Source organism: Ornithorhynchus anatinus, chromosome X5 (assembly GCF_004115215.2).
Source record: "Ornithorhynchus anatinus isolate Pmale09 chromosome X5, mOrnAna1.pri.v4, whole genome shotgun sequence".
NCBI classification, from domain to species: Eukaryota; Metazoa; Chordata; class Mammalia; order Monotremata; family Ornithorhynchidae; genus Ornithorhynchus; species Ornithorhynchus anatinus.
The window spans coordinates 40848343-40960911 of NC_041753.1; the positions used below are offsets into that span (position 1 = coordinate 40848343).

Consider the following 112569-nt stretch of genomic DNA (forward strand, 5'->3'; position numbering starts at 1 on the left):
AGCCAGGATTAAAACCCATGTCTTCTGACTCCAAAGCCCATGCTCTTTCCACTAAGCCATGCTGGGTATACAGCATATTGGACTAAGAGCTGAGATAGATACAGTACAATCTGATCAGACACAGTTCCTTTCCCATATAGAGCTCACAGTCTAAGGGGGATAGAGAGCAGGAATTTAATCCCCATTTTACAGATAAGGAAATTGAGGCATATATAGTTATTGCAAAAGTGTCCGAATAGTCAACAGGCACATGGTTTAGTGGCTGGAATGCTGTCATAGAAGTCAGAAGATCTGGATTCTCCCACTGGCTGGCTGTTGGCCTTGACAAGTCACACACTGCCAGTGCCCCAGTTCCCCAGCAATAAAATGGAAGATTTCCATTAATATCAGTGAAGTAATGGACTTGATTCCCCCATTTTGCATAGAAGAAAATGGTGGCTTATTGTTCTGGGCATGGGGGAGATGGGCATGGCAGTTCTTGATTGTGGAGGTAAGCAGAAGTAGCAGCAACTTGAAACCGACTAGGCATGCTACCAAGAGAGAGGCAAGTACTAGGGCTCAACAGCCACAAATCAGGCTGGTTGGAGGTATTTCAAAGTCCTGAGAGGATCATTCAGGTTTGTAGTTCCTCTTCCACGACTGGACTGGCACTTTGCACTCAGTAGAGGCTCAATAAATACCACTGATGGACTGATTGATTCCGACAGAGGGAAATTTGAAGAGCAGAACTACTTGCAGCTAGTTTCCTGCCTAAAACCTCTTTCCTCCTTTTCCCCCTTACTGAGCTGGGGAATTTTCACTTCAGAGGGGTCCCATACCAGATGAGTTCTTTTGAATTGGTGGCCCTAAAAAATGGAACAAAGTACAGAATGGTCAAGTATAATTAGCCTGAAGCGGAGGCTGGGAAGCTTAGGAGCCTCATGCCTTGAAAGCCATCACACATTTCCAAAAATGTTTCTTCCTATACTGAATCTACTTAGTCCAACTTGTGGATCACGTTCTACCAGAACAGACTAATGCTGTTGGAGGAAAATTTCCTAATTCTTCCATAAACCCGGTGTGGGCAGGGATTGTCTCTCTTAATTGCTGAATTGTACTTTCTAAGCACTTAGTACGGTGCTCTGCACACAGTAAACACTCAATAAATACGATAGAATGAATCCCATTCAGATAGTGAAAAGATGTGTTATAGGAGAACCGGGTATACAAGCTATATTTTGAAGGCAATCGACATGGGCATTAAAAGATTAGGCTGGAAGGAAATTCAAGATTTTAGAGTTTTTCCCAAAGATTTATCAACTACTGTGAAGCGCTATATTTGCAAATTTCCTTATAGCCTTTTTCATTCTTCAGAGTGATTCAAGTTGCCTAGGACTATTCAGTATCAATAACTTATGTTTGGTAGCTATAGTTTCCTGATCTATGTATACAGATAAAATTACACAGTCTGTAGGATTTGCTTTAACCAGCCTTTCTATTACCACAACCTCTAGATTATAAGCTCACTGTGGGCAGGGAGCGTGTCTACCAACTCTGTTGAACTGTATTCTCCCAAGTGCTTAGTTCTGTATTCTGCACAAAATAAACCTCAATAAATACCACTGACTGATTGATTGAGTGAAACTTTTGTGTTTGGATTTATTCTAAATGTTTCCTAGTTGGTCTATAATTAGTTGCAATCAATCAATCAGTGATATTCATCGAGGACCCACTGAGTGGTAGGAACTGTACTAAGTACTTGGGGAAACGTCCCTTTAGCAACATAAATAGCTGGCATCGGAGGAGAGTCTTAAGCCACTAAGAGTTTCCACAACTCCTTAGAAGTGAGCAGAGGCTTCCCCAGTTCTGGGGATTTTCAAAGGTGACTCTTTCATGCAGCAGAATGGCTAGAGGTCTTAACTTATGTAATCTAGAGCCACTTTATCATTCTCCATTCATCTCCCACAAATATCTCCATGAAGTCACCCAGCTCAGTGTAAATAAAAAGGACCATATTGTCTGAAGAGTGAAATGGACACAGAATGAGGTTTCTGGAGATGGGAAGTTTCCAGGAGGAGAGACCCAATATACCCAATATACCCAATCATATTCAGGGGAGAGGGAAAAATTGTTCAACTGAACCAACTGAACTGTTCTTGTCTCCTAACATGGCTTCTTATTTCCAAGCTTGTAGTTTCTGGTATTCTAGTTTCTAGTTTCTGAATAACATCCTGTATTTTGGGTTTTTTACATTTTTTAAAAAATGCTACCATGAGTCCTGAATATTATTTAGAAAATTTGATTAAACCAGATCAAAAATAGAGCTGAAAAAAAGCTTAATATTGTTTCTCTAGGCAAATCATTTTGGATCATTATATTCCAAGGCCAGAACAATTTCTATCATGTCTGAATACAAATTGGAAATACTGTGAGAAATTGATTAATTTGACTTCTTGATCTTGTGTACCCTTAGCTCTAAAATATCTGCTGCCTCAAAGGGAAAGTGAAATGGCAGCCTCCAGCATCCATCCAATTCAAGATTTTGAAGATGAGTACCTGAATCTCAAACCAAATCTGAAAGAATTCCAATGGATGAATTGGAATTCATTCATTCATTCCACCAATGAATGTGGGAAGGGCAAGTTCCTCACTAGAGTGATCATGGTAGTTGGTTATTGTTATCAGTTGGGAGGCCACTTTCTGGGCCCTTAATGCCTTTTTTTGGGCCCCCAAAACATCAACTCTTTTGGCTTTGATACCAAATAAGAATTCATACAAGGTGGTAAAGGTAACTGAAGATGGAGAAGAAAAAAATTGCTCATTCATGCTCAGGCTATACTTCCTTTCAAGTGCTATGTGATGGTTGAAGTGGAATGGCAGGATGATTGTAGCTTAGCGCAACAAAATTAACCCTCCCCCCAACACACAGATTTAATGCCGATTATATTCAACAGAGAATAAGCCCATATTAATTCACAGGAAGGCCAAATATAAAGGTTTAATTTATTATCAAGAGAGGCTTCCATTCCAGAAATGTCTGCAGTTTAGGACAAACATAGTGATGCCAAATGATAACATCTTCACCAGCAATTCCACAGAAAGTTTTAAAAGCAAACTAAAAGATTACATTTAGGCAGGGGATAGGGAACAACAGACATTGCCACTATTATTATTAACACTGTCACAGATATACTTATCTCTGCTTGGAATGCAAGAATTTTATTTCCCATGCGTAAGCTGAAAGAACAAAGTTAAAAGAAGTTCAATTGTGTACTCCCCTTTGCCAGAAAGACACCAAATATGGATTCAATTTTATGGTCTGATTCTCTTCTACTTAAATATCCCTTGTCATCTAAGTTGTGAGAGGCCTCCAGGGGCAAATGTGATGTTTGGGGGTAGATGAGAAGTGGTTCAGTGGTTTCTTGCTTTTTAAACTAGGAAGGAAATTAATTTGATAGTCCTAACCATGTCAGCAATAGTTATCTGTCTATGCTGAGCTCAAACCTATGATGAACATAACAAACTAAAATCCCTCCTCAGAAGAAAGGGCTCTGAGTTAATCTTGACCTGGATCTCTTATGGACTGGACCCCCTGACAATCCATTCCATCATAGCAGAGTTGCCTTTTGGCTAATCACTGGCAGCCTCCTATAAGCCCTGGCACTTTCATCATCTCTGAAGCCTCCATGCAACAGTTTGCAATTGACACCAGCAGTAAGGTGGCTTTCATTCATTCATTCATTCATTCATTCATTCATTCATTCATTCAATCATATTTATTGAGTGCTTACTTTGTGTGGAGCACTGTAATAATAATAATAATGATGGCATTTGTTAAGCGCTTACTATGTGCCAAGCACTCTTCTAAGTGCTGGGGTACATACAGGGTAATCAGGTTGTCCCAAGTGGAGCTCATAGTCTTAATCTCCATTTTACAAATGAGGTTACTGAGACAAAGAAAACTTAAGTGACTTGCCCAAAGTCACACAGCTGACTAGTTGGGGAGCCGGTATTAGAACCTACGACCTCTAACTCCCAAGCCCGTGCTCTTTCCACTAAGCCACGTTACTTCCCACTGTACAAAGCACTTGGGAGAGTACAACAATGAACAGATGCATTCCCTGCCCACAATTAGCTTAGAGTCATTGTAAGAGGAGAGGAAAGGAGGGCTTAGTCAGGGAAGGCCTCTGGGAGGAGATGTGCCTTTGAGAAGGCTTTGAAGTGGGGGACAGTAATTGTCTGTCTTCTGCTCTGCATGCAAGCTCCTTGTAGGCAAGGATAGTATCTATCTACTCCATTGTATTGTCCTCTCTGCACACAGTAACTGCTCAATAGATACTATTGATTGATTGTCTCTGTCTTTCTCTCACAAGTTTCAGCATTTGGAGCCTCTGGCATGGATGGAAGACATCCAAGACCAGTGGCCGAGATCATCTTACACCAACATATGGTGATCTTCTGGGGGAAAAAAAGATCTGTTTTACCCCATAGTCCTACAGACCAGAGCAGCTGCTAGTGACTCATCAACTCTCTGAAGTTGGAGAAACTTCAGCTCTTCATCAACTATTTCTTTTAAGATCCTTTCTGCATTTAATAATAAAATCTATGTTCCACCCGAAGATGAAAGTGACAATATTATCTATCCTACAACTGTGCAGATTCAGCTACTTCTTTTCATTTGGACCTTTGCATGAAAAAATTAACATCTGCCCAAGCCTTTTCATGAAAAAGAACACTATTGTCATTTACCGCATTTCTACATTACAGAAACTGTCTTTTACCAATTTGGTTCTAAGTTTGTTATTTTTCTTAAAGCATCAATTCGAAATAATACACACATCATCAGCTAAGGGACCAAATGAAGAAAATTTTCCCTAAAGAAAAGTTTTAAGAAGTTGTAAGGCTGGGATTGAAAAATGGGAAATAGAACCAAGGAACTTGATCAAATAAATGAGGTGGGCCCAGCTAATTTTAGCTTGGTTTGAACTCTGCTGGTGGACATATTTAACTATATGGAGATAAATTCAGTGTAGCAAATAATTTTCAAAAATCATTAGGCCTGAAAAAATTCTGATTCACCCACAAAATTTGCATTGGTCTCATTTACATTTACCCCCTACTTAGTCATAATCTCATCTTCAGACTGCTCGCTCATACCATCCTGAAAGAACATACACCTCTCTGGATTTTGTAGTTCCCCTCAAAAAAAGCCCCAGCCTCAGTGGAAACAAGATTGGCATGGGAAAGAGAGCGTGAGTGGAGCTGCACAAACCACTAGCATTAGAATCAACTTCTTGGTGCCAGTTCTTGGTCCCAGGTTTTTGTGAGGGAAGCAAGGCTCAATTATCACAAACAATGGAATATTACATTATAGGAAAACCACAGCCTAGAAAGAAGGGACAAAGTACATTCAATTCCTTGTAAGCTCCACTTTCTGCTTCCTTTACAGTCCACTCTGATTTCTTTTGGGGATCAGTTTCAAGCTTATCTGCCTGGCTTTAGAATAGTTATTTCTAACGGGAAGCAGTGTGGCTCAGTGGAAAGAGCCCGGGCTTGGGAGTCAGAGGTCATGGGTTCAAATCCCAGCTCTGTCACTTGGCAGCTGTGTGACCTTGGGCAAGTCACTTAACTTCTCTGTGCCTCAGTTCCCTCATCTGTAAAATGGGGATGAAGACTGTGAGACTCACATGGGACAACCTGATGACCCTGTATCTCCCCCAGCGCTTAAGCTTTGCGCTTGATTTTTTTAGCCCACAGCATTTTCCAAAAGACCATTTAATTGAATGTGAATACTTAGGAGTTTTTTTCTAGTTTTGGCTCATTTTCTCAGTTGCTATCTATGCCCCTTTTCACTATTGCCCACTAACCATGAAATAGTTTTTCTTCTTTACCATTCCTGCTACTACTGCTACCCCACTCTTCTCTTTCAAATACCTCTTGAAAATTACCGAAGAGGCGTCTCTTCTTTGTACTTCTGGGTTCTAATAATGAGGTCTAATGTTGATTTTCTGCTCACTATATTGTACAAGGTACTCAATTGACATTGAATCAATCATGACCTTGATTTTCCCCTTTTTTGAAGGATGAGAAGCCAGATGAATCCAGTGGGATTTTGGTGGGCAAAGACGTCCCAAACACAGGCAAATACTTTTAAGTTCTATCTTACAATAGCTTTATCCCTCATCCTGAATTTACCCACACTTAAGGATGATAAAAAACAAATCAGTAAGTAGTAATTTTAAGAGTAAATATGTATGTATGTGGGCATGGTTAAAAAACTATGAATCAATAGATCATTTTGCCCCCCCTAAATTTGGCTTTAACCAGCTAGTCTGAATTTTAGCATGGAAAGAAAAATTGAAAGCATCCCACATGAACATACATTGTGCATTTTCATTTCCTGTTCTATGCACTGGGGTAGATACAAGTTAATCAGGTTGTCCTAAGTGGAGCTCACAGTCTTGATCCCCATTTTACAGATGGAGTAACTGAGGCACAGAGAAGTTAAGTGACTTGCCCTAGGTTATATGGCAGACAAGTGGTGGAGTTGGGATTAGAACTCAGGTCTCCCAAACATTGAAATGAAATGCAGTAACATATATATCATTCACATGGAACAATTTTTCTAATTACAAGATGCCTATGAAACCAACATCAGGATAACCTCTTAAACAATCCTAGGAAATCAGTATCTATATAACATTATGACTCAAAACTTTCTTAACAGGAACATTATTGGCCCGTAATTTTTCAGTGACTCACATTTGTTGGCTCTTCAGCATAGGTTGAGACCTAAGTGGGTGACCCCTGGTATTCCTTCAGCTCCCTTTGCTCAGTTAAATATTCCCATCAAGACTTTAAAGCATCCTTTCTGCTTTCTCAAAACTCCAACAGTTCCTGAGTTCTAACAATTTGAAGAGATTTCAGGCTGTCCCTTTACAAGGTTAAACATTGCATTCACTCCCGTATTCCTTTTTTGCTCAGCAGACAGATTTCCCAGCTTCAGGATATGTGTTTTAAAGATCCTTTTGATCTGCCTAGAAAAGTTAATACAATACACTGGCCTCTCCATGATAGCTTGCCTGTGTCAAATCTGACAAGGGACCTGAATGTGCCCTATTTACACTGAGGTTGTCAGTGAAATCAAAGAAGCAACTTTGCAGGACTGCTTAAAATGGGAAATCCTCATTCCTAATCACAAAGTAGAATGTCAATTCTCTTGTGTCCTCTTGTTTATTCACTGCCAGTGAGTTATATCCTGCTAGGAGTGAGAAGAGTGAGAAGAAGAGAAATAATGAGGGAACTATGATTAATGAACTTCTGTAGTCCAAGGGGAAGAAAAGCTATCTTTGTTTTGTTTCCAAAGGTTCCGTTACAATAGAAGCTTTAGTACCTTCAGACCCCCATAGATCTCAAAAGATGAGTATGACAAGTTGATCTAAAAGGCTAAAAAAAGAGAGAAGCTGGAATTGAAATAAATATTATTTAAGCTGTGCTGGAGAGAGGTTCACTGGTCAAGACTCCTGGAATCAAGTGAAAAAAGTTTCTTTCTGGGTCTTGAAAGTTTTCATAGGTGGTATCAGTTCCTTTTGGGATTGCAGTAAACAGCTTTCCTTCTAGCCAATACGTTACCATTTCTCCTTTTCCCTAGGGAAAACAAGAAGATATTTTAATTCAGGAAGTAATAGCTACTTTGCCGAGAAGTTGGGTACCAGAAATGGTGCACTTAAAAACTTACAGGACACAAAACTACATATCTTCTAGTGATTCCCAGGGAAATCTGCCATCGCAGGTGGATGGGTATTCCCCAATGGGAACTTCTTTTTGTTTAATTGGTTTTCAAGTTCCTTGCCGATTGTGCTTTCTGTGAGGGCAGTGAAGAATAGCCTAGTGCAACAGTGAAGTCAGGGCAGGGACTATTTCAGTGTGCAGTAAGCTAGAGTCACCTTCTGATGAGCCAAGGTCATAAAGATTTGCACACACGTGCTGTGGTATTCAGTTAATTACACTTGTGGGACACCACAAGGAAAGGAATGCATGACTTTTGGCTCAGCAAAAACAGGGATCTTCCACCTGAGCTAAAAGGAACCCTACTCATTAGTCTGGCTATTGGGATTTGTAAACTCTACAGGCCAGTTGCTGGCAGACCAAAATCAGTGAACTGGAAATACCTGCCATTTCATACCTTGCCACGTTGGGTCCTTTACGACAGCCTATCGACCTTTACAAGCCAACACATCAGACCCCCTTTTCTCTATCAATCCACATCAGTTTAATGCGGTCTGCATTAGAAACAACTGTCTGTCTCTGTTTGGTGAACCGATCCCAAGTCCAAGTTAATCACAATTCAATTCAATGTGGTCCAATACAGGTTTTCACCATAGCCTTTGCAGAGCTACTACACTTCAGAATTGGATGGCTTGGGGAAAACTGAGAGACATGGGAATGCACTTTGGGGGCTATCTGAGTACCCACTCACTTCCAGAATTGCATGTTTAGAAATACAACCCCCCTAAACAATAGAGAAATGCAAGTCCAAGTTAAAGTGGTTTGAACAAGTCTCTCCTAAAAGCCCCTCATAAATTCTACTGTAAATGACAGATGTCTACAAAAATGTGAAAACATGCACATTTTAAAAATGATTTCATAGGTCTTCACACTTACTTCTGATTTATAATATTGTACTGATTATTTCTTCCAGTCCCTTAAAGTTGTGCACTATTACTACACCAGTGTTCCTGACTGGAAATCAAGGTACAGAAAGATGTTCCAAATCACAGCAGAAGTGGAGTGGAATTGGAAAAAAATGGGACCCTAGGAATGATGGGATCTCCCTCCTTGGACAACACCTTACACTGCATTGCCTTCTGCCCAGATATGTGGTCTCAGATTTCCTAACAACAGTCTATCCAAAACATGCTTTGGAAAAACTGATGGTACTTGCTTTATGGGCCAATTCTCCTCTGGTTAGACATTTGCGGAAGATCCAAAGTTAAAGCTCGGAGCCCTTGAATTTTCCTTCTTTACTTCTCAGCTACTTCTAAGTTAATTTTTACCTTTTCGTCTCAGTAATGCAGGTGACAATGATATTGTGTGGTGTTGCTTTGCAAATACTATATGTAAGTGTCCAGAGAGCTATGATCCACTGGGCTTTATTGGAACTATATGTACTATAGCAGTGTCGTTACTCTTCTCTGCCTGTCAGGGCCACCGCAAAAACCAGTACTTGTTATTTACCTTGACTTGTAAATTCCCACGACACACCAGTCTGTAGTTGCCAATTTGCTCCAGCAGTTGATATGCACTGGAACTGCACTGGATTTTAAGAGCTAGAGAACAAAAATAGAGGAAAAAAAATTCAACCCTGCTCAACTTCAACACTCTCCCCTAGATCTAAAACTCAAGGAATTTTGAAAAATGACCAACGGGTTGGTATTTTCTGTCCATCATACACTGCAGAGGCACCTCAGGGCACCTCCAAGCCAGTGGTCAGCAAATATTTCACATTGCATTCTGCATCTGATATCATTTTTAGCTTTTAATAGCTGCCTGACTGGAGTTGCTGACATCTAAGTCTTGTATGTCACAAGGAAGATGTTTGAAGCTGGTTGTATTGGACATTTGGACAAGAGAACCTGCCTTTTTCACTCCTGAGCAGGCAACTTTCAATTGTTTGTGGTGATGGGGACACGGAAAGCTAAGATAAATTAAATCCACAGATAATTCAAAAACCTAATTTTAGATCTTTCATTTCATCCTCCTCTACTAGTCCTTATCCAAAATGTTCACAACTGTTCAAATGGATATGCTTCATTTTATCTCTTTTAAAATCTCACTGGAGATTCTCAGCATTGGAAGTGGCTACAAGGCAGGTAGACAGAAGGGAGGAGAAGTATGGAAAATAACTTCTAAATAATTGAGATTCCTAATCAAATACCAAAAATGGTGGGGTGGGGGGGAGTAACCCTCTTATCTTAGATGTTTATAGACTTTAACTAGTAGCCAGAGCACCCTGAATAAAAATGGAGGTTGAAAAATACTTCAAAGAGTTCATTAAGACTCAAAAGTGCAATGTAAACACCAGGATTAGAGGACTAATCATATTACTTATGAGAGGGAAAAAACCCACACATACCTTAAATTAATGGGTTAGACACATAAACTGTTTTTACCTTCACTTGTTGATTCCATTCTTGAAGCTGTGTTCACAGTATCTCCAAATAAGCAGTAGCGAGGCATTTTGGTTCCAACAACTCCAGCTACTACCGACCCTATTAAATAACAATAATTAATAATGACTATGGTATTTGCTAAGCACTAAGCTACACACTGTACCAAGAGCTGGAGGAGGTACAAATTAATCAGACTGGCACATGGGGCTCACAGTCTAGGTAAGGGGGAGAACAGATATTTAATCCCTATTTTTTCAGGTGAGAAAACTGAGGCATAGAGGTCACATAGCAGGCTAGTGGAGGATTCGGGATTAGAACCCAGGTCCTCTGACTCTCAAGCCTGTGCTCTTTCCACTAGTCCATGCTGCTTCCCAATTAAATGAGGTAATTTTTCATTCAGATTCAGGTATACTCTATACTGTAGACTGCAAACCCGCTATCGGTAGGGAACGTCTACCAACTCCCTTGGATCATACTCTCCCAAGAGCTTAATATAGTGCTTTGCACACAGTAAGTGCTCAATAATTACATTAATTTACTGTTTCTATTTATTTGTTCATCCTTCCATACTCCTACTATCAACAGTTGTAGCATTATTTCCTGCTCCTCCAACTATTTGAAAATAATTTGTTCCTGACAGCCGCCCCTATTAGATTGTAAGCTTCTGGAAGGCCAGGACCTTGTCTCTCTTTCAACTGGACTCTCAGTACAGTGCTTGGCACATGTTATGCATTCAATGCATATTACTGATTGACTGATGTTTCAACTGCAAAAATAGAAACCAAGTTTCAACATAATCTAACCCTAGATACCAATTTAGCAAAGACAATCCTGAATTTTTGCCGACTAATTTGGGTGATAATGTATGTATACATGTGCATGTATGTGTTTATATGTACAACTAGCCCTCCTAAAATGTTGGGGTGGCTTTTTTGCAGGACCACATGTTAAGGAAAATTGATGTTGCCGTAGTCAGTATTTTTGGCATAGTGTGCAAGTACAGAACCATTTCTTCCAACACTGTTTCACACCCTTAGAATTCTTAGGATGTGTCTCGTCTTTGTCTCATGCTGTTGAGTTGTCTCTGACCCATAGCGACTCCATGGACACATCTCTCCCAGAATGCCCCATCTACAACTACTATTGTTTTGGAAGTGTATCCAGACAGTTTTCTTGGTAAAAATATGGCAGTGATTTACCATTGCCTTCTTTTGCGCAGTAAATTTGAGTCTCCATCCTCGACTCTCTCCCATGTCACTGCTGCCCAGCACAGGCAAGTTTTGACTTGTAGCAGATTGCCTTCCACTCACTAGCCATTGCCCAAGCTAGGAATGGAATGGGTATGCCTCTACTTGACTCTACTTCCCATAGCCGAGACTGGTAGAGTACTGGAAACTCTCCATGTGTGGTCCTGAGAGGGGATGATGAGTCTACATCCTATTAAAATGGGATGATTGGTTGACAAACCAAAAAAGGGGAATTCATATTTGTCCTAATAATATTAGATTCTTCAGTGAATCATTATTTTCTGTGAGATCTTTGACTCCCTCAAGAGATTGATCTTTTTGGTTCTAGATATAACCATATTTAAACAGCACTGCATTATTAAGATACAGTGCAGAGGCGTTATCATGCATGATGCATGATAATCCCGTGTGGATTATTGTGTCAGTCTTCTCTCTGATCTCCCTTCCTCCTGTCTCTCCCCACTCCAGTCTATTCTTCATTCTGCTGCCCGGATCATCTTCCTGCAGAAACACTCTGGGCATGTCAAGAAGCAGCATGGCTCAGTGGAAAGAGTCCGGGCTTGGGAGTCAGAGGTCATGGGTTTGAATCCCGGCTCTGCCGCTTGTCAGTTGTGTGACTGTGGGCAAGTCACTTAACTTCTCTGTGCCTCAGTTCCCTCATTTGTAAAACGGGGATGAAGACTGTAAGCCTCACGGACAACCTGATGACCCTGTATCTACCCCAGTGCTTAGAACAGTGCTCTGCACATAGTAAGCACTTAACAAATACCAACATTATTATTATTATTATTATGTCACTCCTCTCCTTAAAAACCTCCAGTGGTTGCCTATCAACCTCGGCATGAAACAAAAACTCCTCACTCTGGGCTTCAAGGCTCTCCATCACCTTGCCCCCTCCTACCTCATCTCCCTTCTCTCTTTCTACTGCCCACCCTGCACACTCCGCTCCTCTGCCGCTCACCTCCACACCGTCCCCCGTTGACACCTATCCCGCCGTCGACCTCTGGCCCACGTCCTACCACTGTCCTGAAATGCCCTCCCACCTCACCTCTGCCAAACTAATTCTCTTCCCTTCTTCAAAGCCCTACTGAGAACTCACCTCCTCCAAGAGGCTTTTCAAGACTGAGTTTCCCCTTTTCCCTCTGCTCCGTCTCTGCTCCCCCTCCGCCCTCTGCTCCCTCCCCCTTCCCTCCTTTACCCCCCCCCCAACTAAGACCCCTTTCCCTCTGCTCCTCCCCCTCTCCCTTCCCTTCTTCTCAGCACTGAGTTCATTTGTATGTATTTTTGTTACCCTATTTATTTTGTTAATGAGGTGTACATCCCCTTGATTCTATTTATCATGATTATGTTGTCTTGTTTTTGTCCGTCTGTCTCTCCTGATTAGACTGTAAACCCATCACTGGGCAGGGATTGTCTCTATCTGTTGCCAAATTGTACATTCCAAGTGCTTAGTACAGTGCTCTGCACATAGTAAGTGCTCAATAAATTCTATTGAATGAATGAATGATAATTAGCCATGGATTCTTCAATCTTAACATTTGCTACAGTGGGCACACAAGCTAACGAAGACTTCAAAGTTGGAGTTTTAGCCCTGCCCAACTCGCAGAGGCCCCAGCAGGTAAATCCTTACATGGACTCTTTTAACAATAATAATAATGATGACGGTATTTGTTAAACACCCATTATGTGCCAAGCACCGTTCTAAGGACTGGGGTAGTTTCAAGGTAATCAGGTTGTCCCAGGTGGGGCTCACAGTCTTAATTCCCTTTTTCCAGATGAGGTAACTGAGGCTCAGAGACGTTAAGTGGCTTGCCCGAGGTCACACAGCAGACAAATGGAAGAGAGGAATTAGAACCCACAGCCTCTGACTCCTAAGCCCATGCTCATGCCACTGAGCCACACTGCTTCTCACTAAGCCATGCTGTTTCTGTTCATGCTGTTCAGGTTGTAAAACCCAAGGAACCTGACCTTGTAATGTTAAGACAGGACAAACCCCAAACCTATCCCAGTCCATTTTATCACACAGATCCTCCCACCACCCTCAAATGAATCATTATCATTTATCCGGATGGAGATTGCTGGTCATCAAATCAGTGGTTCCCAGTTCATCCTTGGACTGTCCCAGCGCTAGGGGACAGTGGCAGGGAAAAGTCAGGAGTAAAAAGCATGGAATTGAAACTTTGAGAATTCTGTTCCTCCCCATAAAATCGGGAGCAGCAATTCACGTCCCCTCAAAAGATGGATACACTGCCTAGAGTCAAAAACATAAATGTAGCGTTATCGGGTATCTCAAAATGGGTGGAATGGCTAAGATATTTGGGGCTCTGTACTGCTACCTGAAAGGACTAAGTTGGGAGTCAATAGGTTACTGATTTCATATGGGGTGGAAGGTGACAACCCCTCAGCTGTGGCAGTGATGGAGCTGGCAGCGGCTGCCACCACAGTTAAACTGGGCCTTCCGAGCCATTGATGGGAACTCCAGGCATGGTTGTAAACACCATCTGACCATGTGGATATTCCCTTCAGTGGACTAGGAGGGCCAGTTCTGGTGTTGCTAGGTATCTGTGGATGCAACTGCTGTTCTCCACTGCTGTCACCACCCGGCTCTGGGGACAACTGGACTGGTGGCCAATGACAGTGAGGAATGGTGGAGGAGTGCAGCAGCAGAGAAAGAGAAGGAAAGTGCCCCTGCTACCTCTTCTCTCTCTCTGTCTCTTTTTTCACTCCCCCCTGTTTCTTTTTCTCTCCTTTTCCTAATATCTACTCTTATTTGCCCACTTTCTGCTCTTCCTTTTCCCTTTCCACCCTTCCCCCTCTCACTTTCCCATTTACCCTCTTTCCCTCTCTCCCTCTATTCTTCTCCACTGCTCTCTCTCCCCTCTCTCTGCCCCTCTCTTTTTGGTTCTTTTTCATTCTGTCCTTTCTCTCTGAAGGCCCTGGCTCCATCCTGTCTTGGATTGGGGTCAATCTGGTCATCTTTCATAAGTGGAACTTGACCCAACTATGAGGGCACTTACTCATTTGTATGACTGGCTTAATAGTTTAAGTAGGATTGTCCCAGAATTTCCTATGGAGCTGTTTTTGCCTCTGTTTTTGAACCCACAAAATAGCATGAGTTATATATTTGCTACCAACTTACTTCCAAGGGAGTTGTGAATTATTTATCTTTGTTATCCCAGCATGTGAAAAACCACCTTAATTATAATTTATCTTTAAATGCAGTTTCTATTATTTATGTATTAAGAAATGGAAATGATTGCCTTAATTTAAAATGTTACCTTAGTTGCATAAGGCTATGCACCCTTTTTTAATACCTCCCTACCCCCTATCCATTACTTCCTATTCTTTAATAGGTCACATGTCATTAGTCAAAATGCGGCATTTCTTGCAAAATGGGAGGAATGGCGTTTAATAATGCTGATAGTTCATGAAACAAAGTAACTTTCAGTTTTTAGGTCAATTGGAAGCTGGAACAAGATTTGGACCATTTTGTTTCTCTGTATGAGTGTAGACCATTTGGCTCTGTGATCCTTTCCTGCCTTGATCTTAGTTCCACTCTGAGGGTTCCTCTCTGAACTCATACTGAGGCAAATCTAGACACAGCTATATCTGCCATGCATCATTTGATTTTTCTGTATAGGAAGTGTTCTGGCTGCCTCTGAGTAATACGGTCCCTGTGATGAACCAAAGCGCCTCAAGAGGTGTGTGTGGGAATAACTGAGCAAATTCCGACAAGGTGCATGGAATGTCTTGAAGTTTGATGAATGATGGGATGAAGTCAGATTGTACTTCTCTCAAGTGGGGTATATTTCTTTTAGTGAACAAGTCATGAAAAAATATCCATTTAAAACATCCTCTGCAATTTGACAGCCGCAGTTCGGCTCTCTCTGTTATTTGGGACCCTGACTTCAAAATCAAGACTATTCATTCTGAATATTATGTTTTCCAAGATCGATGCCCAAGAATAAGATAGTGTTTGAAGATAGAGGATCAAAGCAGTGGTGATCCCTCTGCTACCTGGGTGTGACATGGTGGGAGGTTATCTGGCTTGCAGAGCACCCTTGGGCACCATTTTCAGGAAAAAAAAAAGGTCCTCTGTACAGGAGAAGAGTTTGTCACAATGAAGCCTTCTATCTTGCCTACTTTAGGGAGAAGGGAAAACATAAGTATAATACATTTTTAAACCTCTTCTGGAATTTGGGGATGACACTGCATCCATCAGGAAGATCTGATCAATTTCATCCACTACTCTTGTCTTGAACTAAGATATAAAATAAGAATGAATGAATAGATTAAATACACTCTCTGTCCTAGAAATTGTTATGCACTGCAGGACTAAACTAGTCCTAGTCCTGTTCTAAGAATCTGGACTGCTTAGGTGAGTAATACCAGTCTGGCTACTGGGGCTAGTTGCAAAAAAAAATCAAAAACCCCTGAGAAAGTTTATTATTTTAAGTTTCTTAGGCTCCTGGGATGAGTTAAAGTGCCTGATATTATGCTTATGACAAAGCCTATTACTAAGTCAGTAATTCCCTTTAATAGCCCAGAATTAATTTCAAATTGTAATAGTAGTACCAGTAGCATTTACTGAGCTCCTATACAGTAGTAAAGGCACTTGGGAAATACAGAATAAATAAATGTTATAATAATAGTGATATTTGTGTGATATTCAGACACTGTCCCTGCCTAACATGTAGGAGGGAAAACAGGTATTGAATCCTCATTTTACAGATGAAGAAACTGACACAGATTACTTGAGTGACTTGTTTAAGGTCACACAGCAGGTAAATTGCAGAACTGGGATTAGAGCCCAGGTGCTCTGACTCCCAGGCCCATGCTCTTTCTACTAAGACTCACTGATTCTCGGGTTTCCTGTCCACAAGAAGCTCATATTCTTATGGGGAAGACAAACAAAAATATTTACAATGAGAGTGATGATAATGAATAATTGAATGTAATAAATAATGACAATAAAAATAATTATGGTATTTGTTGAGTGCTTACTTTGTGTCAAGAACTATACTTTATGTCAGATAAGATAATCAGGCTCCACATGGTACTCACAGTCTGAGTATGAGGGAGAACAGATATTGAATCTCCATTATGCCGATGATGGAACTGAGGCACAGAGAAGTTAACTGACTTGCCCAAGGTTACACAGCAGATAAGTGGCATGAGCTGGGATGAGAAGCCAGGTCCTTCTGATTCTCTGGCCCATGCTTTGTGCATTAGGCAATTCTGCTTCTCCAGATGGGAGATTATGACCTGAGAACAAAAATTAATTTAGGAAAATCATTCAATCAGTGGTATTTATTGATTGGTTACTATGTACAGAGCAATCAATAAATACCATTATTGATCGATTGATTTCCCTAAGTCAAATTTTGTTCTTCTCAGGTCATAATCTTCCATCTGATATGAGTTCTCCAAAGGAGTGGGTGTAGATGGAGAATAAAAGGGGACCTAGAACTGAGTTTTGAGAGAAGTATCCTGAAGGAGTTGAGGATTTCAGTAGGATTTTGAAGATGTTGTGGCCTGGCAGTTCGAAGTGGAAACATGTTTCAGGCAGATGGAAAGAGGTGAACAGGAGATAGAAGATGGAACAATTGATAACTAGGCACACTGAAAAGGTGAGCTCAGGAGGAACAAAGAGTGCCAAGTGGGATATGTGGGAGAAGAGAGTGGATAAGTGTAAATTACCTTTAGAGTAACAGGGGATTGGCATACAAGTATCAGTTTACAATATCCTTGGCTTGAATCTAAACTATTCCCGAATGCAACATCTATATATCTGCTACAGAAACCTATTCTTTAGATGAAGATATGAGGATTATGCTGCCTTCTCTCAACAGCACAGCTGGTTGGCTTTCAAAGACAGGCCAGCTGAAACCATATCACCACAATGATGTGCAAGGGTTTCCTTTGACATTAAAGATGCTCTGTAAACAACTTTCAAAGGTCTGCCTTTTTTTTAAATAGATCATTTATTTTAGGAGATTTATGAAACTGGAATATTAGGTACACAAGCAGGATAGTGTATGGTGGTGGAAAAATATCAAATGTGTTGAGGTGAGAGAGAGGAAGAGGAAACACTGCCTGAGTAGACAAAGTGTGTTTTCAGTTGCATTAGCATTCAAAGAGAAATGGAGAATTGAGGCAATTATCAACTTATTCAGGGAAAATTCAAGAGAAAAGAGTAGTCTTGGGTCTTGGGGGGCAGGGATCTGACTGCATACATTTGTTAAATTAATTGATTAATTGCTCAATTTTCCATTTCCCTTTTCCTCAGAAGGTGAAGTCATACTTTGTTTCCAGGGTAGATTCTGCCAAAAAAAAATTTTCTCCTTCATGGCATTTTCCAAACCATCCTCCCTTACCTGAGTGGATTCCCCCACGGATTCTTAGCTGGGTGTTTGGCTTGTGTGGTATCCTAAAATTCTTGCACACAGAAACCAGGTCCAGAGCCATGCTGGCTATTTCTCCAGCATGAAGGATACCATTCTCTTTGGGGATTCCTGATACCACCATATCTAGAAATCAAAAAAGGAAAGGCAGACTTTAAAATAAAAAGGTTGCTATATGGCTGCCCCATGTACAACTTTTCTCCTCTGCTCTGTACATATACACTTACTTCATCAATTAATCGATTAATGGTATTTATTCACTGCTTAGTTTATTCTTATGGTATTTGTTAAGCACTTACTATGTGCCAGGCATTGTATTAAGCATTGGAGTAGATACAAGCTAGTCTGGTTGGACACGGCCCATGTCCCACATGGGGCTCAGAGTCTTAATCCCCACTTTACAGATGAGGTAACTGTGGAACAGTGAAATTAAGACTTGCCCAAGGTCACACAGTGGACAAGGTGGAATCAGGATTAGAACCTAGGTCTTACTGTGTGCCAAGCACTGTACTAATCACTTGGGAGAGTGCAGTAGAATAAGTAGACATGATCCCTGCCCCCAAGGAGCTTACACTTCTGCCATAATGTATACTTTCACCGTGTGTTTTGCCTAGAACACAGTAAGGGAATTGTTCTTGTTCTTCTGATAATGCACAGCTGTCTGGATACAATGCATTGTGGTGTTGGAATAAACAGTCGTTCACCTGCTTGTGATGTCAGATATGGTGAGTACTACAGTGAGAGCTTTCCCTAATACGGGGGTTTGCAAGGCCATAACACTTGTGATACTGGAGATTTGGAGGATTAAAATGAGCATTTAGAATAGTAATTTAGACATTTTACAAAAATTGTGGCACCTTCCAAACTCTCCATCTTAAGTACAAATGCCAGGGTGTTGGGGGGTTAGACTTGGAACACTTTCTAATGGGGTCCAATAATTATGCCAAAGATACATCGCTGAAACTGGTGTCAGTTGGCAGAGATCATTTTTCTAGATCATGAAATATCTAATGTGACTTAAATCCCAAATCTGATTATGCAGCATGGTTGGCGAAAAAGACATTTCTTTGAAGTCTGCCTGAAACATTCCATATTTTTTTGATGTCTGTCTCCCCTCTTCTAGACTGTGAGCCTTTTGTGGGCAGGGATTGACTCTGTTGCTGAATTGTGCTTCCCAAGCACTTAGTACAGTGCTATGCAAACAGTAAGCGTGGCTCAGTGGAAAGAGCCTGGGTTTCGGAGTCAGAGGTCATGGGTTCGATTCCCAGCTCCGCCACTTGTCAGCTGTGTGACTGTGGGCAAGCCACTTAACTTCTCTGTGCCTCAGTTACCTCACCTGTAAAATGGGGATTAACTGTGAGCCTCACATGGGACAACCTGATTATCCTGTATCTACCCCAGCGCTTAGAAGAGTGCTTTGCACATAGTAAGTGTTTAACAAATACCAACATTATTATTAGTAGTAGTAAGCACTCAATAAATACAATTAAGTATGAAATACTCATTTTTTTCAGCCTTGCTGTTTGTTGGTGGAGTGGTTAGAGCACTGCTCTGGGAATCAGGAGACATGGGTTTTAGTCCCTCTGCCACTGGACAGAGAGGGATTGGGCAAGAGAATGAGGACAGTTTAGTGCAAACAATTTAAACACAATTTCTGCTGGCTTACAGTAATACATTTCCTATTCCTAACTAGTGATGTCTGAGCAGTGCTCCCCCAAGCTCCAAGGGGATGGAAAAAGTTCTCTACTGGATTTCTGTGGGCCCAGTGTGCATGTGTGCAAGAGATTTTCTCCCACTGGCACAGTCACGGATATGATCTCATTATCTTCCAACTGAAAGATAGCTCTACAGGTTCATGACAGAGTTGCAGCTTGTTGCAGTTTGCCAAGTTGCAACTCCCTTGAAAATAAAAGGCTCTTGGCCACTTTTAATCAGATTTCCCCGGAACCAAACAATGGTTTACAAGTCATCATTTATATAACATTATTTATATTAATGTCTGTCTCCCCAACCTAGGCTGTAAGCTTGTTGTGGGCAGGGAACGTGTCTGTTTATTATATTCTCCCAAGAGCTTAGTAGAGTGCTCTGCACACAGTCAGCACACTGACTGCCAAATCGCCCTGGACCCACCTCTGATTGGTTTCTTCCAGGCCATATACCGATTGGTGGGAAAACCTACCTATCCGAAACCATGCTTCCCTACCCCCTCCTCGGATTGTTTCCCCCAGGCCAGATCTGACTGTGGACAAATCTGCTGTTGAGGGAAGGGGATGGGAGAGACACAAGGAGAGGGGCACAGGTGCTGCTGCTGCTCTGGGGCTGCTTTGTGCCCAGAAACCCCCCTTCTCTCTATTGGAAGACTGACTCTCCAGCTCCACTCTGCGATTGCTCTCCATCCCACAGGGAAGACAGATAGGCAGAGAAGGACAGCAAGAAGTCAGGAAGACACACACATAAGCCCCATTCAGTATAGTCTGGGCTTCTTCATCAAGAGCCCTCAAGCCCTCCCCATACCCACCCTAGACTTGGCTAGCTCCCGAGTCCTTCAGGGTTGTGTGTGGTAGGAGGGACAAGAGAGGCTCAAGAATCCAGGGAAGCTTCCCTCTCTGTGGGGGCTTCTAAGAAGTCTCCTCCAGAGGGAAGGGGACTGGGAAACCTTGCCATGTTTTCTCCACTTACCTGATGGCTTCAGCTTTTTTTCTTGCTTGGGGGGAAGGGTGGAGGAAGGTACAAAACAGGTTTGGAGCCCATGCATCCTTGGGGATGGGGGTAAGTGGCAAGGAGGGGGAATGGCACCGGGGCAAAGAGGGCAGGATCCTGTTCCCACCCAGCCTCCTCTTCACTCTGCCCAGCCTCACCCCTGACCACTAGGTGGGTCAAAATTGACCCAAAGTGGAGTTGAAAGGGGGTAAAATTGCTTTGTAAAGCAATCAGTGAAATGTCAGTCAATTAGCCTGGCACAGTTATCACTTTTGAGAATGTGGGGCCACCTCTTGTGGTCCCTCATGCACAAGGGGAGAATATGCTTTTAAAAAAGCAAAACACTTCAGTGATCTCCCCTAACACCCCTTTAGCCACTGAGAATGGGGCCCTTTGAAGAATATGCAGAATATTTCCACTGCCATCATTTAAATACATGACTTCTGCCCCAATAAATGAAGTCACAACCACATTTTGAGCAATCAGAGATTAGTTGTCTCAAGAGATGTTGTCTACCAAGCAGCCATTAATCAATCAAGTAATGATATTTATCTAGCACTTACTGTGTGCAGAACAATTTACTAAATAATAATAATGTTAATAATGTTGGTATTTGTTAAGCGCTTACTATGTGCCGAGCACTGTTCTAAGCGCTGGGGTAGACATAGGGGAATCAGGTTGTCCCACGTGGGGCTCACAGTCTTAATCCCCATTTTACAGATGAGGGATCTGAGGCACAAAGAAGTTAAGTGACTTACCCACAGTCACACAGCCGACAAGTGGCAGAGCTGGGATTCGAACTCATGAGCCCTGACTCCAAAGCCCATGCTCTTTCCACTGAGCCATAAATGCTTGGGAGAATACAACAGAGTTGGTAGGCAGATTCCCAGCCTACAAAGAAATTACAGTCTGGAGAAGGAAACAGGCATTAAAAAAATTTTGGATTTGTACATAAGTGCTGTGGAGCTGGTGGTAGGGTGAATATAAAGTGCTTAGAGGATACAGATCAAAGTGCATAGGGGATACAGAAAGAAGAGGGAAATGAGGGCTTAGTTGAGGAAGTTCTCTTGGAAGATATTTGATTTTAATAGGGTTTTGAAGATGGGAAAAGTGGTCGTCTGTCTAATATGAAGCGGTGGGAGTTCCAGGTCAGAGGGAGGACATAGGCAAGGGCTCAGCAGTGAGAGAGACCAGATCAAGATACAGTGAATTGGTTGGTATTAGGTTTCAGGCTACATTGTAGTAGGAAATCAGCCAGGTTAGGTAGTAAGGGGAGAGCTATTTAGTGCTCTAAAGCCAATGGTAAGAGGTTTAGGCTATACATGAGACTATATGCACCAATTGCTGAGACCAACAAGTTGTTTTGACAAGAACAATTCAGAAAACCAAGAGCTATTTTTCACAAAATGAACAATGCAGTGTTACTACCTGGCCTCTCATGATCCTGACTAAAGGGATGCTTAAATTGAAGCCAGAAGCAAGCATACAGATCAGGTTAAAAAAATGTGGGAAAACTGATGAGATGTGAATGCTAGTCTTTGCTTGGAAACTTGAGCACCTTGCCTTAAACCCAACCCCTGCCCCTAACATTTTCCTTAGACTGCTGTTTGATGACTACTTTCTGCACCTTTCTACCCCAACTCCCCAACTTAACAGTTCAATCAGATTCTGTTGGGATTTTTCTGAATGAGGAGGTTTCTTCCCAGCTGTGTGCAAACCCTAAAGATTCCATCTAACTTTACCCCAGATGAAGGCTCTTTAGGGAGCTGCAAACAACAAGCTCGGTCGGCTGGGTAGTTCAGTGCATAAACTAAGAAAGAAGCAGACACCAAGCAGTGGTTCAGGAGGAGTGTTGGTTATGAGACATGGAGGTAAGGCAATATGGTTTTGGGGAGAGATGGATTGGATTGAGGAAAACATTCATTAGGGCAGATTGCCTCAGTAACTAAATTCTTCTCTGGAGCAGCTAATTTACTTAATAATGCCCTAGTGGTCTGAAAGAGTTCATTTAGTTTTCAGTAGCGGCTCACACTTAGGGAGAAGCTTTGGCTCTAAAAGAATCTGCCTCAACATTATTCTAATCCACTCATATATTGGGCAAAGTAGGACAGATTGGGTGGGTGACTCTCAAAAGAGGTCAGCCCAACATGGACTAAATACCTTCTCCTGATAATTTACAAAATTTATTCGCTGGAAAAATGCATTAAGGTAGTTTTTAATCCACCTTGAATCCACTTGATTCAAAATGACAGCGCTGACAGTGGCAGAACCAACTAGGAATATTACAACCATCATTGCCAGAGAGTGGATTCCAACTAAAGCCAGATAAACCAAGCAGGACACTGAGAAATGGTCTGGTCATTGTGGACTAATCTGGGTCACATCCACAGCCATGGAGAGCAAGTCAGAGAACAGGACTGTTGGTTTCTGAAAACTTCATGACATTTCAGGAATTTTAAAAAAAATTCCATCTATCCCCATTTTCAAGTCTTCTTGCTAAGGATTTCCTGGTCAGTTTTTCAGAGCCTGTCCAGTACTGATTCCATCCCAACAATCTGACTTAGAACTGTGTAGGCAAGGAGGTATTTGTAGAACATTTTTGTGTAAAGTGCATAAATTATATTCAGTGTGTGGTGATAGGTTTCCACTATCAGTATTCAACCTTTCAATCCTGGATATGAACACACGGGAGCCCGGATTCTACTGAGTGATCAAAAGTCTGTTACTTAATTGTGAAACTAAAATTAGAAAATATGTTTACATAACAGCATAAGACAGGGCTTTCCTTATTGGTTTAATGATGCTAGTTCTTGCTAGGGGAAAATATTTTCACCTAGTCTTATTCTTGACTCACCTTTACTTCAAATTTTTTTCCCTTTGCACTTTATCTCGAGTTACTGGGGCATTCTCCCTTCCCAGCTACCGCTCCTGCACCCTCCCCCTCCCAAATTCATTTGTACCAACTCACATGCATCTCCTATTGTCTCCACTTTGTAGACATCATAGTTATCTATGATTTCATCAAAGGTAGTGTACAGCTTGTTTAGGAAGTCCACAACTTGGTATGGTGTGCTAGTACTAGACAGCTGGGTGAAGCCAACAATGTCACTGAAAAGATGCAATGAGAAAGAAGATAATTAAAGCAGGAAAGTTATTTGTCAAGTTCTGACTAAGCAGCATCACAATGGCATCTACTTGTTCAGCAGTTTTTCCTGAGCTACCAGAAATGTGAGTCAGAGGAGTTGACTGGCCAGTTAATTGCTTTTGAAAAATGTTCTTTTCTTCAAGATTGTGTTCATAAATTCAGCAGCATTTCACTGCGGCAATCCTTGCACCGGACAAGTTCAACAGACATGATGACCAGAAGGGGGGACTACATGTAATAATGAAAATAGTGATTGTGGTATTTGTTAAGTGCTTACTATATGCCAGGCACTGTACTAGACACTGGGGTAGATAAAAGATAATCGGGTTGGACACAGTCCCTGTCCTACATAGGGCTCACAATCTTAATCCCCATTTTACAGATGGGGAAACCAAGGCACAGAGAAGTTAAGTGACTTGCTTAAGGTCAAACAACAGACAAGAAGCATTCTTGGAATAGTGAAACATTTTAACTCTAAAGACAGGGACGGGGGAGATGGAGGGAGGAGAAAGTGGGATTGAAGATTGGAAATCCTTTTTTTTCTAAAATCTGTCCAAGTGACAAGAAATGAGTCTCTTTTAAGTAGGTGTCACATCTAAGGGAGTCACAGCTGTGATGTGGTACTATAAATTCAAAGTCATACCTATGGAAGGTTGCTTAAGAGAAAGTCATAATTAAACTTATGGTGTATTTTAGCTTTAAGTATATCATATATATATATATGTATATATATATATATATATACATGTGGAAATCCACAAAATGAGTTATAGTAAGATTTAGAGAACCATGGAATGAGTTAATTTTATATATGGTGCAACCATTTTATTTTTCATAATCATTTTTATTATACTATGTTAACCTTTGTTCGCTATGGGCAGGGAATGTGTCTGTTTATTGTTATATTGTACTCTCCCAAGTGCTTAGCAAAGTGCTTTGCACACAGTAAGCGCTCAAAAAATACAATTGAACTGAACTGAATTTAAGTTGTATTACCCTTAGAGTTAGGTGAAAACCACCTCTTCCCCCACATTTTGTCTCTGAGAAAAATTCCAACAAGTGACTCAGAGTGACCTTACTTAAGTCATTAGTTCCTCCCCCAACTTTCATTTCATCTTCTATGAAACTGAGACCAAATGTCTGCTCAGTCAATCAATTAATCATATTTATTGAGTGCTTACTGTGTGCAGAGCACTGTATTAAGTGCTTGGGAGAGTAAAGTATAACAGAGTTAGTAGACATGTGCCCTGTCTAATAAGCTAACTGAGCTCCTCTAATAAAATGCTTGTGTGTGCATGTGTGTATGTATTCTCTGCAAACTTTTGATATTTTTCAGCTTCAATATGTGCAGCTGAAATTTTATGGATTTATTTGAAATTCACAAATTGGCTTCAAGTAAAATGACCTCAATTCAGCCTCAGAGCTGATATTTCCCCAGTTTGCTTTGTTATGGGAGTGAGGAAATGAGTGACCTATTTACTTCAAATTTAAAAACACATATTCCCTGAGATGCATAAATGTACCTTTTTTAAGTAATTTCCTGCTGGTTTTGCTAAAATGTGCATGCCTTTTAGCTCAAAAATAATTTAACAAAATTACTTAAAGCCTATTTCATTAATGGCATGGCATGAGGCAATTTGTAAACCCATGTTGCCACTTTACTCAAACAACTAAATTTTCTTTATCATTTCTAAACTTTTTTCTAATCTACACATAAGCAGTTCAAGGAGAATCACTTGTTCCCTATATGCATTTAGAATTATAGCCCTAAGCCTATTCATATTAGCTTACCTGAAAAAGATCGTTGCGCTAATGTAACTTTGGGCTTGGGCAGGTTTACCTTGCTTTAGATCATCTGCAACTTGCTTGGGTAACATACCTGTTTTCAAATTAAGGAAGATTGACAATTGTCATTCTCAAAGAAACAGTACTCACAGAGCGTAATCCTCATATTACAAGATTTCTTCTGTGTGCAATTCTTCATCACAATCATCATTGTCGTCATCATTACTACCACAACAAAAAGTAACATTGCTAGATACTGTGGAAGAAACCTTCACGGACTCTGCATTGTGTTCTAAAAGGTATGTCAGAGAAAAGTTTATTACCACTAGCACTTCTTTTAGCACTTTTAGGGAGTGCTGGCATGGGCAGAGTTTCCTCTAGGCCAACTCAACTTCAAGCAATAGGGGGTTTCTTTATATACAGTTGGTACAGCAGCCTATCTTCACAGGGTGATGGAAGAGCACAAATCATTGAATGTACCCTAATACAAATAGCAGCAAATTCTACTGAGGCAATTATTAGGCCCTGCCTGGTTCTTTCCATTTTAAGGATCTGATGGGCAAATATTACTGATAAGGAGGTTAGGAATCCTGGTTTCTTTCTGTCTCAAGAGCTTGACAAACCAAATTCCCTAAGACAAATAAAATGAAACAAAGGAGAGAAGAGGATATGGGATGTGCCCGCTTCCATTAAATGGTGGCTTGGCCATAAAAAAACAAGTCCAGGCCTAAAGGCCCATCGCGTTCCAACTCTTGGTATTACACCACTCCTAGAGGCTCTAGTCACCAGAGTTATTCTTGTTCACTTAAAGTGGTTAGGAGACAATCAGACAGGTGTAGAAACAAAACAGCTCAGAGGGCATGGTTGGATGAGAAGGGACTCATGCAAGGTACTGACCACTGTGCTTCTACAACACCTATTTTGTGCTTACGCTGGCCAAACAAGTTAAATAGATATGACACCTGTCCTCAAGATGCCTATGCAAGTTCATCCCTGCGTGCTTTGACTCTGCCCTCTCCTCTGCCTGGCAAAATCATTTCTCCATTTTTATTGACTCCCATGCCCATTGCCCTCACCAGTTGTTCCAGATGTTCAACTCCCTCCTCAAACCCCAGGTCCCCCTGCCTCCCTGATCTCTTGCTCCTAATGACTTGACCACCTACTATATTGAGAAAATTGAAACCATCAGGCATGATCTCCCTAAAATCTCCCCTCGGCCTCTCCAGTCTGTCTCTACTGCTACCCTTCTTCAACTCTCCCATCTTTCCCAGCAGTATCTCAAGAGGAAGTCTCCTGCCTTCTCTCAAAATCCACCCCCTCAACCTGCACATCCAACCTCATTCCCTCACATCTTATCAAAACACTTGCTCCCTCCCTTCCTTCCTCCCTGACCATCATCTTCAATTGCTTGCTCTTCAGTGACTTTTTCCCCACTGTTTTCAAACATGCTCACGTCTCCCCTGTTCTAAAAAACCCCTCTCCCTTGACCCCATGATTCCCTCTAGTTATTGCCCCATCTCCCTTCTACCATTCCTCTCCAAACTTCTTGAGCGAGTTGCCTACACCCACTGTTTCCAGTTCCTCTCCTCCAGTTCTCTCCTTGATCCCTCCAATCTGGCTTCTGCCCCTTTCACTCCACAGAAACTGCCCTCTCAAAGGTCACACTCAGCTGCCTTCGACTCTGTCCAACCTTGGCTTCATTGACACTGTCCTCTCCTAGTTCTCCTCCTATCTCTCTGGCCACTCATTCTCAGTCTCTTTTGTGGGCTCTTCAGCCTCCCACTCCCAACAGTGTGTGTCTGTTGGGGGTGGGGGTAGTCCCTCAAGGTTCAGTTCTGGGTATCCTATTCTTCAACTACACCCACTCCCTTGGAGAACTCATTTACTCCCATGGCTTCAACTACCATCTCCATGCAAATGATTCCCAAATCTTAATCTCCAGCCCTGATCTCTCTCCTCTGCAGTCTCACATTTCCTCCTGTATTCAGGACATCTCTACTTGGATGTCATGCTGACACTTCAAACTTAACATTTCCAAAACAGAAGTCCTTGTCTTCCCACCCAAACTCTGTCCTCCCGTGACTTTCCCAACATTGTAGACAGCACAACCATCCTTCCTGTCTCACTAGCCTCTAACATTTGTGTTATCCTTGGCTCATCTCATTCTGGGAAGCAGCATGGCCTAGTGGCAAGAGCACTAGAGGACGTGGGTTCTAATCCCAGTTCTGCCACTTGCCTGTTGTGTGACCTTGGGCAAGTCACTTCACTTTTCTGTGCCCCAGTTACCTCATCTGCAAAATGGGGATTAAGACTGAACCCCATGTGGGTCAGGGACAGTGCTTAGAACAGTGCTTGGCATATAGTAAACACTTAACAAATACCATTATTATTATTATTATTACTATTATTCACTAATCAGCGTTGCTCAGTGGAAAGAGCACAGGCTTGGGAGTCAGAGGTCATGGGATCGAATCCCAGCTCCGCCACTTGTCAGCTGTGTGACCGTGGGCAAGTCACTTAACTTCTCTGTGCCTCAGTTCCCTCATCTGTAAAATGGGGATTAAAACTGTGACCCCCACGTGGGACAACCTGATCACCCTGTATCTACCCCAGCGCTTAGAACAGTGCTCTGCACATAGTAAGCGCTTAACAAATACCAGCATTATTATTAACCCACATATTCACTCTGTCACTAAATCTTGTCTATTCAACCTTCATAAAATTGCTAAAACCTGGCCTTTCCTCTCCATCCAATCTGCTACTATGTTAAACCAAACACTTATCCTACCCTGCTTTGATTATTGTACCAGCCTCCTTGCTGACCTCCCTGCCTCCTGTCTCTCCCCACTCCAATCCAAACTTCATTCAATCAGTCAATTGTATTTATTGAGTGTATACTGTGTGCAGAGAACTCTACTAAGTGCTTGGTAGGGATCAGTTTTTTACAGAAATATTCATTCCATGTTTCCCCTCTTTTCAAGAACCTCCAGTGGTTGCCCATCCACCTCCACACCAAACAGAAACTCCTTACCATCGGCTTTAAAGTACGCAGTGGCCTTGCTCCCTCCTGTCTTACCTCACTGTCTTCCTATTAAAGCCCACCCCGCATGCTTCACTCCTACTCACTGTGCCTTGATCTTTTCTACTCACCAATGACCTCTGCTGACATCCTGCCTTTGGCCTGTTACACCCTCCCTCTTCATATCCTAAAGATGATCATTCTCCCCACCTTCAAAGCCTTACTGAAGGCATATCTCCACCAAGAGGCCTTCCCTGACTAACTTCTCATTCTCCCTACTCCCTCTCCCTTCTGTGGCACCCTTGACATTGGATTTGCACCCTTTATTCACCCTTCCCTCAGCCCCTCAACACTTATGTACCTATCCATAATTTATTTATTTATATTAATATCTGTCTCCCCCACTAGACTGTAAACTCACTGTGGTCAGGTTACATGACTACCAACTCTGTTTTATTGCACTCTTCCAAGTGCTTAGTACGCTGCCCTGATCACAGTAAGTAGAGAAGCAGCATGGTTTAGTGGAAAGCCCACGGGCTTGGGAGTCAGAGGTCGTGGGTTCTAATCCCAGCTCTGCCACTTATCAGCTGTGTGACTTCGGGCAAGTCACTTAACTTTGTGCCTCAGTTATCTCATCTGTAAAATGTGGATTAAGACTGTGAGCCCTACGAGGGACAACCTGATTACCTTGTATCTACCCCAGCACTTAGAACAGTGATTAGCATATAGTAAGTGCTTAGCGAATACCATCATTATTATTTATTAAGCACTCAATAAATATAATTTACTGATATCAGTTGATCGATATGACAATATCAATGTCAGTGAAAGTTTTGCTAATGAGAGATTCAGGAAGTGAATACAAAATCAGAGTAAATGTCTCAAGGGTAAAATATTCCTGCAGTGTAAGGCATTTTGCAGTGTAGTTTGGTCATAAATTTGAAAGGTCACTAAAAAAAAAAGATAAAAAAATGGTGCTTTTCTGTCAAGTGTTTCATTTGTTCCTCTAAGCCTGACAATTGAAATATGACATGAAAAGTCCTGTGGTTGCGGAGAAAGCAAAATTTGCTAAGATTTCAGTGCTATCTTTAGGCGAGAAACTAAAATCTTAGTGATTTAGTGGCCACATTAAGGTGCTCATTTAGTTTGAGGGAAGCATGGGACCCCTGGAGGGATAAAGAATGAATATTTATTTGAGTCACATATAAAAAAAATCTAAATTTACAGCAAGATAATATAGGGTGATATGATATTTTCCTAATTCCTTTTGGAATTTTAGATTCCAAAGGCTAAGGTTGATCTACATATTCATAACTAACCTAGATATATAGCAAATGATTATAAATGAGCAGCAATATGATACTGTATAACCAAAGTATTTCATTAATTGGTGATTGAACACTGCTCCTTTTTCCAAATACCCCATGATTGTAATTTACACCCATAGTCTCTATAAGTGATGGTGTTTCTACATGTTCTATCGAAAGTAATACTTTCATGACTCTGAATAAGGGTTTTCAGAAAATTCAAGGAGGAAGAAATTCTCCAGCTTTTATAATAATGTTGGTATTTGTTAAGCGCTTACTATGTGCAGAGCACTGTTCTAAGCACTGGGGTAGATACAGGGTAATCAGGTTGTCCCACGTGAGGCTCACAGTCTTCATCCCCATTTTACAGATGAGGGAACTAAGGCCCAGAGAAGTGAAGTGACTTGCCCACAGTCACACAGCTGACAAGTGGCAGAGCCAGGATTTGAACCCATGACCTCTGACTCCCAAGCCTGGGCTCTTTCCACTGAGCCATGCTGCTTCTCTATGTGAGCGAACTAACAGAACTTCCCTGGTCCTTACGTTCAATGCCAGTGCATACTGGAGGCTGTTCACATGGCAGCTCTTTGAATAGTTCCGGTAATAGTCTACACTAAATAGAGAGAGCCAGAAAACAGGGGATTTATATAAAGATGGCTCCCATTGGTAATGAATGTATCAGTGGAGAGGCCAGAATTTGCCACAGATCCTTGGAGATTTAGAGTAAAGCAACAAGGGCTGTAAGGGGGGCCCCTTAGAAGGATAATGGGACGTGTCATTCAAGTGCTTGGTATAATGCTCTGCACACAGTAAGCGCTCAATAAATATCACTAATGATTATCTACCACTTAGGGTATTCAATAGCATGGACATAGAATTTCTTTCTCCATTTCAGTAACAGTCATTAACTTACTGTACAACAAGCGATCTGTCTTTTGTTTTTCATGCATTAGGTCCTGGGTTCTTTCTGCTACCAATACTTCCAGGTGTTTGCTGTATTTCTCCATCTAGGCATTACAAAGGTAGAAGTTACTGCCGGAGATCACTAGTCCCTACGCAATGTTAAGATTCACTGGATCTTTGAAAAGCTCCCTGATTTGAACTTCATGAAGGCAATCGAAGACCACTGGGAGTTGGGGTCCTTGTCTTTGTTATCACCATTTCTTTAGGATGCAACAGAGTCAAAGCCTGTAAAACTCTGAGGACTAAGACTCATATTTCATTGAGCCATTCCTTGAATTCTTGAAGGACATCGTACAGCCTGCTAATAATAGTCATTTATGATAGGGAGTGTTGATGAAGGTAATTTAAGATGGGCAGTTAGGCTGGTCACACTTACCAAAGTCATCATCATATCCACAGGGCTCACTTTATTGGGATTCATCTTGTATAACAGCTTCTTGATTTGCTCAAATGTAGGTCTTTGGGAAGGATTATTTTTCCTGCATCTCCTGATTAACTGTAGATGTTACAAGGAGGGGTAAAACATTATGACTGGCTGTCATTCCAGATCCCCCATGATACCTCACTGATCAATCAATCATATTTACTGAGCACTTATTTTGTGCAGAGCACTGTACTAAGCACTAGGAGAGTACACTATAATACAGTTGATAGACATGTTCCCTGCAAGGGGCAGCATGGCCTAGTGGAAAGAGCACGGGTCTGGGAATCAGAAGACCTGGGTTCTAATCACAGCTCTGCCACTTACCTGTTGTGTGATCTTGGGCAAGACACTTAACTTGTCTGGAGCAGAAGCTTGATCTCTGACTGGCTGTAGCTTTTCTACTTTAGCAAATAATTAGTCCAGCTTTGGTGGAACAGCAGCCTTTTGCTTTACTTTGAAAAGTACCTTGTAGTAGGCTCAGTCCTTCTAAGCCCCTGTCAGTTCTCAAAGCACACTGCTCAGGGCTCACAAGCATGGATGCCAGGATCATTCCACGATGGACTGGCACACTTTGAGCTACATCACTGGAATGACAACAGCACCTGCAGCAGGAATCCTCATATAATCTTGGGAAGGCTAGTTGCTGCAGGAGCCGTTGCTGTGGCTACGGATATGCCTTGATTCTTTGATACTTGCCTCACCCACAGCCCCCAGAACCTATGTAGACATCCTTACACTCTGCAATTTCCCCTATCTATAATTTATTTTAATGTCTGTCTCTCCCTCTAGGCTGTATGTTCCTTATGGACAGGGACATATCTACCAACTCTATTGTATTGTAGTCTCTCAAGTGACTAATATAGCATTCAGTAAATACCATTCATTGATCAACTGATTAAAAATGCATCCAAATAGTACATTGAGACAGCCTGTCCCATTCTTACCTCTGCATATTCGGAAGGGCATGGACAGGAATTTTCAGACTTCCCAGTAATTAATTCTTGCAGAGGGAGACATAAAGAATACTCTACTGAATGAGACTCTTCTTTCTGGAGAAAAGGAAAGCAGAGGTGTCTCAAGAGAACAGGGAAGTTTTAGCATTAAAAGAAATCAATAATGAAGTGCTAAACTGACAGTACCAAAGTAAAAATGGGAACTGTTTTAAGCAAAGCAAATACTTTTTTATGGTATTCATTAAGCATTTACTAGGTGCCAGGCACTGTACTAAGCACTGGGGTAGATGCAGTTAATTACGTTGGACAAAGTCCATGTCCCACATGGGATCACAATCTTAATCCCCATTTTACAGATGAGGTAATTGAGGCACAGAGAAGTGAAGTGACTTACCTAAAGTCACACAACATACAAGTGGTAGAGCCAGAATTAGAATCCAGGTCCTTCTGACTCCCAAGCCTGTGCTCTATCTTCTTCACACAGTAAGTGGTAAACATGTAATTTGTTACTAGAGTGGGTTGTGCAGTTAGAGAATAGTGGTAGATTCAAGAGGGATTTGGCTTAATTCATGAACAAGTAGTCCAGAATTGGTTACTACAGGGACAGTTTGGGATGATGCTAGTACACAATTAAGGGTTGGCTCAGAATCACTCGCCCTTTTTCATCCCTGCCCATCATGTTCCTGCTGGGACTGTGAGTGCAAGAAGTGATTAGGCAGGCAAGGGTGTAGCATGGTGCAAAGTGTATGGAAGAAATTTACAGACAAAACTCATTTATAGTGAAAATAGCAGTGCAGTGCTGATGTTGGGCCATAATGTCATAGGCCAGCATAGGGTTGCCAGGACTGCCACTTTGGAATCTGCTGTAATCTTCCCTCCCTATGTTAGCTAGTTATTTTCAAGATTCCTTCTGTGTCCACTACTTGAGACGCCATAGGTGGTTCTTAGGTCGGAAACCATCACCACTGATGGCATAGCTCCATCAGGTACTTCCTTACTTCTGCTTGCTTGGATGGACTATTGGCCTGACCCAGAAATAGCATTAGCAGCAGTTTGATCTCTAGTTATTCCACATTGGCAAACTGAGGCAGCTGCTTTCAAATCTACCACTTCACTTTGACACTATGTTTCACTTAAACGTAATGGTGGGTTTTGATGGACTATGTGCCTCACCTTTAAAATGGAGATTAGGACTGTGAGCCCCATGTGGGACAAGGGCTGTGTCCAACCTGATTCATTTGTATCTACTCCAGTGCTTAGTACAGTGCCTGGCATATAATAAGCGTTTAACAAATACCATGGGGAAAAAAAAAGGTCCATTCCCTTTACTGATGGGAGCTGCTGTCATTGCTTCGGGGAGAAAGCCCAAACAAAATCTTTCTCCTTGTTTGCATCCTTTGAAGGATGCAAATTGGACAGGAGGCTTTGCAAGCGAGTGTGGCCTTTGGATGAAGAGGGGACTATACTTCAGGAATACACTATTTTACAGGGTTCCAAGGATTAGGAGGAGGAGGATGAGGAGGAGGAAGAGATGGAGGAGGAGGAGAAGCAGAAGGAGAAGGGGGAGGAGGAGGAGGAGATTATCCATCAGGGAGCGGCCTAGGACTTCTCCAGAAAGTACAGAAATGTCCTCCTCTCATGAAGTCTATACTAGTGTCATGAACCATTGATGATTAGCCAGTGGAATGAATGCCTTCGGGAACTAGAAGGACCAGGTGTCAGGAGCATGAATCAGTTACCATGGAGAATAATGATACATCAATTGTGGTTTATACCCTGTAAAATTATGCTTAAATTCCATTGTAGGGAATAATAATAATAAAAAACCTTGTTTTTTCATAGAAGGAAGATAATCAGGCTAGACAAGGAGGTAGGACTAGTTTAATTACATGAATATTATGGTAATTACCATAATGCATATTCTTCATCACTCTTACAAAATTGGAACTAAGACATTTTCTGATTACATCCTTTCATTCTGTTGACTTTTCCTATTACCTTTCCACTGCATTTTTGTGCAGCAGCAGGAAAAATTTATGACTGAAATTACACTGGATTTCATTTGCAAACTCTGCAATTTGCTTTTGAGACCCAACTCAGAGGTAGATTTTAGCCAAAATAGTCCATTCTTTCTACTGATATCGAAAATAATCCATACGAAAAAAGATCAGCAAAAAAATCAAATATTTTATCTTCTCCTGATCTATTTTTTTAACATGCAATATAATTTGCAAAAGTAAACCACATGACCTAAATGTTTACAAAATTGAGTGGGAATCTTTCCCCAAATCAAACAACAAGAATTAGATGAACAATGATATACTGAAATGGATATTTTTAGGAGAACAAAAGTCCAGGTTCTACATCTTCCCTGGTTGAAATGTGGTCAAAGCTACCAAATCCCAGAGGATGTGACTGTTCCGAACTAAGCCTGAGTATTTTTAGTGCCTTTCTCTTTGAATTCAATATGCCGAGCTTTATGGGGAAAAGACTCCTCAACAATTGGGAGACCTGGAATTTACAGGATAAAACATTGTTCTTACTTCACCTCTTTCTCCCCTTAAATCCAAACATATACAGTTCAGAGGTTCATGCTTTATAAACTTGCAGGAGTAAATCAGAGACATGGCATTGTTCTCTGGAAAAAAACATTTTGGTGGGACTCTGAAGGAAGGAAGTTTGCTCTCAACTCAACCAGAGACTGACATTTGTGTGAGGTAATAGTGAATGAAGAGGATAGCTCCTCAATAGTTTGAGGGACACAAAATTAAAGTCTTACCGGCACAGGGTCATTTCTTGTCGCAATCTCCAAAAGGATGATGGCATAGCTGCAGAAAGACACCCAGACCATTTAGAGGAGAAAATCTTTAACATGACTCATAAAGAAAACTTGGAGATTTTCATCAGTCACTTTATCAAGGAAGCGCAAAGCGATGTGGAGATTTGAAAAGCATCTGGAGAATGTGATCAAGGATCATTTAGGTTCCTAAGTGAATTTTGGGGGACCTAAATTGCCCAGTTTAGGTTTGTTCACTCAACTGCATTTATTGAGGACTTGCTGTGTGTGGAGCACTGTACTAAGGGCTTATATTATCCAGATTCTGCAGATGCTTTAAAGAATCCCCACATCACTTGGTGCAACATAGACATCTTTTGCTTGCATTCGGAGAATACTTTAAAAACTTTGTTTCTGATTTTGTACTACTTTTCCATAGATATACTATTGGCCCACCCACACCCACCCCAAATCATGAAATGTATGGGAATCCAATAAGCACAGACTGACCAGAATCCAGCAAATTATACATATTTATACCAAAGCCTGGCTATGTCTACATTGGTACAGATGTTTGTCAACACCTCAAACTTAAATGTGTCCAAAACAGAACTCCTCATCTTCTCACCCAAACCTTGTCTTCCCCTATCTTTCCCCTCACTGTAGACAGCATCACTATCCTCCCCGCCTCACAAGCCCATTACAAATGCCATTAAAAAAAGTGTTGTGAATTTCCCCCTCGACATAGTTTGATGTGACCAGATGAAGCATATTGGACAGAATGGTCATGGATTTGGGGGTTCTGTCCCCTCATGAAAAATCTGTTGTGGAACTTATTAAGGTCCTGCTCCTAAATGGGATGGCAGAAGGAGACCTGACAACTGCAGCAATGATAGCAGTGGAGCAGTAGCTGGGAAGTGGAGAAGAAGAGCAGAGGTAGCCCAACTTCCCTCAACCCATGTTCTCCCTCCTCTTCCTCCTGCTGCTGCTGCCGCCACCACAGCCACCACTATAAACACAGCCATGGACACTTCCCAGGCATATCTTGGAATTTTCTGGCTCAGTTCCTCGCCTTCGAAGTCCTCCTAAATAGCTTTTTCCTCAAAGATACATCCCCTGATTTAATTCTCACCTACCTGGTCATCAGTGGTATTTATTATCAACTGTGTGCAGAGCACTGTACTAAGTGCTTGAGATAGTACGATATAGCAGAATTGGTAGACACATTCACATTCACGGCCTACAACAAGCTTACGGTCTAGAGGGGGTTACAGACAATAATATGAAGAAAAGATTTTTAATATGTAATTTATATATATGTACATAAGTGCAGTGGGGTTGAGGATGGGGTAAATATCAAATGTTCAAAGGTCATATATCCAAGTGCATCGATAACGCAGAACGGAGAGGGAACTGCAAAAAAGACGCTTTAATCAGGGAAGGCCTCCTGGAGGAGGTGTGAACTTAATAAGGCTTTGAACATGGGAGAGCTGTGGTCTGGCATATACTCATTCATTCATTCATTCAATCATATTTATTGAGCACTTACTTTGTGCAGAGCACTGTACTAAGCGCTTGGAAAGTACAATTCAGCAACAGAGACAATCCCTACCCAACAACAGGCAAGGGTAGGGGAAGGGAGTTCCAGGCTGGAGGGAGGATGTGGGAAAGGTGTCGGCGGTGACATAGGTGAGATCAGGGCAAACCTAGTGAGTAAGCTTAAGCGCTTAGTACAGTGATCTGCAAACAGTAAATGCTCAATAAATACGATTGAATGAATGGTGCTAGAGGAGTGAAGTGAGTGGGCTAAACTGTAGTAGGAGATCAGTGAGGAAAGGTAGGAGTACAATAGTAGAAGAAAAAAACATGATGTCCGACCACAAAGAGCTTACAATCTAGCAGGTCCTAGCAGACTATGAGTCCCATGTGGGACATGGACTGAGTTGAAACTGATTAGCTTTTATCTCTCTCAGAACTTAATATATTGCCTGGCACATGGTAAGTGCTTAACAAATAGCATTAAAAAAAACAAAGGATCATGCCATCCCATCAGCCACCCATAGCATTCATATACTTAGCCATTCATTTATTATTTCCTTTTGCTTTTATCATTTGTACCACTGCTCTTGTTCTTTTACTTACTGCATGATTGATCATTTCAGTCAATTATTGGTATTTATTGAGCACTTATCCCATGCTGAGCACTGTTCTAAGTGCTTGGAAGAGTACAATACAACAGAAATGGTAGGCACCATCCCTGATCCCAAGGTGCTTACAGTCCTAAATCTACTTGACTCCCTAATTAGAATGCAAGCTGCTTATGGGCAGGGACTGTGTCTTTTTCTTCTGTGGTATATTACCAAGTGTCTAGTTGATTGCTCTACACACAAAAGATGATCAGTAAATGTTGTTTTTGCTGATGATGAGGATGATGATAAAGAATAGATTTATGTCTAATCAGTCATTAGCAAATATTTAAGCAGAAAAGGACAAGGATCACCTGTATATATCCCCCAGTGCAGATGGTTCTAAATTTGTTATCAAGTGAGCTTCTGGTGCCAAATACATTTGCCTTAATCGTTGTTGATAGGAACTAAAATCCTCATATGAATCCTCTTTTCTATATGATTTCAAACCAAAATCTATTCAAAAGAAAAAGTAAAATAAGAACTCAGTACCAACATCCTTTGGCAACTATGTTATGATTAATAATATAATTATTATATTAGCAATGAAATCAGTATTATTTATGATTTAAGTAAGTGTCCATGAAGTGTAGGAATAGGGGACATCATCATTTCAAAGACCATCAAAGACTTCTCTACTTGATAACTGAGTATAAGTCATGCTGATTGTGAGTATCAAACTGGCGACAACATTTTTTCAGTGGTATTTATTGAGTGTTTACTGTGTGCAGAGCACTCTACCAAGTGCTTGGGAGCGTTGGTAGACACATTCCCTGCCCACAACGAGCTTACAGTCTAGACAGGGAGACAGACACTATTATAAATAAATGACATTGTTCTCAAATTTGTAAAGGAGTCGTTTGGAGAAAGCAATACGAGAAAAACCTCCCTGCTGTCATTTCCCAAGTAGATGCTTCCCTATCTAATCAAAAGATAATATCGTACTAGAGAATCAATGTTTTTTGATGAAAAGTGCACTGGCTTATGAATACGGAAGATGTAGGTGCCTCTTTTAGGTCTTGTTATTTTAGAGTATTGAAAGGAGGTTAAGAAGGACTGATTTGAAATATAAACATAAATGTAAGTAGTCTTGTCTATAGTTTGCACTATGAAATTATGAGATTCTTCTATTTATTTTCTGTATTGTGCATATTTTGGAGAACCGCATCCATTTTGTAAGCCATATTAATATTTCCACTTTTTTTTTTCCACAGCTAACCCCACACAACACCCGGGCTGGTCTGACCTGTAGAATGGGGATAATTATGTCAGCCTCCCTTGTGTGTAAGCATTGAGAGATGAGGTACTCTGTGATCCTTGACTGAAAAATTCTTTTCAAAGATGAAAGAAGAGGTACAGAGTCTTCTTTATTTTTTCCTTTACCTGAAATTTTACAAACCCAGCGATCATCTATAACGCAGTTATTAGATTTTAGCCGTCCATGGTACATTTTGTGCTGATGGAGATAAGCCATTCCTTGGGCAATGTCTGTAGCAAAAGAAAACCTGAAAGACAGAATGACCCAGGGTGTCATACTCACATCTGAAGGCAGGCTTTGAGACCAATATTATTAGGATTCCAAGATAAAATATTGAGTTGACAACTTCCAAATCCTGTACTCTTCAACAGCATGAACTAAGCTCCTTATGTCTAATCTGAGGAATAAATTTCTTCTTTTTAATTATTTGTTTTTCCTTTTCTGCCCTGACCTTGACCCTAGAAAGCAATTGGACAGAGTAATAACTTGAAAAACCAAAGGAAGAAATGATAACAAAGAATAAGCACCTCAAGGAGACCTGTGCAGTTCCATTTTTTTACAGGATAATTGTGCACACCTACTGTGAGACCTGAGACAATTTGTTATATTGTACTCTCCCAAGCACTTAGTACAGTGCTCTGCACACAATAAACACTCAAATACGATTGACTAACTTTTCCAAAGAGAAAATATTGCATTACCATTTTAAACCACACATTTTCTGTCATAACCAGTGCTTAATCTGTACCATGAGAAGTTCTGGGGAAGCTGTTATCTCTTCCTCTGATTAATCCATTTTGTCGTAAAAGGTCTGAGAGTGAAGTTTGGAGGTAGTGGCGAGGAGAAGGAGAGAGGTTTTGGAAGCAGCTTCTGCTTCTTTTGGCCAACATCACTCACACGTAGCTCTCAGGTTCTTTACTGGCTCTAGCCCTCCCCTCTACCTACTAGGGATAAAAAGTGCCAGGATTCTTTCTCAAGGTGTAGAGCTCTGGAACTGGTTCTGGTCCTTTGCCATCATGTCTTGGGTCTTAGCCCTGGCAAACCTAGGACAAACTAAGCCCTGGTTAGTTAACCTACTTGGAATAAAAAGCATAATGGCATTCATTAAGCTCTTACTATGCACTAAGTCCTGCACTCAAAACAAAGTTATGAGATTAGACACAGTCCTTGCCTCACATGGGGCTCCCAATCAATCTTAGCCCCCTTTGACAACTGAGGAAATTGAAGCCCAGAGCAGTGAAGTCACTTGCCCAAGGTCACAGAGCAGGCTAGCGGAGGAGTCGAAATTTGAACCCAGGTCCCGTGCTCTTTTCACCAGGCCACACAACTGGGTAACAAGCAGGGGGATGGAGGTCAATGATCTGGCCTGATGGCTATACTGCTCATCATTTACAGAGTCTGTCTCTTACCGGAAGCCCCAGTTGAGAGGAATATCCTCATTGAGCAAAACATCATTCAGGCTTCCCTTTGGACAATATTCAGTCACAATGGCAATATTTGGCACTTCAATACACCCTCCAATGAATTTGCAGAGGTTTGGATGATCAAGTTCTCTGTGAAAAATCAAAAAGAAGCAGATAGAATTTGAGTAGGGCACTATTTCTAAGTTTTCTATTTTTAAAAAAACAACGAAAAGCAATCCTTAATTTTTTTGACCACTTAAGGAAGGTAATTATAGAGATTAAAGGATGTGGTAAAAATGTGCTTATATATACTCAGCCAGTATCAAAGCAATGTTGATTCGGGCCTACAAGTGAGTTGGAACAAGTTAACAAGGAAAGTAAATAGAAATTATTGTTATTAATATTAATAGTAGCAGCCTTATCACTCCAGGGTTAGTATTCTGGTTCATCCCAAAATTCAAATATTGTGGCTGAAGGCTGGTCATACTCAGGCACTGTAAATACCAAGATTAGGAAAGTCTTTTTTTTTGTCTTTAGGATTTTGTGAAGAGGCTGCAATGCAAGCAGCATTTCATGTTATTAAGGTTAGAAACAACCAAAGAGAAAGCAATTCTGGGGTTGTGTGGAAAAGAAGAAAATCTCAAAATCAGTGAAAAAAACTCATCTTTTTCCAAAAGAGTTTTTTCTCTTTGTTTTATATGACTATGGGGGTGGGAAATGCAGTTTTCATCCACTTTTTAGTTGTCTCGTATATTAAATTTGACTGAAGGTTTCCATGTATTTCATACAGCACCCACCATATTTTAAGGCATGTAAATAACAAGTTTATCATCAAAATAGGACTTTGTCATTGAATTAACAAAACATCAAATTTCATTTCATTCTTTTCCATCTGAGTCAAAGCCCCTGATCAAATTTATTAATGTTACATTTCCCAAAATGCATCCCAGAAATGTTCTCTTTCAGATTACATGCATCTAGAGTTGCTGGTAATGAAGTTCTGGAATATTCTCTCTCTATTCTAGACTGGAACTGGGTCAAGTTCAAGCTTTGCACACACACACAAAAAAAAACCCACCACACACAAATAAGCTCTTTAGCATTACAGAACTAGAATTAAAGTCCTGTTTTATAATGATAGCTTTTGCCGGGACATTTTCTGTCTAATTTCTCTTTGGAGATCAATTTTCTTTTCTAGCATGAGAATGTTTGACTTCACTACTACAAGAGTGGGATCCTTTAATTTTGGAGGTTGTTCTAGTCTCCTAGCTTGGACAGATTTATCAATTTATCAGTTAACTTCCCTCAAATCCCTGTTGCTATTTATCTTCACAAAGAGCCAAGGTATTTCTGAATTCCCCTGGCTTTAAAGTAAAGATGAAGAGCTGCTTTTGTGCAGCACTGCTAATGGCATTACAAACATAGGTTATTTACTGTGAAATTTCTAATACTCAGAGATGTTACCTGGCCAGTGACAAGTGAGAATCTTTGGGATATTTTTAATGCAGTAGTTATGATATTGGATCAGAAAAGATATAAAAATTCAATAGTCACTAATGAAACCTGAAAATGCCTAGAAGTAAATATGGCATTTGAGACTGAGTCCAGGAAGGGGATAAATAAAAAAAAGATTTGTCAGTGGCTTGCTTCTCTGCTGAATGAAAAAAATATGGACGTTGATCTTTTCTTTTCTTTTTTTTATTCCATAGCACTCCTCGAGAACTGGGAATACATATTTAAAAATAGAATGCCTTCCTTTCCAAATGCCACTCAAATAAAACTTTAGAAAAGGATTAATTGGAATAAACCCAGGACGATTGCCTGCTAAAGCATGGTGGGACAGCATTCTGGCACTTTTTCATCCAGCTCCGCTTTCCCAGGCCAGAGATAGAGGAGTTGAGCATAGCAGAGCAGGGCCGGCTTCAGATGGAGAGCGAGAGAGGCAGTGGCTTCAGGGCACGGCCTCAGAGGGGGTGGTTGTGGGGCAACTGCACTTGGAAAATGGAAAGCTCCCAGCCTCCCTCTTCCCAACTCAGAACTGGTGCTTGTGTTAACAAGAAGCTGGGAGGGGAATTCAATGGCTCTGGATCCAGGGGCCAGGGGATCCAGGGGCCAGAGGCCAGGTGCTTCCTACCCTTCTCACCCCCAGCCCCCTCAAAAAAACCCTCTCTAGGTTTGGGTGGACTGCAGTACAACATCATTGTGTATAAATATCATTATGTTATGCTGTGTGCCTGGCCTAATGCATGCAATGCCATGTGAGTCGGGGCAACCATCATGGAGGTCAACCTTTCTTTCACATCTCAGGATGATCAAGTATCTGAAGCAGCCCTGAAGCCAAACTCCATTAAGCTATCTGCTTGACTTCAATGGCTATGAAAGGAAACCCTACAGCTTCTCCTCTTGGAACCTTATGAATGAATGAACCAGAGATGTGCCTAGCTCTACATGAGCTACAACAGGACTGTATTTTTTTTAACTCTCCTCCTGTCCCATAAAGAGCTCTGAGTGGAATGGGACAGGCTTCCAGGGGTTGGAACCTACTGGAGGCAGCCCAAACATCAGGAGAGGAAGTCAGAGAAGAATAGAGACAGCGAGAGAGCTGGGGGGCGGGGGGACAGATATGCGCATACATTTATATGGACGAACAATAATAATAATTATGGTATTTGTTAAGTGCTTGCTATATGCCAAGCACTGTTCTAAGCAGTGGGGTATATATGAAGTAATCAGGTTGGATACAGTCCCCGTCTCACATGGGGCTCAGTCTTAATCCCCATTTTACAGATGCAGTAACTGCTCGGGCCGGGGACATTGTGCTCCCCAACCGCCCCCCCCCACTCCGCCTGAAGCGGCCATGTTGGGAAGGCCTCACTCCCTCTTCCCCCTTGAGGTGATTCATCTCCCCCGCCCGCGCCCTGGGCGACGATGTCTTTGTTCTCACCATGTTACCTTAGCCGCCGCGGCCGCAACCCACCCCGGACAACCTCAGCCCCGCCGCCTCAGGGACATTTGGTCATGAGCTCTGGGACTCTCTGGGGCGCTAGCTGCTTGACTTTGAGTCTGATCGGGTAGGGTCGGGTCGTCCCCCGACCCTGGTCATCGCCTGCTTATTAACACTATTGTATTGTATCTTACTGTACCATGTTGCTATATTAGCGATTTCGCTTGTTATTGCTTATTGTCGTCAGTGCTGCCACCCACCTCTCCGGCCTCACCAGCCGCCTGACTTTGAGTTTGATCAGGTCGGCCCTTAATCGAGCCTACCCCCCGACCCTGGTCATCGCCCGCTTATTAACACTACTGTATTGTATCATAGTGTATCATGTTGCTATATTACCGATTTCGTTTGTTACTGTTTATTGTTGTCAGTGCTGCCACCCACCTCTCTGGCCTCGCCATGTCCCTCCTCCCACCCCTTCCTATCCTCCCCTTCCCCTTCCCCTCTCTCGGTCAGCTCTTTCCCGCTCTCTCCTCTGCCTCCTCCCCACCTCCCCTCCCCCGCCCTAGAACCCCACTTTACCAGCGCTACCCCTCTTCCCCCTCCCCCTACTCTCCCCCCCACCAAACCACCTCCTCACCCCCTCCCCCCTTCTCTCTTCCCCACCCACGCCCCATCCCAGTCCTCCTGTCCCACCGCTACCCCTCATCCCCCCTCCCCTTCCAGGGCCCCATCACCTCCTTCCCATCCAAACCCTCCCCTCCCCCTGCCCTTTCCCCCCTCCCCCCCTTGCACCCACAGCTACTTTCAAGTGTGGCCTCTGGAACCCCCGCTCTATTACAGGCAAGCTACCTTTCGTCCATGACCTTTTCCTCTCCCGCTCTCTCCTCCTCCTCGCCCTTTCAGAAACGTGGCTCACTCCCGAAGACACGGTCTCCGCCGCTGCTCTCTCCAGCGGAGGCCTCTCCTTCTCCCATTCCCCCAGACTCACCGGTAAGGGAGGAGGCGTCGGCTTCCTCCTCTCGCCCCGTTGCCGCTTCCGCACTATCCCTCCTCCCCCCTCCCTCTCCTTCCCCTCCTTCGAAGCCCATATCATTCGCCTCTACCACCCCCTCCAGATACTTGTCGCTGTCATCTACCGCCCTCCTGGTCCCACCTCCGACTTCTTCAACCACCTAGACCCCTTTCTCACCTTCCTTCTCTCCTTCTCTCTGCCCACTCTGATCCTCGGAGACTTCAACATCCATATGAATGTACCCAATGACTCCTCTGCCTCCCGTCTGCTATCCCTCCTCGACTCTGCCGACCTCCTCCTCCACCATACCGCGCCCACTCACCGACTCGGTCACACCCTCGATCTCGTCATCTCCTACCGCTGCACTATCTCCTCCCTCACCAACTCTGAAATCCCTCTCTCTGACCATAACCTTCTCACCTGCCTCATCTCTCACACTCCCTCCCCCTGCAAATCTTCGCTACTGCCCCACAGAGACCTCCACTCTCTCGATCCCATCCGTCTTTCCAAAAGCATCTCTCCTCACCTTGCCGCCCTGTCCTCACTTCCCACTCTCGACGATCAGGTCTCCGCTCTCAACTCCACCCTCTCTACTCATCTCAACTCTCTCGCCCCCCTTTCCGTCCGCCGCTCTCGCTCCACTAACCCACAGCCCCGGATCACCTCCTCTGTCCGCCTCCTACGCTCCTATGCTCGAGCTGCTGAGCGCTGCTGGCAAAAGTCCAAGCACCAAGCCGACCTCACACACTTCAAATTTATCCTTTCCTGCCTTAACTCTGCCCTCTCCTCCGCCAGGCAAAACTTCTCCTCCCTCATCGACACCCATGCCCGTCACCCCTGCCGATTGTTCCAGACCTTTAACTCTCTCCTTAGGCCCCCTGTTCCTCCCCCTCCCCCATCTCTCACCCCCAATGATCTGGCCACCTATTTCATCACAAAAATCAACACAATCAGGTCTGAGCTCCCCAAAGTCACCCCTCCGCTACTCCCCTCCCGCCCACCAACCCTCTCCCCTACTTTTCCATCCTTCCCTACAGTATCCTCAGAGGAGATCTCCTCCCTCCTCGCAAGTGCCACCCCCTCTACCTGCGCCTCGGACCCCATTCCCTCTCACCTTATTAAAACCATCGCCCCTGCCCTCCTCCCTTCCTTAACTTCTATTTTTAACCACTCAATCTCCAATGGCTCCTTCCCCTCTGCCTTCAAACATGCCCACATCTCCCCCATCCTAAAAAAACCCGCTCTTGACCCCACTTCCCCCTCCAGTTATCACCCTATCTCCCTACTACCCTTCCTTTCCAAAATCCTAGAACGAGTCGTCTACAATCGCTGCTTAGAATTCCTTAACTCCCATTCTCTCCTGGACCCCCTCCAATCTGGCTTCCGTCCCCTCCACTCTACCGAGACTGCTCTCTCTAAGGTCACCCATGACCTCCTTCTTGCCAAATCCAATGGCTCCTACTCCATTCTAATCCTCCTTGACCTCTCTGCTGCCTTTGACACTGTCGACCATCCCCTCCTCCTCCATACCTTATCTCACCTTGGCTTCACGGACTCTGTCCTCTCCTGGTTCTCCTCTTACCTCTCTGGCCGGTCATTCTCGGTCTCCTTCGCTGGCGCCTCCTCCCCCTCCCATCCTTTAACTGTTGGAGTTCCTCAAGGGTCAGTTCTTGGCCCTCTTCTGTTCTCCATTTACACTCACTCCTTTGGTGAACTCATTCACTCTCACGGCTTTGACTACCATCTCTACGCAGATGACACGCAGATCTACATCTCCACCCGTCCTCTCCCCCTCCCTTCAGGCTCGCATCTCTTCCTGCCTCCAGGATGTCTCCACCTGGATGTCGGCCCGCCACCTAAAACTCAACATGAGCAAGACTGAGCTCCTCATCTTCCCTCCCAAACCCGGTCCTCTCCCAGACTTCCCTATCACCGTCGATGGCACGACCATCCTTCCCGTCTCTCGGGCCTGCAATCTCGGTGTCATCCTTGACTCGTCTCTCTCGTTCACCCCACACATCCTATCTGTTACCGAGACCTGCCGGTTTCACCTTTACAATATCACCAAGATCCACCCTTTCCTCTCCACCCAAACGGCTACCTTACTGCTACGGGCTCTCGTTATATCCCGGCTAGACTACTATGTCAGCCTTCTCTCTGATCTCCCTTCCTCCTCTCTCACCCCGCTCCAGTCTATTCTTCACTCCGCTGCCCGGCTCGTCTTCCTACAGAAATGATCTGGGCATGTCACTCCCCTTCTTAAACAACTCCAGTGGTTGCCTATCAACCTCCGCTCCAAACAAAAACTCCTCACTCTAGGCTTCAAGGCTCTACGTCACCTTGCCCCTTCCTACCTCTCCTCCCTTCTCTCTTTCTACCGCCCACCCCGCATGCTCCGCTCCTCTGCTGCCCACCTCCTCACCGTCCCTCGGTCTTGCCTATCCCGCCGTCGACCCCTGGGCGACGTCCTCCCGCGGTCCTGGAACGCCCTCCCTCCTCACCTCCGCCTAACTAATTCTCTTCCCCTCTTCAAAACCCTACTTAAAACTCACCTCCTCCAAGAGGCCTTCCCAGACTGAGCTCCCCTTCTCCCTCTACTCCCTCTACCACCCCCCTTCACCTCTCCGCAGCTTAACCCTCTTTTCCCCCCATCTCCCTCTGCTCCTCCCCCTCTCCCTTCCCATCCCCTCAGCACTGTACTCGTCTGCTCAACTGTATATATTTTCATTACCCTATTTATTTTGTTAATGAAATGTACATCGCCTTGATTCTATTTAGTTGCCATTGTTTTTACGAGATGTTCTTCCCCTTGACTCTATTTATTGCCATTGTTCTTGTCTGTCTGTCTCCCCCGATTAGACTGTAAGCCCGTCAGATGGCAGGGACTGTCTCTATCTGTTGCTGATTTGTTCATTCCAAGCGCTTAGTACAGTGCTCTGCACATAGTAAGCGCTCAATAAATACTATTGAATGAATGAATGAACTGAGGCACAGGGAAGCTAAGTGACTTGCACAAGGTCACATAGCAGACAAGAGGTGGAGCCGGGATTAGAACTCAATTCCTTTGACTCTGAAGCCTGTGCTCTTGCCACTAGGCCATGCTACTTCTCAACACATATGCACTTACCTATACCCCATAGGTACTCAGCCATCTGCCTCTGCTTCTCATCTGAAGAAACCACCGGTGACCACCTTCTGTTGGTGGCAGTGGAAGAGAAAGTGCAGGAGGAGGTTGGGCAGCACAGTCAACTCTCTTCCACTTACATACAATTGCTTTGCCACTGCCCTCTTAACCCTTCTCACCACCACAGACAAAATCAGTTCTCTAAGGGGATCCGTGAGTGGCAGAAGGTAGACCACAAACTTACTGATCTTCCCATCTATTTTAAGGTGGAACGTCTTATTCTATCTCCCACCCTTACTCTGGCATCCAACATTTATTTTAAATACCTCCACACGAAGACCAGGTAAACCCTGTGGTGGTAACCACTACCTCTGCCAACCATTTAGAATAGCTTCTGGGAATAGAGTTTTTTTTGGAAAGATCTTCCCAAATACGGTTTGTTTCCTTTTAAAGTAATTCCATTTTGAAAGTTTTAAAAGATCAAAGTGATATTTCAAAATTGGAGCTACAGTCTACATCGAGTCCACCTGACAACCAGATCATATAAATACCTTGCATTACAGATTTTTTAATGGAAGGAATTCTTGAAAAAAAACAAGCAATAACAAAATAAACTATCAGCATGTTTCCCTACCTCACTTGTTTTACTTCGTTACGTATAGCTTTGGAGAGGGCAAATGTCTTCTTCATTATTTTCTTAATGGCCACAGTTCTACCATCACTGCAAAAAGCAAAAAAAAACAAGAACAAAACCCCAAACTTAAAATGTGTTTACAAGGCATCTAAACTGTATTTATTTGGCACCTTTTTTTTTTGACTAAAAGGCCAGTGATTATGATTGTACGTGCTGTACTCCAACCACAAAATCATTTTGATCTAGCAGATATTTAGGCCTCCCACTCTGGGAAAGACCAGACTGTTTATTTGTAAAAATTGATAATTGTGGTAAATTGGTTAAGCATTTCTTTGTGTCCCACACTGTACTTAGCCCTAGGGTAAATACGAATGAATCGGGTTGGACACATCCCTGTCTCACATGGGACTAGTAATCTAAGTAAGAGGGAGAACAGGTATTGAATCTCCCATTTCACAGATGAGGAAAATCAGGCTCAAAGAAGTAAAGTGACTTGCCCAGGGTCACACAGCAGGCATGTGGCAGAGCTGGGAGTAGAATACAAGTCCTCTGACTCCCAGTTTTGTGCTCTTTCTACTAGACCACACTGCTTCCCTATAGCTGAGAAGGTTTGAGTAGGAAAATACTTGTCAGGAGGTAGTGACTACACTGTATTACCTGTAACCAGTGTTACAGTGTAAATCAGCCCTATCTGATAGATTGCTCCTTCAGAGGCAAATAAAAGAAGAAGAGGAGTGGGGAGTTGGGGATATTCATCGCAAGGACTGAATCCAATAAGGGCTAAGGCAGTGGCAGGAATAAAAAGGAGCAAGGAGTGAAGTAGGGCCACTAGGGAATTCACACTAACATGAAATTCAGTCCGTGGTTCCCAGTTCTTTTCAGGTTCAATCCTTATGCTGGACCAGATGCCCTGCCTATCTCTCAATCTCTCCTTCCTCTTCTTCCTTGTTATACACCCCTTCACACCTTAGAGAGGTCTTCTGATTGTTTATTCAGGATTTTAAGGAAGCTAAAGTAAAGCACCCTACCAGGGAAATTCATCTCCTGGCTCTAATCTGGACAAATTTGACCATGAAGGGACCTAATCCTCATAACTGTTTTTTCACTCCTTGCCTTCATCTTTTCTGGGCAGTATAGAACAGTGAATGCAATGGCTTGAAGTTAATAAAAACAAAACAAGTCGATACATTTCCCTAGGGTTGAGTTTATCTTCCAGAAATGGAATCTAGCATGTTCAGATGAAAAAGGGAGGACTGCGAATGGGTAATTTTAACGGAAAATGGTTTTGACCCCATAGTCCATCCTCTTAAATACTGTAGACTTCCTTAGGGAATGGCAGAAAAAGACAAAAGCATTTTTTGCTGAGGAGGTGGGGGTTGGCCAAGAATGATCTTTTTAGAATAAACAAATATCTTATCAGCTTTTCCAAGCACTGATCAGGAAAGATGAGAAGAAAAATCTCTTTGGTTGAATTCACACAAGGTATTTTTTGGAATGGGTATTATTCCTGGAAATAGCCATTTTGGAATTTATACTGCATAAGGAGAAACAACCTTCAGGCAACAACTAACACCTGCAGGGATAGTTCTTGTCAGGGAAGCGGATGGCTTTGGAGGTACTGACCCTAGTTCTGCTGCCTCAGAGTCCTCCCAGGGAGAACCGGTCAACCTGGCTGATGTTGGAATGTCCTGGCCTTTCCACCAACCAGTCCTTCCTCCATGGGCCACTGCCATGCTGGGAAACTTGGAAAAATAAGCAAAGGCTTCATCCAATTGATAATGCTCCACAGAGGTTTCCAAAGTGCCTTTGTTTACAACCATTATAAAGAGTGCCTCCGCTACTGCTGACTACAATAGAGGGAACTGAATCAAATAACTGCACCAAAGGGAAGAGAAATTGAGAGAAAAAATACTGCTCTTCCCCCAGCTTGGTAGCAAATAAGATTAGGTAAGATCAGTAAGCAAATCAGCAGTAAAAGTAGAAAGGAAAGAATTAGAATTCTAGTGGGGGATATCAAACAGGCAGGCTCCAGGCCAAGCCTGAAAGTGCACTCTCACCGGGGAAAAAAGCTGACTTTTAGGACCTCAAACGGGGAGCCTCTGATACATCCACAGGAGGACAAAAACTGGCCTTGGAAATTCTCACTGAAGATGAGGCTGAAAAGCAAATCTGTTTTAAAGAAACATAGGGCCTCGAACTCTCTTTCTGCCAAAGGATGTTTCATTGGGTTTCATACACATTTGCCTTCTCTGGCCAGGAGAAGATCACTAACTTCTAACCAGGAAAAAATTGAGGTGGATTCCGGTTTGAAGTGAGTCAAAGTACTCCCACTCTGTGTCTTCTGGTGATGTGACACAAATTGAAAGCATCCCCACTCCCACAGAGAACATATTCAACAGCTATTCAAGCAAAGATTAGTGGACGCCTACTATATCCCCGTCTGAGTGAAGTACTGTTTTCTAGAAGTGTTGAGAGCAGCCGTGCAGGAGCTGATTGCAGAAATGCAGCTGGCGTTGGAGTCAGTAACTGCTCTGGGCACACTAATGGCACTTCCCATTGCAGTCTGCAGTGTGGTATCTAAACAAAGGAAATAAAACAGTGGAGTTACTTAATTTCGATAGCAAACTAAGATGCTTCAGGGGAGGAGATAGGCCAAAAGGGGATTGAAGAGATCCCTATCAAAGAAGTTCTGGGATCCTTTGCATTAGAGTCCAAAGATGTTAAGCCAAAGGCTTAATTCAGAATCTAACTGATCCAAATTAACTCCCTCCAGAGGCAAGTCTGGCCAATAGGCCCAGGATACGCATCTTCTTCCCTGTCTTACTTTACACAGAATCTATGATTCAAGGATTTCCCATCTCTGAGAGCATAAACTGCTGTGCCCATCTTTTAAGAGGACTTTCACTCCAAAACAACAGCAAAAGAGGAGAAGCTCTCCTTTATACTCCCCTACTTATCTTACAAGTCTCCCTGGAAGTCTTTGGGGTGCCTAAGCATACGATCAAAGCAAATTGCAATTACTCATGAGTTCTGCATGATCTACAGAGAAAAGACTCAGCTGAACTACTCTACAATTAGGAAAGAGTAAGAATTTAGCTCCTAGAACTATAAATATCTTTCACCTGACTCCTGTAGACTTTCCTGCAAAGTAAAAAAAAAATCCAGTATTGCATGCTGCTATTTACTAGTCATCAACCTGTACAAAGCTGCACTTTGAAAATATCAGTGATTCCTCTATTGCCTCTTGCCAAGTGCATTCCAATTAGAAGTGCTTAGGAGGAGCTAGGTTTGGAGCATAGCCATTCCACAGAGGTTGAGCCAGGCCTAGCTGATTACCCCTCTGCTGCACTAAGCTGGTCCCAAGAAGAGAACAGATGACATCAAGGTGGAGGACCAGATGCTCTATGACAAACCTGAGGAGCCTCTTTTGCATAACGTCAAACTTCAAAGGAAGTGCAGGGGAACACAGCCACTGAGCTTTCCCCCATTTGAATGAATCTTCTGGTCCTGGTGCCCTCCCCTCTTCTCTTCTGCTCCCTTGTTTTACAGTTGATACTGAGCATCATGACCTGTGAAGCCCTTAGAGGCCAATGAGTAGGCAGATGTTTTAAGCTGCAACCAGTGAATCACCTTAGAACAGAGTGCTCAGCCCTACAGTATTCAAAGTCAGAAGCTGCTCTGAACATGTGCATGGCCTCCTCATTTCTCTGGCTTTAAATTTATTACGATTAGTCTTATTATTATTGTTATTATTATTAATATCTGTTAAGCACTTACTATGTGCCAAGCACTGCGGGGTAGATACAAGATAATCAGGTTCAGATACAGTCCCTACTCCATATGAGGTTCACCGTCTAACAGGGAGAACAGGTATTGAAACCCCATTCGACAAATGAGGAAACTGAAGCCCAGAGAGGTTAAGAGACTTGCCCAAGGTCACATAGCAGGCAGGTGGCAGAGCCGGGATTAGAACCCAGGCCCGAGCTTGCATATGGAGACCTGGGCTCCCATCCCAAAGATGACAAGAGGCCCAAGGTCAGCAACATGCTGCAGTTGTTGCAGAGGGCCTATGAACCAGTCAGTCCAACAGCAAGAGTTAATTGAGCATCCTTATGGGACATAGCCTCTTAAAATTCACATTAAAGAAGGGAAATGGTCCTTCTCAGTGAGCAAGATATCTAATAAATCAGGCAAGACAGATATAATCAATGCATTGAAATGAATATACTAATTATAAGAACTGGTTGAAATGACAAGAATGGGTCACCGATTGGGCTAGAAAGTTGGAGAATAAACTAAATTCACCAGGGAAAACTTCTTAAAGGCAGTGGGCCTTGAGCTGTAATTGGTTTCTTGTTAGTTCTAATTAGGCAGACCTTATTACCATAGGGTTTTTGGTAGGGTTTTTTTTTTTTAATGGAACATCAGGACATCATTCCAAGAGAGCATGCCTTCTTATTCCTTTTCAGTGACTGTGACAGTGAGGGATGGATTGGGAAGTCCCTCCAACCCCCACCCAGCATTTCATGACTTCTAAACAAAATCCAGCATGCTGTGGGACCAAAACAAGCAGATACTGCACATTATCTAGCTTGGATTTTGAATTTCAAACTCACTTTACGTTGATGCTCTATTATCTTGGTGAAAGAGCATTACTTAAAGGAGATGGAGGCCAGTGTGCTACTTTCAAAGCTATTTTATTTTACCAGATTCACTTTGTCCCACTGTAGGTTTGGGGGAATTGGAGAAGGGAATGATCCTAACAATTTTTAGTGAAAAAAAATGAATCTCAATTTCAGTCATCTGATAGCCTGGCTGACAATCCTATCACAGTCCATGATGGCATGATCATCTTCATTATCAACAACAAGAAGAGCATTAATGAGTGCCTATTGTATGTACGTCATTCTACTAAGTGCTTGGGAACATGCAATATGTCCTAAAGACCTGACACCATTTGGGCTTCATTAGTGGCATGAAGTCTTAGGCTTGTTTCCTATCCACAATTTGATTTGACCTTTTCAGTGATAACTTTTGCAGAAAGGAATAAAAATACTTATTTATCCTTGGGCAATCTAAGCCATAGCTAACATTTGGAATAATATTGGGTTTGGTGCCCAGAGATACTTTATATCAAGCAATAGAAAAGAAACCTCTTAATTAAGGAGTAAAATCCCAACTTCTATTTGATGATTGCTCAGAATTGACTTCTGCCCCACTGAGACAATTGGTCTCCATCAGTCCCTGAGTCATTACAGGAGACAAGGGACCTGAACATTATTGCCAGACCCATGATTTTCCATGAATTTGGATGAAAGTTAAGGCCCTGGCACTTCATAATAAGTATAGCCAAAATACAATAATTTGGGAGTAATATTTTTCGAGTAACTCTGAGGAATTTGAGTCCAAATGTATATGAATTGAATATGAATTGAAAATTTTAAATCTGGCAACCCTGGTGGATCCATTCCCTCATGGACACAGTGTTCCTTTATAAGTGGGGCAAAATGTTAAAAAAAAGTGGTTTTGAAAATAATGCCTCTTTGCCCCCACACTCACAGACAGCCATATGCAGAGAGACTCCCAGCACCCAAGTTGCTTACTTAGATGGACACTTTGAGAAGCCACGATAACTCAGGCATTTAAGGTACCATTTACCAACTGAAGTAATGCAATACACAATAGTTCTCAATGATCTAATAGCATCAAATAGGTCCCTGACCCTCTTCACCCATGAGAGGGAAGCAGAGGGAAGGGAGCAGTCATTGAATTCTGCTTCCTCACCTCCCAGTGATCATTTTTACATTTGGTAGCACAAGCTGCTGGAGATGAGAAAACTGTTAAAATAACATATGCAGAGGAAATGCCCTCAGATAGCTTTAAAATGGCAGAATTGCCACAGCATGATAGGAAGAACTGGACTCAATCTGTATGAACCAGTCAAATGGTGTGTTTCTTGAGGTACCATAAGTGCTTCCTATAAAGAGAACTACTGTTTTTTTCCAAGTGGGAGAATTAGACTCACTGATTTTTTCTAGAGGTCCCTCATCCTTTCTACTAAATTGCTGTATAATTTATTTTATTCCAAATTAGTTGTTGGTTAGCCAAAGTATTTCAGGGTTAGCTAGTTTTTTTTAAAAAAATTATTATTATTATGCAGTAGGGTTGGGTAGAGTCCCAAGCTTTGAAAGGAGTCATTTTGAACATGCCATTTTGAACAACTACTAGTAAATTGAAGGAATCTAACAGCAATCTTCTTAGCTGATTTCTTAGGGTGATGGAGTTTCTCAGAGTCCACCGGGCTTGGGTCTGACTCTGTTCTAGAGATGTCTCCAATGGGCTCTCATAAGGGGAGTGGCCCAGCTCTCTGACTCTAAGAGGCTCTGGCCATGAGAAGTGTTGGATGCTTAAACAGATGGAGTTAGATCTGAAAGGCATAAACCATAATATTCCAGAAGGCTGCACTTTATAAAGAATGTTTGCTAGAAGTGAAAGCTGAGGTAGAATGCTGAGATGGACTAATGAATGATGGTATTCAAAGCTTCATTGGGTCTGGGCTAGTAATGATATGGCCAGGAGGAAAGTTTTGATAAAATGGAATGACCTGGAGAGCCACTGCTATACTGTACTGACCATTAATGAAGCAATACTGAGAAATTACACCAGAAAGATTATGGGGATGCCCAATAAGCTCATCTATTTTGACAATTCTCATCAGTGTTCAGAGCAAGTTTTCTGTCCCCATTTCTTCCTCTTGAAGATTTAACCTCCAGCAGGGTCCTTTTTCAAAGTTAGAAGTCTGACAAAACATCATCATTCACTCATCTGTGTCTCTAGTAAGCAACAGTATTTCTCATCTGGATTTACATATAGAAGGGAGAACTCTTCCTTTACTCTGTCTCTACTGTAACCTTCAACAAGCTAAATTAATGTCATTTTGTCCAGGGACCATGTGTAGTACACCGTCAACGCAAAATGAAGCCAATACAGTTTACCAGACCCCTTATCTGTGACTTTGCCATTTGCTTCTTGAAACATTTTAAATAAACAAAGATGCAAAGCTTTATAACCAGGGACAGTAGAGAGAGAGTAGAAGACAAGACTGGCCTGGAATACAGGGATACTCCATTATAATACTCTTGTTTTAGCACCCTTCTTTGATAGCCCCGTTAAATCTTATTGTTCTCAATTTCTTTCAGTGCTCTCTCATGTCAAGATAATGCCCTAGTTTTGTAGCACTTGTGAAGTGAACTTTGGCTCCAGCACTTCCCTTCTCCACCCCCTCAACTGTTGAAGTATTTTGACAGATTTAAGAGAGATTAAAGCCCATTTCAACAGCTGTGATGATTTAGCATTAAATCAATTACTCAATGGTATTCATTGAGCACTTACTGCCTGCAGAGCACTGTTCTAAACTTATGGACTTTAAGCTCATTATGGGTAGGGAATGTGTCTGTTTATTGTTGTATTGCACTCTCCCAAGCGCTTAGTATAGTAAGTGCTCAATAAATACAACTGAATGAGTGGAGTTGATAGACACGCTCTCTGCCCTCAAGGAGCTTACAGTCTAGAGTTTATACTCTAATAACACATCTCTAGTATGCTAGCACCTGGTGCCTTTTTACTGAATAGAATCTGAAAGATAATGCTTTGAAAATTAAGTATTTACATATATACACATAAAAATTGAATACTAATATTCACATTGCTATCTGATTATATAGCTACATTTATTGTGATTTTACACTGCTTAAAAATGTTGTTTTGGTCAACGTTTTTGATCTTGGGAGACCACAAATGCACTTTACATTATTTCCTTGGTGAAACTATACGTCGTTCATTGCTCTTTCACTTAACACTGTGTTTTCACGGACCCAGTCGAGTGCTAAACAGCAAATTTGGAAATGGGATAACTTTGAAGAGAGGCTTCTAGAAGGGGGCAATACAAAGGGGGAGAAAGAAAATAGCTCCAGCCTCTCCGAGTAACAAATGTGACATTGCAGCAAAGGGCAAGCTTTATATGCACATGACATGGAAAGGATTCTCTTAGAGGTCTCATCCATGCACACTGGTAAAATCTCGCAGTCAGTAAGTAGCATCACTTTTGATCAGTTAACTTCAACTACAGATTATTTCACTTTGTCCCATAAACAATCTTCCCTTACCTTGAACTTGGATCTGTGACCTTTGGGCTTCTTCACAGCACTTATGTTTATATATTATAAATTATTTATTTATTTATAATTCATGTCTGTCTCCCCTTCTAGACTGCAAGCTCATTATGGGCAGGGAATGAATCTGATAATGCTGTTGTCTGGTACTCTCCCAATTACAGTGCTCTGCACATAATAAGTACTCAGTAAATACCACGGATAGATTGATTATCCTCCACTAATTTTTCTTGAACCCTCTGTGCTATTATGTTGGGCACTCCTGACTAAACTACCCAACATATTTGATATCTGTCATCAACCACACTCTGAAGATATCAGAAACAAGTTTTCACTCTATGTGGGTGTCACATATGACAGATGATTTGAATTATACATTTTATCATAATATGCACATATATCAATGTTTGGATATACATTTTAGGGAGATCTTGGGTATACAAAGATACCAATAGTTGCTTAAACTATTACAAACCTTGTTTGATGCAGGTGAAGTCTATAATCCAACTTTCATCCCAAAACATCTTTTTCTTCTGATATTGAAACCACTAAAAAAGGACATGATTTTAAAACCAATTATTTGGACACTTTTAGTTGCAAAATTTATTGAGTCAGTATCAACATGTAGGGCATTATTGGCACTCAAGGAATGCCTTTATAATTGTTACACTTAAAAATCCTTGTGATAAAATGGTGGCACATATTTAATAATAATAATAATGTTGGTATTTGTTAAGCGCTTACTATGTGCAGAGCACTGTTCTAAGCACTGGGGTAGACACAGGGGAATCAGGGTGTCCCACGTGGGGCTCACAGTCTTCGTCCCCATTTACAGATGAGGTAACTGAGGCACAGAGAAGTTAAGTGACTTGCCCACAGTCACACAGCTGACAAGTGGTGGAGCCGGGATTTGAACCCATGACCTCTGACTGCAAAGCCCGTGCTCTTTCCACTGAGCCATGCTGCTTCTCTAGCCTCCTCATTCATTCATTCATTTAATCATATTTATTAAGCGCTTACTGTGTGCAGAGCACTGTGCCAAGCCCTTGGAATGTACAATTCAGCAACACATAGAGACAATCCCTGCCCAACAATGGGCTCACAGTCTAAAAGGGGAAGACAGACAGCAAGTCAAAACAAGTAGTCAGGCACCAATACTATCAAAATTGATAAATAGAATCATAGATATATATGCATCATTAGTAAAATAGAGTAATAAATAATATATACAAATATACACAAGGGAGGGGAAGGGGGTAGAGCAGAGGGTGGGAGAAGGGGAATTGGGGGTGGCAGAGGGAAAGGGAAGGCTCAGTCTGGGAAGGCCTCCTGGAGGAGGTGAGCTCTCAGTAGGGCTTTGAAGAGGGAAAGATGTGAGGAGGGAGGGCATTCTAGGTCAGCGGTAGGACATGGGCCAGGGGTCGACAGCGGGACAGGCAAGAACAATGCACCATGAGGAGGTTAGCAGCAGAGGAGCAGTGTACGGGGTGGGCTGTAGAAGGAGAGAAGGGAGGTGAGGTAGGAGGGGGCAAGGTGATGGAGAGCTTTGAAGCCAAGAGTGAGGAGTTTTGGCTTCATGTTAAGGCTGATAGGTTGATAGGCAACCACTGGAGACTTTTGAGGAGGGGAGTGACATGCCCAGAGCGTTTCTGTAGAAACGCTTTAGCCTCTTGTTGATTCATTACAAAGCACTCAACAAAGCTATGCTAATCAAAAAAATATTATGTTAATACCATAATCAGAATCCTTTCATTTTAAAGAATATTTTCAAAATGTGTTTGTAGTTGTGTGTTTCCAAACTAACATGAAAACTTCATTATAACATATTTTCTGAAAAACAAATTTAAATCTAGGGTTTGTTGAAATGAGAGTTTACCGTAATAATAATAATAATAATGATTGTAATTGTGGCATTTATTAAGCACTTACTGTATTCCAAGTCCTGGGCTAAGCGATGGGGCAACTGCAATACAATAAGATCAGACACAGTCCCTGACCTACACAGGGATCACAGTCTAAAGGAGCAGGAGAACAGGTATCAAATCCCTATTTGATCCCCAGATGAGGAAGCAGGGGCTCCAAGAGTGAAGTGAAGAGACGTGGAGCAAAGTGATATTAACTTGCCCATGATCAGACAGCAGGCAGGTGGTGGAGCTGGGATAAGAACCCAGGTCTCCTTACTTCCAGGCCTGCACTTTTTCCATTCATTTGAAAATGAAAAGTGTTCAGCGTTCATTTCAGTGGTTCTTTATAGATAGCTTATGAATCCTATGGATCTTAAGTGAGTCTCATAGGATTCATAAGCTATCTATAAAGAACCACTGAGAGGCTTCATGGTTTGCCCTAGTGACCATGGAGTACAATCCTACTAAAGGATGACTAGGAACAACACAGGCAGTATTCCTGGGCATGCACCTGCAACTCACTGAGAAGCAGCATAGCCTAGTGGAAAGAGCATGGGCCTGGGAAAAAGAGGACCTGGGTTCTAATCCCAGATTTGCCACTTGTCTGCTGTGTGACCTTAGGCAAGTCACAACTTGTCATCTATAAAATGGGGATTAAGACTGTGAGCCCCATGCGAGACAGGGACTGTGTCCCTCCTGACTATCTTGTATCTACCCCAGAATTTAGCACAGTGCCTAGAACAAAGTAAGTGCTTAACAAATATCATTTAAAAGACAAACAAAACAAAACTCATACTCAGAAGTTTAGGGGTGGTAATGAAATGAGAAAAACGAAGATACCAAAAGAAAACTGCCAGATAGACCTAGGTAAACAAGAACCTAGTTAGTGAAATATTCATCCATCTATCCTGAAAGACCTTAACCCAACTTGTGATATCTCATCAGTTAACCTCTGGATGGGTCTTACTACACTCTCCTTATCTAACAGTTACTTTATATCCTCAACCCCTTCAAAGGCAGCTACAACCACAATTCTCTGAAGTCTGCCTGTATATCCTCTCATCATCCTTTAAATCTTCAAAAGGAGAAAGAGTCACTGTATAAGGTTGGGGAAGTAGCAGAAGAAGTAGCAGCAGTCTGTTCATCACCATCAAATGGCTTATGCTGTATGTTCCCTCCTCACCAGATGCTGAATTAAATAATTCCCGTTTCCCATCCTGCTTCTCCAAATTGCTGACCCTTACCTTCCTGCTGCCTTAGCTCTAGGCCATATGAAATGACTCACAAGGTGGGTCAGGGAAAGACAGAATTGAAAATAATAGCCGAGCAAATTTAAGTTCCACCCAATTTAGAATGGGGCGTGGAGGAGACATAAATGTATGTGACTGAAAGGAAGTGGTAGTGAAAATCAGAGCTTTTAAAAAAACTTATTCCCTTGGGAGATCTGCCACCTCCACCATCTGTTTGCCTTGCAACTCTTGGTCACTGATGCGTGGGTCTTTGCTGTCAAAGTGATGCTGTGTTGGCATAGCCTGGAAAATTCAAGCTTAAGACCCTTCTTTTTCCTCAATAGGAGGCTTTTGGGAGGCCTGAATCATCTAAATAATTGCCTCATCTCTTCACTTCACTTATCTAGGTCAGAGCCTAAAAGGTCAATCAGGAAAGGTTTTGAAGGGTCAAGAAGGGCCAATACTGAGCTACAAAGTGATTCTCTTTCAAAGTTTTTGGCAAGTGTTAAATTCTCCCCATGAGGTAAACAGGTAAAACAAATATCATCAATGTCACTTGACAGGCCAAGATATTGAGGCATAGACGACTCAGGTTATTTGTTCTTGGTCAGCTATAAAATGGGGACATCTTAACTCTTATCTATTGACTATGCTGCATTAGACTTTGTAAAAGCGTTATGAATGAACAAAGGTGGTCAGATCCAGTGTTTCCTAGCCCTCTAAATTTTTTCAATCTGCTCAGCTTGATTAGGTTTCACGCTATTTAAACTGTGACTTTCATTGTGAAAATAATGCAAAAAATATGCATAATACAATAATGCATTCTACTTGTAGCATGTGTTGTATTTTCCCAAAAAGCTTCAGGCTCTTTTTTTCTTTTTAAAATATCATTATATGAATTCTCACTTACCTTGTGAGATAAGGAGTTATTATTATTCCCAGTAAACAGATGGGGAAATTGAGGCAAGGGGAGATTAAATGATACCCAATTCTCAAGGACAGAATTGGAATATCTAACTTCCAGCTCTGCTCTCTTTCTGCCTCTCAGAAAGAATAAAGATAGAAAACAAATAACTAAGGAAAACCTATAAGATTAGATTTGAAACCTACCAGGATTGTCAAAATAAAGGCAGCACAAACTAAACAGATTGGGAAGATGATTGCTGCTCGGGTATCCATAGTAAGGGAGCATTCCCCACAGTCTGCTGGGCATTTTGAACATCCCTCATCTTCTTCACACAGATTGTCCCCACATACTGAAAAGAAAAAAGGGATATAAGAATCATAAACAGCGGCTAGGGTCCGGAGTTCCCCTTTCAGGGTCGCACTTGGAGAGTTTCCAGACTCTACCAGCCTTGACTATGGGAGGGAGAGTTAAGCAGAGGACTATCCATTCCATTCCTAGCTTGGGCAGTGGCTAGCCTGTGGAAGACAATCTGTTACAAGTCAAAACTCACCTGGGCTGGGCAACAGCGGCATGGGAGAGACTCTAGGGTGGAGAATCAAGTTTACTGCGTGGAACGAGGCAACAGTAAACCACTTCCGTATTTTTACCAAGAAAACTCTATGGATACACTACCAGAACAATTGCAGATGGAGGCAGGGCATTCTGGGAGAGATGTGTCCATGGTGTAGCTATGGGTCGGAGATGACTCGAGAGCATAAGACAAGAACAGTCAGGGGTACCCAACTTTTCAGTTCGAGTGTCAGGGTGAACTTGGGGCTGCGCATCTCAGAGCAGAACATCAAAGGGACTGGGGAGGAAAATATGGGTGAGAGGGAAGATAAAAAAGACAGGAGAAAAGGGAGCTAGAAGAGAGGAAAAGAGATCAAAGGGTCACGATCCCTATCTGCCTCACTCCATCCAGGCCAGAAGAAGAGAAACAGTGCCTACCAATCCACTAGGCATCTGAGTCACTTTGCCAGTAACCTGTGTCCCTACCCCACTCCCACCATGTCATCCCAGGGTCTCTTTCCTTACCTACTTTGCTCTATCCCGGTGAGAAGGGTAGCAGCAGCGGCAGCCAGGCCGCCTCCACAGAATGCAGAATACTGGGAAGAACACAGCTGTGGCTTTCACTGGTAGCTGTGACCACTAGGCTCAGCTAGTGAGAAACCCTAAACTCTGCTCTTCTAGCCACAGTACCCTACTTTATTATTACTTTATTTTTGTATGCATTCCTGTTCTCCTTTTTATGTTATTTAGAGATCTTACTGCTTTATTTTTTTCCTTATGTGAGTGTCGTCAATCCCCTTTCCTCCTCTATTCTTAGATCATGAGCCTCTTGAGGGCCAGGGGACATATATAATCCTCACTCGTGCCTAAGCTCTGGGAATTGTCCTGAAGTTGCAGGTTGCAGGGATGGGGGCACAGTCCAGCATGGAAAAAGCCTATGAATCAGGCTGATATGCTGGTGACAAGGTCCCTATGGTAACTTGGAGATGGATTAAGTGGCACATGGCTCCCAAAATGTTGACCTTGTCTGCCAGGGCCATCCTGCCAACTTTGGCACTGGCACTTTTAGAACTAGGCTTGTTCTAGGTCCTTTTGGACTCCAGATAGATGTTTTTCTTCAGAAGGCACACTTGCCCCATGTAGGCATTCCCAGAAACTTACTGAATGATGGCGACTTCTGCTAACTTTTGACAAGTTCCTAAAACTACTGAAGGGTCCTACAATTACTGTATCCTTTCCAGATACTTAGGCAGTATATAACTCCACTAAGTCTTATACTAACATGATCTAACAAGTATATTGAGGATATTTAGACAAAATGATACCCAGGTCTGAAAGTTAATGCTGTTTCCATTTAGGTATCATTTCATAACACACTGCTTCGGTATATCAAATAGTACCCTAGCAATCTAAATTGGTTTAGGTCTGTGTTTTCCCATGGGGTAGCTTGAACACGGGGAGAATCTGGCTCCTATAGGAGCCAAATCCCACACAGTGTGTGTGGGATTGTGTAGGTCCATGATCCTAACCCTAATTCCTATTCCCTACTGAGCATCTAAATTGGGCTGACACAACCAAGTCCAAGGCTGATGAGAATTTGTAGTTCTGAAATATGCAAACCCGTGCAGAGAAGATTCTGCAATCTTCTACCACTGCCTAGGGCATGTTTCTTAATTGCCTCTAGGAACCCCGAGGTGTTTTGACAGGTTCCTAAAAATACTGTACGTTAAAACCAGCTCTTTTCCAGACACATGAGTTCCTTCTAATTCTGCTCACCCTTTTTATACTCAAGCAATCTGCTTGGCATCTTATTAGGTAATTCTTTAAGCTACAGTAGCTCAGAGAGCTTGGCCTCCACTGAGATTAGGTTGAACCATCTGGTAGAGGTCTAGACGTTCACTGCACTTTCATTTTCCTCCAGTTGACTTCCATGGAAAACTGCAGAAATCCACTTATAGTTCCCAAAGGCAGCTACTCATTGAAAGTTCTTCCTGGAGAATCTCTACTCCTACTCGTCATCATCAAATAGTGAGCCAAGTGAAAAATACTGAGTGAGATGATAAACTGTAGCAATATACTGAACGTGTCGCTATTTCTAAATGTGAGGGTCTGCCTTCCTGCATTGCCGCTTGGGGTGAGAACCTGAAAGAGTCACACCACTTGTTAGAATCCCAAGGATCTAGAATGCAAGCAAAACTCTGGGGTGAGATTCCACAAAGCCTCTCCCCAAAGTTAGAATTTTTCAACAGCTTTGGACCTTAGATGGGTTGGCCCAATTTAGATGCTCAATAAAGAATAGGAATTAGAGTTAGGGTTCATGGATCTACACAATCCCATGCCCACTGTTGGCCCTCCAGGAACCCCACATTCAAGTTATTCCACTGGAGGACACAGACCTAAACTAATTTAGACTACTAGAGTACCATTTAAGTGCACTGACCCAGTGCCTTATGAAATGATACCTCACTGCAAGCAACATTAACTTTCAGACTTGCGTATCATTTTGTCAGACTATCCTAACAACATCCTGTAGATCACACCACTACAAGCATTAGTAGAGCTATACACACCTATGATTAGAATGAGGCACCCTGAGTAGGTGGGACACAGGACAAGAAAAAGATCCTTAAAGGAGATGGACTCACAGAAAATGAATAGAACATCCAACAGGAGCCTAATACAGGTCACCACAGCCGCTGCCAAACTTCCCTCAAAGGACATGTGAAAAGGGTGGCCATGAAGTACCAAAGGAAGAGTCCAGAATTAGCAAGAGTAGCATTTTTAGAATCCAGGAGAGAAATAGCAGAGCAAAGGAAGGTTAATATGCTCCTCTTTTCTCCATTGCAGAGATTATGCTTCTTCCTAACTTCCACTCTTCACACTGCCATCACCCTGGCTAAGTAAGGAAAGAGAGAGAGAAAGGGAAGGCAAGGAGGAAGGGTGTGGGGTCCTGTTCTGCACACCAAGCTCTGCAGAAGCTGGCTACAATATTCTGTCAGTGTCAGTGCTGCTGAATCTGATTGGTCTCAGCCTAATGATAAAATTAAGAAACTGAAATGTCATGGATCTCTCATGGGAATGGAAAAGAGACAGAATCTTTGACAATGTAACCTGGAATTTGAGGGAAGAGAGGAGAGCAGACTTCAGCTTTAACTTCCTTTCTTTCTCATTAGCATATCCCTTTTGGCAAAATCCCTTTGGGGATATTTTGTAGGATTTTTTGATCACTTACCGACTGCCGGTAACACAGTGGTTTTAGCTTCTAGAGCTACTTGCATCTTTCCTACCCTGATGTGTGCGATGAGAGATGTTACACCCACATGGACTAAAACAACCTACAAAACAACAAACAAAGCAGTAGAGGTTTGGGGGTAATTTTCTGCATTCCATGAATCCACACTCTTAGTTTCATTCTTCCTCATTTGTTTCCCCTCCTTATTTATGTGTTGCTCATTGCCTTTCCAGGAAGTAATGACCAGGTCTCCACCTACAGGATGCAAAGATTACTAGTATCCAGATAGAATTTCACTTTGAAGTACAAAATAGTAGCCTGCCCTTAATGTATACTTTTGGTATAGGGTAAACAATTTCAGGTTGAAGAACCATTTCTTATTTGTATATTTGGTACCTTTTGACCCTCTATCTATTTTCTATTGGACATACGGCATTTTTACCCCCAAATCAAGCCATCTATTGATTGGTTGGTTGGTACCAGGATTGTCCGATCGGAAACATCATAGCATTATAGAGTTAAGGGGATTGGATAGGTTATGTAGGCATTTTATCATGTCTATGCAGAATTTACCTAAAGCATTTCAACAAGATTCCTTTTGACCACATGTAGTTAAAAATCTCCAGAGATGGAAGTTCCATAATTGCCCTCAGGAATATAGTCGCATGTTTTATAACCTTCCTTCTTATGGTGAGGATGTTCTTTCTAATGTTTAACCTAATTCTTACCAGCTATCCCTTAAACCTATTCCTTCTTGATCTATTTGGGCATGAGTTATTGAATTTTAAAGACCCAGAACACAGCCTCAATCTAAGACTGAGTTAAAATGGGAAATGTTATGTTGAAATGTGTTTACTTTTCTATCAGTCACTCAATCAATCAATGGCATTTATTGAGTGCTTACTGTGTACAGACCATGTTAAGCACTTGGGAGAGTACAATACAAGAGTGGTTGCCCATCCATCTCCGCTTCAAACAAAAACTCCTTATCATAGGTTTTAAAGCACTCAATAACCTTCCCAATTCCTACCTTAGATCCCTACAAGATCCCTGATTTTCTACTACAACCCAGCCCGCAACCATCACTCCTCTAATACCAACTTACTCACTGTAACTTGATCTCTTCTATTTCACCATCGACCCCTCGCCTAAGTTCTGCCTCTGTCCTGGAGCACCCTCCCTCTTCATATGCAACAGATGAGCACTCTCCCCACATTCAAATATTAAAAGAATACCTCCCAGAGGACTTCCCCATCTAAGCTCTCATTTTCTCTTACCCCTCTCCCTCTGCATCACCCTTGATCTTAGATTAGTACCGTAGTACCAGGTCCTCTCATTCCCAAGCCTGTGCTCTTTCCAGTAGGCCATGCTGCTTCTGTTGTCTATGACTGGCTGGTGCAGACCTATTTGCATGTCAGTGTTTTTCACTAAATAGCACACCTCTGATGCATGTGCTTAGAACAGTGGTTGACACCTAGTGAGAACTCAACAAATACCACAGTTAGCACTGTAATTGTTACATGTCCAGGGGAGCAAAACCAACAGTACCTTAGAAGTCCAGTTTCTCTGTATCATTTTGCCAACAGTAGATTGGGTATGAGTAAATATCTGTCCATCATCTGGGATCCATGGGCCACAGATTCCTCCTTTCCCCTTTAACCAAAGAGATAAGCTATTTTAATAAGTAAAAAGGCAAAGGAAATTGATCAGATATAGTTATGTAATGCAAGAGATGGCACTGTGAGAGGCAGAGAGAGAAAAGTTATCACAGACAGAATCATTTAATCTCCAACTCCTGATAGAAGCTAAACTGTCAGCAAAATGTCCTATAATCATTCTGAAGAGCTCTGAGAAGGATTCTGTTATTTCACTCAGCAGGTTTCCTGATCTAATGCAATGGAATAGGATTTTTTTTCCTTCCCCATGTCCTTTGTTCTCCAAGTATATCAGAAATTGTTCTGCACAGTCCTGAGTTAGACAGAAGTACAGTGATTATCCTTTGCAAGTAAATGGCTCAGCTACTCTGTCCAGTGCAATAATTCGGCTTATGTAATTGAAATGGCAGAAGGGAAAAGACTAAGTAAAAAAGGTCCATAAGTTTTCAACACTACCAGGAGTAGACCCACAGGTCTTAGGCTTGTCTTGACTGAAGGCTGAATCAAACAATCAATCAATGGTATTTATTGAGCACTAAATGTGATTGGAGCACTTACTGTGGGCAGAGCACTGTACTAAGCATTTCAAAGAGTACAATACAATATTTGGTAGACATGATCCCTGCCCACAAGGAGCATACAGTTTAGAGGGAGAGGCAGACATTAAACTAAATTACAGATAGGGGAAATAACATAAGGGCTGTGGGACTGAGGATGAACTGGGGTGAATATCAAATGCTTAAGGGGTACAGAACCAAGTGCACAAGTGATGCAGAAGGGAGAGCAACCAGGAGAGGGAAATGAGGGCTTAGTCAAAGGAGGCCTCTTGGAGGAGATATGATTTTAGGAGGGCTTTGAACACAGGGAAAGTGGCGGTCTGTTGGATAAGAAGAGGGACAGAGTGCTGTACCGGAGGGAGAACATGGGCGAGGGATCGACGGTGAGACAGGCAAGATCAGGGTATATTGAATGAATATCGGTGAGGTAAGGTAGGATGGGAAGAACTGGTTGAGTGCCTTAGAGCCAGTGGTAATAAGTTTTTGTTTGATGCAGAGATGGATGAGTAACCATTGGAGGTTTTTGAGGAGTGGGGAGACATGGATGGAACTTTAAAAAAATAATAATCCAGCCAACAGAGTGAAATATTGCCTGGAGAGAGGAGAGATGGGAGGCAGAGAGGTGCCATAAACTATATTTCTATCTAGAAGCTAACAGAGTTCACATAAAAGAACTAAAACTTCATTATGTTCACAGATGTTTCTACAGATTCATTCATTCATTCATTCATTCAATAGTATTTATTGAGCGCTTACTATGTGCAGAGCACTGTACTAAGCACTTGGAATGTACAAATCAGTAACAGATAGAGACAGTCCCTGCCCTTTGACGGGCTTACAGTCTAATCGGGGGAGACAGACAGACAAGAACAATAGCAATAATTGAGCATGGCATTCTGTCCTAGCTGCCACCAAATAGTGAGCATTATTGATTATTGAGGTTCCTCTCTTGATATACTTCTCATTTAGATAGTGAAAGTTTTAATTTCCTAGCTTCTCTAGCCAAGGACCATTAAAATCACATAATTATCAAACTGCAATTGGAAATAGTAAGTTTACATTGTATTTTTCACTGCTAATCTCAAAATAGTTTTTTTGACACCTGCCTGCACTTTTCAAATGAAACAGATGGATCCTGCTACCAGAAGCAGTTCATCAAAGGAATGAGGTGACACTACACTAAAAGCTAAAATTCAAAGGAAAAATCTCCTTGAAGACATCCAATCAGAAATACAAGTCCCAGTTCAGTACTTTGGTTGCTGACAAGCAATATTGGCTTTTGTATAAATAAGAAAGCAAACATCTTTAAAGAAGTCATTATTTTATAAACAAGATCACTCAGCAGAGATTACGTTTTCAAATGAACTAAAATGTCCAGTGTTTCATTTAGTACCACAATTGTATGCACAGTAACAGAACTTCCATATACTGTAATTTTAAAAGAAAAATAAACTTTACCAAGCACAGCAGGGTACACAGAAGATAATCACATTGGACACATGCCCTGTCTCACATGGAGTTCACAGTCTAAGAGAGAGGGAGAACAGGTATTTTATGCCCATTTTACAGAGTAGAAAACTGAGGCACAGAGACGTGAAGTAGGAAAGTGGCAGAGCTGGTACTAGATTTCAGGTCCCTTGACTCCCAGGCCCAGGCTCTTTCCACTAGGCTCTTCTTGATTGTGATACTTTTATACTGAGTCCACGAACAAAAATAGGTGGGCTTAAGGCACAATATAACCCAAATGACCATTCAAATGAACAAATTTCAAACTTAACCAAATCAATTTAGTACAGGAAATTTGCATAAACAGCTGAGATTTTTACTTGACAAACTATTTTTAGCATTTGGGAAAGTCTTTAAAAATTCCTTAAAAGATATCATCAACACCATGAACTCAATTGACCGGCTTGCAACCACCAAATTCAAAGTATATTTTTGTAGGTTGCATTATGCATTTATACTACATGCTGTTTAATTCTGTTTTTGAGTTTAGGTTCTATTTTGACACTACTGGGTTATTCCAGAATAAAGGAAAGGGTTTTTCAACTGTGTTTCAGAGGCCCTTCCAATATTTGCTGAAATTAGGGTGATGCATTAAAATGTCTTTCAGGATTGATTACCCAGGGGGGAGGCTTGGAAGGGTAACACTTCTGTCTTCTCCATCTTCCCCACCCCAGTACCATTCCTACCACCTTGTGTCTTTGGGGGTTCAGAGCAGTGTGGCAGGGAAGAGACAAAGTTAAAAAAAGAAACCTCATGGGGTGGGTTCAGAGTGTTGGGATGTGGGGGACCAAAGTGACCAGGGGGAGGAGGAGGAAGAGCTATTGGAGATGGCGGGTGGGGAGAAAGGGTAGGAAGAAAAGGAAAATACATTTTAAAGGCTTGCTTGGGTGGCAGGCAATAGCAACAGGGTGATTTACATTGCATTTTCCAGCGACAGCAAGTGAAGGTGTGCAGCTGAATTGAACCAGAACTGATCGAATGAATGTGTATACTTAATTTTCATCAACTAGAGAACGATAGTTATTATCTACCAAATATATCATAAACTCACACATAAAGACGGACCACTGCAAAGTGGCATTTTAGTATTTACCATGAAGGCCAGGGGGCAGGAATGAATGTTGGCATGATGGACACAGCAGTTCTCACCATTGGCATCCTTCCAGTTGGCAGGGCACTCAGCTTCTTCACAGAATTTCTTTGCTGCAGCAGCATTACTAGACAAACATAATATTTTTTAAAAGGAGAAGGATTTTTGTCTTAATTATGCAGCATGTGGTGCTAGAGCAATGAGAGGGCATTGAAGTTGTACTCATTAAATTGCATGGAAAAGCTAAACAGCTGACCCTATGCAAATACATCTCTACTGTCCTACTCTTTGGTATTCACATCAAATACACTCAGTTGTGCCAGAATGCATGTTTCCACTATGTATTTTGGCTGGAATGGGATGGCAGAATTAGGGAATCTTCACCCGGCAACAGATCAAAGCAGTGTTGGAGGAAGCAATTGTGCACACATATGCGATGTTGCCACATAGATGTTACTAGAACTTGAGTTTGCCCTAATATGTAAATGAAACCCCCATGTTAGAGACCCAGACACACCAAATATAGGACCTTCCTTCAGAATCGATGACTTACTCCCACTGGTGAAAGAGCCTCACGTAGGCCTGAGTTAGCCCGCCAATCTATGGCTGGGTTGAGGTGAGCTAAAATAAATATGGTCTGGGGCTTAAAGGGGCAACAGTAAGATAAGGCAGCAGAGTTGTGGCAGGGAAATGATTGCTAGCCCTTAACGTGGTTGTCCACTCCAGGTAGGTGCCTGCTGCATCAGGCCTTGTGTCTATACTATTATAGCACTGGATAAGAGTGGAGGACACTGAGGGAAAAATCCTTTAGTGACTGCATTCTGCAGCTACTAATTGTTATAAAGAGGGCCCAGAATTCTAAGGCTTATAGACACATATACACAAGGGTAGCATATAGGTGCTTTTGTCCTGGCAAGTATCACAGCTATTGAAGAGGCCAGTTAAAATCCCTTGGCTTTCTCACAAGGTAATTTTCAAAACTTTCACGGCCAGGTGGGCTAGGTCCCAGTAGACTCAAACAAAGATGAAGCTCTAAAATTGAGGTCCAAGGAGAACTCAAACTGAAAAGATATTTATATTTTTATATTAATCCTTGTCCACCACTCTCTTGAACTCCTTATCCCGGAGGGATCAAAAGTGGTGGGGACAAGAGAGTGTGAGTAGCCTACTAGCAATCAATCAATCATTTAATCAATGGTACTTACTGAGTGCTTATACTGTGGGCAGAGCATTGTACTAAGTGCTTGGGGGAGTACGATATAACAATAACAGACACATTCCCTGCCCACAATGAGTAGCACTGTAATGGAGTCCTTCGTACCAGTTCACAGTCCTGTAGCCTGGACACCGCGTCTCCTCCGTCATTCTTGATGGGAAATTCCATCACGTTCATATATGGAATTATCTCTTATTTCATTGCCCCTTTCTAGAAAGGTGTCTGACAGGAGGCAATGCATAATTGTTCCTTATTTGAATAACACAAATCCTGCCTGTCTCTTGGAGAAGTGGGCCGATGGAATTGGACTGCAATCCCTGTCACCTCAGAACTCAATTCTGGCAGCCCAACAGTTTCACTTATCTCCAACAATGATGACATTCCCCAGGGCACCTAATGAATGAAAACCTTTCTAAAGTAATTGGCTGTCTGATTACCCGCAATAAACATGTGCAGGCATTGTTTCTGTTTTGACAGTATTTGCTGAAATCTAGGATTTTTTTCTAAAAATCAAAAATTTGAATATTAAGAGCCAAATCCAATGGTTTCTAGCTATGTGAAATTTCTTTAATAATAATGGTGGCATTTGTTAAGCGCTTACTATGTGCCAAGCACTGTTCTAAGCTATGTGCCAAGCACTGTTCTAAGTGCTGGGATAGATATGAGGTTATCAGGTTGTCCCTCGTGGGGCTCACAGTCTTAATCTCCATATTACAGATAAGGTAACTGAGGCACAGAGAAGTTAAATGACTTGCCCAAAGTCACACAGCAGATGAGTGGAGGAGTCGGGATTAGAACCCACAACCTCTGACTCCCAAGCCCGTGCTCTTTCCACTAAGTCACGCTGTTTCTACTTTCTTTAGTTCTGAAAGTTTCCATAGTTTGAAGTGGCCAATCAACCAAGGCAAACTTCATCTTAGAATTCAGAACTCCAGCACTTAGAACAGTGCTTGCCACACAGTAATTGTTTAACAAGTACCATAACTCAGATTCCAGGTCCATCCATTTAATACATGGCATCTCTAACAAGGTAGCATTTACGACTCCTAGGAGATCATTTCTCTGTATCACTTTTTGATGTAACTGCTGCTTTTATTTGCAATTTGAATAACATGTATCCATAGGAATGATTGTTTAGAAGTTGAGAAAGCTTAGATTAAGTGACAGTTTTGCTTAATTCCTCCATATGCTATCATGCAATTTGCCTCAGCTAAAGAAATGAACATTTAAAAAAAAAGAGTCACAGAGTCACAGAGATTTTAAAACTCCCAGGTTCTTTCATGAAAAAAGAAATCTATTCCGTGATCTTACTCAACTCTTTACCATGTGTTGCTTTCTGTGAGTCATGCTATAGGACTTTTGTGTAAACATAAGAAGGAAAAATATAAAAATTGAAGAGTGTGAGAAATATCCTAATAAGTAGAAAAAAGGAATGCGCAAAGCTATTAATTTTCTACCCCTACTCTGTCATTTTATACTGAACCTGATTCTGATTTTCTGCATTTGTTGGACAATTCAAAGAATCTTACTGAAATCTCAGGAAAATCTCTCCCAAACACTCTTTTCAATCAGTGGTATTTATTAAATGCTTACAGTGTGTGGAGCACTGTACTAAGTACTTGGGACTATTTAGCAGCACTCCTTTTCTCACCAAAGCACTCTCCCCATAATTAACAAGTTAATCAACCCTGTTGAATACTATCCGGATACTGACTTCTGTTTCAAAGAGATTATCTCTCTTTTTAGCTGTATTGTACTTTCCAAACACTTAGTACAGTGCTCTGCACACAATAAGTGTTCAATAAATACGATTGAATGAATGAATCAATTCTTTGCAAGGAAACGATTTAAATTCTAATCTAGCCAGGACTCAAAATTAACTGATAAATGATAACATTCCAAACTACACTTCTCTTTCTGAGCTGTACCACTTTTTATACTGGGGGCTTCTTTTCTCTTCCTAGCTTTTTGTATTGTGTATACCTAATCATGTGCTGTTACAATATCACTTTAGAGCAGGAGAATTTATCCTGTGGCTCCTAGCTAATCCTAAGGAGAAAATATTTCTGAGCAGCCATCGTTCTTTTAGTGAGAAAAATAAAATAAGAACACTTCATTATTCTCTCTTGTACATGTGGAAAAAAGTAAACATTTGTGAGAGCTTTTGATCATGTGGTGCTGGGACACACAACAATTTCACAGAATCCCATTATAATTCACTCTAGCTAATTGCTGGTTACTGTAGTTCTATCAATTTCCTTCCATGCTCACAGAATGAATAAAATGATGTCCTGGATGACTGCTGCCTGTCAAATAGACCTACTCCTTGTCACTATTCTCTTCAGTAAAACCTGGCTTGGAAATCATTACCAGGAAACCATCAGGTAGGCTTAAACCTGTTAATCTTCTGCTGACATGAATGTTTGAGAAATAAAGAGAGCAATCATGTCTGAAGAGCGGAGGCTTCTCTACTTCTGTACACTGGTCCCATTACCGACTCCAAGAGGTTCTTTCCTTGCTGGCTGCATCAGCCTCCAACTCATCACCCAATAGTCTGAGACACAGACAATGCAGATACTTGGGGAATCTACTGTAAATAGACTCAGCTAAGAGAGATCCACGTGGGCTGAGTGATGTTCCCCCCTGACCCCACTGGGGATTTTTCTAGTATATTTGATAGCCCAATCCAGCTCTGAGACTTTTTCCCCCATTTTCACTAAATGGAGTTTGTTTTGACTTTTTCTTTATTATCAGCACTTCAAGTTAATAGAGTAGAAAAAGCTCGGTCTTCAGATGATGTTAAAAGGCAATGGGCCAAAAGCAGAGTTGTGAAAATCATTGAAACATATTACCTCAACCTTACACAAATCCCTCCTTTTAGAGTGACCTTATAGAGTCAGCCAACACTCCCGTATTGAAAGGCTGACCAGTTTGTGGACGGAGGAGCCAACTTTTCATTTTGAAAGCAGGGGGTGGCCTGGGGGTGGGTTCCCAATGGGGTGGAACTGGGGAAAATTGAGTCATGGACACACCCAGGACTATAGAAGTGGTCCAATGACCACCGACACACACAAACACAAACACACAAGATGGAGCTAAGGGGATACAGGAGAAAGCATTTAGCATTAGGTGAGGAGCCTGTTCGCAGCTAGAGACCAGAGAGCTCATTCAGCTCTGAGCCTGAAGATGGGAGAGAGCTGTAGCCTGGGGGCCTGCCACGGCTTTGGATTCTGGCCGGCCCCCATTGTACGGTGAAGAATCGAGTGGGAGTCCAAAAAACCTGTGGGAGCAAAGTTAGTGGCTTTATCCCCGCAGTCCAAATTCCAATGATCCCCTGAAGATGGAGCCTCTATTTTTGAATTATCTTAGACCCCTTGCCAATCCTCTATATTTGGGGCATTTCGCCTCTTGTAGCTGGCTCTTTATTTTTGATAAAGGGGATTTTATCAGGGTTGGAAAGAGGAGGGAGAAAGGCAGAGATATTTGAAACTCAAATTGGCTCACAAGAGGTTTTTGCATTACCTATAGATTTCAGTTACCCATGCTTTCCCTGTCCATCATGGATAACTGTCAGCTGACAAGACAGTGGCCATTCCATTTAACTCTCATGTAGTACCTCGGTCAGGGAGCAGTGCCATATTGCCTAGTTGCACAGAACTCCAATTGACTGCAGAGGATTTCTGCATGCATCAGAGCAAGGAAACCCATTGGGATCAGACTGAATTGAATAATCCACTGTACATTAAAATACATTTCTCTAAGTAGGTCATTGTTTCACATATCTGAAAAAACAGAATTACAGGACACTGCTGAGCAGTCTGAAACTTGGAAAAGCCCCAAGGCAAGGTCATACCTGTGGGAGAGGATTCCACTCCTTACAGCATAGTCATAAAAGTGATCCGAAGCAAAGACGGTGTAGGTTACGTTAAAGAATTTCCCACTGATGGCCTTTTCTGGTGGCCTCTGTACCCATGCCATCTCTAGACCTAAAAAAGAAATAGCTAAATAGACAGTGTCCTTCATTTCTAAATTGCACAGAATGGCAGAAAAGGAGATATCCTCTTGCAACTGTAGAGAGATAAAGGTGGGGATGAAGGACAGGGAACAATGTTTCATCAACATATCTCGACTTGTCCTTTTAATTCAATTTGTAAACTCCTTAAGTGAAGTCCCATAATAATAATAATAATAATAATAATAATGGTGGGATTTGTTAAATGCTTAATACACTGCCAAGCAGTGAGACGGGCCATGGTTTAGTGGATAGAGCAAGGGCCTGGGAGTCAGAAGGACCTGGATTCTAATCCCAGCTCCGCCACTTGTCTGCTGTGTGACCTGGGGCAAGTAACTTAACTTCTTTATGTCTCAAGTTCCTCATCAGTAAAATTCATTCATTCAATCGTATTTATTGAGCACTTACTGTGCACAGAGCCTCTGAGCCCCACGTGGGACCAGGACTGTCTCCAAGCTGATTAGCTTATATCTAACCCAGCTCTTAGTACAGTGCCTGGCACATAGGAAGTGCTTAATAAATTCCATAAAAAGCACTGTACTGAGCCCTGGGGTAGATTACTATTATTACTGTATTTGCTAAACCCTTACTATGTGTCAAGCACTGCTCTAAGTGCTGGGGTAGATACAAGTTAATCGGGTCAGACAAAGTCCCTATCCCACATGGGACCCACAGTCCCTGTAGGAGGGAGTAGGCTTTCATTCCTACTCATTTATTCATTCATTGACAGATGAGAAAACTGAGACTCAGAGAAGTTAAGCGATGTGCCCCAGGCCTGTGCTCTTTCCACTAGGCCATGCTGCTTCTCATTTAAGACTTCTTGGACTTCTGAAAATTCCCCAAGTACCTGGTATAGTATTCAACACAAAGGATATGCATAGTACATTCCAAGAGAGAGGAAAAAAGACAAGCAAATGAATTTGGGGGAAAGGAAGAAAGAGACTGGATTTAAAGGAACAGAGTAAATAAAAAGGAATAAGGAGAAAAAGTATTATACCTGCTATCAAATAATTTGCATTTCAGTGAGGCCAGGATTGCCACCCAGACCATCCATCAAATCATTTCCACCACTGATTGTAATGCCATGACAGCATTATTAACCACTTAAGATATCCACGTATCTAAAATAAATCCCCAGTTTCAGTTTTAGGGTTCAATTTCTCCATTTTTTTTCCAGAAGCCAGCACGTATAGCCTAGCTACAAACATTACTGCTCTATGGAGAGCTGAAATTGAGAAACGAAAATCAAGGAAGGCAAAGGAAACATTTTTTTTGTACATGGTAAAATAAAGCTTCAAACAATGCTGCATTCCAGCTGGAAACTGGGAGTCGGTTGCTGAGGACAGAGCAGCATGGCAAATTGCTACTAAGAAAGGAGAGGCTTTCTACAAAGAAAGACAGCCTACCTGTCTCTTGTTCATAAAGAACAAGTGACAAAGAGGCAAAAGAGAAAACAGTGTCAGGAACCATGACCATTAAAGAAGACAACACAACAAGGGACAGCCTTTTTGTGCACAATGCGGTATAGACTGTGGGTCTGGGGTTGGGCTTCTGTGCCACACAGGCACTCATAGGTGAACTTCATGAGCAGCAGTGACTTCTTCAAATACTAAGGAGAACTCTCTCTCTCATTATATATATATATATATATATATATATATATATATATATGAGAATCTAATTCCCTAGGGTGGTGGAAAAGATATTCCCTGCCACTAGGAGACATGTACTAATAACTCCATGAAAAGTGATGTACTGACTTTCTACCTTTCTTCTTAAATAAAAGATGTAAGTTATTTTTAAGACAAAAAAAAACAGAAATTTTTTTTAATGATGGGTCTTTGTTTCTATGCAACTGCTATCTTTCATTGTCATTTACCCTAGCTTTACAGGAAACAGTGTGAGTAAAAAAGATAAACCATAGCTCAGTAATTAGTCCAAAGGGGCACTCTACTTCTTTAAGAGGCTGAATATATGTGTATATGTTATTTCTCTGACACCTTTGCTTTATTTTTCTTTATTTAAATTGCTCTTTCTTGCCCATTAGATTGTAAACAATTGTGATGGAGAAGGAAAAAGGAAAGGGGATCTTGTTTTTTCATTCTTTTTATTTCCCACAGTGCCTCACAGTTCTCTGCACAAAGCAGCCACTCAATAAATGCTGTTTGTTGATTGCAGCAATTTTTTTCTTTACAATCAATCAAAGTTAATTCCCTCCACAAAAAGAATTACCCTCTTTCCAGAAGCCTACTCAATTTGGTAATATTTGCAGTGGCCTTTGATGCTTTACAAAAAAAAGTCTTTATAAAAATAGAAAAGTCCACTTTATTCAGCCAGGGATCCAAACAAACATAAGAATACTGTATGAGTAACCAGGTAAGATAGTCAGGAAGCAAATGCCTGGAGTGGAAATGTATTTGCTAAAATGGATTAAACCTATTTAGCAACAGGAAGGCTTTCTATAAGCCTAAAACAGGAAAATGTTCTGCCAGTTATTTAGCTCTTACTTATTTCTAAGCAGAGTTAGAATAACATGTTAAAACCTCAGGTGATTATCCAAAAACCCTAAAAAGAAAGAGACAAAAGGACAAGACCAGTTAGAGGAAATTATGCAAATTAGTTTCTGTTGTGAAAAACAGAACACTAAATTGAGGGAGGAATTGGATGGAATCATTGAGTAAATCATTTGAGTTAATAGTAACAATAATAGTAATATTTTGAATTTGTACATCACTTTCATTTTTATACAAATACTTTCACATCAATTATCTCATGTTATCCTCACAAAATCCCTGTCAAGTAGGGGGAGACAAATATTGTTACCTTCATATTTTGTAAATAAGTAAACTGAGGCACATAGAGGTTAAGAAACTTGCTTAAGTACTCACAGTATGTCAGTCCCAGAGCTGGGACTAAAATCCAGATCCCCTAACTGCTGGGCCCAAGAACTTTCCACTTGACTAAGCTGCCATTTCCTAATCACTCTTGAAACCTATTTCTCCTTCACATGACGGATCTTACAGAAAGATCATTAAAAGCGATACAAGTCTGGGATTATTTGATGCTTCTGAGACAGTTCTGTAATCCAACTCAGAAGTAAAGTAAATTAGGCTCTGTCTGCACAAGCATGGTGAAGTGGAGGGTCAAGCATTTATCTCTTCAAAATAATCAATTTAAGGCAGCCAAGCTACATAGTTGATAACAAAGCTCCTGTCTTTTCCTAAATATGAGACTAGGGATTTTTGTTTTTTGTATCTTGGCTGAATTACCCAGATAATCACCTCTCCACTTCACTTTTCCTGTATATCTCCAGCCTGAACAGTCCATTTTAAAAAGCAAAATTCAAGGAATTGGCTGCTATCTTAGAGAAACATTGTAAAACATGGAAAAAGCACAGGACTGGGAGTGAGAGGACTAGGGCTCTAATTCTAGCTCTACCACTTATATTTTAGTTATGTGAGCTATGAAGATAGCAGAAAACGTGTCTACTCACTCTGTTGTAATCTATTGTACTCTCCCAAGTGCTTAGTACAGTGTTTGGCACACAGTAAGCCCTTAATAAGTATGGATTGATTGTTTGGCTGATTGAATAGCAGCTGAGGTTTTCAATAGAAAATGGTGGTTTTGGGTGTTATCAGAGTCACCAAAACCACTCACTTGCTGCAGTCTCTTTCTACATAAAATCCTGTCTTGGAGGTCAGTCCTTGGAGAACTTCCAACCTCTTTCAGGGGCTAAGGAGAGCGGGAGTTGGGGCCAGGGGGGCATCTAGCACAGGGATTGAAGCAATGTAAGGGAAAGGACAGGAAGGTCCATGGAAAACTCAGCTAACCTTAATTAGATTTAGCTGAGGTCTTCAAACTTTGTAAATTTACTGTCAGTTCCCCACATCTTCACCTCTTTTATTGCTTGCCTTCTCACCTCCAGACCTGCCCCACAAATAAATCTTCCATTTTGGACAATTCAGGGTTTTCAAGTTAAAAAAGATGAGATAATTACCCCCAACACATTTCCTTGTTTAGTAGTTTTGAGCAATTTGAGTCAATTGTTAATATGACAGTTTTAAAATCTGCATTATTGTTTAACATAAAGTACTATACAGTAAAATATTTTGCATAAAGCAAATTGTAGTGGCATACATTGCTATGTTCTGAATTACTATATGTCTGTTTAGAACATCAGTTAAACGTTCTATTTTCTTGATTTAAATGAACTATTGGGTGAAAACCTGTGGCTCTTCATGTCAGGGATGGTTGGTTTCAGAAGGTGAATTTTAATGTAACAGCATAAGAGCATGAAAATATTAGCAATAAAAGCAATTCCAGCCTAATATTCTGTCCTGGGAAATGGCAACGAAAGATGCTTGGAGGAACCATGTGATAGTTGCCCTCCTTGACATCCATCCCCGCCTACTCTGTGAAGAACACTGTACTAAGCACTTGGGAGAGTCCAGTAGAACAAATAGACATGATCCCTGCCCTTACAGAGCTTAAAATCTATCTGGGGAGACAAACAAATAAATTACAAGGAGGAAGAAGTAAGATGCATAAGTGCTACAGATGTGTATGTGTGAGAGAGAGATTCAGGAAGGCTTCCTGGAGAAAATGTGATTTTAGAAGTGCTTTGAAGATGGGGAGAGCAGTGGTCTATCCTTTGTGGAAGGGGAGGACTTCCAGGGAGGATGGAATGTATGAGCAAGAGGTCAGGAGTGGGAGAGGCAAGAAAGAGGCACCATGAGTAGCTTAGCTTGAGAGAAACGAAGAAGGAGAGCAGGGGTGTAATGGGAGAAGAGAATGGATAATCAATCAATCAATCATATTTACTGAGGGCTTACTGTGTGCAGAGCACCATACTAAGCACTTGGGAGACTACATTGTAACAGAGTTGGTAGGCATATTCCCTGCCTACAAGGAGCTGCCCGCAAGGGAAGCAGCATGGCCTAGTGGGTTAAAGCATGGCTCCGGGAGTCAGAGAACCTGGGTTTTAATACTGGCTCTGCCACTTGCCTGTTGCATGACCTTGGGTAAGTCACAACTTCTCTATGCCTCAGTTTCTTCAACTGTAAATTGGGAATTCGATACCTGTTCCCCCTCCTACTTGAAAGTGAGCCCCATGTGGGACAGGAAGTATCCCACCTGATGAACTTGTATCTACCCCAGCACTTAGAACAGTGTTTGACACATAGTAAATGTTTAACAAATACCATAAAAACTGAGCTTACAAGATGATGATAAAGCCAATGGTCATGAATTTCTCCTTGATGCCGAGGGGAATCGGCACTCATTGGAGATCTCTGAGGTGTGGGAAGTGACCTTTTAGAAAAATGAACTGAACAGCAGAGTGAAGTATGGACTGGAGAAAGGAGAGACTGGAGGCAGGGAGACCAGTGAAGAAACTGATGCAGTAGTCAAGGCAGGGTGTGTCAGGTACCTGGACTAGTGGGGGTGGATGTTTGGATGGAGAGGGAGGGGTAGATTCTAGAAAATTGTGGTTGATGAATCTATAGGGATTTGGCAACAGACTGAAAATGGGGGCTGAAAGAGCGGGAGGAGCCAAAGAAAATGTCAAGGTCTCTGAGGGCTTCAGAGATGGGGACAGTAGTGGTATTGCCAATTAGGATGGGAAATTTAAGCGAAGGAAAGGATTTGGGATGGAAAATGAGGAGTTCAGCTTTGAACATATTGAGCTCAAAGTGCCAGCAGAACATCCACGCAAAGATATCCTGGAGGGAAGAAAAGATGCAGTATTGCAGCGGAGTGTGTTCAGGACCAGCAAAGGTAAATTTGGGAGTTATCTTCATAGAAGTGGTATTGAAGCCATGGGAGATGATGATGAGGAGAACGAGGAGGAGGAAGAGAGGGGGCAGGAGGAGAAAGAAGAAAGAAGAAAATTTGTTAAGCACTTACTATGTGCCAACCACTGTACTAAACTCTGAGGTAGATGCAAGATAATCAGGTTGGACATGGTCCCTATCTCACATGGGGCTCATAGCATAAGTGGAAGGGAGAAAAAGTATTTCAAAGCAGGAGGGAGAAAAAGTATTTCATCTCCATCTCATCAGATGAAGAAACTGAGGCCCAGAGAAGTGAACTGACTTGTCCAAGCAGTTAAGTGACAGAGCTACGATTAGAACCCAAATGAGATTCCCAAGAGAGTAAGTGTACGTGACCTCTTCTATATTGGGTGTTTCCTACTGAATTAATTAAAATATGGGAGGAATGAGAAAGACACTGACCCCGGGCTGCCTTAGGAAAACTGTTGCCCTTTGTTCACTTTCCAATTCTTGTTCTGTTGTTGCAAGGAGTAATGAGATATTCTGTTGCCGAATTGTACATCCCAAGCGCTTAGTACAGTGCTCTGCACATAGTAAACACTCAATAAATACTACTGAATGAATGAATGAATTCAGGGAAGGCCAGACAAGTGCACTTTTCCCTTTGAGTACCAGTGAAAGCAACTAATAGGGTGATGACAACTGAAAAAACAATAAAAATTTGGAATGTAATTCGATCATTTTTAAAAATTTTTTGGTTATTAAAAAGAGTTTCTTCAAGATTGCAAAATTCACTGGGAAATGCAAAACGAGGTAGTAAATTATTTTTCATGTAGCTATACCCGTGCATAGATTTGATGGTAATCTCAAACATTTTGTTCTTTAGATAATCCCTTCAAGAAAAAAAAATTAATTATACTTGAAAAATTGAATCCTTTCATGTCTCCAGAAGCATGATTGAAAAAATTAACATAAATAAAATGGGAAAAAGATACACGTTGCCCACCTTCTAATAAGAATGTAAAGCTTTTGTGTAAATATCCTTGATTTGGGGCATCGTGAAAGGTAATAAAAACCACAAAATGCATCTCAAATGATGCAAAACCACTTTGCTATTATGGTGATGAGCTTTTCCTATGGACACAACTGAATTACGATAAATTGAATGAAACCGTTTTAAGTTCACTAAAACCATTTTACATCACTATGTGCTGAATAAATATTCCTTCTATTAAACTATAGCTAGTATTCTGAATGGACCTTGATAATTTTCACGTTTGAACTGTAATTCAAATCCTTATCATCGATCCTTTCTTCCCCTTAAGGAAAACAACGATACCTACAGTGTCGCTCTCTACATCATTAAGAGGAATCGGTTTGGATGCCAGCATCAAAAGAGGTAATGGACTACAGGAATTGGGCTGGCTTTCATTCATTCGGAGGATGGGAACGAAGTCGAAAGCCAGTGGGAATGGCACCGATGTAGAGTCCCTGGAAACACTGCCGGGGGGGGAGGGGGGCAAATTTCTCAAAAGAAATCCCATCTGGAGAGTTGTAGTTGACATTCCAGTGCGGCTAATGGTCGTGCAGGGCAACTGCTCGCTACAGGTGCGGGCGCTTAGAGGCAGCGTGGCCGTCTGACGACGGGATGCAAATTACACCGGTCCTGGGGACAAGAGCGCTCTCACCTCCGCAGTCCAGCATGTTGCCCTCGTCCGGCCGGTCCAGGGGCCAGCAGTCGAAGTCGCTGTTGTCCAGGTCGTGCCACCCGCGTGAGCTGGCCACCAGCAGCGCCTGCCGGGGACCGGACAGAGACCCAGAGCCCGCTAAATTTACCGTCCCCGCCCCCGTACTTCGGGGGAAACTTGAGCGGGTGCTTCTTTTTAAAGCCCCAAACTAGCCCCCCCCGCCCCCCCCCGGCCGCCCCCCGGGACGTGTCCTCATCCCCTGCTCCCCCGAGACCCCGGGACGGCCCCCCGAAGCGATCGGGAAGCGGTTCCTTCAGCTCCCGCCCCTAAGGCCCGTCTCCAGGACTCTTTTCATTCTTCCTGGGGGTCCCGGCAGCAGCAGCAGCGCGGTTTTCGGCCCTACTACCGTGGGCTCTGCCCCGCCTTTTGGCTCGGTGCCCCCAGTCTTGCCCTGGCCCCGTCCTCCTCTGCTTCGTTCTGTCCTGCACCGTATATATTTATATACCTCTCCCGCTCGGCCCCGTTCGGCGCCGTCCTGCCCCGTTCTGTCCTGCCCCTCCACACCCCATTCCGCAAAGCCCCGGAGCGCTCTGCCCTCTCCTGCCCCCTGATGCCCCTTCTGTCCCTTCCAGTCCTGCCCCTCCTCGCCACGTTCTGCAGAACCCCGGAGCGCCCTGCCCTGTCCTGTTCCCTGATGCCCCTTCTGTCCCTTCCAGTCCTGCCCCTCCTCGCCCCGTTCTGCAGAGCCCCGGAGCGCCCTCATGCCCCATCCTGCCCTGCCCCTCCCTCTCCCAACCTGCCCCCTTCTGCAGCGCCCTGCCCTGCCCCGGCTCCCTCTCTCGCCCACCAGCAGAAAGCCAGAGATGACACGCTGCCCCTGCGCAGCGGGCATGATGCCTGAAAAGAAACGAGGGTCAAGGTAGGGGCTACTGCTGTGGTGGCGGCGGCGGCACCCGACAGAGGCGGCTGAGATTTCCTCTTCCAGCTGCCGCAGACGAGCTCCCAACATCTCCTCCAGCTGTTCTCTTCCCCTCGCCCTCTGCTCTCTTTTTCTGCTTCCTTTTACCCCCCTCCACCCCACTCCAGGGTGGGCGTGGGAGCGGGGATCTCTCCCGCCTTTTCTCTCTCCTGACACGGAAGGGCGGTGTCCTAGAGCACCTCCACCTCCAGGCCCGAGACCCCCTCCCCGGCACCGCCCCCCGCAGAACATCTCCCACCGTTGCACCTCAGCACTTGGATAGTTCCCGTTTTCTTCTCTTCCTTTTCCTTCCACCCTTCTGTTCCCTGGAAGCAAAGCACTGGCTTTAGGTTGAGACTTGACTTGGACCAAGCCAGTTCATGGTTCTCCACCAGGTCTTTCCCTCGGTTAATCTAGGAGGCAACGGTGTACTTCTTCGGCAATCCATCTCCTCAGCTCTCACAACAAGCAATCTGGCTGTAAGGCACAGGCTCCAATCCATTAGCTCCATTTTAGGGGAACTGCAGGCACGTTTTTAAGAGCCCGCCATAGACAGTATCGCCACTCTTGTTATCCAGCTAGTTTTCAGGATTCCTGCTGGGTCTACCCACTTAGTGGAACACCTTAAGTAGTTGTGATTATTATAATTATTATTAGTAATAATTATAACAACTGTGGTATTTGCTGAGCACTTACTATGTGCCACTGTACTAAGTGCTGGGGTAGATACAAGAGAATCAGGCCCCACATGGGGCTCTCAGTCTAAGCAGGAAGAAGAATAGGTATTGAATCCCCAAGAAGAACAGGTATTGAATCCCCATTTTGCAGATGAGGGAACTGAGGCACGGAGCAGTAAAGTGACTTGTCCAAGGTCATGCAGCAGACAAGTGGAAGAGCTGGGATTAGAACCCAGTTCGTCTGGCTCCCAGGCCCATTCTCTTTCCACTAGGCCAAAGTATTTTGTACTTCCCAGGCACATCTTTATCCAGACTTCTTTGTTCAGACACCTTCACCACCAATAGCAAAAGCCCAAGCAGCCAGAGCCAGGACTAGAAAGCAGGTTTCCTGATTCCCAGACCAGTGCTCTTTCCCTTAGACCAACAGCAGATCTATGATAAATACTCTAATTAGCTCCTTGAGCCCCTTTTGAAAACAATAATTTCTTTCTTTAGGCCTTCCCAGGAACAAGGGTCCAGCGGGGTCTCCTTCTTGACACTGCTTCACAATTTTGATCTCAGCTTCCTAAATAGAGGAGCCAGCAAATTTGTCTCCATGAGCTTCTCTTTGCTCACAGGCCCTGTCGGAAAAACTTAGTTGTCTCCTCTAATGCCTCATGTTCCTCTGGGAGCAGAGAAGGAACAAAACCCTTGGATGAAATTTTCCTTCTTTAACTAGTCAGGAGTCTCCAGTTCAATTTCTAGGCAGCAGGAAGTTTTCTTGTTTCAATCAATTGATCAGTATTTATTGAACGTTTATTGTGTACAGAGCACTGTACTTAAGTGCTTGGGAGAGTACAATACAACTGAGTTGGTAGACTCATTCCCTCTCCACAGCGAGCTTTCAGTCTAGAGAGGGAGACAAATCTTAAATTAAATAAACAAATGAATAAATAAAAATTCAGGTGAGGGGGGATAGGATAGAACCACCATCAACCACTCTCCAATGTCCTCTCTATGCGCCTATCAAAACATGTATAAAGTGACTCATGCTGAATTGTTTCAAAAATAGTAGTTGTCAAGCCCCTTTCATTAGGTTAAAAGTGAGATTTCATTTCATGGCATTTGTGCCACTAAGCAATAGGTAGCATCCATTCGCTCTGTTTTTCATTTTTTCATACTATAGTGAAGTTCACCTCATGGAGACCTATCCATAGAGTATTCCTATCTGAAGGTACTTATCTAAAGTTACCGGAGTAGTAGTAGAGAAGCAGTGTGGCTCAATGGAAAGAGCCCCAGCTTGGGAGTCAGAGGTCGTGGGTTCTAATCCTGGCTCCGCCACTTGTCAGCTGTGTGACCTTGGGCAAGTCACTTAACTTCTCTGTGCCTCAGTTTCCTCATCTGTAAAATGGTGATGAAGACTGTGAGCCTCACGTGGGACAACCTAATTCCCTTGCATCTACCCCAGTGCTTAGAACAGTGCTTGGCACATAGTAAGCGCTTAACAAATACCAGCATTATTATTATTAGTCCTCTAGACTATAAGCTCGTTATGAGCAGGGAACGTCTGCTAATTCTACTGTATTGTACTCTCCCAAGCACTTAGTACAGTGCTCTGCACAAAGTAAGTGCTCAATAAATACCATTGAGTGATTGATAGTGGTAGTAATAGTAGCACGAATTGAGCACCCATTTAGTACAGTACACTAGACTATGTGCTTGGGCAGTACAAAATAAAGATGTTTTATGTTCTCTGCCCACAAGGAATTTACATTCTAACAGTAGAGACAGACAAAATATTTACAAGTAGAGAAGTCAAGATAAATAATTGACTGTAAAGCCGAATAAACATAAATATAAAAGTACCAAGAATGAGCATAAATAAATTCATGGAAAGCAGTGTGGCGTAGTGGATAGAGCACGGGTCTGGGAGTCAGAAGGTCATGAGTGCTAATCCCAGCTCCGCCACTTGTCTGCTGTATGACCTTGGGCAAATCACTTCACTTCTCTGGGCCTCAGTTCCCTCATCTATAAAATGGGGATTGAAACTGTGAGCCCCACGTGGGATAGGGACTGTGTCCAACCCGATATGCTTGTAACACTCCAGAGCTTAGTTCACTGCCTGGCACATAGTAAGTGCTTAACAAATGCCTTAATTATTATTAAATATTATTATTACTAAGTTCATAAATGTTAGAGCTGACTGATAAGTTTATACAATTTTGGGCATTGTTGGGAATAAACCTTAAAATATATCTCTTTTCAAACCTGGGTGCTTTGGGGCCAATATTCTTGACCTCCACTTTTCTTAGGAGTGCTATCTCTTTTGGGCCATTTTCTTAATGGGATTTTTTGAGTGCTTATTGTGTGTCAAGCACTGTTCTAAATGCTGGAGTAGAGACAAATTAATCAGCTCAGACACAGTCCCTGTCCCACATGGTGCTCACAGCCTAATTAGAAGGGAGAATAGGTATTGAATCCCCATTTTACAGTTGAGAAAAAAACAAGTGACTTGCCCAAGGTCACACTGCAAGCAAGTGGCAAAGCCAGGATTAGAATCCAGGTCCTTTGACTTCCAAGACCAGTGACAGCTATATTGAGGTCAGTGTCCAATAAATCCCCACTTCCTTGTGTTTACTGCTTGCAGAACCACCTGAATTGCCAAGAAAATTGACAAGCCCCACATTTATTTCAGCTCCTCTACCAATCCTCTATACTTCTTTATCTTCCTGCCTGAGTTCTTGAAATACTTGTACTGAGGGAAGCAGCAGGAACAAGGAATGGAGAGGCTGGCAGTAATTCAAACAGCCTCAGCCAGACTGTGACTTCAAACTCCCTAAAGAGCAAGGCCTTGATTTCCTGAGCTCCGGGGATGGCTTGAAAAGTCCTTGGTCCTTGGAGTTTGCTTATGTTTCAGGCAAGTTTATTGAGCATATGTCACTAGGGGCGATTAGGGAGGAGGGCCCAGTTCTGGAGCTGCCTCAATCTCCAGGGGAAATTATAGCATGGTGCTTGGACCACCTCAGCAATCTCCCACAAGCAGTGAGGTCAAGAGAAAAGAGCTTGGCCCTGGGAGTCAGAGGATCTGGGTTCTCATCCCAGCTTTGCCACTTACCTGCTGTGTGTCCTTGGGCAAATCACTTCACTTCTCTGGGCCTCAATTTCCTTATCTGTAAAATGGGGATCTAATACTTGCTCTCCTCTGTCCCCCAGCCTTAGACTGTGAGCCCCAAGTGGGACAGGGGCTGAATCTGACCAGATTAACTTGTATCTACACCAACACTTAGTGCTTGACACATGGTAAGCGCTTAATAAATGCCTTTTTAAAAAAGGCACCCTGAAACAGTTAAGAGATAAAATGGAGTAGATACCCTCAGGAGCATCTGCCACCTAGGGCAGGTGTTCCCATGGCCATCTTAAGCAGACCAAAATCCCCTGAGCCATCTTGGACCTCGGTCACTCCAGGTGAAGGAGTGCTCTGGGATCTGTGGCTTTGCAGCTGAGTCATTACCTATGCTGACTGGCAGTCAGAAGACACTGGCTTCTAATCCCAGATCTACCACTTGTCTGTTGTGTGACCTTGGGCAAGTCACTTAAATACCCTTTGCCTCAGTTACCTCATCTGTAAAATGGGGGATAAGACTGTGAGCCCCATGTGGGACAGGGACTGTGTCCAACCTGATTAGCTTGTGTCTACCCCAGCGCTTAGAACAGTTCCTAGCACATAGTAAGTGCTTAACAAATACCATAAAAAACCAACAGAACACCCTTGCCCATCCTGTGATTCAGTGAGTGAGCCAAGCAGGTAAATGTCTTGATGATAATAATAATGATTGTGGTCTTTGTTAAGCACTTACTACATGCCAAACACTGTACTAAGCACCAGGGTAGATACAAGATAATGAGGTCCGACCCAGTCAGTGTCCCATATGGGGTTCACAGTCTAAGGGGGAGGGAGAGCGGGTATTTAATCCCCATTTTTCAGGTGAGGAAACTGAGACCCTGACAAGTTAAGTGTCTTGTCCAAGGTCCCACAGCAAGCAAGTGGCAGTGCTGAGATTAGAACCCACATGCTCTTTCCACTAGGTCACACTGCCTTAGGTGTTAAATAAGGGAAGCAGCACAGAGAAGGTCTGCGTTTCTTCACCTCTTCAGAGTCCCATAGCTGGGTTCTCTGATGAGAAACAGATCCACTAGCGAAAAGAGCCAGAGGTAGATAAACTGCCAGAGAAAGCGACATCACTATAGAAACAGGATGATCAAGATAGGTGGAAAATTCTTGATAAAAACAAAATGCTATGAACATTACTGATGGGATATAAAGTGAGAAGAACTAGATGGTTAAATCCTAACAAAGTCAAAGAGGTGTCCAAGAGAAAGAGAATAATCAAGGAAATTTAACTCTACCCAATGCTTTGTACTAATCATAAACATGGAATGATCCAAACTTACTTTCCAGAAGTTACTTCAATTTGTTGCTGATGTGCTTGTTCCTTTCTTAATATCAATCAAGGTATTGGGTTGAAGAGTCAAGCTTAACAAAAAGCTTTCAGAAGAAGAAGTAGCAGAAATTATCTCCTTTTAATTAATTCAGTTGGAATCCTCTGGTTCCCTGGTTCGTCCCACTATAAATCAGCTGCTAGGTGCTGACTGAGACAGAATGCCTCAAGTCAGGCCCGAGGGAAGACTTGGAGAGCTGGAACCCTCTCTCTCACTCCCTGGGCTCAGTCACACCACTTCCTGTAGCTGGGACTAGCTGCTCATCTACAGCTGGGTTTGAAAACCAACTGATCAATGATATTTTTGGAGCACTTACTGTGTGCAGAGAACTGTACTGACCAACTGGGAGAGTATAATACAATAAAGCTGGTAGACACATTCTCTGCTCAAGAGGAGCATACAGTCTAGAGGAGCTTACAACTCATCTCTTTGCAAATAAATAATCCTGGCTACAACCTGATTAACTTTTCATGGCATTTGACATCAAAATGCTCAGTCATTATTTAAAAGTAAAAGTATTTTCAAGCATGTGATTGATTTGGGAAGTCAGTTATTTAGAGTATCTTTTTTGTGGTATTTGTTAAACACTTACTGGGCATCAAGCACTGTTCTAAGTGCTGGGATAGATACAAATTAGTTAAGTTGGACACAGTCCCTGTCCCACATGGAGCTCTCAGTCTAAATAGAAGGGTATTGGCTATAATGATGATAGTGATCTTTGCCCAGTTAATTTTGGTGCATTTTTATATTTACAATGAATGGGAAGAAAGCAATAGCTTTTTTTTAATTTTGTAATTTCATGTTGCTTTCTCTTACTGGTCTTATTCAGAGATTTGGAGAAGGCACTTAAAAATTCAAGGTCTATTATTTCAGTTTCAGATATTTGTTGGTCCAAAGACATAAATAAAACGATTGTATTTATTTGTATGTTACTTTATTTTCTCTGGAGAGTGTGCTTTTCTCATTTAAACTGTGAACCCGTTGTTGGGTAGGGATTATCTCTATCTGTTGCCGAATTGTACTTTCCAAGCGCTTAGTACAGTGCTCTGCTCACAGTGAGCGCTCAATAAATACGACTGACTGAATGAATGGTGTTGAGATTTTTCAGAAATTTAATCTTTGTTCGTCAAAGTCTGCCACCTAGTGGTGAAAAACTAAACAGGACAAACTCGAAGTACTAGTGTAATAGAAAATGGAATTTAGGCTGCAAAGCTACAGTGGTAACTTTAATTAGGGAAGCCTCACCTGCAAAATAATGCCAATAGAAAAACCCCTCCCGGGGAAGGAGGGTTGAGAATAAAGGCTATATTTTGTGATTCAATTAAGGCAGCTTTTAGAAACTGCATAAATTCCTCTACCACTCAAGAGCAGAAAAAGGCACTTTGTCAACAGAACCAAAGAAGAAATGGAAAGGCTCATGGATGTTCCAAAAGATACTGGCTCAGTGGATTTGGTGACAGTGAAATTCAGTGGTAGCAGAAGTGCTTATCACACCAAGCTTGTAAACCATTTTTGTTCATTTTTTTATGGCATTTGTTAAGCGTAGATACAAGTTATTCAAGCTCGACACAGTCCCTGTCCCACAGGGGCTCACAGTCTTAATCCCTATTTTACAGATAAGGTAAGTGAGGCACAGAAAAGTTCAGTGACTTGCCCAAGGTCATACAGCAGACAAATAGCAGAACTGAGATTAGAATCCAAGTCCTTCCGGCTTCCAGGCCCATGCTTTATTCACTAGGCCACTCCAATGACTGGCCCTGGCAGGCTAATCAACAGCATGGCAACAGAGAAAAAGGACAGGGGGAAGTGAAGGCCTTAGAGGCAAAAGAAAAGTTTCAATGAGGAAGACGAAACCTGCCATACTGTTATACATGCATATAGTTTCAACCAGTTTTTTCTCACATCCAACAACTCTGGAATGGGACCCAAAATGATAAAAAGGAAATTATCTTGTATGGGGAAGAAAATTGATGTTTAAAGTCTTCCACTCACAAGAAAAGATACCGAGGAATTTGTTTCAATTTAAAAATTATTTAAAAGTGCATACACAGAATAAAACACCATTTATCTCTTTTGTGGAGGTGGGAGATGAGGGGATTATATTCAGTGTGGCCTTTTGAAATTCCTGTACTGAAGAGGGAAAGTTAGGTTTAGAGAGGCAAAAGTCAGTGAAGACAATTAAAGAATTCATTTATTCTCTTGGTGATTTCCTGTTCATTCCTCAATGCGCCTTTTCCACCTTGATCATTAAGTGGCCCCACTGATTTCCTATCCGGTTTCTTTCTTGTGATATAGTTGAAGAATCTTCTATTAGTAGCTTTGGTGCCCCTTTCACAGTGTTCTTCAAAGTCTCTTTTGGCTGGCCTAATTTCCTCTGTCAGAATTCCCCTGCAGATAGGCAGTCACATGAAAACATGGCCAATAATTTCCAACCTGAGTTCCACAGGAGATTGCTAGGTTCCATAATAGAAACTAGGTTATAGGGGTTAGTAAGATTTTTCAGCTGCCACAATTTCTCTTCAAAAAAAATCTTGCCATGAAAGAATCTCCCCAAAGTTTACCTTTTAGGAAAGCAGTGCTTACACATCAGAATAAATAGTGGCTGGGTCTGAGTGGTGCAAAGTAAATTTGGGGAAGTTATTTTAAAATTTTCAACAGATTTTCTATTTTGATTAGGTTCTGCACAGAGAAAAAATCCAACCCTCAATGACAAACTAACTTTTCTCAGGAAAGCAGTCTGTAGGAACCACCACTAATCCTCTGAAACAGATACTCTGATTTTGGCACATCCACCTGATAGAAAAAAGCCTTTTGGGCTCTTTCAGCTCCATGCCAGAACCCTTACCTTGTTGCCAACTTGGAGACCCTTATGATAATCCCCAGAAGCCAAGTAGCCTTACAGCAGGGTGAGAGCAGCAATCCAGAGCCTCCAGAATTTTCAGGCAGCAGCTGTTAATTGAGGTAACTCCTTGACCAGTCAGAAGGTCCTCAGCGGTTCACAAAGCCAAAATGAAATATTTGCCATTTCTTTTTGGGCTCTTGGAAAGAGAGATGGAACCATTCATTACATCTCTAAGAACCACTAGAGTTTGAGATTGATGTGGACTTTTCTCTTTGCAGGGTACACTAGATGTCGATTAGGTGGAATCTTTTTGGCAGGTCTGGGATTACCCAGCAAATTCCACTTGGTGTTGCTTCAACTCCAAACAAAGGAGAGTCTGCCAAATGTCAACTGTCAAGACCATACTTAAAATCATCTCTTTCTAGCAGGTTCTTGGGTAGAAAAGTAGATGATTGCTAAGTCCCTCCCCCTTTAAATCTATTCCTTTGTTCCCACCTGGAGAAGGGTGCAGGATGAGGAGGCAAAAAGGGAAAGCAAAGAATTACTGCCATCATCTTGAAAAGAAGAAGTGATTTGGTGTACTCTCATCAGGTTTGTCTGATTTATTTCATTCATTCAATGTCAGTTGATTTTCTTTTCAACCTGCTTCATGAATATATGTACAGTATGTATTTTGTTAATTTCAAGTAATTAATACTGAATGAACTTAATTCATGCTCAAGGTGTTTACATTTCAGGCTTGGGGAGATGTCCAGGATGGGATAGCAGCAGGTGGGGAGTGGAACTAAATCCCAGTCTTGGCCTACAGCCCAAACAGGGTATAATCAATCAATCATTCAATAGTGTATTAGTACAGAGCACTGTACTAAACATTTGGAAGACTTCAACAGACTTTCTAGACATGATCCCTGTCTTCGAGGGGTTTACAACCTACCCAAGGAGACAGACACTGAAATAAATTACAGGTAGGAGGAAGCAATAGAGCATATTGTTGGACACAGGGACTGTGTCCAACTCAATCACCTCTTATCTGCTCCAGAGCTTAGTAAGTGCTTAACAAATACCACAATTATTATTACTACTATATGCCAGACACTGTACTAAGGGCTGGGGTAGATACATGCGAATCGGGTTGGATGCAGACCATGTCTCACATGGCAAGCAGTCTTAATCCCCATTTTACAGATGAGGTAACTGAGGCACAGGGAAATCAAGTGACTTGCCAAAGGTCACACAGCAGATGTGGCAGAACCAGGATTAGAACTCAAATCCTCTGGCTCCCAGGGCCATGCTCTTTCCACTAGGCCACTTTCCACTATTCTCCTTTCCCAAGTACTTAGTACAGTTCTTTGCACACAGTAAGTGCTCAATAAAAAACACTGACGCCCCCACTGATTGATTGGTTGGAAGGCCTCTTATAGATGTGATTTTAGAAGGGCTTTGAAGACGTGGAGAGCAGTAGTCTGCCAGATATGAAGGGGGGAGAGAATTACAGGAAGAAGGGAGAGTGCAAGGAAGAGGTCAGCAGCGAGGGAGCATAGTGAGTAGGTTAGCTTGAGAGGAGTGAAGCAGGCAAGCTAGGGTATAGTGGAGAGGAATGAGGGGAGGAAAAGGGGATATAGCTGATTGAGTGCCTTAAAGCAGCTGTCATGGACAGGGAGGATGCTGCTGGGGAATCAAGCCTGGCTCCCCATTTCTTCTTTGCTGCCCCTGAACAGGTGAGTGAGGCCCCTGGGGTCTGATGCATGATAATAATAATAATAATAATAATAATAATGGTATTTGTTAAGCACGTCTATGTGTCAAGCACTATGGAAAGCAGCGTGACTCAGTGGAAAGAGCACGGGCTTTGGAGTCAGGGCTCATGAGTTCGAATCCCAGCTCTGCCATTTGTCAGCTGTGTGACTGTGGGCAAGTCACTTCACTTCTCTGTGCCTCAGTTACCTCATCTGTAAAATGGGGATTAAGACTGTGAGCCCCACGTGGGACAACCTGATTCCCCTGTGTCTACCCCAGCGCTTAGAACAGTGCTCGGCACATAGTAAGCGCTTAACAAATACCAACATTATTATTATTATTATTACTGTTCTAAGCGCTGGGGTAGATACAAAGTAATCAGGTTGTTCCACATGGGGCTCACAGTCTTAATCCTCATTTTACAGATGAGGTAACTGAGGCAAAGAAGTTAAGTGGCTTTCCAAGGTCACATAGCAGACAAGTGGCAGAGCTGGGATTAGAACCCACGTCCTCTTATTACCAAGCCCATGCTCTTTCCACTAGTAGAGGGGGTAAGGAGGACAAGGATAGCGGGCAGAAAATGTGTCTGTTTATTGTTGTACTTTCCCAAGAGCTTAGTAGAGTGCTCTGCACACAGTAAGTGCTCAATAAATACAACTGAATGAATGAGTGGAAAAGCACTGGCGGGGGTCGGTGGGAGTAGGGTGTAGGGGGAAGAGAGAGAAAAGATGGTGGATGGGCCAGATCCCACACTCCCCTACCCCACAGTTCCAGAACAGATGGCCTCCTGCTTCCCTACCCTACACCCAAAATGGAAAACATCAGTCAATGGTATTTATTGAGCACTTACTGTGTGCCAACCACAAGCGTGAATAAAGTTCATTCGTTATTGATTACCTTAAAATTCACAAAATACCATCTGTACATTTATTCATGAAGCAGAAAGAAAATCAAATCAAATGACATTGAAGGAATGAAACGAACCACACAAATGAACCTGATGAGAAGACACTGAATCCTTTCCTCTCTCCAGGTGGCTGGGACTGAGACTACATCTTTTTTACCTTTTCTCCTCCTCTCCCCACCTCATCTGTGCAATAGTCTGCTTGCTCGGTGACTCCTCTGTGGTTAATCAGATTTCTTGAAGGAGGACATCACCTGACAAGGACGACAGACAGAAAATCAGGCAACAGATGAAAATTCACAGGCCCCACTGGTCCAGGACTAAAAAAAGGGTGTATACACCACCTTGGTGGAAGCTTTAGTCCCGTTTGAGGACATAGTGTTCTATGACTGCCATCTAGTGTCCAAGGTCTAAAATCACACCCATCTTTTTTTTCCTCCGAATCAGTCAGTGGTATTTATCAACCAGTGGTATTTATTGAGCGCTTACTATGTGCCGAGCACGGCACTAAGCGCTTGGGAGAGTACGATACAACAGAATTAGCATACATGTTCCTTGCCTATAGCGAGGGAACGTGTCCACCAACTCTGTTGGATGGTACTCTCCCAATGTCTTAGTCCAGTGCTCTGCACACAATAAGCCCTCAATAAAAACCATTCATTGATCAATTGAGCAGGAGAAAGAGCATAGATCCCTCTACCCTGTAAACTCGCTGTGGTCCGGGAATGTATCTATCGTTACATTGTACTCTCCCAAGCGCTTAGTACAGTGCTCTGCAGCCAGCAAGTGCTCAATAAATACGATTGACTGATGGACTAACTGATCACTGCACCTACTAGACGGTAAGCTCTTTAAGGGCAGGGATCATGTCTACCGACTCTATTCTGTTGTACTTTCCTAAGCACTTAGTATCGTGTTCTGCCCACGATAAGCGCTTAATGTATACCATTGATCAATCGATTGATTCACGGGTCCCTTGCGCTCCTGCTCTGCTGCACAAGGGGTGCCTAAAGGTGCCATAGTAAGCGTTGAGAGAAGCAGCGTGGCTCAGTAGAAAGAGCATGGGCTTTGGAGTCAGAGGTCATGGATTCAAATCCCGGCTCGGCCACTTGTCACCTCTGTGACTTTGGGCAAGTCACTTAACTTCTCGGTGCCTCAGTTACCTCATCTGTAAAATGGGGATTAAGACTGTGAGCCCCATGTGGGACAACCTGATTCCCCTGTGTCTACCCCAGCGCTTAGAACAGTGCTCGGCACATAGTAAGCGCTTAACAAATACCAACATTATTATTATTATTATTGCCTAGGGGTAGCAGTGGAGAGCCCTTCTGGGACTAGGGGAGTTAATCTTGCATTTTTCACTCTTCTTGAAAGTGCTGAGGCTCATCGAAAGGCTGGCCCCTCCCTAATCCTTTTGAGTTCCTGAGCCTCTCCCTCCGAAGAGCTTTACCTGGACTGTCTGATTAAGACTAGGAGGGAAACATTAACCTGTTTAAATTAGCCACTCCTCTGATAAAACAAAGAGAAACAAACAAGGCTGGAGAGAGGGAGGAGGAAGGCAGATTGGAGCTCTCCTCAAGTGAGCCCCCAAGAAGACTGTGACAGCACAGAGCCTTCCCTGGCCCCAGAGCGGCGCTGCCACCTTCTCTGTCCTGCCATTAACCCCGGAGATCTCTTTGGCCTAGGATGGGTCCCTTCTTGGAGGCAGGTTTAGCCTGAAGAACTGGGCCGCTGAGGTAAAAAAGCTTTGCTTGGGCTGGGGTGGCCTATGGGAGTGGCCCAGGGCCCCCATAAACTTGAGGCACCGCTGCTTTCTGGCAGGACATTGGCGTGGGCTGAAGTGGTTTTCAGAGTCAGAGCTGAGAACAGCTAAGTGCTCTTTCCAGGCCCTCTCTCTCAATCTTAGCAGTAGGGCTAGAAATGGGCCTGTATCACGCTACAGACCACCGTGGCCTGGGCCAGAGTTTCTGTTGTGGCTATCCAATCCTCTGTGAGAAGTAGAATGGTCTAATGGATAGAGCACGGGCCTGGGAGTCAGGAAGACTTGGGTTCTAATCCTGACTCCACCACTTTTCTGCTGTGTGACCGTGGGCAAGTCACTTCACGGCTCTGTGCCTCCATTACCTCATCTGTAAAATGGGGATTAAGACTAAGAGCCACATGTGGGACAGGGGCGGTGTCCAACCTGATTAGCTTGTATCTACCCCAGCGCTTAGAACAGTGCTTGACACATAGTAAGCGTTTAACAAATACCATCATTATTATTGTCGAGCCCCAGCCAATACTGCCTCTGGAGTGGGAATCCCAGATCCAAAACCGAATTAACCCTGAGAGCACCTAACAGTGTAACCTTGAATCTGGCTGACCCTGGATTCTTGGACCTTGATATGTTGGTGCAGTTACAGCTGGGGAGAAAGGACTGTTCTATCTCTAGTCTGTAAACTCCTTGTGAGCAGGAAATGTTTCTACCAACTCTTTCGTATTGTACCCTCCCAAGTGCTTTGTACTGTAAGCGCTCAATAAATACCATTGATTGACTGAGGCAGTAGAATTCTGCATCACTATCACTAACTATTGCTGTTTGGAGGAAAGAACAGCATGATCACTACCCTTCTGGGAGCAAAGTTGTCCCCCCTCATTCACTTCCTTGCATTAATCACTTGGAATGAATTCCTCAAAGTAATAATTGTCCTCATATATCTCCTTGTTTATACTTTTTAGATTGTGAGCCTCATGAGGGACAGGGACCGTATTTTATTCCCATCTGTGCATTTTCTTGCAGTGCTCAGTACAGTGCTCTGTACACAGTAAGCCCTTAATAAATACTATTACTACCACTATACTCCCTTTAGGGACTTTCTGGAATAAACGGGGTTATTTACATGAAAGCCCTTAGAATTCCTGGGAGGCAGAGGTTATTCAAATCTTTATTGCTATTGTCAACAGTGGCTCTTTTCGAGCAAGTTCTGTAAAGAATGAGAGACAGGGAGGCAGAAGAGTAAACAGCATCAGGAGCTGCAAAATGAAGCATGATGACTCAAGGAACAATCTTTTGTGTGCACGGTGTGACCGGGACTGGCGATCCCCCATTGGCCCATTAGCCACATGCACATTCATAGGTAAATTTCACCGTCAGTGGTGTCTTCTTCAAATATGAAGGACAACTATATATACACATCAGATGTGGGAACTGAAAATTAATTTTTGGGTTCCCTAGGGTGATTGAATATCTTGCCCTGCTCCAGTCTATTCTTCACTCCGCTGCCCGGCTCATCTTCCTGCAGAAACGATCTGGGCATGTCACTCCCCTTCTTAAACAACTCCAGTGGTTGCCTATCAACCTCCGCTCCAAACAAAAACTCCTCACTCTAGGCTTCAAGGCTCTACATCACCTTGCCCCTTCCTACCTCTCCTCCCTTCTCTCTTTCTACTGCCCACCCCACACGCTCTGCTCCTCTGCCACCCATCTCCTCACCGTCCCTCGGTCTCGCCTATCCCGCCGTCGACCCCTGGGCCACGTCCTCCCGCAGTCCTGGAACGCCCTCCCTCCTCACCTCCGCCAAACTGATTCTCTTCCCCTCTTCAAAACCCTACTTAAAACTCACCTCCTCCAAGAGGCCTTCCCAGACTGAGCTCCTCTTCCCCCTCTACTCCCTCTACCGCCCCCCCTTCACCTCTCCGCAGCTTAACCCTCTTTTTCCCCCCATTTCCCTCTGCTCCTCCCCCTCTCCCTTCCCATCCCCTCAGCACTGTACTCGTCTGCTCAACTGTATATATTTCCATTACCCTATTTATTTTGTTAATGAATTGTACATTGCCTTGATTCTATTTAGTTGCCATTGTTTTTACGAGATGTTCTTCCCCTTGACTCTATTTATTGCCATTGTTCTTGTCTGTCTGTCTCCCCCGATTAGACTGTAAGCCCGTCAAACGGCAGGGACTGTCTCTATCTGTTGCCGACTTGTTCATTCCAAGCGCTTAGTACAGTGCTCTGCACATAGTAAGTGCTCAATAAATACTATTGAATGAATGAATGAATGAATAGCTGGAGATATGTCTTGCAGCGCTAACCTGCTTGGGAATATAAGAGAAAGAGGCAGAGAGCACAGTACTTTGCACACAGTAACTACTCAATAATACCATTGAAGATGATGTTGACAGTGATGAGAAGATAACTGGAGAAGTGGTAGGGAGGGTGAGTTAGGAGGAAAGACCCACTGAGAACTGAGGTAAAAGAAGATGAAAGAAAACATAGGAAAGTTAGAAAATCCAAAGTTGCCAAAAAATCTAAGTCATCTAATTGAGAAGTGTGAATGCTGTGACTCCTCACTTCGTCTTGGCCTCTCACTTATTGTCACTCCTCGCTGTAGGTGATGGACATTCCATCTACTCCATTCCATTTCAGACATTGGCAAACTCAGGGGGAAAGGAAAAACTGCAGATTGTTCAATCAAAGAGCTGGAGACACACACACACACACACACACCCCACCCCCACCCCCCCACACCCCCTCCCCACACCCCCCTCTCCCCCACTAGAACTGTAGCAGCAAGGGGAAGAGAGAAAAGTGGTCATTTAGTTTGCTGCCAGATTCATTACATTATGTTTAAGCAATTTATTGGGCCCTTGTTTTAAACAATCTCTGAGTATTGACAGGAGCTAAGTTCATGGCTCCATGAGAGGCTAAATCGAGGGAGGATCCAACTAGTGCCAATAGACCAAGACAAGGTTTTCTTTGCAGAAGCAGACTATCTCGGAGTAGGCCTGTTTGAGCAAGTCCATTCTGTGTGAATGGGAGTTCCTTTGAATAGCAGCAGCAGTCGTAGTAGTAATATTTATTAAATGCTTGCTGTGTGTAGAGCACTGTACTAAGTGTTGGGAGAGAATACGCAGGTGGAAATTAGATGCGGTCCCTGACCCTCGTGGGGGATCATAATCTAAGAGGCCAGGGATTGTGTCTACCAAATTTGTGTCTCTCAATCATTTAGTACAGTACCCTGCACACAGTAAGCACTCAATACATACCACTGATCGATTTCCCAAGATCCAGAAGTTCCAGAAAATCCATCTGCTGACTTATTGGATGACTCTTTTGGAAATAATGAAAACACAAAAATGGGAGAATTCGCTAAAACAACCAAAGTCTGCCCATGACTGCTGATCCTGCCCAGCCCTGATGGCTAGTTTCAATAAATATTCTGTAGGGTCCAGGGGAGGACAGCGAGGAAGTACATCCCGGAAAAGCCATGGACTGCAGTGGGGAGAGACAGGAGGCAAGAAGGTCAGCAAGAAGACTGATGCAGAAATCAAGGTAGGTTAGGATAAGCGCTTGGGTGGATTTTAGTGACGTTTTGATGGTAGAATGACAGGATTTGGTAACAGATAGAATATGTGGATTGAGTGAGAAAGATGAGTCCAAGATAACTCCAAGGTTATGTGTTTGTGAGACAGGGAGGATGGTGGTGCTGTCTACAGTGATGGGAAAGTCCGAGGAGGACAAGGGTTTGGGTCTAACTAAGAAGAATTCTGTTTTGAACATGTTAAGTTTGAGGTGTCAGCGGGACATCCAAGTAGAGATGTCCCGAAAGCAGGAGGAAATACAAGACTGCAGAGAAGGAAAGAGATCAGGGCCGAAGAAGTAGATTTGAGAATATCTTTTACGCTTTGCCATTTTCCCTATCTATAATTTCTTTTAAGGTCTGTCTCCCCCTCTAGATGGTAAACTCCAACTCTATCATATTATACTCTCTCAAGTGCTTAATACAGTGCTCTGCACACAGTAGTGCTCAATAAATACCACTGATTGAAATACCATTGATTGATTGGGGGAAGAAGAGATGGGGAAAGTATCTTCCTCACCTTCCCTTACCCCAGGGGTTTAAGCGGGCAGTGACTGCACAGTACCCCCATCCCCCTCCACTGCCTGGACCTACCAGAAGTGGATTGGAGCCCCCCCTTCCCCCACAGGTGCTGCAGACAGGTTTCTGTGAACAGGTGGGCTCTACCTGCTCTACCTGCTCTACCCAACTCCAAGTAGGACAGCATCCCTCCCTGCCCTGAGGTCAGTGACAGGTTTCTACTGTGCTGCTCTTGACATGTAGGTTCCCAGGGCTTCTGCTCAATCAATCAGTTGTATTTATTGAGAACTTACTGTGTGTAGAATGCTGTACTAAGCGCTTGGGAGAGTACGATATAACAATATAACAGACATGTTTCCTGCCCACAGCGAGCTTACTCCTGCTCCTGGTTGTAGTCCCCAGCTTCCCTCGGGTCTAGATCAGTGGCCAGGACTCTCCCCCTTCTAAAGAGCTGCCCAGCCCATGGAAGTCTCCAGGATGGATAAAGATCCCTCACCTTCCAGCCGTGAGGGGTGGAGATCCCCCTCCATAATGGGGTAAGAACACCCTCCCTTGCTAGAACAGGGCCAAGATTCCCTGGCCTCAATGGCCACAGGGTGGGTAGCCAGAGCACTCCACCCAGAGCCATCCACCGGGCTCCAGAGTTCCCCGTGGCAAGATACGGGACCCATGGCCTTCAGGGGGTCAGCACTCACCTGCTCCCCCTGGTGTAGAGCATTGAGGTGGGAGTGGCTTGTTGCTGATATCTCTAGACTATAAGCTTGTTGTGGACAGGGAATGTGTCTATTTTATAATAATAATAATAATTATGGTATTTGTACTTGTAGGAGTACAAGTATGGAGTACAAATAAGTATGGTATGGTACTTACTATGTGCCAGTCACTCTTCTAAGCACTGGGGTAGATATAAGGTAATCAGGTTGTCCCACGTGGGGCTCAGAGCCTTAATCCCCACTTTACAGATGAGATTGCTGAGGCACAGAGAAGTTAAGCAGCTTGCCCAAGGTCACATAGTGACAAGTGGTGGAGCCGGGATTAGAACCCACGACCTCTGACTCCCAGGCCTGTGCTCTTACCACTAAGCCACTCTGCTTCTCTGTTTATTGTTGTACTGTAGTCTCCCAGGTGCTTAGTACAGTGCTTTACACACGGTAGGTGCTCAATAAATGCGACTGAATGAGCGAATGAATGAATAAATTAATGAATTCCCTGACCCTCCCTCCCTTTCCTATCACCAGCAGCCTAGGGCAGATGCAGCCCAGTGGCTCCACAACTTCTGTGGTGATTTTTAGCTTGTAGAATGTTTGGCAGGGTCTTCTCTCATTTATTCATTCAATCGTATTTATTGAACACTTACTATGTGTAGAGCACTGTACTAAGTGCTTGGAAAGTACAACACAGCACCCTAACCCGAGACCTTGGTGGAGAGCCACATTTCCAGATATGGCTCGAGAGCCATGGGTTGTGGACCCCTGTATTAGAACCTCGTAATGGACAATCACTTTCATGATCCTCTCTTGTTGTCCGAGTCCTGTGTGTATTTGCAGTACAAGCAAACTCAGCCTGATTTAGCAGAAGACACACCTCATCTGAGTCACGGTAATTAAGAAAATTAGGATTAGGAAATTGATCTTTCTTTTCATGGCATTATTTCCCAAGTAGGTACTTCTCTCCTTTCTTTACAGGACAATTGTTCCACCTAGTGTGAGAGAGCAATCTGTGTGGTCAAAGCTGAGGCAAAAAGTAGCAACTATTAGTTAAAAAGTTAGAGCAACACTACATGATCACGCAAAACCCACAGTAAGGAAGGACAGTTTAGATTTAGGAATAATGGAGAGTAAAGCATATTTAGTTTCAGGGAGGAGAGTGGGCAGGAAATGATCCAAAGTACATTACTGTTTTTTGCTTTACACTTTGCTTCTTGTGTTGAAAAACAGGGTGTGAAAAAGCAGGGCAACTTGTTTTTACCTGGTGACTCTAGGAGGAACATAAAAACACAATTAATTTCCTCTTCTTAACAAATACCACAATTATTCTTCTGAGTACAATAGCTTGCTTTTTTTTTTCAACCTATTCTCTCTCTTTTTTAAATGGTATTTGTTAAGCCCTTACTATGTGCCAGGCAATGTATTAAGTGCTGGGGTAGATATGACATAATCAGGTTGGACACAGTCCATGTTCCACATGGAGCTCACAGTCTTAATCCCCATTTTACAGATGAGATAACTGAAGCCCAGAGAAATTAAGTGACTTGCTCAAGGTCACACAACAGATGAGTGGCAGAGCCAGAATTAGAACCTAGGCCCTCTGACTCCATGACCCGTGATCTTTCGATTTTACAGTAGATTTTTCAGGCCTACCATTTTTTCTCCATCCTCTTTGTGACTTTATAAAAGCAAGATGGTAGGGTGGAAAGAGCTGGACAAATTTTCATCCTGGGAAAGGAAGCTAGGGAAAATCCTCATTGGACTGAAAAGCAGGTGAGAAAACTCACAGCATGGACCCCACAGTTCCACCACAGTTCTAGCTCTGAGCACCAGTCTCATTTAAGGAAAGAACACTTGCATTTTAGTAGCAAAAAGGAAATTATTTATCACTCAATGGTGTGCAGAGCACTTTAGTCAGCATTTCATTTTAGTAGCAAAAGATAAGTAGCAAAAAGCAAATCATTAAAAATTATCAGAGGTACTTGAATACCCAGAGTTCACTATAGCTTACCCAGCCAGCCTGCACACTTCACTCCTCTAGTGCCAGCTTGCTCACTATGCCCTGATCTCATGTCTCACTGTCAAAACCTTCCCCATGTCTTCTCTCTAGCCTGGATCTTTCTCCCCCTCCATAGACTACCACTTTGACGCCCTTCAAAGCCTTATTGAGGTCACACCTCCTCCAAGAGGCCTTCCCTGATTAGGACCTCTTTACCCAGCTCCCAATCCCTTCTGCATCATCTGTGCATTTGGATCTCTGACCTTTGGGCATTTGATAATCACCCCACCCTGGGCCCCACAGCACTTATGTACATATCTATAAATTATGTATTCGTATTAATATCTCTCTCCCCCTAGACTGTAAGTACATTGTGGGCAGGGAATGTGTCTTACATCCTAATCTTCCAAGTGCTTAGTACAGTGCCCTGTACACAGTAAGCACTCAAATACGATTGATTGTTGACAGTCAATTTAGGTCTCAAATATTGCTTATTTTTTCCCCTCACGAGCAGGTTTTTCATTTAAATTATCCAGAAAATTCCCTCAGCAATCATCTTTAGATTCTAAAATCCCTCTCCCTTTTCTTTTTTTGCCTAAAGTTTATAATATCCTCTCCCTCCATTGCTTTTTAGCTACAGTCCTACAGTTGCTCGCATATAGCAGCTTTCCCATTTCCCTTTTGTTTGACTGCCTCATCATTGTGTTTCCCTTTTATGGTACTACATTTCAGAGTCACTATCAAAAGTGAACTATCAACAGTGCCTATTTGCATGGGTGGCTTCCCTATTCACTGTACAATGTGAACTAAATAGACATTGCCTCAATTCTTTGGGACTCCATGCTCTTTCCAAAATACCGCCTCACTCCCCCTCATGTGTTCCTGGAAGGTATTTAAGGGGTTCACTTTACTCTCCCCCTTTGACAAATGAGGAAATGGAGGCCCAGAGAGGGTGACTTGTTCCAGATCACATACTAATAATAATAATAATGATGATGGTATTTGTTAAGCACTTACTCTGTGCCAAGCACTGTTCGAAGCACTGACATGACAGATCAATGGTAGAGCTAAGACCAAATCCAGTTCGCCTAACTAGAAGCTCAGTGTATATGTGACCGCAGAGAATCAGCCACAAGATCTATTTTTTTATGGTATTTGTTAAGCACTTACTATGTGCCAGGCACTGTTCTAAGTGCTGGGGTAGATAAAAGATCATCAGGTTGGACACAGTCCCTGTCCCATGTGGAGCTCACAGTCTTAATCCCCATTTTATAGATGAGATAACTGAGGCACAGAGACGTGAAGGGATTTGCTCAAGGCCACACAGCAGACAAGTGAGGGACCTACTTCCTAAGCAACTAGTACAGTGCACAGCACCAAGGGATGCTCAATAAATATGCTACTACTATTGCAATGGCATGTACCGATCAACCTAAGAAATCTAGCGACCAATGATAAGGACCCCAAAGTTAAGGGGACCCTGAGAGATGCTGACCACCATCTAGAGACTTTTATCCTTCACTTAAGAAGACACAGAAGGAATTCTACTCGGATAGCAAGAACAATATAATGAATTCCTGAACATGCCTTCCACCAGCGAGGAGTAGGTCTTTTCAGGCAAATAATAGCAGCCAAAATGTGGACCCATGATTTTAGCCTTGGCTTCTAAAGGAAATAACTTCCAAAGTCAAAGCCATGAAAAGTTCCAGTTCTGATGGCATTCCTGTAAAAATCTTCAAGCATCCTCAGATGTCTAAAGAACTTTTTCCTCAACATGTGGAACACTGAGGAAATGAGTCTTTGAGGACTTCAAAGACACTACCATCATCACTGTCTTCAAAAAGAAGGGAGAAGGGGGAGGGGGGGGGAGAGGGAGGGAGAGGGTGAGGGAAGGAGGGAACTGACTGTGGAGACTACAGGGGCATCTCCCTGCTCTCCAATACAAGCAAGGTATAAACCAGACTCTTGCACCACCTGGATCACAGTATGGCTTCAAACCAAAGTATAGCACGGAAGATATTATCTTTGACCGATAATGGAAAAGTGCAGAGAGCAACACTAAAGTCTTTATACCATGTTTATTCATCTTACCAAGGAACTTGCTACCAGTCAATGGCATTTATTGAGTGCTTACTATGTGCAGAGCAATGCACTAAGTGCTTGGGAGAATACAACAAAATTAGTGGACACATTTCCTGCCCATAATGAACTTACTAAAGACCAGAGCCCTGGCAATTACTAAGCCAACTCAGCTGTCCCGAGAAATTCCTCTAAATGATTCGACTACTGCACAATGGAATACTTGGTCAGATCAGAGTTAAAGGTTCCCTTTCTGATCCTTTCTGCCATCATCGTTGGAGTGAAGCAGGGCTGTCTGGTAGGCCCCGCCCTGTTTAACCTATTCTGTGGGGCTTTTCTTGAAGAGATTCACAGGCTGGAATTAAAATATGCTTCTAAGCCACTTAGAAACTCTTCTAGTTCAATGGGCTATGAGCATCTTCAAAAGCTGTTGAGACAATGGTTCAGAAATGGCTCTATGCACTTGTCTTTGTTGCAGAGGCATGGACACACACAAACACATGCAAACAATTACAAATTGCTTTGAATATTCAACACAGCACTATGGACTGAAGAAAATGGACATCATGTGCAAAGCAGTCAGGCACTTGTCAGCTCCCAACTTGACAACTGCAGCAGTCTCCTCCCTGTCTCCAGTTTCTCTCCTCTTCAGTCCACATTTCACTCTACTGCCTAGATCTTTTTACTATAGCATCTTTCTGCACACATCTCCCCACTTCTCAAAAAACTCCATTCATTACCAATTCCTCTCTGCATTAAGCAAAACTCCTGACCAGTGGCTTTAAAACCCTTAATTAGATCTCTCTGTCCTATTTATCTATTCTCTTCTACTACATCACTCAAAATCTTCATTACTCTGGAGATAACCTATTCACTCAGTCTCACTGTTCTCTCTGCCACTGCCAACCTCTTGTTCACACCCTTCCCTTTGCCTGGAACTCCCTCCCACTTCAAATCCAACAGATCACAACAATCCCCATCTTCAAAGTCCTTCTGAGAGCACATCTCCTCCAGGAGCCCTTCCCCTATCAATTGTTAATCTCCCCACTTTATATTCCCCAAATGACACTGCAGCACTTACCTGTGTTTATCAACAACATAGAATTTTAAGCTATCATTAAATTCTGTCATCTAGGGTCTGAAGTGATAGAAAACAGAATCAAAAGGGTCAGCATGAAGGCAAAGGGACATCAAGCTCCAGATCAAGTAGAAGGTCTACAAGGCTGTTACAGTGTCCAAGCATATGGTGTGGCTTCTAGATGTAACCAGCTTCTAGAGCAGTTTTCCCACAACCACCTGTGAACTATACACAACATCAAATAATAATAATGTTGGTATTTGTTAAGCGCTTACTATGTGCAGAGCACTATTCTAAGCGCTAGGGGAGATACAGGGTACTCAGGTTGTCCCACGTGAGGCTCACAGTCTTAATCCCCATTTGACAGAGGAGGTAACTGAGGCACAGAGAAGTTAAGTGACTTGCCCACAGTCACCCAGCTGACAAGTGGCAGAACCGGGATTTGAACCCATGACCTCTGACTCCCAAGCCCGTGCTCTTTCCATTGAGTCACGCTGCTTCCCAGCAGCCTCCGTGCCTCTGCTGGTGTCTTCCACAGCTGGGAGTGGAAGGCAGCCCAATGGTGGTGGTGCAGGGGTTCTGGAAAGCCACCAGGGGCAGGAGGCAGAGGAACGAGGACTCCATTCATTCAATAGTATTTATTGAGCGCTTACTATGTGCAGAGCACTGTACAAAGCGCTTGGAATGTACAATTCAGCAGCAGAAAGAGACAATCCCTGCCCATTGATCGGCTTACAGTCTAATCGGGGGAGAAAGACGGACAAAAACAAGACAACTTAATCACAATAAATAGAATCAAGGGGTTGTACATCTCATTAACAAAATAAATAGGGTAATAAAAATATATACAAATGAGCACAGTGCTGAGGGGAGGGGAAGGGAGAGGGGGAGGAGCAGAGGGAAAGGGGGGAAAGGGGGCTTAGCTGAGGGGAGGTGAAGAGGGGGCAGAGAGGGAGCAGAGAGAGCAGAGGGAAAAGGGGAAGCTCAGACTGGGAAGGCCTCTTGGAGGAGGTGAGCTCTCAGTAGGTCTTTGAAGAGGGGAAGAGAGTTAGTTTGGCGGAGGTGAGGAAGGAGGGCATTCCAGGACAGTGGGAGGACGTGGGCCAGGGGTCGACGGCAGGATAGGCATGAACGGGGGACGGTGAGGGGGTGGGCGGCAGAGAAGCGGAGCGTGCGGGGTGGGCAGTAGAGAGAAGGGAGGAGAGGTAGGAGGGGGCAAGGTGATGGAGAGCCTTGAAGCCCAGAGTGAGAAGTTTTTGTTTCATGCGGAGGTTGATAGGCAGCCACTGAAGGATTTTAAGGAGGGGAGTGACATGCCCAGAGCATTTCTGCAGGAAGATGATCCGGGCAGCGGAATGAAGAATAGACTGGAGCGGGGAGAGACAGGAGGAAGGGAGATCAGAGAGAAGGCTGACACAATAATCCAGCCAGGATATTATGAGAGCCTGTACCAGTAAGATAACCATTTGGATGGAGAAGAAAGGGTGGATCTTGGCGATATTGTAAAGGTGAGACCAGCAGGCCTTGGTGACGGATTGGATGCGTGGGGTGAATGAGAGAGCTGAGTCAAGGATGGTACTCCAGAAGTTCTCCAGAAGGTAGCAGCAGCAGATATCCTGGAGGGCAGGAGATGAGTACCAACTATGTGACCCCTCACGGTCTCTCCATCCCTGATCCTTCATCAGCCACCTTGAAATTAAAGATTGTGGCCGGGCTTACATAGCACAGAGGGAGTAGGGGATGGAGGAAGCTGGGCAAGGGAGACCACGGGTCAGCTCCAGCTCCTCCCCAACTGCCCTTCTGATATTATGTAGGCCCAGTGACCATCTTGGAGAATGTCTGGGTCGGGTTCCAGCTTAGTAATGTATTAAGTGGTGGCCAGGTTGGTGGAGTCAGGAGCACGATTGTTAGCTGGAGTGGTGACTGCTTAAACCATGCATCTCTGGGTGGCAGCTGGTGGGGGAGGCTCCTTAGCTCAGGGCCACAGCCTCTAGAGATACTACATTACCCTAGCCCTGAAATAGAGCACTAGCAAGCTGGGAGGGCAGAATAAGCAATTTAAGACAAAGAGAAGCACGTTCTCAAACACCGTGTCATAGCAGAGGACTAATTAGACCACCGCAGCAGACAAACCAGCCTGGTGGGTGGCGATGGAGAAACATCCTTGCTCTCTTCACACAAAGGTTTGTGAAGAACAGAATTCCAAGGGAAAGACTTCTCGGAAACAGAGACGGGCCTGTACAGGACAAACCATTAGCTTAACAAAGTGCTATCTTAAATGAAGATGATGGATTCTCCCACCGAGAATGACGGATGAACCTCGATTCTGAAACTTCATGACCGAGAACTTGGACAAGGAATTGGAGTGATTTGAACAGCACTAATAGAACCCTCGGTTCCCTGGGGCAGAGAGTGCAATGAGCTAATAGACGTGCAAGGGGATAGCACAGTGCAAGGGGCATACAAAGATTCTTTTAGGTGCAGGACCCATTTACAACCAAAGTGACCACAGCAACAGTGCAAACAATGTAGTAGGGCGTATTGGTCACGCATTGATTTTTTTAGCCATCCTTGCACCCAAAGATCGTTTCTTGCCATCGGTTGCTTTGGCTTTGAAAGTGAAGGACAGATGTGTGTATGTGTGTATGTAAACATGAAATATCCAAAATACTGAAAGAAACAGAATTACAAAACCAGGCTTCCTAAACAAGCAAGAGATTTGCTTAGGGCTAGGGAGGTGCTGGGAAAATGTGAGTTTAGGTTAACTGAAACCCACGCCCTAGTATATTGCAGGGACATGGAATCCTAGCAGAAAGAAGTAAGTATGGACATGAAGTGCCTCCACACAGCTAAGGAGACATGAGATAAAATCAAATCTGCAAAGAAAGAATGAACTAGCTTATTGAAATTAGGGGAGCCTTGAAACTGATGAAGAAGCCATATTTTAAAATGGTTTGGAATCCAGCAAAGACTGAAGTGAAGAAAGACCTTCGAGAATAGAATGGGAGGAGGCAGTTTAAGAAGTAGGAGAGGCCTAGAGGAAAGAGCATGGACCTGGGAGTCAGAGGAGCTGGGTTCTCATACCTGCTTCTCCACTTCTCTGCTGTGTGACCTTGGGCAAGTCATTTTATTTCTCTGTGCCTCAGCTATCTCATCTGTAAAATGGAGATTAAGACAACGAGTCCCATGTGGGACATGGACTGTGCCCAACCTGATTAGCTTGTATCTACCTCCAGCGTTTAGTACAGTGTCTGGCACATAGTAAGCACTTGAGAAGTACCATAAAATAAATGAAGCGTCATGGTTGTAATAGTATTTAGTGAACACTTACTGAGTTTGGAGCACTGTACTAAATTCTGGGAAAGAATACACAGGTGGGAATTAGAATTATTTGAAGAGCATAATTAAGGAAGACTTTGAAAATGAGGGTGAGAACCAAGGCGGCAAAAGAAGGAGGGAGGAGAGCTGGGGAGCAGAGCTGTGGGCAAACAGCTCATTATATTCTGTTGCCTGGGCCATGCGTGAGATTAGAACCTAATCCTTATGCTGCTGTTTCTGGCATGGTCAGTGCTGCTGCTACTTGTTCTAGCCTTTTCAATTTGGGATTTCATTTTTCTGTTTTGTCACTTACCAGAGCCAAAGCTGGATGAATGTTCAGGTCACAGTTCACTCAATATAAAGAAAAGGAGAGGAATGAAAGCCTGACTCAGGCTGTGATTCAGATGCCTCTGAAGAAAGTCCAGGTCACTTCTCTTATACACAGACTAATTGCCATATGTGCAACCTACCTCACTCATCACAACTCAGCAGTTTTCCTGCCTAGCTCCTATGGAGTAGTATGAACCCACAACTGTGCACCTGGGCTATGGGAAAAGGTTAAGATGATTATCCAGTAAGGTGAAGGGAGACATTATCTTACTACTGGTTTTATTCGTAAAATGAACTGATATGTTTCATGCCAAATCAGAAACCTTGAACTTTTGGCCAGGTTTCAATTTAAGATGTGAGCAACCTCCCATGGTAATAGAAGAGTACTTCAGCTGCAGGAGGTAAAACCAAGCTTGATTATACCCCCCCACCCCACCCCTCCCCTCCCTTCCCCCCACCAACCTGTGTAAGAAGATCAGAACACAAGAAAGCAGCGGGGCAGAACACTGGGTGAAAGGAAGAAAATCCCTTTAAGAGATCGAGACTCCTCCTTAGGATAGAAGTTCAAGGGCTAGAAGAGACCACGCCTTTTTCCCAGGTACCTATTTATACCTGTAAGTATACACCATGTTGTTGCATTCTTGCACAATTTCTTCCTGCTGACTTTCTCTGGACTCTGGCACAGGCTGTGTTGTAAGTAAGCCCCTTTTCTGATTCCTCTCTGGGAGTGCAGAATATGGATGTTTGTGTTTAGATGATCACGGCACGCAAGTTATCATTCGGGTTCTAGATTGATCTCATCTCATCTGCTGACTTGCTATGCTGAGGCCCTGCTTTGTTGTGCTTGGGCTACTTAGCCCTCATGCTGTGTTCCACAGGGTGTTCATCTTCCTTTGCCAGTTGAATGCACCCTCAATTCTAAAGGCAAGGTAACTGTGGGAGAAGGGGATAACAGTAAGGAAACTGGGCGAGGCTGTAAGGAAGAGAAAGAGTGAGAAACTGAAGAAGAGTTTTCCTCTTCAACTACTAAGGGTTGATGATAGGTGGATCCCTAACAATAATAACTGTGGTATTTGTTAAGGTCTTACTATGTGCCAAGCATTGTTCTAAGCTCTGGGCTAGTTACAAGGTAATCAGGTTGTACACAGTCCCTGTCCTACATGGGGCTCACAGTCTTAAATCCCCATTTTACAGATGAGGTAACTAAGGCACAAAGGAGTTAGGTGACTCGCCCAAGGTCACACAGCGAGTAAGTGGCAGAGCTGGTATTAGAACTGATATCCTCTGACTCCCAGGCCTGAGCTCTTTCCACTAGGCCATACTGCTTCTCCTGTGTCCACCCTGGGGACAAGCAGTGTAACTCTGCGCCTGTGATAAGGTGTCTCAAGAGAGTAGCTAAGAAAGCTAACTATAATGCACTCTAGGAGGTGAATTTGAATTTGCTTCTAATCTTGAATTTGGGTCCTAGGGTAGCCCTCATGGACCCTGGACAAAGGAAATGCATAATAATAATAATAATGTTGGTATTTGTTAAGCGCTTACTATGTGCAGAGCACTGTTCTAAGCACTGGGGGGAGATACAGTGTCATCAGGTTGTCCCACATGGGGCTCACAGTCTTCATCCCCATTTTACAGATGAGGTCACTGAGGCACAGAGAAGTGACTTGCCCACAGTCACACAGCTGGCAGAGCTGAGATTCGAACCCATGACCTCTGACTCCCAAGCCTGGGCTCTTTCCACTGCATGTGACCTCAGACACGCAGTGCAACATGATGAAGTTGTGCACCCCATTCTGTGCCAGTAGACTGATTTAAAGGGGTCCTAGAGTGTCTTCCGAGGGTACCCCTTAACCTGCCCATCCCCACCTCCCCCCTGCACTCCTTAGTTTGTAGGAACTCTTGCACTGCTTCTGAACCGCGGTACTCACCAGCAGGAGCCACTGCAGAGGGAGAGTGGACACTTCAAGTGTTTAAAATGAACATTAAAATGTCCAGTCCCATCCTGAGGGCTTTAAAGGGTGGGACCAGAAGGGGGCTGAAAGGACAAAAAAAGTATCACTCAGCCAGAGTGGGTGGAGAGAGGGACAGGGCAGTTTGGGTTCCTATGCCTGGGTGTTTCATCCCACAGGAAGTTTGGAGGGGGAGGTGGAGAGCTGGTTAGTTGTGGAAATGTTAATAATTGTGGTATTTAATGTTGGTATTTGTTAAGTGCTTACTATGTGCAGAGCACTGTTCTAAGCACTGGGGTAGACACAAGGGAATCAGGTTGTCCCACGTGGGGCTCACAGTCTTAATCCCCATTTTACAGATGAGGTAACTGAGGCCCAGAGAATAATAATAATAATGTTGGTATTTGTTAAGCGCTTACTATGTGCTGAGCACTGTTCTAAGCGCTGGGGTAGACAGAGGGGAATTAGGATGTCCCACGTGGGGCTCACAGTCTTAATCCTCATTTTACAGATGAGGTAACTGAGGCAAAGAGAAGTTAAGTGACTTGCCCACAGTCACACAGCTGACAAGTGGCAGAGCTGGGATTCGAACTCATGACCTCTGACTCCAAAGCCCGTGCTCTTTCCACTGAGCCACGCTGGTATTTGAAAAGCACTGTACTGCAAGCACCATACTAAAGCCCTCGGGGAGACACAAGACTCAACATAAGCAATCAGACCCAGATCCTGTCCCACACGGAGCCCACAGTTGAAGAGGAAGAACCCACATTTAATCCTCATTTCATAGATGGGGAAACTGAAGCACAGCAAATGACTTGCCCTAGGTCACACAAGGCAGGCAAGTAGTACAGCAGGAATTAGAACCCAGTTTCCTGACTCCCAGCCTCGGGCTCCTTCTACTAGGCCACACGATTTTTGCAAATAGCTCTTCTTTCTCTGATACTCTTTGTCTTCAGTCTTGCTAGTGGCTAATAATTGATTCATAGTCTTTTGATTTCTAACATATCTTGAAATCAGTATGATTATTTTTCTGTATTTGATTGCACAAGAAAAATTGTAAAGATGGGGACACAACACTGAGAAACTCTGTGGTAGTGACTTACAGTTGTGGAAGACCACAGATTGCAAAACGGTTTTTAATTTTAATTTGGCTGTAAAACTTTGGGTTTATTATTCCAACTGAGAGATTTATAGACCCCTTGCAAAGAAAATCAACATAATCAATCATTCAATCAAACGTATCCTGGGCAGGCACTGTACTAAGCACTGAGAACAGTGTGGCCTCGTGGTAAGAGCACGGGGCCTGGGAGTCAGAGGACCTGGGTCTTTCCTCCCGGTTCCACCACTTTTCTGACGTGTGACTTTGGGTATATCACTTCACTTCTCTGTGCCCCAATTTCCTCACCTGTAAAATGGGAATTACATTTTTGTTCCCCATCTACCTAAATTACGAGCCCTAAGTGGGACAGGAACTGTGTCTGACCCTTTTTTTAAAAGGTATTCATTATTCATTAAATCATATTTATCGAGTGGTTACTGTGTGCAGAGCACTACACTAAGCACTTGGGAGAGTACAATATAACAGTAAACAGGCAGATTCTTTTATAGTATTTGTTAAGTGCTTACTGTAATGTCAAACACTGTACTAAGCACTGGGGTAGATGCTTGGTACATTCTAGACTGTAGGCTCATTGTAGGGAGGGAATGTATCTACCGACTCTGTTGTATTCTCAGGCGGGATTGAAGAGTATTTTATTAGCTAGACTGTCAGCTTGTTGTGGGCTGGGAATGTGTCTATTATATTGCTGTGTTGTACTCTCCCTCGTGCTTAGTACAGTGCCCTGCACACAGTAAGTACTCAATAAATATGACTGATTGGTTGATTGATAGGGGTGGAGAGGACAGGGGTACAACTTGAAAAGAAAGGAAAGCTCTTATAAATTCATATTTTTCAACCTAGCGAAAGGGAGTCTTTTCATTTCCCTTACAGTGGGAGCCTTTGTGGGACAGGGACTAGCTCTTATCTCAGTGCTTAGCACAAAGTAAACATTTAACAAATACCACAACTATTCTTATTGTTTGATATGCCCATAACTGTCAGGTATCTGGGTGGGTTCTGCATTACCAACTTTCTTACAAGCCTTGTTTTGAATTGGGAAAATGGCATGTGAATAGGGAGAAAAATGAGGAAGAAAAGGGCTGAGCTGGTAGTTGTCCTGTTAATCTGGAAGGAACAAACACATTCTTAGGGATAGGTGGCCGGAAATACTTGACCCTCTCCTCCTCTTTGGAGAGCAGATACAAAGTGAAAGTATCAATTACTCATTACTTTCTATTTTCAATCAGGGACACTTTTTTGCTATTTACTGGATAGAATTTTGAGTTAGTGTGTTAAGGGGTGACCCAAGAATTTGCTAATTTTCTTGTTCAAGACAATGGAGGAGGCAGTTCATTTTCCTCAGCTCACAAACAGGAGGCAATCTTACAAATCCCCAATAAGAGTTTTGTGTGGATTGTTTCGCTTTTTTTCTGAGATAATGAATAGAAATAGTGAAACATAAAGTTAGGTGGAGAAGTGAATCAGTGTTCTTCTGTTTAGTGGCTTTAATAAATACAGTTTCCTTAGAACCAACCAAGAAGTTCTAAGATGAAAGAGATTTTAAAGGACAAAAAAAAAATCCTGGTTTGTATTTTTAGATTACTTGGCAGCTATAAAGGAGGCTATAATTAGT

The 112569-nt window shown here is 42.9% G+C and overlaps 1 protein-coding gene and 2 non-coding genes across 3 annotated transcripts; 1 reads left to right on the forward strand and 2 right to left on the reverse strand.

Annotated features, from left to right (window-relative positions):
• Nucleotides 1–7452: 7452 nt before the first annotated feature.
• On the reverse strand, nucleotides 7453–81931 carry LOC100078016 (atrial natriuretic peptide receptor 1-like). The gene is made up of 23 exons (XM_001509080.4): nucleotides 81770–81931; nucleotides 80923–81028; nucleotides 73305–73437; nucleotides 68239–68362; nucleotides 64976–65080; nucleotides 63428–63530; nucleotides 59850–59995; nucleotides 56082–56154; nucleotides 49865–50012; nucleotides 47436–47522; nucleotides 39728–39871; nucleotides 38444–38565; nucleotides 37375–37516; nucleotides 34878–34926; nucleotides 32090–32194; nucleotides 31098–31217; nucleotides 30672–30765; nucleotides 25439–25526; nucleotides 23471–23610; nucleotides 17776–17928; nucleotides 10152–10250; nucleotides 9217–9308; nucleotides 7453–7626 (listed from the first exon to the last, which is right to left on the reverse strand). The coding sequence occupies exons 1-23, from the start codon at nucleotides 81929–81931 to the stop codon at nucleotides 7465–7467; spliced, it is 2697 nt and encodes an 898-aa protein (XP_001509130.2). The 3' UTR covers nucleotides 7453–7464.
• On the reverse strand, nucleotides 11435–11572 carry LOC114808462. The gene has a single exon (XR_003756310.1). It is a non-coding gene; the product is annotated as a small nucleolar RNA SNORA7 (small nucleolar RNA).
• On the forward strand, nucleotides 60050–60186 carry LOC114808610. The gene has a single exon (XR_003756456.1). It is a non-coding gene; the product is annotated as a small nucleolar RNA SNORA7 (small nucleolar RNA).
• Nucleotides 81932–112569: the final 30638 nt, after the last annotated feature.

Coding starts and splice junctions, on each gene's coding strand:
- LOC100078016 (XM_001509080.4), bottom strand. CDS start 81,931: ATGTTGGGAGCTCGTCTGCGGCAGCTGGAAGAGGAAATCTCAGCCGCC. Junction 59,996..63,427: donor CACTGTGTTACCGGCAGTCG/GTAAGTGATCAA, acceptor TTTTCTTTTCAG/TATGTGGGGACAATCTGTGT. Junction 30,766..31,097: donor TGGATATGATGATGACTTTG/GTAAGTGTGACC, acceptor TGTAATGCCTAG/ATGGAGAAATACAGCAAACA.